The sequence below is a fragment of the Pinus tabuliformis genome, chromosome Q (assembly GCF_031772625.1).
Source record: "Pinus tabuliformis cultivar Carrire ecotype Pingquan chromosome Q, CPIR1, whole genome shotgun sequence".
Classification (NCBI taxonomy): domain Eukaryota; kingdom Viridiplantae; phylum Streptophyta; class Pinopsida; order Pinales; family Pinaceae; genus Pinus; species Pinus tabuliformis.
The window spans coordinates 764,247,142-764,391,320 of record NC_142296.1 but is presented as its reverse complement, the minus strand read 5'-3'; the positions used below and the strand labels follow the sequence as shown (position 1 = coordinate 764,391,320).

Below are 144,179 nucleotides of genomic sequence, written 5' to 3'. Positions count from 1 at the left end.
ACACAATCTTCCACATCAATTTTATAAAATTTCTTCACGTGAACCCCGATCTACTTCACCTGTCTAGTGGCTATGTGTATTAGAAGGGCTTTACCTTTACTGAAGATCACATCATAACCACGACCTTCCAAAACTACTACAGAGATGAGATTCTTCTTTAGGCCTGGAACAAACATGACATATTTGAGGAGAAGAGGGTATCTAGACTCCCTCTTAAAGGTTACAGTACTAATCCCGGTAGCCTTATACCTGTTAGTGCTTGAAATTTCACCTCAGGCTGAGAAAGGTAAACCTCAAGGCAACATCAAACCACTTAGCCTCGTAGCTAGCCCTACGGGGCAGGAGAGGGCTCTCTCCGGTCTATCTCGGTCAAAATCTTCAATGGGCGAGATAACCAATAGGGTAACACTGATTTTAGGCTAGTAAACTGATCCAAAGGGTTGATTTGGGATTTTTAGGGTTTTTGGTGGAAAATTGAGGAGTGGCAATTTTGGGTGCGGGGATAGGACACAGTTTCTGCAGGGGGTTCTTTGGGGCGAGATAGGATACAATATTGATGCCTTAGATTGAGGTGAATGGATGAGAAAGACAGGTGAGGAGCTAAGGAGAGCAAACAATAACTTTGAATTCTCCTTAAACAGTAGAAAACATTGAAATTAAACAAACTTAAAAGCAGAGCATGACAGTCATGAATTCTACTTTAACACTTCATTTGTTTAATGTGCAGAAGGAAAAGAAAGGAAATGATTCACATAACACACTTACAAGTACAAAGAGAAACACACCATCAATACATGTGACCACAAGAATCCCAAAAAGGACTACAAAACCCTGGTCTTCCTTAGCCAAAAATTGCAGAGATACAGTGAATAATACAATGATAGCTTTTCCCTCAAGAGTCCAACCATGAAAATGAGCAAGAAAGTACATAATATAGATCATCTAACCTCTTTCCTTGCCTCCATGGGTCGAGCTCACTATCCTAGGAGCTATTTCAACCACTTCTAAACTAAGCACTACAAACTAGGCAGTCAAAAGAACTTGCCTCTATAAGCTAGGAAACCAATTCATTCATTTAATTTTCACCTTTTTCATGAATGAATCTTCTAGAAGAGGTACATAAGAGTAAAAGTGTCATAAAAGTACATTAATTACATCAAAGAGGATAATAATCCACCCCAAAAAGTCAAACAGGGTCAAACTGCGTTTTTCTGAGCTGTACACTGAAATTTGGAGAAGTTTGCCTGACGGGTCGCGCGCCTCTGCCTGACGGGTTGCGCGCCTTTGGGACCACATTTGGGGCATTTCCAGGTGGCCAAATTGAGCAAGAGTAGGCTTGTTGGAAAGGTATGTGAGTCTACTTTCCAACCCAACTAGAATTTCTGAATTTGGTGGTCATTTTCCCCTCCAAAATTGCAATCTCCCAAGACTGCTTTCTGTGTCTCAAAAATGTGGCAGAAAGTCATTTTTTGCTTGTTTTTTGACTTTCTGGAGGCCCAAAACTTCATAAAATCTCAAGTCCATTGATGAGCATATGTAACTTCTCATGATAAATCTGGAAATCCTGAGTTTTTGCAAAATGGAGTTGCCAGGATGAAGGGTCGCGCGGGGGGTGAGACCCGTTAATGGAGAAAACCTGTAATTGCCTGAAAAACCAAAATTTACCCAAAATACTCAAAATTTCTTGGGATTTGTGCTATGGCTAGGCTATTTAGTGCCTTGGTCCTTCAGTGAAGCCTCAACCAAGACATGGAGGGGATCAGGCCTCTTTCTCCTTTTTTGTGCCTTGGCCAACCGCCTCTTCATCTTTGCCTTGCACACGTGCATTCTTGCCCAATAATGGTTCTTCATGTTTCTCAACAATTTTTTATCTTGGTTGGCCTTAGCCAACAACCTCTCCAAGTGAGCATTGAGCTGGATAAGCATGGACTCTCGCTCAGCGGGCAACAGATCACCGGGTCTTCTTCGATTCAAGTTGCGGTCACTACGAATCCTCCACAACTCATCAAGAGCTCGCTCATCCTCCAACTGTTTGTTGCGCTGCTCCAGATATGAGATTGTCCATTGTGCCCCCTCTAACCTCCTCTGCAATGCATCATTTTCAGCTCTAAGGTGCTGAATGATCTCCTTTGACTTTCGGCTAGGAGAACTGACATCAAGATCAATAAGCTCTATATCCGGAACACCTGATGGTCCCTCATCAATCTTGGGCTGTTTGCCCCTCCCTGGTACCTGTGCTGCTGAAGAAAGCGAGACCCCTTCCACCTGATGTGGAGATAACACTCGCTGAGCCGATGAAGAAGGCGAGACCCCTTCCACATGCTGTGGAGAAAGTACTCGCCGAGCTGCTGCAAATAAGGCCCTTTGGCCTCTCTGATAAGTAACCAAAGGTGAGGAGCTCACATGTCTATTGACGGGGATGTCATGCTACTGTGATGGTCCTCCCTCCTCGTGAATAACCTCAGGATGTGGCGGTGGTGGTGCTGTGAAAAGCTCACGAGAAATGAACTCCTCCCATGAGATGCCCTGCTGAGCCAACTGATGTAATACTACAAGCTGAATCAAACCATAATGGTAAAGGCTCCTATACTGCTGTGCCGGGCTCTTCCTCTGCATCATGGACACCATCCTCTCAATGTTCTGATAGAAAAAAACAGGGATGTTCATCATCTGTACCCGTGTGAAGTGCATCAATAGGCGAATATGGTACGAATATACCTGTGCATGATGAGCCTCATCATGGGAGCATACTCACTCCTGAGAAATCTGAAGGGAAACACTCCTGTCAAGTGCCTCATGAGTGCTGGTCTAACGAAAGGCTCAAAATGAACACTGTCCAGCACCTTGCGCTTATTCCATACCTCTCTGACATTAGGTATCCCTGTGGCCTGTGAAATCACCTCGGGTGTCAATGTAAAGTCCACCCCGGCAAGGTTGACATGTCCATCATGCAAGTGTAAAACAAATAGGCGAGCCAACTCTCTGTGATGCTGAATCCGAGAGATCCTCTCGCAAAACTCATAGCAAGACATGTACTGGAAACATGAAACTGCCATAGGACAAGCCTGTAAATCTGCCAAAGAAGTTGGCTCCTCTCTCCTATGATGACCACCCTTTCCTCCCTTATGAGGCCTCCTCTGTATCTCAATCTCTGAAGCTGATGCCTGGTCATCACTCTGCTCATAGGTTTCGGTTTCTGACATTGTTTAAGGAGCAGAGTGGCCAAAATGTACTGCTGTTTCTGCCTTGTAAAATGCTGATTTATATGCTGTTTCAAGGGGACAAGGAGCACGGGGGAAATGTTAGGGGAGGGACACTTTTAAAGGGAAAATGGGAATAAATATATAAAACAGGGATTCAAGGGAAAAAACATTGCAAAAATCATTGCATATGCATCATTATATAAATTATTTACATGGGTAATGAGAGGTAGGGTTAGGGCTTAATTTTTCATTTTTAGGGAAGAGGGGTAGGGTTTGGATTTTTCTTTACAAATAAAAGGGAAATTTATATAGAAAGACAAGGAAAATGACATGGGAAATGGGGAAAATGATTACAAGGGGAATAACTTTCAAACAGCATAAAACCCTGGGCATATTTTACAAATTTAAAATGCAGCAACATGGAGCTTTTCTCTTGCACATGGAGATCCTTTAAAAATGCAATTAAGATTCCCATTGACCATAACAAGCAACCATTCTTAAGTTGGAGAGCCTACCTTAGACAATTTGGCGATTTCGGAGGGTCCTTGGATAAATTTGCAGTCAGTTTGGTAAGCAGGGCGCTGACGGGTCGCGCGCCTCACCCAACGGGTCGCTCCCGTTGAAAAATTACACTGCCGGAACGCGCTTGACGGGTCGCGCGCCTCTGACGGGTCGCGCACCTGGTCTGACGGGTCGCGCGCCTGTCCAGCTCTCAAATTCGCTCAAACACTCACCCAATCTCTCTTTGCAAGTGAGTTAGATGCACAATGAGGGTGAATGGAGGGAGATTGGGCTTTTATAGCTTTGATTTGAAATAATTTCATGCCCAAACCCACTTTCTAATGTTTTTCTTTGACACTTTATAAAATTGACCATTTTGGTTTCCTTTGTCCTGAAATTGACTCATTTAATGCTTTTGCTCGATACTTTTTGCAGGGATATCATCTGAGGGATCTTGGCAAGGGAGCCAGGGTTACATGCTGTCTTTGGAAGTTTTTTGAAATTTCATCACTTTTTACAAAAATTTGAAAAATGACCTTGGGTTTAAAAACAGGGTTTTTAAATCCAAGGTGAAAATTAACTGTACAAGATAGAAATTTGCGAAGAAACACCTTTGAAATCATCCCTCTGGCTTGCTGGGAACTTATTGACCTTCAGAGACATGACTTTGTAAATAAACTTGACCAAAACCCTAGACCTAGGATTTTGACCTCAAGACAAGACAAGATAAGCTTGAAAGTGACTAAGGACTGAAATGACTTGATCCAGCAATGCCAAGAGGGGGACAAAGACACCAGCTCCTCCATCAGGGTTATGGCATGCCTAATGGGATGCAAAAATTGACACTGATGAGACACCTACTTATGCAAATGCAAAGAGCTTTGATCGCTGATGGAGGGCTACAAGACCGACTCTAACATTGGCTCCAATGGGGATGGTAGCTCCTTGGAGGTACCAAGAACCTTAGACCTCTGGGAGAGCAGACCAATGCTTTATCATCATTGGGCAATGGAGTCAATATTTACACATGTGACCCAAAGTTGGACAACTTTATTGACTTTGACAATTGACTGAAATTTAAACTAACTTTGACACAAACCGACTCACTTTATGCGGAAAATAGACTGACTGAAACAACTTGAAAAACTCACACCAACTAATTACCATCTTCAGAATTATAGCCTTCACCGTGGGCCCCAGACTAAAGATGGGAGATCAGTTCACACTTGCTGCAGAATAAAAGTAAAATGGTAATTACAATGAGAGTGATTAGAGCAGAAAATGCTCAAGCATGATACCTTTTGAGCAGCCGGCCATTCACCGACCCACCGAGACAATCATCACCGTTCATTTCTTTGAGAAGGAAGGCATTTGGACCACGGTATGCTGCAATTTTGTAGGGACCTTTCCACAAGTTGTCGAATTTTCCATGTTTCCCTTTGTCTTCGTTTCGGGCATCCCATCTCAAAACAACATCATCTATCTGAAAATCATCCGGTTTGGCCTTTTTGTCATAGATTTTCTTTATGCGCTCCTGTAACTTAAGGGAATTTTGAAGAACCTCCTCTCGTGTCTGCTGTAAATGAATCATTTGACTAATCCGCCACTGCATAGGATCCTCCTCGCCACCAGCTTCTTGAAACAACTTTGCCACTGGAACACTAAGTGAAGTAGGAAACACTGCATCTACCCCATAAACCAGTTCAAAGGGTGACATACCAATTGACTTCTTTTGACTTACCCGATCAGCCCATAATGCATTTACTAACTTTTTGTGCCAGCTCTTCTTATTTATTTCCAACAATTTCTTTATGATGTTCACTAGAGATTTGTTCGAAGATTCGGCCAGCCCATTACCTTGCGGAGGGTAGGCGGTCGAATGCCCCAAGCTGATGTTATATTTGTAGCAAAAATCAACCATTTTCTTCGACTTAAAGGCTGCTGCATTATATGTAATCAACTTATGTGGACAGCCGAAACGTGACAATATGTTATTCTCAAGAAAAGAAATAATTACCGAGTCCGTGGCCTGCCGGGTGGGAATGGCTTCAATCCATTTCGTGAAGTAATCTGTGGCGGTCAAGATCCATCGATGCTACCCGGAAGATGCTGGGTGGATTTCGCCAATAAAATCCAAGCCCCATTGCTGAAATGGTGCGCTGATTTTAATGGGCTTGAGAGGTAACGACTGTAATTTCTGCTTTCCTTGAAAAATTTGACATTCATGACAACTCTTAACTGCATTATATACATCAAAAAATAAAGAAGGCCAATAGAAACCAGCTCTTAAGATCTTATTGGCCGTGGTCTTCCAAAACAAGTGACCCCCACAGTCACCTTTATGAAAATCCTCAACAGCTGTCTTAGCTTCTTCTTCAACTAAACAATTCAACAATATGCCACCAGGGTCTTTCTAATAAAGTGCAGATTTGATAATGCAAAATTTGGCAGCCTTTAACTTCAATGTTCTAGCTTTGTTTCTAGGCATCCCAGGGGGTGAAGACAAATTTTGAAGCACATATACTATATCAGCATACCAAGGAGAGGAAACAAAGATATCTGATACCTGTAGAGCTGAATTCTCTTCGTCTTCATCGGATAAGGCAGCAATCAAATTGATGTCAAGGACATGAAGATTTGTTTCAGCCATCAACTTAGCAAGACCTTGACCTTTAATCAACTTGGTAGGCTTAATTTCTACATCATACTCTAATAGTGCAGCAATCCACTTACCCCTTCTTCCTTCCGGTTCCGCTTGTACCAAGACATCCTTAACAGCTGCGTTGGGAACATAGGCCAAAATATGAGAATTCAGTATGTACACCCGGAAATCTTTCAAAGCTTTTACCAATGCCAATGCTTGCTTTTCAATGATATTATAATTCAGCGCTCCGTCCCTTATGATGCGGCTGAAAAAAGCTATGGGCTTCTCAACTCCATCTCTCTTTTGCATCAACACGGCTGCCAACGTATGCTCAGAAGCAAATGAAAATAAAATAAAATCTTGTGTATAATCCGGGCTGATCAAAGTTGGGGCTGAAGATAAGATCAACTTTACCAAGTTGAAAGACTTTACCGCCTCTTCGGTCCATTTAAGCTCGCTGTCCTTTTTGAGCATGTTGGTTATCTCTCTAAGATGTTCGGCAAGATTGGGAATGAAGCGACGCAGAAAATTCAATTTGCCATTGAAGGACTGAATTTCTTTCTTGCTTCGGGGCTGCTCTAACTGCTGAATTGCTTCCACCCGTGCAGGATCTATACGAATGCCATCTTTAGAAATAATATGGCCCAGCAGCTTGCCTTCGCTCATAGCGAAAAGGCTCTTCTTCGGATTCAACGAGATACCATACTTTCTGCACTTTTGAAACACCTTAGTCAAATGAAACAAATGCTCTTCATCAGATTTAGAAAACACAGTCAGATCATCAAGATAAACGACCAAAAAGACATCTTTCTCATTAGCAAAGGCCATGTCCATTGCCCGCTGAAATGTAGCACCAGCGTTCTTCAATCCAAACGGCATCTTGGCATAATGAAATGTACCCCATGGAGTAGTGAATGTTGTCTTGTCTCGGTCATCTTCATGTACCAAAATCTGATTATACCCGGAATAACCATCAAGCAATGACATCCTTGATGCCCCAACTACCCGCTGCAATATATGATCCATTTTGGGCAGCGGATAATTTTCCTTCAGCGACACCTTGTTGAGATTTCTGAAGTCTATACACAAGCGAATCTCACCGGTCTTCTTTCTCACGGGAACCAAGTTGGAAATCCAATCAGAAAATCGGATTGGCACTATGATTCCAAACTTATATAACCTGTTGACTTCCTTCTCGATCAATGGCAGCAACTTAGGATTAATTCTTCTCAACTTTTGTCGGAAAGGCTTTTGATTTGGCTTTATGGGAATGGTATGCTGAATGATACTTGTGTCATAAGTTTTCAAATCTGAATAGTCCCATGCAAAAACATTAGAAAATGAAGACAACAATCTGATATATTCTTTCTTTACCTTGGGCGACAATGCTTTCGAGAGCTTCACCATCTTTGGATTTTCGGCTGTCCCGAGATTCACATCTTCGACACCTTCTTCCGTTGGCCTCAAAGTTGGTTTGCGGGCCACATCATCTTGATCGAATAATTCTTCTAAAGGAATTAATCCTTTAGGAATGTAATTGTCCTTGAGCTGCAACACATCCATCTGATTTACTCCTTCAGCTTCTGTGTCTATTGAGATGTCTTCGAATTTACCCTCAATTTGCAGAAAATCTTTGATTTCTTCGTCATCTTGGAAAACTTGCCAACACCTTTGATTATCTGGAACTGTAGGACGATGCTTCACATATATCTCAAACTTATTGCTGGAATTCATGGGTATTTTCAGATTACTTGATGCCTTAGCCAATGCATCTGCAACACCATTTTGAATCCGGGGTACACATGTCAAAGTATGTTCTGAAAACAGTTTTAAGATATCCAGGACAGCATTCCGATATTCTCGCATACGAGGATGTTTGGCCTGAAATTCACCTTTCACTTGCTTTATAACCAACTCGGAGTCGCCATATACCGCTATCTTCTTTGCCTTCAACTTCCGAAGGATTTTCAGACCAGCAATAAGAGCCTCGTATTCCGCCTCATTATTTGAACAATCAAATGCCAATTTATATGAACATACCCATACCTTGCTTGGAACTTGGTTTTGAACTGAAAATGGGCTTTGAATCCACACACCTATACCAGCACCATCGCTGCCCACCGCACCATCAAAATCCATGGTCCAAAGACCATCCTCATCATCTTCTAAGTGCTGAAAATGTGATGTCGATGCATTCTCTGTTTGCTACCCATTTATTTCAGCTGTTGGCTTTATGACAGCAGACTTTTCTTCACTTTCCTTTCTCAAAACTTCTTTGAAAATTTCTGAAATGTTTGGTATATCTTCTGCTTGAACTAACTGACTATCTATCTCATTGAAATTATCCGCAAACAAAACAAAAGATTCTAAATCTGTTTGTACATAATTTACAGGATGATTGACGGGCTTTTCCTTACTAGTGATCATGTATTTCATCTTTTGCTCCCGATATAACTTCCTCATCTGACCAAAAACTGGAATTGTAGCATAGGAAAAATCGAGCTGAAGTGTACCTTTGAGCTTGGCTCCCCATGATCTCGAAAGCAACATACCAAATTGCGGAGGAATATCTGCCACTACCACGTCCATCAAAACATTCTTTGCTGGGATTTGATCTAGACTCACCACCAAGTCCTTGATCAAACCAATACATTTCACCCGGCTGGAATCAAACGAATACAAATCATGATACTTCCTTGTGATGTCAAGTCCCAGCTTCTCCATAATCGCTTTAGGCATCAAATTATGTGAAGCTCCCGAATCAAACATGGCATTGTGTAGCACGTACTCATGCAGTCGCAAACTGATATAGAACGGAGGAACATCACTCTCGGGAGACTCACCATCTAAAGCGGGCCCAAAAATCAGCTCAGGCCGATCATCTTCTACATTCACCGTGTCTAGCATTGGATCGAAATTCAGCATCTTGGAAATCTGACCTCGGTAAGTGCTGTTCTTCATGATTTCCGTCAAGGGAATAGACACCTTCAACTTTGCAATCTCATTCTCCAAACTGAAAGCTGAAATCTTCTCACCTTCTTTAGCCGGATTGTCTCTTTTTTCACCTCTATCTCTTGGTGCGTTTGATGGCTGATCTATCTTGGCTGTTGATGGTAATTGACTTGCTGAAGGACCAACTATGTCTTTGGCTGCTGTGTGTGGGGGAGCCGAATCATTCTTTGCTGATGTATCTTTCCTTTTCTGAATGGGATTTATGGGAACAGCTCGGTTTCTCAATTGCCTTTGCTGACCTTGCTGCGCTGATAAAGCATGCAAATACCCTCTTTGATACTCTTCGGATTCTTCTTGAAGTGTTGCATCGTTTGACAGAATATAATGCTCATCTTGGGGAATGATGGAATTACTCACCAACTCTTCCTCTTCTGTAATATAAGTGGGCATATCATCAGGAGTGAAGAAGTGATTTTCCTCCCCAACATTATCACCTTCATCCTCTGATTCTTGGCTAACAAAATTCTGCTGAAAAGGAGGTTTCATTTGATGCTGAACTGTTGCTTCTTGTGCCTTTGTTTCACGCTGCTTGATTCTATATTGTGGCTGCTGTGCACCTCGGAAATTAGGATTACGGATCTGCGGTTCCGGCTTGTCAATATGAACATTTTCAAGTGCCCTCTTTATCTGTTCAACATCACGAAGTAGTTGATTTGAGGTGGATGCTTCCTCTTTGATTGTGACTCGCTTTTCTGCCTTCATTCTTGCCCTTTTATCATTTAAGTTTGCCTCAACGCTAACAGCAATTTTCTGCATATCCTCCAAGGTAGGAGGATCTCTGTCTCGCAATGAATAAGCCATCTCCGGATCAAAACCATCCGGGAACTTAAGAAGTGCTGATTTTCTAGATGGCCTCAAATCATCTGGAATAGCATTGTAAACTGTATTGAATCTGATTATGTAATCTTGAACGGACTCACCCGGATTACGCTTGAGGTTGTTGTATTCGGCATTAATCTGAAGCGGATCTTTTCTGATTTCCCATCGATTTAAAAACTGATTCTGAAGTGCTTCCAAGGTGGCAATGTTGTTAGCTGTCAACCCTCTGAACCACTTTCTAACTTCTCCCCCAAATGTTTGCACGAACAATCGCATGGTAACATCTTCTTCATCTATCTCATATAGATCAAAGAAAGTGGTCATTTTGTCAATATGTTGCTGAGCAGAAATACTTTGTGGAGTGCCATCAAACATAGGGATTTTACTTTGATAATCGGCTGGCATATCATGAAGATTTTGGGGAAGAGCAAGTGGGGCAAACCGGGCAGCCATTACTTTAGGAGGAGGAGTAGGATGAGTATGAGGAGGAGGAGCTGTGATAGCAGGGACTATAATAAGAGGAGCCGTAGTTTGTGGAGTTGGGGGAGTCGGAGGGGTATGGGGTGTAGAAGGAGAACCGACTGTGGATTCAGGAAAGGTGATTATAGGCGAAACTGAAACATAAGGAGGATAAGATTCTTCGTGAACCGTGATAGTGGATCCAATATGATCAGAGATATTCTCAACAAAATCAGCAAGGGTAGTAGCTTGAATATGTGTCTGGAGATGTCTCAAGATGAAATTTTCGACCAATTTGTTATGTCTCTCAAATTCAATAGCAGCTGCAAAATCAGGGTCAAGGACTAGAGAATCGAGCGCACTTTCAGACTTGGCTTTAAACAGAGACAACTCAAAGCTTTCGTCAAAATCTAGATCTTCAAAATACTTGATAATAGTTGGAGATGAATGAGATTTGAAAATGGGTCTAGGATCTGTAGCCAGCTTGTTTTTCTCAAAAAGACTAGGAAAGAAAAACCATTCAGCCTGTGAAAACTCTCAACCTATCATCAACGGCTCAGAGTTAACAATTATACTGGGATAAAGTGTCAATGAAGCGCTACGTTCACAAGCTCACGGAGATTGACTGAAGCAGCGTTTATCTACTAACGCTGATGTAAAACAAGAGCGTTTTCGAAGGCTACCTGGCGTAACTTCAGGCTCCGTCTAAGACTTACGAAATAACACATCAATGAGCAAACGATTAATTTGTTCTCCCCAGTATGGTCGCCAATATGTTAGCGCTTGAAATTTCACCTCAGGCTGAGAAAGGTAAACCTCAAGGCAACATCAAACCACTTAGCCTCGTAGCTAGCCCTACGGGGCAGGAGAGGGCTCTCTCCAGTCTATCTCGGTCAAAATCTTCAATGGGCGAGATAACCAATAGGGTAACACTGATTTTAGGCTAGTAAACTGATCCAAAGGGTTGATTTGGGATTTTTAGGGTTTTTGGTGGAAAATTGAGGAGTGGCAATTTTGGGTGCGGGGATAGGACACAGTTTCTGCAGGGGGTTCTTTGGGGCGAGATAGGATACAGTATTGATGCCTTAGATTGAGGTGAATGGATGAGAAAGACAGGTGAGGAGCTAAGGAGAGAAAACAATAACTTTGAATTCTCCTTAAACAGTAGAAAACATTGAAATTAAACAAACTTAAAAGCAGAGCATGACAATCATGAATTCTACTTTAACACTTCATTTGTTTAATGTGCAGAAGGAAAAGAAAGGAAATGATTCACATAACACACTTACAAGTACAAAGAGAAACACACCATCAATACATGTGACCACAAGAATCCCAAAAAGGACTACAAAACCCTGGTCTTCCTTAGCCAAAAATTGCAGAGATACAGTGAATAATACAATGATAGCTTTTCCCTCAAGAGTCCAACCATGAAAATGAGCAAGAAAGTACATAATATAGATCATCTAACCTCTTTCCCTGCCTCCATGGGTCGAGCTCACTATCCTAGGAGCTGTTTCAACCACTTCTAAACTAAGCACTACAAACTAGGCAGTCAAAAGAACTTGCCTCTATAAGCTAGGAAACCAATTCATTCATTTAATTTTCACCTTTTTCATGAATGAATCTTCTAGAAGAGGTACATAAGAGTAAAAGTGTCATAAAAGTACATTAATTACATCAAAGAGGATAATAATCCACCCCAAAAAGTCAAACAGGGTCAAATTGCGTTTTTCTGAGCTGTACACTGAAATTTGGAGAAGTTTGCCTGACGGGTTGCGCCCCTCTGCCTGACGGGTCGCGCGCCTTTGGGACCACATTTGGGGCACTTCCAGGTGGCCAAATTGAGCAAGAGTAGGCTTGTTGGAAAGGTCTGTGAGTCTACTTTCCAACCCAACTGGAATTTCTAAATTTTGTGGTCATTTGCCCCTCCAAAATTGCAATCTCCCAAGACTGCTTTCTGTGTCTCAAAAATGTGGCAGAAAGTCATTTTTTGCTTGTTTTTTGACTTTCTGGAGGCCCAAAACTTCATAAAATCTCAAGTCCATTGATGAGCATATGTAACTTCTCATGACAAATCTGGAAATGCTTAGTTTTTGCAAAATGGAGTTGCCAGGATGAAGGGTCGCGCGGGGGGTGAGACCCGTTAATGGAGAAAACCTGTAATTGCCTGAAAAAACCAAAATTTACCCAAAATACTCAAAATTTCTTGGGATTTGTGCTGTGGTTAGGCTATTTAGTGCCTTGGTCCTTCAGTGAAGCCTCAGCCAAGATATGGAGGGGATCGGGCCTCTTTCTCCTTTTTTGTGCCTTGGCCAACCGCCTTTGGAACATCTTCATCTTTGCCTTGCACACGTGCATTCTCGCCCAATAATGGTTCTTCATGTTTCTCAACAATTTTTTATCTTGGTTGGCCTTAGCCAACAGCCTCTCCAAGTGAGCATTGAGCTAGATAAGCATGGGCTCTCGCTCAGCGGGCAACAGATCACCGGGTCTTCTTCGATTCAAGTTGCGGTCACTACGAATCCTCCACAACTCATCAAGAGCTCGCTCATCCTCCAACTGTTTGTTGCGCTACTCCAGATATGAGATTGTCCATTGTGCCCCCTCTAACCTCCTCTGCAATGCATCATTTTCAGCTCTAAGGTGCTGAATGATCTCCTTTGACTCTCGGCTAGGAGAACTGACATCAAGATCAATAAGCTCTATATCCGGAACACCTGATGGTCCCTCATCAATCTTGGGTTGTTTGCCCCTCCCTGGTACCTGTGCTGCTGAAGAAAGCGAGGCCCCTTCCACCTGATGTGGAGATAACACTCGCTGAGCCGATGAAGAAGGCGAGACCCCTTCCACATGCTGTGGAGAAAGTACTCGCCGAGCTGCTGCAAATAAGGCCCTTTGGCCTCTCTGATAAGTAACCAAAGGTGAGGAGCTCACATGTCTAGTGACGGGGATGTCATGCTGCTGTGATGGTCCTCCCTCCTCGTGAATAACCTCAGGATGTGGCGGTGGTGGTGCTGTGAAAAGCTCACGAGAAATGAACTCCTCCCATGAGATGCCCTGCTGAGCCAACTGATGTAATACTACAAGCTGAATCAAACCATAATGGTAAAGGCTCCTATACTGTTGTGTCGGGCTCTTCCTCTGCATCATGGACACCATCCTCTCAATGTTCTGATAGAAGAAAACAGGGATGTTCATCATCCGTACCCGTGTGAAGTGCATCAATAGGCGAATATGGTACGAATATACCTGTGAAAATCTGCCCTCACAGGTAAAATAGAGCATGATGAGCCTCATCATGGGAGCATACTCACTCCTGAGAAATCTGAAGGGAAACACTCCTGTCAAGTGCCTCATGAGTGCTGGTCTAACGAAAGGCTCAAAATGAACACTGTCCAGCACCTTGCGCTTATTCCATACCTCTCCGACATTAGGTATCCCTGTGGCCTGTGAAATCACCTCGGGTGTCAATGTAAAGTCCACCCCGGCAAGGTTGACATGTCCATCATGCAAGTGTAAAACAAATAGGCGAGCCAACTCTCTGTGGTGCTGAATCCGAGAGATCCTCTCGCAAAACTCATAGCAAGACATGTACTGGAAACATGAAACTGCCATAGGACAAGCCTGTAAATCTGCCAAAGAAGTGGGCTCCTCTCTCCTATGATGACCACCCTTTCCTCCCTTATGAGGCCTCCTCTGTATCTCAATCTCTGAAGCTGATGCCTGGTCATCACTCTGCTCATAGGTTTCGGTTTCTGACATTGTTTAAGGAGCAGAGTGGCCAAAATGTACTGCTGTTTCTGCCTTGTAAAATGCTGATTTATATGTTGTTTCAAGGGGACAAGGAGCACGGGGGAAATGTTAAGGGAGGGACACTTTTAAAGGGAAAATGGGAATAAATATATAAAACAGGGATTCAAGGGAAAAAACATTGCAAAAATCATTGCATATGCATCATTATATAAATTATTTACATGGGTAATGAGAGGTAGGGTTAGGGCTTAATTTTTCATTTTTAGGGAAGAGGGGTAGGGTTTGGATTTTTCTTTACAAATAAAAGGGAAATTTATATAGAAAGACAAGGAAAATGACATGGGAAATGGGGAAAATGATTACAAGGGGAATACCTTTCAAACAGCATAAAACCCTAGGCATATTTTACAAATTTAAAATGCAGCAACATGGAGCTTTTCTCTTGCACATGGAGATCCTTTAAAAATGCAATTAAGATTCCCATTGACCATAACAAGCAACCATTCTTAAGTTGGAGAGCCTACCTTAGACAATTTGGCGATTTCGGAGGGTCCTTGGATAAATTTGCAGTCGGTTTGGTAAGCAGGGTGCTGACGGGTCGCGCGCCTCACCCAACGGGTCGCGCCCGTTGAAAAATTACACTGCCGGAACGCGCTTGACGGGTCGCGCGCCTCTGACGGGTCGCGCACCTGGTCTAACGGGTCGCGCGCCTGTCCAGCTCTCAAATTCGCTCAAACACTCGCCCAATATCTCTTTGCAAGTGAGTTAGATGCACAATGAGGGTGAATGGAGGGAGATTGGGCTTTTATAGCTTTGATTTGAAATAATTTCATGCCCAAACCCACTTTCTAATGTTTTTCTTTGACACTTTATAAAATTGACCATTTTGGTTTCCTTTGTCCTGAAATTAACTCATTTAATGCTTTTGCTCGATACTTTTTGCAGGGATATCATCTGAGGGATCTTGGCAAGGGAGCCAGGGTTACATGTTGTCTTTGGAAGTTTTTTGAAATTTCATCACTTTTTACAAAAATTTGAAAAATGACCTTGGGTTTAAAAACAGGGTTTTTAAATCCAAGGTGAAAATTAACTGTACAAGATAGAAATTTGCGAAGAAACACCTTTGAAATCATCCCTCTGGCTTGTTGGGCACTTATTGACCTTCAGAGACATGACTTTGTAAATAAACTTGACCAAAACCCTAGACCTAGGAATTTGACCTCAAGACAAGACAAGACAAGCTTGAAAGTGACTAAGGACTGAAATGACTTGATCCAGCAATGCCAAGAGGGGGACAAAGACACCAGCTCCTCCATCAGGGTTATGGCATGCCTAATGGGATGCAAAAATTGACACTGATGAGACACCTACTTATGCAAATGCAAAGAGCTTGATCGCTGATGGAGGGCTACAAGACCGACTCTAACAATACCTTCCGTCGTCCCCAAGCTCAATATGCATATGTAGATATTTCTCCTCCAGGTCACTGAAAAACTCTCTATGCCCTGTCATGTGGAACGAGGCACCTGAATCCAAGTAACACACACTCCCCATCATAGTGTTGGACATGCATGCGATAAGGGTGAAGTCTCACTCGAACTGTGAAACCAACACTTCACCTGTTGCTCCTCCCAACTTCTTCTTGCTAGACTTTTCGTGTGGACACTTTGTAGCATAGTGCCTAAATTCATGACAATTTAAGCATTTTATTTTGGACAAGTCTTTCTTGTTGCCCCCTTGAAAGGAATCTGGTTTTGGTTTGATATTTTCTCCCTTTGTCCTTATTTCCCTTTCCAACCAATGTAAATTTTCTTCATCCTTTCCCTTGGATGAACTTCCATCTCTGGTATTTCGATTGATTTATTCTTGTACCAAATCAAACCATAAGTGTTCCCAATTCGGTAATTTCTCCCTCCCGTTCACCGAGTCTTGGTAGCTATGCTAGATTTTGGGAAGGCTTAGAGCTAGGTTCACCGGGTCATCTTCGGGAACATTCACACCAACCAGGCCAAGATCATCCCGAACTTGTTTAAATCTCATGAGATATTACATAATAGTATCATTCTTTTGCATCTTAATATTTTGAATTTTGTCATTAAGGTCCAGTTTTCTATGGTCTTTTCTATTCTCAAATAGCTTTGTAAGTGCCTTCCACATTGCGAAAGGATCTTCTTTCCCATTGAGATTTGAGACAATGTGGTCTCGCACTCCCTCTAAGATAATTCTCCTTCCCTTTGCTACATCTTTCTTCCATTGGGCTAGGTCTTGTCCATCAACTGATCCTAGATTTGCAATGTCTGTCTTGACATATTCCAACAATCCATTATCATCAAGCACTGCCTCCATGCAATCCTTCCATGCTATGAAATTTGAGTTGCCTTCCAAGGCATACTCTAATCTCAGCCCATTGAAGGTCATCTTCCCAACTCTAAAGATATCATGCTACAATGAAGCTGCAAATTCGAACTTCCTAAGGAACAACTTCAAAATTCTTGTTCTAATGTGAATCAAACTCTTATATAATGTAGAAATATGGTGTTATAATTGTAAATGCTCAAGAAGTTTAATATGAAATTAAGAGACACAATTATACTCTAATGATCTACAAAATTTAATTCACAATTTGGAACAACATTTGGAAACATGCAATAAGAAAAAACACACATGCAAAGTAATTTTTCTAGGGGAATCCAACTAGGAAAAAAACCCCTCAAGCCTCTTTGCATTAATCAGATGAATAGAGAATGTATTACAATTGCTTGCTCACTTTGAGCTCAACCTGCAAGTGAATAGCCTTTCTATCTACTCAATGAGAAGCTCTGACCCGAACTTAGTTAAATTCTTCCTCTGATTGAGCCCTTATTTCCTTGCGCAAGTCCTGAGGAATTTGCCCCTGTTTTTTAAGATTTTTCCTCTAAATGATTATGCAATTCCCAAGGATTGATAATCTAACTGCATGAAAAACCTGTACACTCAAACTAGTTTACAACTGCTTATTACACTACCTTGGAATATCCACCACAACTGAGGAACTCAAATTCCTTGCATGCACTAGCTATTTTGAGTTGATTGCTCGATTAACTGGATGATCACTAAGTTCGAATGTTGTCCCACTGTACAACTAACCTTGCACTAGTTCCATCAATAGTTAGAACTAGTTTAACTCAAAACCTTGATTACTACAAATTAGCAATCACACATGCTTAAATCAACTCTGAGCCCTCTAACTCGAATTTACTGAGCTAACTGAGTGACAAGAGCCATGTCACCTCAGTTCACTGCCTCCAAGTTGTCTGGTGATGTAAAATTTTGAATTTTTCAATTTGACCAAGGCAAAGTCAAATTGAGACTTTCTTGCTACACTTATCAACACTCCCTCTTAGCAAGAAAGGGATTTTCAACCACCCCTATCCTGCACCTGTGGAATTCAAACTTCCCTCTTGAGAAATCCCTTGTCACGATGTCAACATCCTGTTCCTCTGTCAGAATGTATTGTAGCAACATTATCCGTCTCCCCACACAGTCCTGTAAATGATGATACCATATATCTGTATGCTTGAATTGATCATGAAATATCAAATTCTTAGATAGCTTAATGCAACTTTGATTATCATTTAGAAATGTTGTTTTTACATCCATCTGGCAGATCTTCCACCCCATTTGTGCAATCAATGCAAGAATTGGTCCGATGGATGAATACCTTGCTACAAGAGCAAATGTTTCCTTATAGTCAATTCCCTCAACTTGAGAGAATCATTTGGCCAAAATTTTGGCCTTATACTTCTCTATGCCTTCGTCTGCTGCATGCTTAACCTTGAATATCCATCTTGAACCCATAATTGCTTTAATTACCAGTCTTGGGACCACTTCCCAAAAATTATTCTTCAGGATGGATTCGTATTCTTCCACCATTGCATCAACCCAAGTTGGTTGCTCTACTTCTTTCCTAAAAGAGGATGGCTCAGTCATTAGATCCATGTAGCCAGTGTACCTCTCAGGTGACCTCCTTTTCCTACGCAAATTTGAAGGAGCTCCCACATTCTCCCTCGCATCCTGAACTAATGTATCAGCTTTCCTAGTTCTCTTTCTACCTTCTTTGGATGATTTTGCTTGAGTGAATGTCTCCACTTTACCTCCTCTGTACTCCTCCAGCTATGGCTTCTCCACAACTTCCTAAGGCTCCTGCTTTGGAGCCAAAATCTCCTCTTTTAGTGGGATTTGAAGCTCCCTCTCAAGAGATCACTGCATCACTTTCTCCTCATCAAAATTTACATCCCTTTGCACAACTATCGTTCTGAGTAAGGTAAGTACACATGGTAATTGTGTGGAGTTTTGGTGTGACCCACAAAAAATCCCAACTCTGCTATCGGCTAAGGCTTCTTCCTCGAATATTTGGAGACATGGATGTTGAAAATAACAACAGGAAATGTTAAAAATAGCATCAATGAAATCCTAATTTTATTTGTCCTCGAATTACATTAGGAACTAAATTGTAATTCTATTCTCATAGAAACTTGTAACAATTAAATAAGTTAAGTTGACTTAATTGGCTCAGTAAATTCAAATTCAAGTTGGAAGTCTATCTAGAGTCATGTAGAGTGATCCCTAAATTTTAGGGGGCCAGGTTGAGTTATTATTGAGTTGTAATTATTTAATTCAGTTTAACTGAGTTAAATTCAATTAAACTAGTTATAACGGTTGGAAGAAATAGTGAGAGGTCAAGTGAATTAAATTGGATTTAATTCACATGTAGTGATCAATCAGATAACTGATAAATCACTGAAAATAACTCATGCATGTCAATTCAGAGGAAGACCCAGTTGAGATTAGAGTTAAGGGACAATATACTATCAGTTGTATAATTTTCCGAGTTGTATAGATGGTGCATAAAATTAGTATAAGGCCTATGATGGATTACATAGTTGTGGTGAGGGATTTTGCCAATTAAATATGGGATAATTCCCTTAGTGATTGCACAAGGAAGTTGGTAGGTAGCAGATTTGGCTAAGTGTTGGCTTGAGCTAGTTTGTGAAGCAGTGAGATAGTTTGCACTTGTACAAAGATTTTTCGGGTTGAACAAACATTGTATTTTTTTCTCATATCTTGTCGTTAATGCAATATACAAATAGCGAGGTTTTTAGCTATTACTTTCCCTAAAAAATATTGTGTTATGTGCAATTGAAATTCTTCCCTTTTTGCTTCGTGATTTCATCAATCAATATTTGTTTCCGTTGATGAGTCGAGTAGATTCATGTATTTTGTTTTAGCATATCACATAAGCAATTTGAATCTACAAGTAAAAATCTACATGGTATCATAGATGAAGTCACTATAGAAGAGGAGAATACGAGTTTGTTGTGCAGGTGAAATTGAATTTACAGTTTCATACTTCAGAGTGAGCAAGATGTCATTCTACAGTTTGAGACTTGAGTATGCCCGGGAGGGTAGCTTAGATTACATAGCTTGGAAGGACAAGATGGAGGTAGTGTTGTAAGACAACGGGTTGAAGGAGTTCATAGATCATGATATCCCAAAGCCTCCAACATATGATGCTAAAGATCTGGTTGAATGGAGAAAGTGTGTGGCAAAGGCGAAAAGGATTATCCTAAAAGGAGTTCGAGATCATATTGTCTCGAATCTCCACGATAAGGAAACTCCATTTGAAATGTGGAAGGCATTGATGGACCTATTTCAAAATAACAGTGACCATAGGAAGCTCGCACTAAAGGATAAGCTCAGAAAGATCAAGATGGAAAAGGGTGACTCAATTTTGAAATACTTGACCAAGTTCACCCAATGTCGGGATGAGCTTGGAAGTGTCGGGGTTAATGTTGCATAAGATGATCTAGTGAGCCTAACACTTCTAGGACTTCCCAAGAGATGGCACAATTACCAGGAATAAGTTAATGGGAGGGAGAGGTTACCAGAGTGGGAGCGATTATGGTTTGACTTGGTACAAGAATATATTTGGTGGAACACCAGAGATGGGATCTTATCCAAAGAAGTGGAAGAGGACTTTGCATTAGTCAACAAAGAAAAGAAAGCTAAGGGAAAAAAGTTGCAAGGCGAGGAGGACATAAAGAAGAAGTACTTATCGAACATCAAGTGTTTTCATTGTCACGAGTTCGAGCACTATGCCATGAAATTCCCAAAGAAGAAAGCAAGCAAGAAGGAGTCTGCAGTAGAGGTAGCAAGCGAAGCTCTAGCTTCACAATTCAAACTTTATTTCACTCTCATTACATGCATGGCAAGCATTGTAATGGGAAGCATGTGGTCTCTCGACAATGGTTCCTTGTTCCATATGACGGGAATAAAGATATCTTCAATGACTTGGAGGAGAAAGACCTCAAGCAGAACATAGAGTTTGTAGATGATGGGAGGTATGCGCGACCGACATCAGTATAGTTACTTTTAAGAGGAAGTCTGGCTCCCCTTTCAGACTCACAGATGTGATGTATGTTCTAGGACTAAAGAAGAATCTTGTTTCCGTCTCGGTATTAGAAGACCGTCACTATGATGTGATTTTTAGCAAAGGAAAGGTTTTCCTTAGACGCATCACCATGAGACAGGTGAAATAGATCGGTGTGCGAGTCAAGGACCTGTATGCACTTGAGGTACAACATGCAAATTTTGAGCCAAGTGGGCAGAGGGAGCACATGCAACCATACCTCCAAGTGAGAGGTGGGGTGATGTGAAGCAATAGTCCCAAGGGTTCAGAAATTGGGTAGGATCCATTGAGGTGTTTTTTGTCTAATGGATCATTACCTTGCTATGGGGGCCCACAATATTTAGTAGTAGGAGGTCAGTGTCAGTCAGATACTGAGGAGTGCAGAGCCATGTTGATAACAGAGTAGGAGGCTCAGTATCAGAGTGAGCAACAACACAATTTTCTTAGTAGATAGTTGTAGAAACAATTGATTCAGTTTTTTTTTTTGGATGCTTTTTGGTTGCAGTAGCAACATCAATAGTGACAAGATTTGCATGTAGAACATTCCAAAGGTACCAGATCAGGATAGAGTTCAGTTCCTTTCTGGTTGAGAGGGAGTGTTGAAAATATCAACAAGAAATGTTAAAAATAACATCAAGAAAACCCTAATTTGATTTGTCCTTGAATTAAATTAGGAATTAAATTGTAACTCTATTCTCATAGCAACTTGCAACATATAACTAAGTTAAGTTGACTTACTTGGCTGAGTAAATTCGAGTTGGAAGTCTATATAGATTCATGTAGAGTGATCCCTAAATTTTAGGGGCCTAGGTTGAGTTCTTATTGAGTTGTAATTATTTATTCAGTTTAATTGAGTTAAATTCAGTTAAACTAGTTCTAACTATTGGAAGAACTAGTGAGAGGTCAAGTGAATTAAATTGTCTTTAATACACATGCAGTGATCAATCAGATAACTGATAATCTCTCAAAATAACTAATGCATGTCTGTTCAGAGGAATACCCAGTTGAGATTAGATTTCAGGAACAATGTACTATCAGTTGTATAATTTTCTGAGCTGTATGGATGGTGCATGCAATCAGTAGAAGGCCTATGATGGATTGTGCAAATGTGGTGAGTGATTTTCCCAATTAAAAATGGGCTAATTCCCTTAGGAATTGCGCAAGGAAGTAGGGGCTTGGCAGGCAACAAATTTGGCTAAGTGTTGGATTGAGCTAGTTTGTGAAGCAGTGAGATATTTTGTACTTATGCAGAGATTGTTCGGGTTGAACAAGCATTGTATTTTGTTCTCAAATCTTCTGGTTAATGTAGTATACATATAGTGGTGTTTTTAGCTATTGTTTTCCCCAAAAAAATATTATGTTATGTGCGATTGAAATTCTTCCTTTTCTGCTTCATGATTTCATCGATCAATTTTTGTTTCCACTGATAAGTATAGTAGATTCGTGTTTTTGGTTTTAGCATATCACATAAGCAGTTTGAATCTACATGGTATTAGAGCTGAAGTCACTATAGAAGAGGAGAATACGAGTTTGTTGTGCAGGTGAAATCGAATTTGCAGTTTCATACTTCAGAGTCAACAGGATGTCATTCTACGGTTTGAGACTTGAGTATGCCCTGGAGGGAAACTCAAATTACATAGCTTGGAAGGACAGGATGGAGGCAGTGTTGGAAGACAACGGGCTGAAGGAATTCATAGATCATGATATCCTAAAGCCTCCAACATATGATGCTAAAGATCTGGATGAATGGAGAAAGTGTGTGGCAAAGGCGAGAAGGATTATCCTAGAAGGAGTTCGAGATCTTATTATCTCGAATCTCCACGGTAAGGAAACTCCATTTGCAATGTGGAAGGCATTGGTAGACCTGTTTCAAAATAATAGTGACCATAGGAAGTTGGCACTGAAGGACAAGCTCAGAAAGATCAAGATGGAAAAGGGTGACTCAATTCCAAAATACCTGACCAAGTTCACCCAATGTTTGGATGAACTTGGGAGTGTCGGGGTTACTATTGCAGAAGACAATATAGTGACCCTAGAATTTCTAGGACTTCCCAAAAGTTGGAACAACTACCAGGACTATGTTAATGGGAGGGAGAAGCTACCAGAGTGGGAGCGATTGTGGTTCGACTTGGTACAAGAAGGGATTCAGAGGAACACCAGAGATGGGACCTCATCCAAAGAAGTGGAAGAGGAATTTTCATTAGTCAGCAAAGAAAAGAAAGCCAAGGGAAAGAAGTCCCAAGGTGAGGAGGGTGGAAAGAAGAAGGACTTGTCGAACATCAAGTGTTTTCATTGTCACGAGTTCAAGCACTATGCCACAAAATGCCTAAAGAAGAAAGCAACCAAGGAGCCTGTAGTAGCAGCAACAAGTGAAGCTCTAGCTTCACAATTCAAACTTGATTTCACTCTCATTTCATGCATGGCAAGCACTGCAATGGGAAGCATGTGGTATCTCGACAATGGTGCCTCGTCCCATATGATGGGGAATAATGATCTCTTCAGTGACTTGGAGGAGAAAGACCTCAAGCAGAACATAGAGTTTGGAGATGATGGGAGGTATAGCGTGATCGACATCGGTATAATTACTTTTTAGACGGATTTTGGATCGTCTCTCCGACTCACAGATGTGATGTATGTTCCAGGACTAAAGAAGAATCTTGTTTCCGTCACGGTATTAGAAGACCGTGGCTACGATGTGATTTTTAGCAAAGGAAAGGTTTTCCTTACACACATCGCCACGGGACATGTGAAATAGATTAGTGTGCCAGTCAAGAACTTGTATGCACTTGAGGTACAATATGCATGAAATGCCTTGAGGAGGAAGGCAAAGGTTATAGACTTGGTGCTTGAGAGGGAGCATGAATTACCTCTCAACATGTAAGCTCAAAAGCAACCTCAGTAAGTTGTGGAGTAGCAACAACTAGATAAGATGAGAGGAGACTGAGTGGAGACATCCACTCAAGTAGTAGGGGGAATTTTGAGCCAAGTGGGCAAAGGGAGCACAAGCATCCATACCTCCAGGTGAGAGGTGGGGCGATGTGAAGCAATAGTCCCAAGAGTTCAGAAATTGGGTAGGATCCATTCTGATGTTTTTTGTCTCATGAATCATTACCTTGCTACGAGGGCCCAGAGTATTAAGTAACAAGAGGATCAATGTAAGTCAGATAATGAGGAGTGCAGAGCAGTGTTGACAACAAAGCACGAGTCTCCATAGTAGAGTCAATGACAACACAGTTTTCCCAGTAGACAATTGTAGACACAATTGATTCAATTTTTTTCGTTTGGATGATTTTTGGTTGCAGATGTTGCAGTAGCAACATCAATAGTGACAAGACTTGCATGCAGAACATTCCAAAGGTACCAGATTAGGATAGAGTTGAATTCATTTCTAGTTGAGAGGGAGTGTTGAAAATAACACGAAGAAATGTTAAAAATAGCACGAAGATAATCCCAATTTAATTTGTACTTGAATTAAATTGTAATTCTATTCTCATAGCAACTTGTAACAATTAACTAAGTTATGTTGAATTAGTTGGCTCATTAAATTGATTTGGAAGTCTATATAAAGTCATGTAGAGTGATCCCTAAATTTTAGTGGCCCAAGTTGAGTTCTTATTGAGTTGTAATTATTTAATTCAGTTTAACTGAGTTAAATTCAGTTAAAATATTTCTAACTATTGGAAGAACTAGTGAGAGGTCATTCAAATGCATTGATCAATCAAATAACTAATAATTCACTCAAAATAGCTCATTCATGTCAGTTCAGAGGAAGGCCCAGCTGAGATTAGAGTTCAGGGACAATGTATTATCAGTTGTATAATTTTCCGAGTTGTACAAATGGTGCATGCAATCAGTAGAAGGCATATGATGGATTGCGCAGTTGTGGTGATGGATTTTCCATATTAAATATGGGCTAAATCCCTTAGGGATTGTGCAAGGAATTAGGGGCTTAGTAGGCAACAGATTTGGTTAAGTGTTGGCTTGAGCTGGTTTGTGAAGTAGTGAGGAGTCTGAGCAGAGACATCCACTCAAGTAGAGACCTCCAGTAGGGGGGGATTTTGAGCCAAGTGGGTAGAGGGAGCACATGCAGCCATACCTCTAGGTGAGGGTGGAGCAATGTGAAGCAATAGTCTGAAGAGTTCAGAAACTGGGCAGGATCTATTGAGGCTTTTTTTGTCGCATTGATCATTACCTTGGTATGGGGGCCCATAGTATTCAGTAGCAAGCAGATCAGTGTCAGTCAGATACTGAGGAGTGCAGAGCACTGTTGACAACAGAGTAAGAGGCTCAGTAGCAGAGTCAGCAGCATCACAGTTTCCCTAGTGGACAGTTGCAAACATAATTGATTCAATTTATTTTGTTTGGAAGATTTTTGGTTGCAGATGTTGCAGTAGAAACAACAATAGTGACAAGATTTGCATGCAGAACATTCCAAAGGTACCAGATCGGGATAGAGTTGAATTCCTTTCTTTTTGAAAGGGTGTGTTAAAAATAACAACAAGAAATGTTAAAAAAAAAAACATCAAGAAAAATCCTAAATTAATTTGTCCTTGAAATAAATTAGGAATTAAATTGTAATTATATTCTCATAGCAACTTGTAACAGTTAACTAAGTTAAGTTGACTGAGTTGGCTCAGTAAATTCGAGTTGGAATTCTATCTACAGTCATGTAGAGTGATCCCTAAATTTTAGGGGCCCAGGTTGAGTTCTTATTGAGTTGTAATTATTTAATTCATTTTAACTGAGTTAAATTTAGTTAAACTAGTTCTAACTGTTGGAAGAACTAGTGAGAGTTCAAGTGAATTAAATTGGATTTAATTCACATCCAATGATCAATCAAATAACTTATAATTCATTCAAAATAACTCATGCATGTTAGTTCAGAGGAAGATCCAATTAAGATTAGAGTTCAGGGACAATGTACTATCAATTGTATAATTTTCCAAGTTGTACAGATGGTGCATGCAATCAGTAGAAGGCCCTTGATGGATTGCACAATTGCAGTGAGGGATTTTCCCAATTAAATATGGGCTAATTCTCTTACGGATTGCGCAAGTAAATAGGGGTTTGGCATGCAACAAATTTGGCTCTAAGTGTTGTCTTGAGCTGGTTTGTGAAGTAGTGAGATAGTTTGTACTTGGGCAAAGATTATTCAAGTTGAACAAGCATCGCATTTTCTTTTTAGATCTTCTGGTTAATGTAATATTTAGATAGTGGGGTTTTTAGCTGTTGCTTTCCCTAGAAAAATATTGTGTTATGTGTGATTGAAATTGTTCCTTTTCTGCTTTGTGATTTCATCGATCAATTTTTGTTTCCGCTGATGAGTAGAGTATATTCATGTATTTTGTTTTAGCATATCATATAAGAAGTTTGAATCTACAAGTAAAAATATGCAATGGAAGTAAATAAAGGCTCCAAAAATTCTGAAGTGAGACACATCCAACTTTCTCCCCAAAAAATCCTCCTCCAATGTAATCATACCAAGAATCTAATGAGGACTCTGGTTCTGTAAGTAGACTACTATGCTACATGCCTCTGCACACAAATGCAGTGGCAAACCTTGGTCATGTAGCATAGCTCTTGCAACTCCCACAATGTCGTGGTTCTTCCTCTCTGCTACCTCATTCTACGGTGGGTTGTGGGGTGTTGTCAACTCTCTTCAAATTCCTTCTTTGGCACAAAATACATTGAACTCATTGAAGCCTTCATCTTCTTGTCGGTCTCTCTCTCAACTAGCGCCTTGAACTCTACAAACTTTGAGAATGTCTCATCCTTCTTCTGCATGAAGAATATCCATCACTTGCTTGAGAAGTTATCAATAAAGATAACATAGTATTTATTTATGGTAGTGGAAGCTGTCGAGAAGGGTCCATAAAAATCATAGTGGACTCTCTCCAAGACTACATGTGCTTTGATGTCTCAATCATGGAATGTGGATTTCACATACTTCCCCAAGGTACAACCTTTGCTAACATCTTGCTGGAATAGTGCTCCTTTAGGGAGGCCAGTGGTTATTTGCAGCATAATCTTTAAGGCATCATGATGCAAATGGCCCAATCTCTTGTGTTAGAGCTCACCGACATCGCGACTTTGCACTTTCTCTACCTTACTGCTTAATGCAACACAATCTTCCACATCAATTTTATATAGGTTCTTCACATGAACCCTGATCTACTTCAGCTGTCCAGTAGCTAGGTATCTCAGAAGGGCTTTACCTTTACTGAATATCACATCATAACCACGGTCTTCCAAAACTACTAGAGAGATGATATTATTATTTAGGGCTAGAAAAAACATGACATATTTGAGGCAAAGAGGGGATCCAGACTCCCTCTTAAAGGTTACGGTACTAATCCCAGTAGCATTGTACCTACCGTCGCCCCCAAGCGCAATATGCATTTGGAGATCTTTCTCCTCCAGGTCAATGAAAAACTCTCTACACCCTATCATGTGGAACGAGGCACCTGAATCTAAGTAACACACACTCCCCATTATAGCGCTAGCCATGCATGCGAGAAGGGTGAAGTCTAACTTGAACTGTGAAGCCAATGCTTCACCTGCTGCTCCTACTGAGTTCTTCTTGCTAGAATTTTTGTGTGGACACTTTGTAGCATAGTGCCTGAGTTCATGACAATTGAAGCATTTTATTTTGGACAAGTCTTTCTTCTAGTCCGCTTGGTTGGAATCTGGTTTGGTTTGAGATTTCTTCCCTTTTCCCTTCTTTCCCTTTCCAACCAATGCAAAAAAGTTTGCATCCTCTCCCTTGGATGAACTTCCATCTCTGGTATTTCGCCTGATTTCTTCTTGTACCAAATTAGACCATAGGAGTTCCTAATTCGATAATTTCTCCCTCCTGTTCACCTAGTCCTGGTAGTTATGCCAACTTTTGGGAAGCCTTAGAAGAGTTAAGCTCACCAGGTCATCTTCGACAACATTCACACCAACCCCTCCAAGGTTATCCCAAACATGTGTAAATCTGGTGAGATACTGCGGAATAATATCATTCATCTACATCTTAATATTTCGAAGTTTTTCTTTTAGGGCCAACTTTTTATGGTCATTGTTATTTTCGAGTAGCTCGGTTGGTGCCTTCCACATTACAAAACGATTTTCTTTCCCATGGAGATTTGAGACAATGTCGTCTCGCACTCCCTCCAAGATAATTCTCCTCGCCTTGGCTACATCTTTCTTCCATTGGGCTAACTTCTGTGCATTTGTTGATCCTAGTTTTGCAATGGCTGTCTTGACGTATTGTAGTAATCCATTGTCATCAAGCACCACGTCCATGTGATCCTTTTGTGCAATGAAATTCGAGTTGCCTTCCAAGGCATACTCTAATCTCAGCCCGTTGAAGATCATCTTACCAACTCTGAAGTGGTCCTGCTACATTGAAGTTGCAAGTTCGAACCTCCTGAGGAATGACTTCGAAATTCTTATTCTAATGTGAATCCAGCTCCGATACCATGTAGAAATATGGTGATATAATTGTAATTGTTCAAGAAGTTTAATCTAAAACCAAGAGACACAATTCCACTCTATTGATCTGTTGAATTTAATTGACAATTTAGAACGACATTCACAAAAATGCAATAAGAAAAACCACACATGCATAATATTTTTTCTAGGGGAACCCAATTGGGAAAAACCCCTCAAGATTCTTTGCATTAATCAAAAGAGTATATAATGCATTAAGATTGCTTGCTCACTCTGAGCTCAACCTGCAAGTGAATATCCTTTCTCTCTGCTCAATGAGAAGCTCTAACCCAAACTTAGTCATTTTATGTGTTTGCTTGAGCCCCTATTTCCCTACGCAAATCGTGAGGAATTAGCCCCTACTTTTTAGGAATTTTCCTATAATTGATTGCGCAATTCCCAAGGATTGATAATCTGACTACATGCAACACATGTACACTTAAAGTAGTTTACAGTTGCTTGTTACACTGCCTTGGAATCTCCATGACAACCAAGGAACTTGATTCCTTGCATGCACTAGCTATTTTGAGTTGATTGATAAGTTAATTGGATGATCACCGAGTTAGGTTGTTGTCGCATTGTACAATTGACCTTCCATTATATCCGTCAACAGTTAGAACTAGTTTAACTGAATACATTTGTAAATAATTGACCCTGATTGCTACAAATTAGCAATCACACATGCTTAACTAAACTCCAAGCCATCTAACTCGAATTTACTGAGCTAACTGAGTGACAAGAGCCATGCCACCTCAGTTAGATGCCTCCAAGTTGTCTGCTGATGTGGAAATTTGATTTTTCTCAATTTGACCAAGGCAAAGTCAAATTGAGACTTTCTTACTACACTTCTCAACACTCTTTATTCTTACCATGTAGTTTCTCCATACTTAGCCAAAATTTCAAACATTCCCCCTTTCCCACCTTGACCCAACACGTCTCCTTGGCCCAGTGGTCAGTGGGGTTGAAACTAATTGGACATCAATGATCCCCCCTGAATCCTTGGATGTCTTCCAGTCATTTGATCCTCAAAAGGAAGGTATCATGACTTGCTAGAAATATAACTCCCAAAGTTCACCACCCATGGCTTCATAACAAGTAAAACACCATGTAAAATAAGCTAGCACAGGTAATTTTGGTTTCTATTTGGCATTACATGTTTCATGAGTCCTTGGGTGTGCTTTCAATGATATCTACACCCATCTTGAATTCATATCCCCAAGATTTTGTTCAAAGCATATTTTTTTTACTCTTAGCTATGCCACCTTTACCATGGATTAGAGCACGCGTGGGGAATTGTTGAATTTGATCGATTGGAATCCTCAGTCATTAATTGATCTCGTTCAAGGATCCGTAACTTCAAAACATTGTTTGGCCCTTTGGATTGTCTCCCTAGTTTAGTTTCTGACATGCATGACTTTGAGTGATCAGTAGTACCATAAGACATAGGGTTGCACTAAATTGTTGGTTGAAGCTTCTATTTGGTTTACATATTCCTTCTTATTCTGGTTCTATCTAATTGAGGGTAACCATGGAACCATCTTAAGATTTCCAAGTGAGGAGTATAAGTAGATAATGGCAAAAATTTCCCATCTACGTGAAGAAATTATATGCTTATAGTTAAAGCACAACCCAGTGGTCTCTAGTGTTACCGTAACTATGGAATTACTAATGGAACGATGAACAATGATGCATCAAAAGAAGGATGAGCTCTTGATCTAGGTGGATCTCCAGAAACAGTGGCATAGAAAAAGCTCAAAATTCAAAGTGGTAGAAAGGCGATGAACTTGACATCATATTGAAGTGCTCGTCGCTCTGGTTCCAACGGTGTGAACAATACTCCAATCCGAGTCCGGATGAAGGAGATAGAGGCAGTCAAAGTTGGGTTGACTTTTTGATGGCTAGGCAAGATTAATGAATGCACAATTTGGACATTTTCTGGTGGACGAAATCCGACAAACTCTGGCCATATTTCGGGCAAAATTGTGGCCTCGTTAAAAAGACTCCTTCGGTCAAAAACCGAATTTCCAAAAAAAACCTCCTTTTGTTTTATATAACAAAAAATATATATAAAAAAGGGGTGGCGGGCCACCAAACCCACCACCGCAACTCCTCCACACAAACAGAATAAAAATGGTGGAGGGGTGGGCCACGGCGCCCGACCCCTCTCATGGAACCCATACCATTAACCGTAAACTCAAAGGGGGCACGGACCCAACCACCAACATTAAAACAAAGGGACCGTTAGCATAAAAGGTGGGCCGGCCCTTGGGGCGCGGACCTAGCCTCAACCACCAGCCATAATGCGTGGAGCCAGCGGGAGGAAGGTACGGACCCGACCCAACCAAAAACCTTAAAAAAAATGTTTGTAAAATATTATAAAGAAAATTGTTATGTAAAAAGGAGGAGGCGGGGTTTGATCGCCCGACTTCCTCCATATTAACCAGAACTTCCACCAACTACACTATAACAATTTCATTGAAGAATCCACCACCCAGATTATACTTAAATGCAGTTTGTCAGTGTGCCCAGGCAGAGGAGGCAGTGCACGTAGTTCGAGGCAGAATTTTGCAGGAGGGCCGAATTTTCACTTTGTCAGAATTTGACAAATTTTATATGGTTTCAACACTTCTCGACGCCACGAATGCAATGGTGCTGTCCATTTCTCCATCATAGTTCTGCATTTTTCAGCCATTTTTCAGTATGGAGGTATAAAACTCCTTTTTGTAACTGATGCTTGTACTCTTCTTTCTCATGCCACTTAATGAATGAAGGCCTCCCCATTGATCGAGTAGGGCCCAGAGACGTAGTCCAAGTCGGATGAACTCCGTTATCAAGTCTTGTTGTCTTCTTTCATGCTTTATGTGTTTCTCCTCTTCTCTCATGTGCACATTAAGTTTTCTATGTTAAGATACAATTTATGCATGTAATTCTTTAACACATCTATAAGCAAAAGATTTTGGATCAAGTGGTATCAGAGCAGGTCTTTTTTAGATGTGAATTGCATGTTTGTATGCTAACAAGAAACAGGCTCCGAAGAGGCGAAGGGAAACTAAATTCTTTTGATCCTGAAGCGGGGCGTGCACATCGAAGGAGAAACATGGCAGATGAAGAGGCTTGTCATGAAGAGGAGCACAATTTCCGCAAAACCTTCTATACAATGGCAGAGAATGTCGGTCAGTTGCTTTCAAGGTTGGAGAAAGCAGAAGAGAGAAATCCAGAAGAACAAGGTTCAGTGCATGGAAATGGTGAAGGAGAACCCCCTCCTTCTCCTTCCACGAGTGAAAGTTCTTCTTCCTCTCATCACCATCATCATAGAAATTCAAGGGATGCATCTAAGAAACCTTTATTTAAATTAGATGTCAAATTTGACCTTCCCATGTTTAATGGTGAAACTAATGCAAAAAAAGATTAATAACTAGATTAGGCAGATTGAAATCTACTGCAGGATTCAACAGATCAATGAGGACGAGGCAAAGATTCAGCTGGTCTCTCTTCGGCTGAGTAGCACCGCTATCGTTTGGTGGGAGACAAAATTGCGAAGCAGTAAGAGTGTGGGTAATCTTCTTTCCTCATGGCCTAGTTTCATTTCTGCATTAAAGGAACAATTCTATCCCTTGGGTTACAAACAAAAAGCCTTAATGGATTGGCAATACTTAAGGCAAGGCAGAGGTCAGGATGTTCAAAGCTTTAAAGAGGAATTTGGAAAACAAGCACTTAATTTGGGCATTGCACCTGACTCACCTGAAGTAGTAACTAAGTATATTGGATCATTACAGAGTTACCTTAGACATTCATTATTATTGTTTGAACCAACTACTATGGACTTCGCCAATGTGAAGGCAATCCATCTTGAGAACATGAGTAAAAATGAAAGAGATTGTCATTTCAAGAAACCACCTTTCAAACCTCCAAATGGCAAACCCAAAGTGAAAGGAAAAGGAAAGGAGAAGAGGATGACATCAACCAAGAAAGATGAAGGAGAAAGACCTTATTGCAATCACTGCAAAAAGGAAGGTCATGACAACGATCATTGTTGGAAACAATACCCGGAAAAGAGACCAAAGAAGTATGGAGAAAAATGCAAGCAAAAGATAGTGCCAACTATGCAACAAGACCTTGGATCCGATTCGGGAGATGAAGCATTGATCATAGCAACAGGAACAAAAGGTACTCTTACACCTCATGTTAATTCTGAATCACATGAAGGTACTAGTTCAATAGATGAGTCTCTTCCTAATGAACAAAAGAGAATTGAGCTATTTCATATTAGAGTTATCATAAATCATACAAAAGTGGAAACTCTATTTGATACTGGATCCCAAGCAAACTTAATTTTAGAGTCCTTGGTAAAGAAGCTAGGCTTGGAAACCAAACCACATCCTAAACCTTACCCGCTTGGATGGATACATGATAAAGCAAAACTGAATGTAACTAAGCAGTGCAAGGTTAAATTTGTGATCGCTTCTAAGTTAGTGGATGAGGTAAAACTTGATGTGATACCATTGGATATCTGTGGCATGGTGTTAGGGAGTCCATATCTATATGATAGAAAGGCAATCTTCTTCCGTCATGAAAACAAATACCAAATCACAAAAGATGGGGTAGAATATATTGTAAGGGCTCATCAAACTAAAATCAATGCCAACCTTGTAAGTGCAGGACAAATGAAGAGGTTGGTGAATTCCAGTAAGGGTTGCATGCTTATGATTGTAAGGGGAAAGGATGCAGAATTATCCGATGCTTTCCAGGGTTGTGACCATGTGCGTAAAAAGGAATTATGTGAATTAATTTCTAACTGTGATGAGATGTTTCAGGAACCAAGGGGATTACCTTCGAAGAGGAAAATCCAACATGAGATCCATTTGCAGCATGACGGTCCTTTACCGAATATTGGCATGTATAGGATGTTGACCATTGAGATGGAGGAGATAAAAAAGTAGGTGCAGGAACTATTGAACCAAGGGGTCATCAGACCGAGTACTTCTCCATGCGGCTCACCGATCGTCTTAGTGCCGAAGAAAGATGGCACATGGAGGACATGCATGGATTATCGAGCACTAAACAAAATCACAGTGAAAAATCGTTACCCTCTTCCCCGCATTGATAACTTATTAGCTCAGTTAAAGAATGCTATCCATTTCACCAAATTGGATTTGCGTAGTGGTTATCACTAGGTCCGAATTGGAGAGTAGGATGTGTGGAAAACCGCCTTCAAGACCAAACAGGGGTTGTTTGAATGGATGGTGATGCCATTCGGACTTTGCAACGCTCCAACCACTTTCATGAAGGTCATGAATGATCACTTTAGGCCTTTCATTGATGAATTTGTTCTTGTATATCTAGATGATATCCTTGTCTTTAGTAAAAGTTGGAATGAACATGTATGTCATGTGAAGAAAGTGATTGATGTATTGAGAAACGAAAAACTCTATGTAAAATTGTCAGAGTGTGAGTTTGGGAAAACCTCTTTGGTTTACCTAGGTCATATTGTTGGTCATGGTTAGTTAAAAATTGGTCCTTCTAAAGTTGAAGCAATTGTAAATTGGCCTAAGCCTACTAGTGTAACCGAGGTTCACAACTTTTTGGGTGCAGTACAATATTGGAGGAGATTTATTGCCAATTTCTCTATTATTGCAGCACCTTTACATGCATTGACAAGTGTAAAGCAAATCTTTCAATGGGGAGGAAAGCAGCAGAAGTCCTTCGAAACATTGAAATAAAAGATCAGCACCGCACCGGTCTTGGCCTTACCAAATCTCCAACAGCCATTCGAGATCGAAACAGATGCCAACGGATATGCCATGGGAGTTGTATTGATGCAGCAAAAGAAGCCGATATGTTACCATTCAGAGAAGTTCTCTCAAGCTGTGATAAACTATCCCACTTATGACAAGGAGTTATATGCCTTGGTCTAGCGTGTGAAAAAGTGGAAACACTACCTGATCGGTAAGGAGACCATCATCCATATGGATCATCAGCCCTTGCAGTACCTTCAGTCACAAACCAAGTTGCAGCAATCTCGTCATTTCAGGTGGATGGTTTTTCTTCAACAATTTCATCTAGTAATAAAGTATAAGAAAGGAACTAGCAACAAAGTGGTCGATATGCTATTTCGCCCTCCTATTTTTGCTTCTATTATTTTGCATAATGCTTCGTTATCTTTTGAAAGTTATGCTGAACAATATGCTAACGATAATGACTTTAAGGAGATTTATGCAAAACTAACCCATGGTTCACAGGTGGAAAACTATCACTGGCATCGTTCACCATTTGAGACATGTTTTAGCTACCTGCCAAAAGATCCTTTTGATATGGTCTTTGGAAGGGAAGATGACTCCAGTGGACGTGATGATAGGGACAAAGCGCAGTAGTTCATTCAGCGGATCCAGTTGATTCACCAAGCAATACAGGAGTAGTTGGAGAAAAGTCAAGCCCGGTACAAGGCTCGACATGACAAACACCGAGTTGACCATCAATTTCAAGTGGGCGACAAAGTGTGGTTCCATATCAGCAAGGACAGGATGAAGGGAGAAGGGAAGAAGTTGCGACCAATCCGATATGGTCCATTCACCATCTTGGAGAAGATTGGAAATAATGCCTTTCATCTCGATTTGCCGATATATATGCAAATGTACTCCATAGTGAATGTGGAGAACTTAAAGCTGTATGAGCCACCATTGATTATGGACACCGAGGAGGTGGGCACAGTTCCTACAGTTGATGACTTTGCACCAGAGTATCTCGATGAGTTACCTGAAGACATCATCCTTGACAGAAGAACCAGGACTTCACAACGAGGAGATGTGGAATACCTTCGAGTTGGTTTCAAGGGGATGCACCCTAGCAAGGCAAAATGGTTGGAAAAAGAAAGAGTGAGGGAACAATTCCCTCACTTGCCAATTGACTGATAAAGCTTTTGGCGGTCCAAAAGCTCCTCAATGGGGAGGATTGATCCAGGTGGATCTCCAGACACAGTGGCATGGAAAAAGCTCAAAATTCAAAGTGGTAGAAAGGCGATGAACTTGACATTAGATCGAAGTGCTCGTCACCCTGATTCCAACGGTGTGAACGACACTCCAATCTGAGTCCGGATGAAGGAGATAGAGGCAGTCAAAGTTGGGTTGACTTTTTGATGACTGGGCAGGATTAATGAAGGCACAATTTGGAATTTTTCCGGCGGACAGAATCCGGCCAAATCTAGCCAGATTCCAGGCAAAATCGTGGCCTCGTTAAAAAGACTCCTTCGGTCAAAAACCGAATTTCCAAAAAGAACCTCCTTTTGTTTTATATAACAAAAAATATATATAAAAAAGGGGTGGCGAGCCACCAACCCCGCCACCCCAACTCCTCCACACACAACAGAACAAAAATGGTGGAGGGGCGGGCCACGACCTCCGACCCCTCCCACTGAACCCATACCATTAACCGTAAGTTCAAAGTTAAGGTGGTGGGCAGCCCTTGGGGCACGGACCCAACCACCAACATTAAAACAAAGGGACCGTTAGCATAAAAGGTGGGTCAGCCCTTGGGGCGCGGACCCAGCCTCAGCCACCAGCCATAATGCGTGGAGCCAACGGGAGGAAGGTACGGTGGGCGGGCCACCCAAGGCGGGCCCGACCCAACCAAAAACCTTAATTAAAAAAAAAAAAAATGTTTGTAAAATATTATAAAGAAAATTGTTATGTAAAAAGGAGGAGGCGGGGTTTGACCGCCCGACCTCCTCCATATTAACCGAACCTTCCACCAACTGCACTATAACAATTTTATTGAAGAATCTGCCACCCAGATTATACTTAAACGCAGTTTGTCAGTGCGCCCAGGAAGAGGAGGCAATGCACGCAGTTCAAGGCAGAATTTTGCAGGAGGGCCGAATTTTCACTTTGTCAGAATTTGACAAATTTTATATGGTTTCAGTACTTCTCGATGCCACGAATGAAATGGTGCTATCCGTTTCTCCATTAGAGTTCTGCATTTTTCGGCCATTTTTAAGTATGGAGGTACAAAACTCCTTTTTGTAACTAATGCTTGTGCTCTTCTTTCTCATGCCACTTAATGAATGAAGGCCTCCCCATTGATCAAGCAGGGCCCGGAGACGTAGTCCAAGTCGGACGAACTCCGTTATCAAGTCTTGTTGTCTTCTTTCATGCTTTATGTGTTTCTCCTCTTCTCTCATGTGCACATTAAGTTTTCTATGTTAAGCTACAATTTATGCATGTAATTCTTTAACACATCTATAAGCAAAATATTTTGGATCAGCGCTTTAGCCTTTGACAACAAAAAGAAGAGCTCCAATATGCTCTCAACAAACGGTCGTCATAACCCTTTTCCTCAAGTAATATCATCAAAAATGGAGTCCAAAATCTTCCTAATCACAATGTAACTATGTCCCCTCAAAAGGGGGGGATCGTGACCTGGTGATGTCACCCTCCCTTCAAATACTTTGTATGCCAGTATGTAATTTTTCACAAAATTTGCTTGTTTTCTAACATATATATGTCTGTAGAAGTAGTAGTTTTGATCTGAAAGAACTCATTTTTTGAGCTCGTGAGCATTCCTAATAATGTTATAATTGTAAACCTATTAATGGGAATAACCCCCCTTCTTTTTGATGTACTTGTTGTGCCTCAAGACATATTTTCCTTAATATAAATATTCTTATTTCGGTTAAAAAAATAATTCTTATTTTGCAACAAAGATATGGAATATTTGTGGTGTTTTTTTGGAAATAGGATGAATTGAACATGCTATGATATATAGAAATGTAATAATTTTTTAGGGTTAGTTTGGTTAGTAGGTGCTCATGTGTTAAGTCTACCTAAGTCTCGAGTTTAAATCCCATCAATTATTTTGGGGTTATCTACTACTTATGTGATTAGAACTTCCATTCAAATTGGCATGGTATCACTAGTATCCTCATTCTTCGCTTAATCATGCAAAGCTAAACAAAAATGCAATAATTTGGTATTTTAGGCAAAGTCCAAAAAAGAACATATAAAGATATAACATTTCTTAATATTACATTGTAGATCTAGAAAGATACACAACTTTCATGCTATCAAGTATACTATCCATCAAGTAACTAAAAACAAACAATAGACTATAGAATCTCATGTACTGACAAATTACTAGTTCAAAAGGATTTGAAAAACCATTGTATAGACATCTTGTACTTCTTCCTAGGAGCTATAAAGTTAAGGTAGTTGAAGTCCTTCCTTTAAGAGTTTATTTACAATCTTGTTGTGCTCTCTACAAATTAGTATAACTAACATAATGAAACCAATTAGATATTGCCTTTAATGGTTATGACAATGGAAAGAGAGGAGGAGTGTTATCCCCCGCATCGAGGTTCAATTCACACAAGTTACATGTTGAGCTATTAATGAGTATATTTGTGTGAGGGCTTTGAGCCCTATTGTTGACCTATCCTTGTGTCTTGAAGAATGTAGGGTTGACCTTGGGTACCATATTTTGAATGAGGAGAACTGCTCGAAGAATTTCCTTGAGATATGTTACTCACAAAAAAATAATTATAAATATGTGTGTGTGAGTAAATTGGGTGTAATTCAAGTGTTTGTGAGGAAAACTTATTTCCTCTTTCCTCGAGTTCACCCACGTTTTGACATGTTTTATGTTAGTCGATTGTTAATGGGTTATATATGATTTATTCATGGGTTCTTGACATGGTCTTATGCCTTGAATAATCTAGGGTTCACTGCAGATACAATCCTCAAAATGAGAGAAAGTGTCCAAGAGTGTTCCACCAAGGTATATTCCCTAGAAACACAATAATTGTATGCTTTAGGCATAGTCTAATAAACATAAACCATAAATAAATCACCTCACAATCTTTCATGATGGCTCTAGAAAGATCCACATCCTTCGTAATGTCAAGTACACAATCTATCAAGTAATTGAAAACAAACAGGAGACTTAACAGTCCCATGTACGAGCAAATTACAAGTTCAAAAGGAATTCATCAATCAATAAATCAAAACTATTATGATACCACTGTATGACTTCTTATAATCCTTTTAAGGAACCATGAAGCTTAGGTAGAAGAAGTCCTTCCTTTGAGAGTAGATCTACAACCTTGTTGTGCTCTTAAATATGAGTATAGTTGACCTAAAGAAGTTGATCAGGGTTGTACAATTAATGAAATTAAATGTAAGAAAGTAAATGGAACACACATAGATAAATATAACATAGATTACAACAATATGATGAAATTCCAACTTCTATTAATAAATTAAATACCAAAATATTGTAAAACACATATTGGCTAGAATGGTGGTCTATGAATAGAGAGAGATAATGGTTACCTACATTTGCAAACTCTATTACAAGAGGCCAAAATATTGGCATTTTTAACACAATGAAAGAACCCTCAGCGTCCAAAAACCTAACCCTAGAAGATGAAACACCAAAATTTTTGCGGGTCTTGAGGTGGTTAATTGGTACGTCAACCTCCTAGGGGCAAAACTTTCGCATACAATATCTGCTTCAAGTACACAATAGCTCGTTGGAAAGAAATATTTGTGGACTACAACTTCTGAATGGAGGAAGGCATGCCATGGCAACATTCGATCCCCAATTTTCTAAAAAGCATCATTTAGGGCCTCAAAACATCCCAAAAAATGTGTGACACAAAAATAATAGATAAATGCCAAGAAGATAGAGAACCGTTGAGATAGTCAAAGAGGTGGGTGGTCATTGATATCCACCTAGATTAGTCCTCCTTCCTTGGGAAGAAATGGTCTCCATAACAACAAGTTCCCTCACTAGATAGGGAAAATTCTGTTGAATTTGACCCCCAATTAGCCACTTGCCCTAGTGAAGAAGTTGCCCTGCTTTGGCAACTTGATAGAGTTGTATGTGTTACTAATGACTACACTGTGTCTTGGTGTCAATGATCCAATCCATTGTAGCCTATTCAATGAAATTAGGATTGAGTTATACAGGAGAAAATTGTTCGACTGCGTCCAAGGTGTCTAATAGAGGTGGAAAATATGGTCAAAGCAACTCCACATTAAATACTAGGTGTAAGCTAAGGAAAGGGCGGATGCTCAAAGCAAACACATTTCCACCCATAGATTTTATGATTGTGTAAGGCTCGTATCTTAATGGTATGATCTTCCTATAGAGGCTTGTGAGGTGATCTTTCTATAAATGTAGCCACACCTTATCACCAACCTTAAACTTAGGTGGAACCATGTGCTAGTAATGTCATTGTTTGTACTTGGCATTGGCTTTCTATAAGATATCACATACCTATTGTTGGAGGTGATGAATTTGTTCAACAAACTTGGGTGCCCTATCTGCCTCAATCTGAGCATGGGAGGACTTTGTCGGTGAAGATGCAATGTGCATAGCTACATCAATTGGGGTTAAAGGTTGGAACCCTAAACACACTTGAAAATAAATGTGGCTAGTAGAGTTGTGAAGGGATCTGTTATAACTATGCTAAACATATGGAAGGCCTTCGTCCCATGTACATAGATGCTTGGATTTCTACATGTGCAAGATAAGCAAAATCATCTTGTTGACCATTTATGTTTGTCCATTTGATTGGGGATGAAAGGCAGTCAATTTGGTCAACTTGCTATCCATGAGAGACCATAGGGTAGACCAAAAGGTGTTGAGGAACTTGTTGTCCCTATCTGAAATAATGGTATGAGGTAGCTCAAAATGAACCTAAACATGATCAAAGAAGTGTTTAGTAGTGGCTCCAATTGCGGTACTCCTCGTGTAGGATGCTAAAATGGATTTTATAGAATCGATCGACAACCATAAACACACAACCATTACCATGCTTGGTGGATGGAGAACTTGACATGTAATCCATGGAGATTGAATCCCAAGGCTTGTTTAGGGTAGGTAGAGGAGTGCATAACCCTTGTTTCTTGATGGATGGTTTAGTAATTACATAGGAAGTGTGTGTTCTGATATATCATTGGACATCCTATCAAATCTTTGGCTGGTAGAAATACTTCAAAGTACTACTACTATCTTCTCCACACCAATGTGCCCTACCACCCAATTGTAACATGCCTCCTAGGTTAGCTTGGCATGCTCGCTTGAAGGAACACAAAGGTGGCCCAGGTAGCACAAGAGTGCATCCTGGAGTTGGAAGTTTGGAACTTTCTTACCTACGATCAACATCTAGTATGTTGTAGCGAAGTCAAAGTAACTATTGTATAATTGTGACCACTTAGAAGTCTCATGCCTACAAGAGTTAAGAATTGTGGTTAACACCACGACTAGGGGCTAAGGCAACCTACAACATGATTGGTGCTACCCTTCTTGTATTTGATGTTCAAATGGATTTGTTGTAGGTATGTGGACCACTATTTATGGCCATCATTCCATAACTTTCCTTGTGTCTGCATAAATTGCAAAGGCCCGTGATTAGTGTGGATGGTCCTCTCCCTCCATGGAATATAATGCTTCCATTGTCGATGGGCCTACATGACAGAGTACATATCCATGTCATAAGTGGGGTATCTTCAGACAATATTAGAGAGTGTTTCACTGCGAGATGCCACCATGTGTCCTTGCTAAGTGAGGACTACACCAATAACATAGTCAGAGGCATCTATCTCAATTTTAAATTGTTGTTGCGGGTTTGGCACAATGAGGACTAGTGTAGAGAAAAGGTGGTATTTCAAATTCGCAAATGCTCTTTGTTGTGAATCAGACTAGGAAAAAATTTATTTTGCTCCACCCTTGGTCATTTGACTTAATGACTAGATGACACAAGAGAACTCAAACACAAACCTTTTGCGGAAGTTAGCAAGTCCCAACAAGATACATAGCTCTGTTATAATCGTTAGGGCTAGTCAATCTCAAATTACTTGGATATTGGCTAGGTCCATATGCACCCCATTTTCATCCAAAATGTATCCCATGTTAATCCACAATCTAGCCCAAGTATTGATTTTGCATGCCAAATGCACATTTCTCTAGATTGGTACACAAGTTGTTTTGTCGCAAGGTGCTCAATATTTATTGGTGTGTTGCAAATGTTCCACTCAGGTTCTACTTATACAAAATAAATGAGTTTGTGAACAATCGCAAGATATCATCCATCATCCTCATGAACATTGTTGGAGCATTACTCAAGCCAAAGGGTATGGCCAACCACTGGAAAATGCCTTCTTTATATTTGAATGTTGTCTTCCATACATCATTTATTTCATTTGGAAACTGGTGGTATACAAGCTTCAAATCAATCTTACTAAATAACTTGGAACCCTTGATCTTATTGGAAATATTGTTGTCATCCATGTCAAAGATAGGAAGAGACTACTTATGTCCAAGATAGAGATTGGAAAATGAAAAATTGGAAACATTGTTTTTGGATTTTTGATGCCCCATTTGGATACCCTATCTTTGAATTCATTTTTACTCGAGTTACCTATATAAAATGGGAGCATAAGACATATGGTTGGAAATCCTATTCTGAGACTTTTCCAATGTTATATGGCACTCCCTCTAACTCCATAGGAATAAGTGGATATGAAATATTTTGTCAAGAAGGCCCAACAAGAGTACAAGCATGTTGACCTAACCAATTTTACAAGTCATCCCCATAAGTGAACGAACAAACATTATAAATAAAGGGAATATAAGTTACTTTGAACAGAATCTAAGCAATAAGAGATATGAGGTTGTAAAAGGAGATGAGGAATAACTTTCGAGGTGATTCTTGGAGTCTAAGGTGGAAGTAAAAATGTGATTTATGGGGTGAATGAGTCATTTCGAAATTTTCGCTATAAATATTCTTTTGGGATATTTCAGAACGTGAAACTTGGAGAATACAAATAAAATATATCCATGTACATGTGTTTCAAATTTCGGGCCTTGATTTTCTATAATTTCATAGATATGGTTTACGGAAGTCAAACTTCCTGAACGCTCTTGAAAGCTTCTTCAAACAAGTAAGCATGGAATTTTCACTATAACTTTTGTTATAGGATGTTTGAAACTGTGAAACTTGGAAGATACACATAGAAGATCTTCATGTACTTGTGGTTCAAATTACAGACCTTGGTTCACTATAATTTTGAAGATACACTCCAAGGAAGTTAGGCTTCTTAAATGCTCCTAAAATGTTCTTTAAATAGATCAAGTTGGTATTTTCACTTTACCTTTATTTCTATGATGTTTTGGAATCTAAAATCTGGAGGGGATAGAGAAGATACTCAAGGTACTTGTTTTAGAAATTCCATACCTTATTTCACTATAATTATGGAGATATGATATCGGGAATTTAGTGTCCCTGAATCCTCCTTAAACATGATTCACATAGGTCAACTTTGTTATAGCTCTGATACCACTTGTTATGCTCTTAACCTGCAAAAGATACCCAAATACAAAATATGCGAAGAAAGATACCCAGAACATAGAACACTGACAGACAACAGCAAATATTTTATTATTCAGAAAGCAATGTTCACTGGCCTCTTCGAGGGGGCAACCTCCAATAGAGCAGAGCTCGATACAAAAATAAGACACGATGCTCCTCGCAGGGAGTCTCTATCCTTTATATATAACTCATACATGCAATACCAAGGATCAATACCATGGGTTTTATTAATACCATCTATCTAATACTACGGCCCATTTGCAACTAACCGTGGTCCCGTCATTAATTGTGGGTTAACCACTTACAATTATTAATATGGGCTTTATTGACTCTTGACTATGACTCGATCCCATTACATAAATAAGGGGGTTAGGGTGGGACCCTAACATGCCCTCCCCCTTAAGACTAGCCTCGTCCTCAAGGCTGAAGCTGCGGAAACTGCTGAAGAATAGTGGCTAGTTCCCAAGTTGCATCTTCTGGAGAGGTGTCTTTCCACTTGACGAGGACTTCCCTAATCATGTGGCCCCGCAAGTGCCTGTCTCGTGTGTCTAGGACCTGTTCAGGTTGGAGCCAGATGGACCCTTCTTCATCCAATTCAAGTAGACTAGTTTGAATTCTGCAATTGTTCCCAATCACTTTCTTGAGGCATGAGACATGGAAAACTGGATGGATTTTTGCAGTAGGTGGCAAAGCCAACTTGTAAGCCACTTCTCCAATGCGCTGAAGTACTTGATATGGTCCGTAGAATTTTGGAGATAGTTTCTGACAACCCTTGTCTTTGAGTGATGTTTGCTTATATGGTTGCAGCCTCAGAAAGACCTGATCCCCTTCTTGAAATTGGCGCTCTGAGCGATGCTGGTCTACCTGTTGCTTCATGCGGTTTTGAGCTTGATGAAGATTCTCTCTAAGATGGGCGAGCATGGTTGCGCAGTGTTGTAGGAGTTGATCCACTGCTTGTACTTTTGAGCACCCCTTGAGATAAGAAGTAGGGGAAGGAGGGAGTTGACCATATACTACTTCATAGGGAGTCATTTTGGTGGTGGCATGATAGTTGGTGTTATACCACCATTCAGCCAGAGGTAACCACTGTACCCAAAGATGTTGCTTTTCTGAAGTGAAACACCTAAGGTAGGTTTCTAGACATTTGTTGACGGCTTCAGTTTGACCATCCGTTTGCAGGTGATAGGAAGTACTGAGTTGTAGTTGAGTGCCTTGTATCCTGAAGAGTTCCTGCCAAAAATTACTGGTGAAGATCGGGTCGCGATCAGACACAATAGAAGTGGGCATGCCATGCAATTTGAAGATCTGATCCATGAAAGATTAAGCGACCAAAGTTGGTGTAAACGGGTGGGGTAGGGCGCATAAATGAGCATACTTCGAAAGTCGGTCCACAACCACCATGATGACTGACTTGTTTCCTAACTTTGGAAGACCTGTAATGAAATCCATAGAAACCTCCGTCCAAATTGATGTCGGGATGGGCAACGGTTGTAATGTGCCTGGTGTGTTGACGGTCTCCCCTTTGTGGCGTTGACAGACGTCGCATTCTGCTACGAAAGTAAGGATGTCCTTTTTCATGCCTGTCCAAAAAAATGATCTTCTGGTGCGAGCATACGTCTTCTGAAAGCCTGAGTGTCCTGCAATGGGGGATGAGTGCAATTCTGCTAAAATGCGACTTTTGAGGGTGGATGTTGGTGATATTACGACTCTGTCCCTGTAGCGAAGAATATCATCCTGCCATGAGTAGCCCTTGGTGGAATTTGGATCTACCTGCAATTGAGAAATGAGTTGGGAGAGCTCGGGATGTGAAAACCATTCCCTGCGAGCCTCTTCAATCCATTATGGAATGGGGAGGGAAATTGCTAGCAGAGTACTTTCCTCCTCAAATTGGCGAGATAAGGCATCTGCTACACTATTGTCTTTCCCTTTCTTGTAAATGATCTCATAATCATATCCCAGCATTTTGGTGAGCCATTTATTTTGTTGTGGGGAGGATAGGTGTTGGTCAAAAAATATTTAAGAGTGTGATGATCTGTGCGGATTTGGAAACGTCGTCCCAATAAGTAAGGTCGCCAGGTCTTTACTGCATGTAAGATGGCCATCATTTCCTTCTCGTAGGTAGATTGGCCCAGATTCTTCCCACTTAGTTGTTGGCTTGTGAAGGCCAAAGGTCGCCGTTCCTGCATTAAGACTGCCCCAATACTTGTACCCGAAGCATCACATTCAATGACAAAAGATTTGGTGAAGTCAAGTAGTGCTAAGACTGGAGTGGAACACATGGCATTTTTTAGAGCTGCAAATGCCTGTTGTGCTTCCGCATTCCAGAAGAATGAATTTTTCTTTAGGAGTTGAGTGAGGGGCTTCGCTATGCGACCATAGTTGCGGACAAATTTACGATAATAGCCTGTGAGACCCAAAAATCCTCTCAAGCTCTTCAAGGTCTTAGGTTGAGGCTAATCCTGCATTGCCTAGATCTTTTTGGGGTCCACCTTGACACCTTCACGCCCCACAATGTGGCCCAAATACTCAACTTCTTCCATGCCAAACGAACACTTGGACATCATAACAAATAATTTATTCTTGCGGAGCAGTTGCAAGAGTAGATCTACATGCTGAAGATGTGCGGCCCAAGTGAAACTGTAGATGAGGATGTCATCGAAGAAGACAAGGACAAATTTCGTGAGATATGGTTTGAGAATGTGGTTCATAAGGCTCTGAAAAGTAGAGGGGGAATTACAAAGACCGAATGGCATGACCAGGAACTCATAATGGCCTTCATGAGTTCTGAAAGCGGTCTTTGGAATGTCGACTTCCTTCATGCGAATTTGGTGGTAGCCTGAGCGAAGATCCAGCTTAGTGAAGAATTGAGCCCCATTGAGTTCATCCAGCAAATCGTTAACCGCCGGGATGGGAAATTTATCTTTGATTGTCAACTTATTGAGGGCCCTGAAGTCTGGACACATCCGCCACTCCCCATCTTTCTTGAGCACCATGACCACCGGTGATGAATAAGGATTAATGCTGGGACGAATGACACCTGCTTCCAAAAGTTCCTTGATTATTTTTTCTATTTCATTCTTTTGGGTGAACAGATATCTGTATGGGTGCACATTTGGGTGTTGGGCCCCTGGAACCAAGGTGATGCTATGATCATGTTCCCCTCTCGAGGGTGGAAGCTCATGAGGCTTGTCAAAGACCGGCAGATGGTTATTTAAAATCTGTTGCATCTCAGGATGAATTGGTAGAGACTTGGTTTCGACTGCCTGGATGGCATTAAATTGAGCTATAACTCCATGATGGCCCTTTTTGAGCAATTTTCCATCCTATGCGAGTTGATGATAGAGGGAGCTCCCGCCTGGAGTCCACGGAGGGTATGTGTGTAGTTGTTCTGCTAAAACTCATATATAACTCTTGGAAATCCATTGTGATTGGCCCAAGAGTGCGGAGCCATTCAGCGCTGAGGACAATGTCGCAAGCTCCCATGTGTATGGCAAACATGTGGGTTTTCAACTGATAATCCCCCATTTGAAGTTTGACATTTTCACAGCGACCTTCACATTTCATTGTGCCCCCATCCGCAATTTGGACTTGGAAGTTAGAAACTGCTCGTACAAAACAATGCACTGCTTCTGCGACTTTTTGATGGATGAAATTATGTGTACTTCCACTATCAATCAGGACTACTACTGGGCGATGTTTAATAAAACCTCTGATTTTGAGAGTTTGAGGTGAAGAAATCCCTGCCAAAGCATGCAGCGAAATAACTAGTTCGTCAGAGACATTGTCCTTTTGGTTGTCCTCTTCTAGTGCCTCATGTTCCTCAAGTGGTGGATCTTCCTCTGTTGAGCTGTAGTCAGTGGCATCAATTTGAAAAAATTTGGGCTCCTTGCATTTATGACCTGGGGAGTATTTTTCATCACAGTAGTAACATAATCCTTGCTTTCTTCTTTCGGCCATTTCCGCAAGTGACACCTTTTGGACCTTAAGTGTTTGAGTCGTCTTGTGCGCCTGTGGGGGGCGACCTTTAGTGGAGAAGTTTGGGCGACTGTACTGGGCTGCTAATGCACGTTCCATGTTACGGGCTACCTTGCAAGCCTCCGTCCATGTGGGAGGGTGGTGCAGTAGGACTTGGGCTTTGATGGCTTCTTTAAGACCGCTGATAAAACATTCTGTGTAGAACACATTAGAGAGACCCCAAGTGCGGAAGGCTAAGGCTTCAAAAGATGTAATATATTCATCCACTGTGCCAGTCTGTCGGAGCTTAGTAAGACGACCCAAAAAAGAAGATTCCTGACCAAAGCGGTCTGAAAGAGCTTTTTTGAATTTGTTCCAAGCCAGAAAAAGTCCATTGCAACATTGATGCCATTCCCACCATTGCCACCTTTCATTGTCTAAGTACATGCTCCCCACCATAAGCTAAGTCGCATCATCTAAGATGTTATTCAGATTGAAATACTGCTCCATTTGTGCTATCCATGTTGCCGAGTGAGAACCGTCAAATTTATGCATATCCAACTTGGGAGGTTGCTGACGGGATTGTTGGATAACAGGCGGTGGCTGGGTGCGCCAAACGTGAGGAGAGTGGCTAGACTCACCCTCACTGTGTCCATTGCCATTATACTCCTCCTCGTGGGCTGCCTCCTTGTGATCAGGCTATTTAGTCGTTCAAACTGAATGTGGAGGGATTGCAAGGATTCGTCAAGTTTGTCCATCCTTTCATTGGCCATAGCTTGAGTTCTAGTTTCTACCATGCACCGACCTGATGTTTTTTGAAAATTGGGACCGCCTAAAAAAAATTTCACTAAGAATTGAATGGTACCACCGTGCTCAGCTCGTCGTCCTGATTCTGATGGGCTAGATCTGAGAGATCTGAATGGCGGATTGGATCGCTCTGGGCGGCGGAACAGACTGCTGTTGCGGATCTAATGGATCTAATAGATCGGAATGGCTGGTTTGCTAACTCAAAACTGCAGGACTGATGTCTGCTGCTGCTGCACCTCTTTGCGTGCTGATCTGGAAGATATGATGCGTGATCCCCAGATAGAAAAGGGAACTATGGTCTCGAGGAGTGTCAGGTGCTACACATCGCAATATACATAAGGGTCTGACAGTAGTACTCGGCCCAATGTTTCAGGGCTCTAACTAAGGAGGATCAACCGTACCCTTAGCCATGCAACCCGACTACACTATTGTATGGGCGAGTAATCTCTCCGAGTGTTGTTCTCGGTGTACTATAGCAGCAAGATGGCCGAAGGTTTATCTATGGCGAGGTTGCAGAGGAGCTAAGGGGCTTTCGATATACCTAGAAGGTACTTGGAAGACAGTCCGTACGTTGTTCTGTCTAATGCGCTACTACTCGAAGGGGTACCCACAGGGGTTACAAGGGAGTCCAACAAGCGTGACCACCTCTTGTATTTCCTGTGTGCATGCCTCCCCAAATCCGCAGGTTTATGCGCTCAACGACAGATCCTGTGATTTAAAGACGTCAGAACACGTCTCTAGCCAAAAAAAAATTGCTACGAAATGGAGATCCCACCGGCCCTGGAAAGTGCTCTGATACCACTTGTTATAGCTCTGATACCACTTGTTATGCTCTTAACCTGAAAAAGATACCCAAATACAGAATATGCGAAGAAAGATACCTAGAACATAGAACAGTGAGAGACAACAGCAAATATTTTATTATTCAGAAAGCAATGTTCACTGGCCTCTTCGAGGGGGCAACCTCTAATAGAGCAGAGCTCGATACAAAAATAAGACACGATGCTCCTCGCAGGGAGTCTCTATCCTTTATATATGACTCATACATGCAATACCAAGGATCAATACCATGGGTTTTATTAATACCATCTATCTAATACTACGGCCCATTTGCAACTAACTGTGGTCCTGTCATTAATTGCGGGTTAACCACTTACAATTATTAATATGGGCTTTATTGACTCTTGACTATGACTCGATCCCATTACATAAATAAGGGGGTTAGGGTGGGACCCTAACAAACTTGGCATTTTTGCTATAAACTTCCTTCTGAGATGTTTCAGACTTTGAAATTCGGATGAGATAGAGAACAGATCTCAAGGTGCTTGTGATATAAATTTTAGACCTTGTTTTTCTATAATTTTAGAGATGTGATATGAGAAAGTTAGTGTTTCTGAATGTTCCTAAAACATACTTCAAATAGGTAAGCTTGGCATTTTTGTTATAACTTTTTTTATGGGATGTTTTAGACTATGAAATTTGGATGAGTTTGAGAAGATAAATCTAGGTACATTTGGTAGAAATTCCAGAATTAGATTTAGAAAATTGGATACATGCCAAGTTGTGCAAATTTGTTCTTGGGAAGAAACCAAAAGCAACAAGTTTTGGGAGAAGTAGAATCGGTGAAGGAAGAGGCAACAGATAGACCTGGTGAAGGCAAAAACAACTAGTAAAGGATATCCAAGGGAAGGCGATGCAAACCGCCACTCATTTTATAAATTTCCCATCGAAGCCAAATTGAGATGAAACTTTTAATAAAAATTCGTAATTGACACAATCAAATGCATTTACCATATCAAGTTTGATGAGCATATCTTTATCCTTCCTTACGCTACTCGAATGCATTGCTTCTTGGACCGAGGCGATGTTATCTATTATGTGCCTTTGGTTCATGAATCCCCCCTGATTCTCAAAGATGAGCTTGGGAAGGAGAGGCTTTATGCGTAGTATTACAATTTTAGAAATGATCTTATATGAAACATTTCATAAAGAATTTGATCTATACCTAGTGAAGGAATATGGATTGATTTCTTTGGGAATAAGGAAATGAAGGATGAGTTAATCCCTCCTCCCATACAATCATGCTTGGAAATGTAATCTATTAGACGAATAAGATCAAACATAATGACATCGCAATAAGCCTGATAGAAGTGGGTTGAAAACCCATCTAGACCTGGAGCTTTGTCCAGGTTCAAACAAAATACCATTTTTTTGATCTCCTCTTTTGTAATGCTTTTTAACAAGTCAAAATTGTCGTCTTATACACCAATTTTGGGACTTTATCTACCATATACTAGATAACCTTTGAATTGGGTACAAGCTAGGTAGAGTATGGTGAATTGAAGTAATCAACAACCGCCCTTTGGATCCCCTTGAAGTCCTCAATTCTCACTCCATCCATGCTAAAAGATTCAATATTATTCCTCCAAATCCATGCCTTATCTTGGTTATGGAAGAATTTGGTGTTGCGAAGGTGTCATTCTTCCTCTTCTGATTTGAGTGCATGATGGAAGGCCTCAAATTCTACTTGTTTGTATTGCAAAAGCCCCTTTGTGACGACCCATCGCTCTATTTTCCTTTGGAGTTCTTTCATATTTGATTTATGCATGTTTATTTTTCCCCTTCACCTTCGTTATTTGTTTTTATCCACTGTTTAATGGCTAACTTCATACTTTTTCCCCAAATGGTAATTGGAGAACCAATTTCCTACATGCTCCTAAGAGGAGAAAAGTGGAAGGGCAATGACCCATAGTTTGATGTCTACAATACTTCAAGAGAATTTGGTCGATGATCTAAACTCGTATAGGGAAGAATCTAAGAGGAGACTTGGAAGTCTTGAGATAAAAAGGAACACAAAATTAAAATTCTATCTAGGCAGGCTGCAATATGCGCTAATGTAGATATGTGATTATTCCATGTCAATTTGTTGGTAGTTAGCCTAATATCCATAAGATCCAACAAAGTAATCAAATCCTCTAAACTTTCTTGAAACTGATCTCGAATGGGGGAGCCTCCTTTTTTTTCCCAAGGATGAAGGGTTGTATTAAAACAATTGATCTTTTATGTATATTGAACAAACACATGTACAATACCAACACTATACACCTTGTTTGGTGGGAGATAAAGCAAGTGAACCACCAACCAATTGAACAAAGCATCCTAGAAGCCCCCTGTGATCCAATCACTCTAAGCTCATAATTATTCCATAATTCTGACAACTTTTGGAAGGACTCTCGTAGCAGGAGGATGCCCGACATTTCCTTTTTTATTAAAGATTTAACTTCAAACATTTGTTTCTCGAAGCCCAACCCCCTACAATTCTAGGAGAGGAATTTCATTATTTACTATGTGATTTGTTACCTCCATAATGGAGGCTAGGACCGATTTTCTTAACATTTATAGTGACCATTTTAGACAGAATAATTATCATATAGGTCCTCATTTCCTTATCTTTTTTAGTTTTTTTCATTCCGGAGTTGTCAATTTGTCTTCCTCCCCGATTTTCTTTGCGAATGATCTATTTCCTTTTCCCTGTTCACATCTGAATTTTCAACCGCATAGCTTGCTAGTAACCCTCCAACCTAGGCCTTGAGGGACCTAAGGGAGTGGAATTCTTCTTCTTCTAAATCTAAACCATCCTCTTAAGGCCCCGTAGGGGCCTCCTATAGGGGAGACATCCCTTTTGGTGCTACAAGAGAAGAGGGCTTAGCGGGCCTGTTAAAATTGGCAACTAGGGCCAAACTCCATGTGGGCCATCTTATTTATGGCAGCTGATATTTTTATTGGATCCCTCTCATCGAGAGGTGTAGGATTGATCTAAAGATCATCCGATTTTGATAAATATTCATGGAGTTATGAATTTATTTGTGTTATAAGACAATTTGTCAAGTTGGCCAGCAACTTGTGTAGGCTCAGAAGCCCAATAGTCATGTCTATTCATCATCTACGTTTTAGTATAAATAGAAGAGGACTTGAATTAATTTTGACACACTCTTCATGTGATCTCCTCCTCTCCACGTCTTTGGGTTTTTGGTGAAGGAGAGACACTAAGAAGATACGTTGGGCTAAGTGTATAATGCCCTAGTTGCAGTACATTGCTCTAGCCACAGTTGAAGGAGATTTGGCCGCAGTAAAGGAGGCCTCATACACAGCTAAAGGGAAGGCCCTATCCGGAACAAAGGAAGGCTTGGATAAGGCTAGATCTGCAGACATTGATGAGACCCTAATACACAGCAAAAGAAGCCCTAGCCACAATTCTAGAAGAGCCCTAAAGACACAACTAAGGAGACAAAAAAAGAAGACCTAACCACAGATCTAAGAGGCTCTCATCTATAGCCAGAGGGAGGCCCTAATTCCGCAGCAAATATATCCTAATACGCACAACAAGTAAAGGATAGGACAGCGAGGAATGGAATGCTGTTTCAAGCAGGCCGAGGTGTTGCCTTGCGGGTTTCAGTCTTGATCTTGAAGGCCGAGAATGAAATGACTATCTCAGAGCATTGTCGAAGGGTGAACAGTTTTGTTAAGAGAATTCCGCAGTCAGTTTTGGGGTGAAAGGTTTATGCGTGGGCTTGAAACTGCCCTTAAAGAGTAGTGTGGAGGGCAGCACCCTATTGGAGGACAGCCACAGTAAGAAGAAGCAATTCTGGGTTAGTTGAAGGGTTTTTATGGACTATGGTTGGGTGCCCTAACCAGTCTAGAATTGCTGCAGCCTAATTACCCTCCAACAATGAGCTAATGCACACATTCTGAAGTGTATCTTGTATGTGTTGGGACAACTAGTTTGCTGTGATAAAAGAAGGTATTTTTCATATGCCTTAAGGACAGTTTGATAAGCCACAATTATATAGTAAAGGGCAGCATGATGATGAATGAGATCATGGGCATGTTAGTAAAGGGCAGCATGATAATGAATGAGACCATGAAAGATGCAGCATGATGGGCATGTCAATAAGGGGCAGCATGTTGATAGGAGCAGATGGGAGTAGCTCAGTGACTAGGTGCAACACAACAACATGAGTACAAGCTGCAACACTAAGTTAGTTGAAGTCGTAACCTTGGAGAATCAGTTGAAGTAGAATGTCTTCAACTGATCTCATGTATCATCATGACAGGAGATGATCCATGCTCATATCTAGATAAGTCAAAGTGTTGACTTCTGTTGTATATGTACTATCTCTCTCTCTCTGCTGAATTATTGAAGAACATAAAAGAAGAATTGATCAAGGGTTTCCCCACATTGGGGTTTGTCCCTGGCTGGCACCACATCTTGTGTCCTCTTATCTTGGCTTGTCTTTTGCGATTTATATTTATGTTTTATCTGTAGTTTACTTTAATGTTGGTGTGATTACTAATCTGGAAAAGATATTGAGCTAACTATGAAAATTGAAATAAATTGCTCTAGCATAGAACATACCTAAAATTTACATCGTATCAGAGCTGAGGTGAAGACAATGCCCAAGAAATAGTGAAAGAGCAATCACCGAAGACAGTTGGGACAAGACAAAAGGATCAATGGGTTCCACATCTCTCTTCTAAATTCACCAAGGGTGAAGTCGAAGCAGAGAATATTATCAGAATGGCGTAGCGGAAGTTTCTGATGGCCTACCTAAAGATCACTTCATTGGGAAGTTCGGATCTAAGGGTGGAAGGAAAGGCGGATGCCTTGGTTGCAATAAGTTCGGCCATTATGCGAAGGAGTGTCTGAATGGCAGAGACACATCTCTTGATGAAGATAACAATCATTCCAGGGACATCTTCAATGATCAAAGGAATGACAGGTAATGCAGGTCATCAAGAAAATGGTCGACTCTTCAAAGAAAGCAAGGAACCCCAGTGCCTCAAGGCACTTCATCGGATAGATGGGTGCACTCTCTAATTTGGTAGAGATGGAAACAATCATGGGATTATACTTGGAGCCGATGCCACCTATTCCGGAAAGGGTGTAGGGAATATTACCCCTCAATTGAATGAGGGTAACTCGATTCATTTACAGAATCTCTTTTATGTACCTGATCGCACGAAGAACTTGGTGTCCATTTCAACAATGGAAGTCAAAGGTTACAGGGTGGCACTCATCGATGGAAAGGTACATGTTTGAAAATAGAATTTTCAAATATGTTTTTGAGTTCAGGATTGTATCAAGTTGCAGGAAGTCCACTGGGGACCATGTCTATTGATACATATCACTGAAGTTCTATGAATCAGATGATGATAGGGATGCCTGAATTCAAAAGGAGCATGAAAGTACATGTCTGAGATGTACCGAAAGAAAATCTTACAAGGGAACTATTCCCCTCATGTAGCAGGTCCTCAGGTTTGGAACAACCCGAGGAATTTGAGATTCATGATCAAGAATCTCATGTATACAGGTGGAAGAAAGCCCTCTATGGCTTGAAGCAAAACTCCCAGGGCATAGTATGAGAGGATTGATAGCTGTCAGATGGAGTTGAGATTCACTAGTAGTGAAACCGATCCAAACCATTACTCGAAGGTTGTGGATGATAGACCTCTCATACCGACACCTTATGAGGACGACCTATTTCTGACAGGTGCAAACCCTCTCATTTGCAGAAGTAAGAGGGAGTTGGATTCCGAATATGGAATGATAAACTACAAGCCTGTGACTACCTCGAGGATATTAACTTTCGAGAAGTTATAGGGTAGTGATGTCGGACCATATTTGGGAAATGCCTCTGAGTTTCATAAACTCATTCGCGTTGATTTTCTTGGTGAACTTCTGTCTGGACATATGTTTTTCAATTAGCATGGTGAGCTCATATTTGGTTGAGCCTCACTAGATTGGTGCCAAGAATCCTCTGAGATATCTTCGAGGCACAATCTCCCATGGATTGAGATACACTGCCAGAAATAAGAAACTGCATAATTATTCAAATGCTGATTGAGGTAGTGTGGAGGAACACTAGAGCACTTCTCAGTGCTGGTTCTCTTTGGATTCTGCTTCGATATCATGGACAAGCAGGAAGCAGAAGTCGAGACCAAATACATAGCTATGAGTATGATCTCGTATGAAGTTGCTTGGTTGTGGAAGCTCTTCAGTGAGCTGTTTGTACACATGATGAATACCACTATGATTCTTTGTGACAACCAGAGGTGGGATTCGATTATTGAGGAATCCCGTATTCAATGATTCCTCCAGCAGATAGACATCAGATACTACCTTATATGGGATATGGTAAGTCTATGAGCAATGAAGCTCCATCGTTGTGAGATGATGTACAACAGGTCACTACATTTTGTCAAAGCCTCGGGGGAAAGATCAAATCTGTGATTTTCCCGAACGACTTGGAGTCATCAAGAGACCCTTGTATAAGGGTCTTGCATGTTGCATACATTGAGCTCTGGGAGCTCTCGGGGCTTGGGGTACTTACTGAAGCAACATATGACGACAGGGCGACTCACCCTCCCCTGGTAGTGCGCTATGAACAGGATGATTAGTTCTCCTGTGGGCATGGATGATGTGTTCTCCATGGCAATTGTGGACATGATGATTCGATCTCTTGTGGATAAGATGATTCGCTCTCCTGTGGACAGGATGATTCGCTCTCTTGTGAACAGGATGATTCGCCTTCCTATGGACAAGATGATTCACTCTCTTGTGGGACAAGATGATTCGCTCTCCTGTGGACAGGATGATTTGCTCTCCTGTGGACAAGATGATTCGCTCTCTTGTGGGACAAGATGCTTCGCTCTCCTGTGGACAGGATGATTTTCTCTCCTGTGGACAAGATGATTCGCTCTCTTGTGGGATGGGATGATTCACTCTCCTGTGGACAGGATGATTAGTTCTCTTGTCGAGGCATCCTACCCATGTAGTCTGGGACTCATGGGAAGTACCTCTCATCTGATCAATGAACAGGGAAATGAGGATAGGGACCATAGTAGTACTGATGGATGCATCATTGTATCTACCGTGCTCCCCATGCTAGGATGACCTTCATTGATCTGGGATCAATGATACTGGTCTGGGACCAGTGAGGGTGGTAACCACTATGACATTGACTTCGGGTCGATAGAGGACTGGTTTGGGACCAGTGGTACACACTCTGAGATTGACTTCGGGTCAGTGGAGAATGGTATGAGACATTATCGATCAATTCTTCTTCGTCATGATTGAGCAGAGCTGAGCAAAGCTAGCAAAGCTGAGCTGAGCTAGCAGAGCTTAGCATAGCTGAGCAGAACTGAGCAGTGTTGAGCAGAGCTAGCAGAGCTGAGCAGAGTTGAGCAGAGCTAGTAGAGCTGAGCAGAGCTGAATAGAGCTAGGCAAGGCAGAGCAGAGCAGTGCAGGGCACTGATGGCAGAGATAGTACAGTCGGACATATGGATTAGCGGATGGAGTTCTCCCTAGTTGAGAGGGAGTGTTATAATTGGCAACTAGGGCCAAACTCTATGTGGGTCATCTTATTTATGGAAGTTGATATTTTTATTGGATCCCTCTCATCGAGAGGTGTAGGATTGATCTAAAGATCATCCGATTCTGATAAGTATTCATGGAGTTATGAATTTATTTGTGTTATAAGACAAATTGTCAAGTCAGCCAGCAACTTGTGTAGGCTCAGAAGCCCAATAGTCATGTCTATTCATCATCTACGTTTTAGTATAAATAGAAGAGGACTTGAAGTCATTTTGACACACTCTTCATGTGATCTCCTCCTCTCCACTTCTTTGGGTTTTTGGTGAAGGAGAGACACTAAGAAGATACGTTGGGCTAAGTGTATAATGCCCTAGCTACAGATGATGCCCTAACTGCAGATGATACCCTAGTTGCAGTACGTTGCTCTAGCCGCAGTTGAAGGAGATCTGGCCGCAGTAAAGGAGGCCTCATACGCAGCTAAAGGGAAGGCCCTATCCGCAACAAAGGAAGGCTTGGATAAGGCTAGATCCGTAGACATTGAGGAGACCCTAATACGTAGCAAAAGAAGCCCTAGCCGCAATTCTAGAAGATCCCTAAAGACACAGCTAAGGAGACAACAAAAGAAGACCTAACTACAGATCTAAGAGGCTCTCATCCATAGCTAGAGGGAGGCCCTAATTCCACAGCAAATAGACCCTAATACGCATAACAAGCAAAGGATAGGACAGCGAGGAATGGAACGCTGTTTCAGGCAGGCCGAGGTGTTGCCTTGCGGGTTGCAGTCTGGATCTTGAAGGTCGAGAATGAAAGGACTGTCTTAGAACATTGCTGAAGGGTGAATAGTTCTGTTAAGAGAATGCCGCAGTCAGTTTTGGGGTGAAAGGTTTATGCGTTGGGCTTGAAACTGCCCTTAAAGAGTAGCGTGGAGGGAAGCACCCTATTAGAGGACAGCCATAGTAAGAAGAAGCAATTCTGGGTTAGTTTAAGGGTTGTTAGGGACTATGGTTGGGTTCCCTAACTAGTCCATAATTGCTGCAGCCTAATTACCCTCCAATAGTGAGCTAATGCACACATTCTGAAGTGTATCTTGTATGTGTTGGGACAGCTAGTTTGCTGTGATAAAAGAAAGTATTTTTCATATGCCTTAAGGACTGTTTGATAAGCTACAGTTATATAGTAAAGGGCAGCATGATGATGAATGAGATCATGGGCATGCTAGTAAAGGGCAGCATGATAATGAATGAGACCATGAAAGATGCAGCATGATGGGCATGTCAGTAAGGCGCAGCATGATGATAGGAGTAGATGGGAGCAGCTCAATGACTAGGGGCAACACAACAACATGAGTACAAGCTGCAACACTAAGTTAGGTGAAGTCGTCACCTTGGAGAATCAGTTGAAGCAGAATGTCTTCAACTGATCTCATGTATCATCATGACAGGAGATGATCCATGCTCATATCTAGATAAGTCAAAGTGTTGACTTCTGTTGTATATGTACTATCTCTCTCTCTGTGCTGAATTATTGAAGAACATAAAAGAAGAATTGATCAAGGGTTTCCCCACATTGGGGTTTGTCCCTAGCTGGCGCCACATCTTGTGTCCTCTTGTCTTGGCTTGTCTTTTGCAATTTATATTTATGTTTTATTTGCAGTTTACTTTAATGTTGATGTGATTGCTAATCTGGAAAAGATATTGAGCTAACTATGAAAATTGAAATAAATTGCTCTAGCATAGAACATACCTAAAGTTTACAGGGGCTCGGGTGCCTCTCCATTATCACTATAGTAGCTACAATTTCCCCTTCTTTTGGCAATTAATTCAAGATGTTAAAGCTATTGTTTGGATATGGGGATCTCTTGTTATCACTAGTAGAAGTTCCCTCTCCGGATATTGGCCCTTGCTTTTTTGGAGACTTGGGCCCTTTCCCTTTTTGCCCTATGGTTGCTTGAGGAGGAGCTAGGTTATTTGTCCTTGCGAGGGCCTCTTCTCCTTTTCTGTTGTTGCCATTGTTATCCATCATTAGGTTGCTTTAGTTTCTCTTATGCCCTTTTCTTGCAATTGCGTGTGAAATGGCCATATTCATGGAAAAACTTGCATTTAAATGAAAGTTGATCGTAATCAACTTCCTATATGTGCGATCAATTATCTAGGTTTAAATTTGTTGCTGCCTGTAAAGCCTTGTCTAGGTCCACGTCCACATAGATCATGGCGCAGGCTTGTAATCCTTCTTGTGGCTCAACATAGTCGATGTATTTCCTGTACTCTGAAAGTTTCCTTGTTTCAACAAAGTCGTAGGAAGAAGGGAAGATTGATCCATACCAGTACTGTTGCTGGAACATCACATTCACGATTAAAATATGGACTCTAGCAGTCCACATATAACCCTTCACGGGGGCCATTCCTAAAGATGAGATCCCAATCTACTTTGCCTTTGAACGTGAAGGTGTAAAACCCTCACCCACAAAATGATGTTGAAACCTTATTTTTAATCTTGGGTATTCGATTCTTATCGATCCATGCCTGCATGGATCTCAGAGAGGGCCATAAGCCCATAAATTCACCAATAAGCCCCCGATATGCAAGTTCCATGGCCATCGATCTGGATTGAGAGGCGTGAACCTCTACCTTTGGAATGTTGTCAATTTTCTTCACAAATTTGGAGGATTTGGCCTTTTGGAAACTGGGCCATCTAACAACAAGGGCGTCGAACACTGCTATGTCTGGAGGGGACAATTAGCGGAGGGGTGAGGAGAGGAGGGCCCTCCCAAACCCTAATCCATCTTTGGCGAAGAGAAGAATACAATAAACGCTGCTTGCACATGATACTACACAAGGAAAGAGTACATTCTTTTAATCTATATTTATCAAACATAAGAGTACATTATTTTAATTTTAAATTTATAAAGACCACTCAAAACCTAAAACTATGGAATGAATTTTATTCAGAGGGAAAATTTTTTCTCCCTCCATATGTTATGAATTTTGTTCACATGGAAAAAAAGATTCTTCCTCGATATTAATAAATCCAAGTTTAAAAAGTGTCCAAACAAATAATTATATAATATTTAGATATAATGAAATGAAATGATATTTTAAGATCCACGAAACTAATAATAGTCTATGAGACCATTAGTTCTCTATTTTTCACCTTTTGCAATTCAATCACTCTTATTCAAATTGATGATGAGTTGACCCAACCTTCCAACAATCCCCTCGCTGAAAAGACAATGCCAAGAAACCGATGCTAACATATTCCCATAACTTTCTTTGATGCCTTTGGATGCATCACATTCCAAAATGAAATGTTTTTCTGAATCCAATGCCCTAGACGTGCAAAATGTACACACTTGTTCTTCCCAAGCTTCTTTAGGCCTTTTCCACCGTCTTGTTTCACACCGAAGTTGATGCGAGTTTGTCCTTAATTGAGCAATAAGAACCTTTTCCCTCCACGGAATGTTAATTCCAATGAACTCTTTTTGTTGTAGATCACAGGTAGGGTTGAATTCCTCAATGTAGTACTTCTTCTTTCTACCCAACTCTTTTCCCCATACCCTTTTACGAAACTTCTCCATAACAAAATTCTTTAGCTCCTTGCTATTTGTGGGACAAACATTGAGGTAGATATTCCATTTTTGCATCCATGCGTAATTTTGTTTCATCCATGTTTTCTTTCTTTCACTCATGCCTTCATTGAAGATAACATTAGGCCATCTACCTACTCCAATTTGCACAATTCCTTTTAGATATCTTATGAGCCACACCATAGCAATTGCTTCGATGGGAGTTGTTCCTATTTCACTCAACATTATCTCATACGGTACCAAACTTTTTATTTTGAACTTGCTCATGATCAAGCGTTTTTGGATTTTCTCCATTTGTTTCCATTTTGAGACGGGGGTGCTGCTAGCCCACAATTCACATCCATATAGCATCACTGGACAAACTAGGAGTCCAAAAAGCACTTTTATCGTTTTCCAATCCCACAACTCTTCCTCTCTACATCTATTTTGAAGAGCATATAATGCTTTCCACCCTCCTAAAATTTTCCTTTCTGCAGTCCTCCCAATTAAGTTTGTTGTTGAAATCAATCCCGAGGTACTTGTACTCATTTACTTCTTCAAGACAATGGCCTTCAAAGAAGAAAGTATGTTGGCTCTGCTTCCTTTTATTAGAGAAAATCATTATTTTGGTCTTGCTAGTATTGACTTGCTTCCCCACTGCTCTACAAAAATGCTCAAGGGCATATAGATACATTTGCAATCCATGGGTCGATTTAGAAATCAATACAATATCATCAACATATAAAAGAAGCTTTATCACAAACTCTCCCAACTGAACACCATCTCCACCTTGCAAATTTAGCCACTCTTCCATTTTATCAGTATATAAACCAAAAAGAGCAGGGGATAAAGGGCAACCTTGCTTGACTCCAATGTCACTTCTAAAGCTTTCTGAAATACATGTTGAGGTTCTAATTTTGACTTTCACCTCTTCATAAAGTCTATGGACAATGACTCTATAATGCAAAGGAATTTCAAGTTCTTCCATTCTACGCCACAACTTATCTCTAGGGACTGTGTCAAATGCCTTTTTGAAGTCAACAAAGCAGCATAATACTTCTTCTTTGTCCTCCCAAACCTTTTCAACAATGTGTCTCAACGTGATACCATGATCCACTGTAGAATGCTCGGCCTAAAACCCGCTTGTCCTCTTGCCCTCTTTTCTTTTACTTCTGCCCACTTACTGATTCTATTTTCTACCATGTTGCCGAAAAGCTTTGCAAACAAAGGATTGATCATAATGGTTCTATAGTTGGAAGGATTATTAATGTCTCCACTTTTAAAAAGGGGTATTGCTAGGCTAGTTTTCCAGTCTCTTGGGAATCCTTGTTGAATGATGTTGTTGAATATTTCCATGATGTGCGGTGCAAGAGTGTTCATTTCCCATTTTAGATACTCTGCTTGAAGTTCAACCAAGTCCTTTGCATTTCCTGTTTTCAACTTCTTAATTCCAATCTCTACCTCATGTAACTTGAAGAACTTTGAAGTTGTGTTGATTCCAGAAAAAGACTCGGCCTTTATTTTTTCTCATAAAATTGCCTTACTTATTTAAACCACTAATTAATTGTACTATTATTTTCAATTTGCTTCTTCCTTAGTTGAAAATAAAAATTTATCCATTTTCATGTGACCAGGAAAATGGGCCAACACAGTCTTTGCAGAGTCGAATGCATTATTCATTTGAAATTGTTTTTGCGGCGTAAAAATATACCAGTTCTCTATTTGCTTTATAGAAAAAGTGCAAACTCTAACGTGCATGCGGACCATTCATTTCTTGACGGAGAGAGAAGACGACCACCCAACACTCTAAGAATAGTGGAACGATAGCTAAATGCCCGCGTTATAATTTCCCACAGAAACAACAAATATCATCGGAAGTGCGGCTCGGTTCTGAAAATCAGCTATCTGGGTCTCCTAAGTTACTGCTTAAAACTACGTGAGAGTTTAGGCGAGGTATAGTCATAGACAGAGAACATTGCATTGGGTTTGTGATGAAATCTGCATCAGCCTCGTCCTCGGAAGATAGTGCAGGCAGTCACAAACGAGTGAGGTTCTTCGACGAGAAGATGAGGAATTTGTGCTGGCAGAAGGCAGATGTTGTGGCAGGTCGTCATCCAGAACGATGGAGGAAGGACGGTGCAGGCAACATTATCTGCAGAAGGTTTGGGAATTGTGAAGGCTGTCTCTGCTACGAGTATGACCACATTATTCCTTTTTCTAAAGGTAAGCCTTGCTCACCCATTTCCCCCTCTTTCATTCTACATTACATTGCATTATTTTACAGTCTCTTTATCAATGCAGCACTAGCTCGATTGATATGGGGTCACACTAAAACCCACTTCTATTGCAGGATGTAGCCCTTTTATCACCTAGACTGATGAAACCGAGGTCTCTTTTATGCGTAAATTGTCTTGTATGCAGGTGGAGAGACAACGGTCGAGAACTGCCAAATTTTGCAGTCAAGGGTAAATCGATCTAAAGGGAACAAGGATCAACTCGATAGAACTGTTTTGGAACAGTATTCTTGTGACATTAAATTTACAGGTTTTACATTAACGCCCAACATAAAATTTCTACCATCAAAACGTTTTTCAAATTTTTATCTGATTAGAATTTAGAACATGATTCAAATAAAGTTGTTTTACCTTATACTTCATTTATAGAACTGGGTGAAAACTAATTTGATTATGGTTCCATATGAAAAATCTTTTCCCATGATATGCCCTTCAGCCTGAACGCAGAACTTATGGATAAGGGCCCACCAAATTGCTCTATATAGACAACTCAAATCAGCTACAGAAGAGCTGTTACAAGGGCATACTCATATCTTCCCGTAACCCAATACAGTCTACATGCAATTCACATATTCTCAGTGATTCCCCTGTAGTAGAAAAGACTAACCTAAAGCACAGGAACAGGTTTTTCTTTTGAAACAAATGTGCAGCATCTTTCACGTGGAAGAATAGTAATAGTTGCTATGAGACTTTAACTGAAGCTACTGATCTGACATAATCAGTCCAGATATAGTAGATATCAAGCTAGATGTATGAGTTTTTCTTGTTGTGGAGACAGTGTCTTGATATGCTATTTTCCATCTCTATCCCTGGTCAATTCAGATGTTGGCACTTAAATGTCTATATTGTACTTCCAAGAGGTTAGTCGCATATAGTACTTACCTCCTTCCATTAGCCATTAAGGCGGATATAGCTATTCATGGCTATTAAAGAGGAGCGAAGGATCTAGATGACAGTGCTGGGATTTAGCACAACCGTGACATTCCAGACTAGAAGCCTAAGCACTTATTAGAAAGTCATTCATTTGATGAATTTGGGTGGATTTTTGTGTGAACCTTCTGGAAATTCCTACAGCTGGAATCTAATTGCAGCAACTGGAATTTATTTTTCTAATTGTTAATTATTTTAACAATTTATCTGCTATGGCAAATATCAAATAAATCACACTGCAATCTTCACAAATAAAATACTGCGGAAATAATAGCACTGGAAATTGAGAAAATACTAACACACACACAATAAAATTGACATCATTATTTTTGGACAATTGTCCCCAAAAAAACCCAATGTGGGAAAACCGGTGCAATAGTGAATATTTTATTATTATGCAGTAGTGAGAAAATCTCAGTACAATAATCTGGATACCGAATCTGACAATCATACAGAGAAAACTACTGGCAAAATTCTAGTGAGAAATTTTCCTCACCCCATAGGCAAATCCGGGCTCTAACTGCAGCTCCAAGTGAGCCATCCAAATTGCCTCTGCGCTTGCTTGTGTCACCCTAGCGCAGTGTCTGCCACTCTCAACCCGAATCAGCTGCTCCTGTAGCCGTCTTGTTTGCCACTGGCTGAGAAACTGTCTCTCCGACCTTCTGGAACCCTTTCTTGGCCTCTGGAACTGAAACTCGACTTCTCTCCAGCTAAATCGAACTGTCCTCTAGAGGTTTACGTGCGACCCTTGCGTCAACCTCACCGTGGTACTTATGCCTCTCTGCAAATGCACTCGCTGGATATGAAAATCTTCCTCTAGCCTCACTGTCTCTGCTTCGATCTTTGGTTTTCCGACAACTGCTGCTGCTCTCTGGAAATCGATTTGCCAAAGAAATTGAATTTCTGGTGTTCTAGTGTGTCTTCTCCAAGTGCCCATTAACTTCCTCTTATAATCCACTGTTGGAGCACCAACGACCAAGATTAAATCTTAATCAATGGCTAGGATCATCTTGGAGTCGATCTATGTGAGTTTCTAGATGATTCACACTTTGACTTAATTAATTCTAATTAATTAACCATATTCCCTAAGTTTAGACTTCGGAAATATTTAAAAACTGGTTAATAGCCTAATTAAGTCACTTCTAGGTGGAATTTCCAGAAACGATTTATGGGTTTTGGAGATCTTATGTATTCTAGCCCTTCTACCAAATTTCGTGGTTAGAACACATCCGATGCTACAAAAACTAACACTCTCTCTTAGCGAGGATTGTGTTCTGTCTAATGCTGCACATTTTGTCACAACAACCTGTTTCTATATCACCTCCTGTCACGCTGCTGATATCTGGCTGCTGCTACCCACCAACTACTGCGCAACTCTAATGCTGCGTCTGTGCTGTTGTTGACCCTGCTATGCTGCTGCCAACACTGCATTTGCAGTGCAATTCCCTCTCATTATTTGTTGCTGCAACTGCAACTGAGAAGCATCCAAATTACTGAATCAACTGTGTTCAGTATGATGCATCTGTCTCCTGAGTCCTAACTGCTACTAGCCTCTGCATTGTCACTGAAGAGTCTGCGTTGCTACTAACTCTGCACTGAGCCACCTGCTTTGCTGTTAACACTGCACTGCACTCCCCAGTCTCTAACTGCTACTAGTCTGCAACTGTCACTTTGGTACTCACTGCATAAATTGCCACTAATCCATCTGTTACTGTATACTGTGGGCCCCTGTAGCAAGGTAATGATCCATGAGGTGGACTCCTCAAGGACCCTGCCCAAATTTGTAGCTCTCTGGGGCTACAACTCCAAGTCTCCCCACCTCACTCCTGGAGGTATTATTAAAATTGGCACCTAGGGCCAAACTCCATGTGGGTCATCTTATTTATGGCAGCTGATATTTTTCTTAGATCCTTCTCATCGAGAGGTGTAGGATTGATCTAAAGATCATCTGATTCCGATAAGTATTCATGGAGTTATGAATTTATTTGCATTATAAGACAATTCGTCAAGGTCGGCCAACAACCAAATAAACCCCACATGTGCTCAACGTTTTAGTATAAATAGAGGTGGCCTTCAAGTCATTTCAACACACTTGGGATCTCGTCCTCTCTCTACTTGTCTTTGGGTTTTAGAAGGAGGAGAGATCCTAAGGAATAACGTTGCCCTGATCTAGAGGGCAGAAAGCCGGAACTGCCGGAAAAGCCGGAAAAGTCGGAACTGCTAGAAAAGCTGGAACTGTTGGAAAGTCGGAATTGCCGAAAAAGACGGAATTGCCAGAAAAGCCGGAACTGCTTGAAAATCTGGAAAAGCTGGAAAAGCTGAAACTGTTAGAAAAGCCGGAAAATCTGGAACTGCTGGAAAAGACGGAATCGCTAGAAAAGCCGGAACAACCGAAACTGCCTGAAAAGCCGGAAAAGCTGGAAAAGCCGGAAAAGTTGGAAAAGTCGGAATTGCCGGAAAAGCCGGGACTGCCGGGATTGTCGGAACTGTCGGGAACAATCGGAACTGCCGGAACTACCGGGAACAACCGGAACTGCCAGAATTGCCGGGAACTGCCGAAACAGCCGGAGCATCTGTCTCCGAAGGAGAGCAGCATGCAAGGGACAGCTAACTAACATTGGGACAATTGTATGGTACTTAGCAGCAAATACACCAAGCATGTAATGTTACAACTAGCATGCAAGGGACAACTAGCATGCAACAACAAGCATGCTAAGGACAACAAGCATGCTAGGGACAACAAGCAAGCAAGGTGCAGCCAACACATAGGTCAGGATGGCAACATGGTGCAACAATGGCACATAATGCAATACAGTGATGGGTACAGTCATGATTAATGAAGCGTGATGAGATGCAGCATAGTGATGATGGGTGCAGCATGGTGCAGCGCGGTGAGGTGCAGCATGATGACGAAATGCAGCACAACGATAGGTGAAGGAGTCACCTTGGAGAATTAGTTGAAGCAGCATGTCTTCAACTGATCTCATGTATCATCTTCTTAGAGATGATCTATGCTCTTATCTAGATAAGTCAAAGTGTTGACTTCTGTTGTAAACGTACTATCTCTCTCTCTCTCTGTGCTGAACTATTGAAGAACATATAAGAAGAATTGATCAAGGGTTTCCCCACATTGGGGTTTGTCCCTAGCTAGCGCCACATCTTGTGTCCTCTTGTCTTGGCTTGTCTTCTGCGATTTATGTTTATGTTCTATTTGTAGTTTACTTTAATGCTGATGTGATTGCTAATCTGGAAAAGATATGGAGCTAACTGTGAAAATTGAAATAAATTGCTCTAAGCATAGAACATACCTAAAATTAACATGGTATCGGAGCTGAGGTGAAGACAATGCCCAAGCAAGAGTGAAAGAGCAATCATCGAAGACAGTTGGGAAAGGACAAAAGGATCAGTGGATTCCTCATCCCTCTTCAAATTCACCAAGGGTGAAGTCGAAGCAGAGAATATTATCAGAATGGCACAGCGGAATATGGCTTACCTAAAGATCACTTCAATGGAAGACCGGATCTCAGGGTGGAAGGAAAGGCAGATAACTAGTTCGACCATTATGCGAAGGAGTGTTCGAATGGCAGGGACACATCACTTGATGATGATAACAATCATTCCAGGGACATCTTCAATGATCAAAGGAATGACAGGTAATGCAGGTCATCAAGGAAATGGCCGACTCTTCATAGAAAGCAAGGAACCCCAGGTATGAAGAATCAAATGTTGTTTCTGATAAGATAAAGAAGCGTTATCTTGTATTGGCCCTCTCCTTCAGATTCTTTGGGAATCTGGCTTATAGATTGTAGTGCTTCAAGGCACTTCATCGGATAGATGGGTGCACTCTCTAATTTGGTAGAGATGGAAACAATCGTGGGATTATACTTGGAGCCGATGCCACCTATCCTGGAAAGGGTGTAGGGAATGTTATTTCTCAATTGAATAAAGGTAACTCGATTCATTTACAAAATCTCTTTTATGTACATGATCGCAAAAAGACCCTGGTGTCCATCTCGGAAATGGAAGTCAAAGGTTTCAGGGTGGCATTCATCGATGGAAAGGTACATGTTAAAAAATATAATTTTCAAAGATGCTTTTTCTCATGGGTTCAGGGTTGGAAATTTGTATCAAGTTGCAGGATGGTCCATTGGGGATCATGTCAATTGACATATCGCATCTATAACACTGGAGGTCTACCTATTGGGCCCTACCTGACGTGAGTCAAATGGTGATAGGGATGTCTGAATTCAAGTAGAGCATGAAGGTACATGTCTGAGATGTACCGAAGGAAAATCTTATAAGGGGACCATTCCCCTCATGTAGTAGGTCCACAGGTTTGGAACAACCCGAGGAGTTTGAGATTCATGATCGGGAATCTCATGTATACAGGTGGAAGAAAGCCCTCTATGGCTTGAAGCAAAACACCCCAGGCGTAGTATGAGAGGATTGATAGCTGTCAGATGAAGCTGAGATTCACTAGGAGTGAAACCGATCCAAACCATTACCTGAAGGTTGTGGATGATAGACCTCTCATACCGGCACCTTATGAGGACGACCTATTTCTGACAGGTACAGACCCTCTCATTTGCAGAAGTAAGAGGGAGTTGGATTCCGGATGTGGAATGATAAACTGCAAGCCTGTGACTACCTCGAGGATCTTAACTTTCAGAAGTTATATGGTAGTGATGTCGGACCAGATTTGGGAAATGCCTCTGAGTTTCATAAACTCATTCGCGTTGATGTTCTTGGTGAACTTCCATTCGGACATATGTTTTGAAGTTAGCATGGTGAGCTCATATTTGGTTGAGCCTCACTAGATTGGTGCCAAGAATCTTCTGAGATATCTTTGGGGCACAACCTCTCAAGGATTGAGATACACTGCCGGAAATATGAAACTGCATGATTATTTGAATGCTGACTGGGCAGGCAGTGTGGAGGATCACTAGAGCACTTCTCAGTGCTGGTTCTCTTTGGATTCTGCTTCGATATCATGGATGAGCAGGAAGCAGAGGTCGGTTGCTATAAGCACTGCCGAGACCGAATACATAGCTACGAGTATGATCTCGTGTGAAGCTGCATGATTGCAGAACCTCTTAAGTGAGCTGTTTGTACACATGATGAATACCACTGTGATTCTCTGTGACAACCAGAGGGGGGATTCGATTATTGAGGAATCCCATATTCGATGATTGTTCCAGCAGATAGACATCAGATACTGCCTTATCTATTATATGGTAAGTTGATGAGCGAGGAGGCTCCATCGCATTGAGACTGATGTACAGGTCGCAGGCATTTTGTCAAAGCCCCGGGGAAAGGTCAAATCTGTGACTTTCCCGAATGACTTGGAATCGTTGAGAGACCTTCTTATAAGGGTCCTGCATGTTGCATGCATTGAGCTCTGGGAGCTCTAGGGGGCTTGGGGTACTTACTGGAGCAACATACGACCACAGGGCGACTCACCCTCCCCTGGTGGTGCATTATGAACAAGATGATTAGTTCTTTTGTGGGCTGGGATGATTAGTTCTCCCGTGGCAACTGTGGAACATGATGATTAGTTCTCCTGTGGGCCGGGATGATTAGTTCTCCTGTGGCAACTGTGGAACAGGATGATTAGTTTTCCTGTGGGCCAGGATGATTTGTTCTTCGTGGCGACTATGGAACAGGATGATTAGTTCTCCTGTGGGCCAGGATGATTTGTTCTCTGCGGCGACTGTGGAACATGATGATTAGTTCTCCTGTGGGCCAGGATGATTAGTTCTCCGTGGCATCCACTGATAGGATGATTCGTTTTCCTGTGAGCAGGATGATTAGTTTTCCTGTCGAGGCATCCTACCCATGCAGTTTGGGACTCATGGGAAGTACCTCTCATCTGATCAATGAGCAGGGAAATGAGGATAGGGACCATAGTAGTACTATCGATGGATGCATCGCTATATCTACCGTACTCCCTATGCTAGGATGACCTCCATTGATCTGGGATCAATATGAGTGGTTTGAGACACTCTTGTGACATTGATCTGGGATCAATGAAACTTATTTGGGATCAGTATGAGTGGTTTGAGACACTCTCTTGTGACATTGATCTGGGATCAATGAAATTGATCTAGGATCAGTATGAATGGTTTGAGACACTCTCTTGTGATATTGATCTGGGATCAATAAAACTAACTTTGGGTCAGTAAGAGTGATGTGACACACTCTCTTCAGATGATACTGACTTCGGGTCAGTGGAGAATGGTATGAGACATTCTCGATCAATTCTTCTTCTTCATGGTTCAGCAGAGCAGAGCTCAACAGATCAAAGCAGAGCAGAGGAGAGAAGAGCTTAGTAGATCAGAGCAGAGCAGAGCAGTGCAGGGCACTGATGGCAGAGATAGTACAGTGGGACATATGGATCAACGGATGGAGTTCTCCCTAGTTGAGAGGGAGTGTTAAAATTGGCAACTAGGGCCAAACTCCATGTGGGTCATCTTATTTATGGCAGCTGATATTTTTCTTGGATCCCTCTCATCGAGAGGTGTAGGATTGATCTAAAGATCATCCGATTCCGATAAGTATTCATGGAGTTATGAATTTATTTATGTTATAAGACAATTCGTCAAGGTCGGCTGGCAACCAAATAAACCCCACATGTGCTCAACGTTTTAGTATAAATAGAGGTGGCCTTCAAGTCATTTCAACACACTTGGGATCTCTTCCTCTCTCTACTTGTCTTTGGGTTTTAGTAGGAGGAGAGATCTTAAGGAATAACGTTGCCCTGATCTAGAGGGCAGAAAGCCGGAATTGTCGGAAAAGCCGGAAATGTCAGAAAAGTCGGAACTGCCAGTAAAGTCGGAACTGCCGGAAAAGCTGGAACTGCCGGAAAAGACAGAATTGCCGGAAAAGTTGGAACTGCCGGAAAAGCCGGAAATGCCAAAAAAGCCAGAACTGCCAAAAACGCAGAAAAGTTGGAAAAGCCAGAAAAGCTGGAACTACCGAAAAAGCCGGAACAACCGGAAAGCCGGAACTGTCGGGACTGCCGGAATTGCCTGGAACAACTGGAACTGCCTGGAACAACGGAAACTGCTAGAACTGCTGGGAATAGCCGGAACTGCCGGAACTGCTGGGAACTGCCGAAATAGCCAGAGCATCTGTCTCCGAAGGAGAGTAGCATGCAAGGGACAACTAACTAACATTGGGACAGTTGTATGGTACTTAGCAGCAAATACACCAAGCATGCAATGTTACAGCTAGCATGCAAGGGACAACTAGCATGCAACAACAAGCATGCTAAGGAAAACAAGCATGCTAGGGACAACAAGCAAGCAATGTGTAGCCAACACATAGGTTAGGATGGCAACATGGTGCAACAATGGCACATAATGCAGTACAGTGATGGGTACAGTCATGATTAATGAAGCGTGATGAGATGCAGCATAGTGATGATGGGTGCAACATGGTGCGGCGCGGTGAGGTGCAGCATGATGACGAAATGCAGCACTACGATAGGTGAAGGAGCCACCTTGGAGAATTAGTTGAAGCAGCATGTCTTCAACTGATCTCATGTATCATCTTCTTAGGGATGATCTATGCTCTTATCTAGATAAGTCAAAGTGTTGACTTCTGTTGTAAACGTACTATCTCTCTCTCTCTCTGCTGAACTATTGAAGAACATATAAGAAGAATTGATCAAGGGTTTCCCCACATTGGGGTTTGTCCCTAGTTAGCGCCACATCTTGTGTCCTCTTGTCTTGGCTTGTCTTCTGCAATTTATGTTTATGTTCTATCTGCAGTTTACTTTAATGTTGATGTGATTGCTAATCTGGAAAAGTTATGGAGCTAACTGTGAAAATTGAAATAAATTGCTCTAAGCATAGAACATACCTAAAATTAACAGGTATGGCTGCCAACTGTTGAGAAATCTAGGGCATTGCAACTAGGTGATTTCTCTTCTAATGATAACTACTTAAGAATGATTTTTACTTCATTAGATTATGATCTTCTCTTTAGTTAGATTATTATAGCGTTCTTCTTCATCAAACAACTACCAAATATAGAGACAAGAGACACAAAATATAGGTGATCACCCAAGGCCAAAACCTCTCAAACTTGAGAGGAAACCCAAACGAATTCTTCTTCTTATAGAGACTTCAATGGACGAATACTAAGACAATACCAAGACCCTTGACACACCCTTTTCAAGACCAAGTCACAAACCCTTCTTTCCAGCTTCTTCTTCTTGACCAAGTCAACACTAGTCAAACTGCTTGCTTTCCTTTGGAACTCGGCTATACTTCAGATTTTCGGCCTCTTGTTTCAGACCTGCAATTCTCGGTCTCCTCAGAAACCCTAATTGCAACACGTGGGAAGTATTTCTATCAACTTCGTACCCTTGATCCCTTCGCTTAGGATGGAGACTTCTTCTACATCAATTCAGCTTGCATTCTTGACTTATCTTCTTCCTTGATTCGACTTCTTGGACAATAGCAAGACCTTCGACCTTTTCTGCAGTAGACAGTTCTTCCTTCCTTCGCACGTGTGGAGGTATTAGCCCTAAAACAAACCCATAAACAACAACAAAAACTTCGCTCTTCGTTTCCTTCTCTTCGCTGGTTATGAGGCTCCTTTCTTAGTGATCTTCACACTTCTTATTGCAGACTTACTTGACCAAATTGCTTGTTCACAAATGGAGGCCGAGCTTCCCTATATATAGTATTTTGTCCATCAAAATAAGTCGACTCGTGATATAGGTAAGTCGACTTGTCATTTTGGAAGCATCCTTAGGTCGATGCGAAGATGAGCTTGTGACAAGGTCTTGGAGGGTAATCAAAATCAATGTTGTGAATATCGGCATCGGGATAAAATCAACAAGGGTCCAAAAAACCAAAAAATCGTAAAAATCGGGAAAATATCGGTAAAAAATCGGCAAACATCGGCAAAATTAAGATACCATAAAAATATCTTTAAAAATCGGCAAACATTGGCTAGGCCAAAAAATCTTGATTTTAAGATAAAATTGCGATGTTATCGAGATGTTTGCAACACTGATCAAAATAACCTTTTACAATGTGTAACATGTCTTTAATACATGAAAATGACTCCTTAGACTCTATGACTTGATGACCAACCCTAAAGGCTCACAATGGGAGCCTTAACTAAAATAAAATTCCTTGATCATGAAACCCATGAGTCAAGCATTACAAATAATTTTATTTTCTTCTTTACATCAATTACATAAAATCATAATTACACATGTCATTATGAAGACCAAACCTAGTTACACTTTTCAACACCAACATCGCGATGTCTTACTTCAACTTGGAGGACAACTTGTCGATCTCAGAGGACGTTGCGTCCTGGTCCTGCTTCTCTGACTTGTCCTTCTTCCCGAGAGGACACTGCGTTCTGTAGTGACTGAGCTCACCACATTTGAAGCACTTGACCTTTGGCAGGTCCTTCTACTTCTTTCTTTGCTCTCCCTGCCCCAGACTGGGACCCTTAGATGCTAGGGCCACATTCTCCTCCTCCTTCACCACCTTCTGTCCGCTGCTACTGCTGCCACTGATGGAGCTCTTCAATAGAGCTCGTCTCAATTCCTCCTGCTGCAAATCAGCCCACATTCTGTCCCATCCTAGTAGCGTGTCTCTGCCTAATATACTTTGGACGAAGACCTGCCAATCCTCTGAGACACTGTTGAGTGCCAATCGTACTAGCTCTGAAGGTTGAGGCACTACCCCAACAACAGAAAGCTGGTCTCGGCTTCCTAAATCTTGGCAAGGAAGGGGTCTATGCCTTCCCCCTTCTGCATCTTGATGCATCTCAACTTCTCCTCTAGGAACATCTTCCGCTGCTTGGAATACCCTGGTATAGGGTGGAGAGAGCATCCCACATTTCCTTGTGTTGAAAAATGTAACTAGGTTCGGTCTTCATAATGACATTTGTAATTATGATTTTATGTAATTGATGTAAAGAAGAAAAATAAAATTATTTTTGTAATGCTTGAATCATGGGTTTCATGATCAAGGAATTTTATTTTTAGTTGAAGCTCCCATTGTGAGCTATTAGGTTGGTCATCAAGTCATAAAGTCTAGTAAAGGCAATGTCAAGGATTGAGGCATGTAATTCATTGTAAAAGAAAATTCGTTAACCCTCCAAGACCATGTCACAAGCTATCCTTGAAGTCAGCCTAAGGATGATTCTAGAAAAGGTATGTGGCCTTGTCACAAGGAGAAGTCGGCTTATTTTGATGAACAAACCACTATATATAGGGCAACTCGGCCTCACCTAGGACAAAATTCGGTCAAGCATCCAAGACAAGATAAGAAGCACGAAAATCACAAGAAGAACAACCTCCTAACTAGCGAGAAGGAAGAGAAGAAGAGCAAAGATCTTTGGCACTGTTTTTGGGTTAATCTCCTCGCACGTGTGGCCGAAACTAGCGTTTCTGCAACAGTAACATATCGGTCTCTAAGAAGGTCATCAAAAGGTTCTCCATTCTAGCTCCCTTGCTAGCCGATATCACCAAGAGAAGTCTTAAAGTAAAGCGAAGGAGGAACGCATCCTTAAACTCTCTCCCTCACCTCCCACGTGCAAAATTGAAAAGGTACAAATTGCAGGCTGTGGAAAGGAATCAAAATTTCCTGGTAGCCAAGAATTGTAGTGCATGAAGGCAGTTTGTGTTAAATTATGCAACTAGGGTTAAATTCCACTTTGGACAACTCAATTGACGGGCATAATGGTTGCATTAGACTCCTCTTTTCGAGAGGACCAAAATTGACTTAAAGATCACTCAATTTGGATAAGAAAAAGTGGAATTTTGAGGACAAGCCACAAATTCAAAATTGTCAAGGTCGGCCTTGGGTCAAAAGACACAGCTCAAGGATAAGATGGCACCCCTCAAGTTGCATATAAATATAAGTGCCCTCATGCCTCATTTGGACATCACACAAAACACATTTTGCTCTCTCTTCATTTGTTTGGTTCGTACAAGTTAAAGGGCAACTCCCTTCTCTTCACACGTGTGAGGATCTTGGAGGCAATATTGACTTTTCTGCGGAGAATTTTCAGATGGATAGTGTGACTGCAGTTTGACCGAGTTTGACTTCACATCTTGATCTCCTTTGACCTGCAAAAGTTCGATTTCTTGAGGCTGAGTTGACTTGCACTAAACCGAGGCAATTTGGGCAGTTTGATTGTAGTTGACTTTCTGGTTTGATTGTAGAAAATTACAGACAGGGACAACAGAGTATCTCTCTCCTTTGACCGAGTTTGATTTCATTTTTGAAGACTATTTTGGGTTGACTGTGATCAACATTAGAGGCCGAGTTTGACTAAAATTGGCCGAGCTCCTAAAAGGCTGTGTTGATCGTTGATTGCTAACTGGTTAGGGCTGAATGCATTGCTGTTGACTTGGGAAGATTACAGGAGGTTCAAATTTGACCATTGTTGACCACATCTCTCGACTTTGTCTCTGGTTTGAATAATTGTTTGATATTGAATATTGGCATTGGATGTTGGCTAAGTCAAAGTTTCACTTTGAATCTTGGATGATGTACTCTTTCTGTTGAACATTTGAAGACAATCTAATAAGAAGAAGATTTGCAAGGGTTTTCCCTAGAGTGGGTTTTGCCCTGGTCTTTGACCAAATTTGTGTCTCTTGTGTCTTGGCTGCCCTTCTATGTGCATTTGGTTATTTGTTCTATCTACTATTGCTCTCATGTCATTGGAAAGTTGAAGAAGTGAAATTGAGAAATTGAATACTATTAAATATTGTTGAAGTAATAGTTGCAACATAGAACAAGTGATGAAAAATTAACATGGTATTAGAGCTGAGGCGAAGCGCCGAAGACAAGCCCAAGAGACATAGAGCAAGAGCATCCATCTCTCAAGAAGTTGATTGAAAAAGGGAAAATTGTTTGGTAAAAATGTCTTCTTCTTTCTTCAAGGAGCATGGAAAGCTAGGTGATTCATCTAACTTTGCTACATGGAAAGTCAGGTTGGAGATCATAGTTGACAATAATGATATGTTGGAATTCATTCAAGGAAGAGTACCTGAGCCTCCAGAAAATGCTTCCGTTGTTGTAAAAAACAAGCGTAAGAAAGGAGAGTTAAAGGCAAAGCAAATTATAGTTGATGGTTTACAAGATAATCTACTTGCTTATGTTGGAAATTTGAGAAGGTCCAAGGACATGTATGACAAGATTGTTGGCATGTATGAAGTCAACAACTTAAATGAAATCATCTCTTTGAAAGATCAAATCAAAGACACAAAGATGAATAAAGGAGAATCTGTGCAATCATACATTATGAGGATATCTCATATTAGAGATCAATTGCTAAGAGTTGAGGAAATCACACCTAACAGAGAATTGGTGATTGTAACTCTAAGAGGCCTCCCTCCCATTTGGGAAACTTTCATTACTATTAGAAGCAAGAACAACAACATCATTCGATGAGTTTGTTGGTAAACTCACACAAGAAGAATCAAGGATGATATCTAGAGGAAGAATTCAAGGATCAAACGAAGGAGAGCCCTCTGCCTATGTTGCTCAAGGAAAGAAGAAGAATGCAAAGAAAGGGAAGGGAAAGCCATCCAAATCAAGAAAACCTCCTCAGCCCAATCAATATTCCAAGGAATCAAGAAGGCGAAATAGAGATGTTGAGTGCTACAATTGTCATTAAAAGGGTCACTATGCTCGAGATTGTCTTGAAAAGAGAGATGCTCCAAGAAGGAACTCTTCAAGGTCCTATAACAATAACTGTGGCTTCAACAACAACGATAGAAGAAGGAATGAAAGAAGAAGAGGCTCCCCCGATGATCGTGATGATAGCTATCGTCTCCTAAAAGGCCAAGAAACTCCAGGTATGAAGGCAATGTTACTTAACAATCTGAATATATTCTTATTTCTGCATTAGGTAGTTCATCTCTTCCAAACTCTTGGGATAGTTGTTTGGTTGATAGCGGGGCTTCTCATCATTTTTCTGGATACAAGGAGGTTCTCTCTAATCTGGAAGAGAGGGAGACAAATTTGAACATTATTCTTGGTGACAATACCACTCATCCCGTAAAGGGCTTTGGTTCTGTCAAATTTCACTTGAACTCTAGGGAATTTGTTTTGCTTCATGGTGTACTATATGTGCCAAGATTGAAGAAGAATTTGGTTTCGATATCTGCCTTGGAGGATAAAGGAACGAGGGTTGCATTTGTTAAAGGAAAAATATTTACTTGGCCTGCTGAATCCTACATGAGAAATGCCTTCACATTGGGAACTAGGTTTGAAGGACTCTATAGAGTCATCGAAAGACCCCTTCTAGCCATGGTCCATAATACAAATCTTCAAAGCGAGTTGTGGCACCGAAGGCTGGCCCATCTACACTATGAGGCACTTCCAAAATTGAAGAAGTTGGTTTTCGGGATCCTTGATGTTCAAGCTCAGCATGATGGAGTATGCCCTGGGTGTGCAAGTGGAAAAAAGACAAGGGGACCATTCCCTTCTAGCGAAAACAAGACGAAAGAAATTCTCCATCTCATTCATTTTGATATATGTGGTCCAATGCCTGTGCATTCACTTGGGGGTCATCTTTATTACATCACCTTCATTGATGATTTCTCAAGGAAGACATGGATCTACTATTTGAAGCACAAGGATGAGGCATTCAAAATATTCAAGGAATTCAAGGCTTTGGTGGAAAATCATATAGGGAAGAAAATAAAGATCTTTAGGTCTGACAACGGTGGGGAATACATCTCAAATGAATTCATAGACTTTTGCAAGAAGGAAGGAATCAAGAAGGAGACCATTGTGCCTTACACTCCTGAACAAAATGGAGTGGCTGAGAGAAAGAACAGGTCCATTGTGGAAGCTGCCCGAGCTATGCTCCATGATCAAAAGCTGCCAAAGTTCCTTTGGGCTGAAGCAACAAACACAATGGTATATGTTCAAAATAGGTTGCCTCATCAAGCTTTGGACAACAAGACTCCCGAGGAAGTATTCATAGGTGTCAAGCCCAATATTGGTCATCTCCGAATTTTTGGCTGCCCTATGTACTTCCATGTACCGAAGGACAAAAGAAACAAGATAGAAGCTACATGAAGGAAAGGTATGTTTGTTGGATATAGTGAAGATTCTAAAGCATTTAAAATATATATTTCTGGTCAAAGGAAGGTTGAAGTTAGCAGGGATGTGACATTTGATGAAGATGTTGCCCTTAGAAAAGCAAGGGACCTCTCTCCACTTACTCCTCCTAAAGACAATAGTGATGAGATGGATATTTTAGAAGGTCCTTCGGTGCCTGAATCCGAGAAGGAGATTGTTGATGCTCCCATGGAGCCTATGGATCCTTTGGATCCTCCTCCACACGATCGACCTAGAAGGAAAAGACCACTTTGGCTCAAGGACACATTACAAGATGTTGAAAAACATGCTGCTGCTCGGGGAACTTTCAGGGAAAGCAAGAAGCCATGCAGGTACCAAGCCTATGCTGTAGCCATGAGCAAGATGATTCAAGCCGAACCTAGTACCTTTGAAGAATTTGTGAAGGAACAAGTCTGGAAGGATGCAATGGCTGAAGAATATGAGTCCATTATGAAAAATGATGTATGGGATATTGTGCCGAGACGAAAGGGAAAATCTCTGGTAACCTCCAAATGGCTCTACAAGATCAAGCATGGGGCTGATGGAAGCATCAAAAATACAAGGCAAGGTTTGCAGCCCGCGGTTTCACTCAAAAATAGGGAGAACATTATGACGATATATTTGCTCTTGTGACTCGATACACAACCATTTGTTCGATAGTAGCCCTTCCTGCAAGTCAGGGATGGAATCTCCACCAAATGGATGTGAATACCACCTTCTTACATGGTTTGCTATAAGAAGAAGTGTATGTTGAACAACCTCCAGGATTTGAAGTTCATGATAGGAAGACCCATGTATGCCGATTGAAGAAAGCTCTCTATGGATTGAAGCAAGCCCCCCGTGCTTGGTATGCTCATGTCGACAAGTATTTGATAAAGATGGGATTCACAAGGAGCAATGCTGATCCAAACTTGTACTTCAAAATGGTCCAAGGTATGCCTCTCATTTTAGTATTATATGTTGATGACTTATTCATGTCAGGTTCAAACTCTCTCATTCTAGAATGTAAGAGGAAGTTGGCTTCCGAATTTGAGATAAAAGACCTTGGTTCGATGCACTATTTCCTGGGATTAGAAGTATGGCAAAATCTGGGCGAGATTTTCCTTTCACATGGAAAAGATGTTGTGAAACTCCTAGAGAGATTTGGCATGGTTGAATGCAACTATCTGCCTACTCCTATGGAGTTGAATTTCAAGAAGCTGTGTGGAGAAGCCGCTGGACCGAACCTAGCATGTTGAATTTCCACAACCTTGGGTCTAGGTTAGAGTCTTAAAATTACTGACGCTACCAAACCAAGAATCTCAACCATAAACTACTTTGCACAACGAAAATATAAAGCAGTAAATCACATATTCACAATATACAAAGTTTTAAACAAAATTGTACAATATGTACAATCTCAATCTTCTTTATATTAAACAAACTGAGTAATACAACAACCTATGGTTTACAAGATACAATGACAATCTTTGTTGTGCAACTTCTATGTCGTATCTTGTCCTGTCGGTCCTTTGCTCCCGTACTGCTCACTAGTAGTGCCTTAGTCCATCAAGGCATCTACACATCGAGACTCCAAGAGGGCTGCCTCCTATCACTGCTGCAAGTCACGTCTGCTACAATGAACACAGGCTCATCAACTGCTCTCTAGGTAGGCCTAATTCCCGAGCTCCAATCTGCCACGCTAGCAACAACTTTAGTCCATCAAAGTGTTGCACTTCGGCACCGTCCTTCACCCAACCTTCAGCTACTCTTCATCCTTCAAGATAGCTCGTCTAGGGCTACTTTGGGTAGCCAACACGCTGCCCTCCAACCAGCTCTATGACACCCAATCTCGTCACTGCCGGATCTGCACCTAATATGACTTTTCCTCACCTCGGAATGTCATATAAATGGCTCCAACAGGCTGCTCTATAATCTGATCCAATCTGGTCAATGCTTGACCCAACACTTAGCAACAATGAAGAAGATACGTACCTTGAAGACTACTATTTAACACTGCAGAAATCTGATCACTCGTCAGGGCACAAATGCAGCCCATATTCTTCCACCATTTGTGGTCAATTCTGCCTCATAAAACCGCGGTTCCTTCTCCTCAATAAGGCTGGATACTTCGCTGTGTGAGTGGGCTCCTACAACTCCTTGTTTAGGGCTTGTTTGACCCTCAAACTAGCCACTACAGGCCTGCGGCCTCATCATCATAGGATAGTCAACATTTCGGCCTGTTTAGAGATAAATTACCACTTGAAAACAGTCCCAATCTCTCCTTATAAACTCGGCCTAACAACAGACTTCCACGCCCTTCAAAACAGTCACAAGAAAACCCAAACGACTCCCTTTCTCCTTGCTGAAGTAGCTTCTTGATTTGCGGCCTAAAACAGAGATCCCCTCCTTGTTCAACGAACTTTTCTCTTGCTTTGTGTTGCACTTTTTGGACGCTTAAAATGACTCAACTCGTCCTCAATATATAGGTTTTACTGCCTTCAACGAGTTCACTCAAAGAGACACGTCTACTTGGATTTTTCTTCAAGTCGGCCTACTTGAAAATTCAATATTTACTATGTCAACTTCAAAAATTCATATCTCTCCAATGATAACTCGGATTCAGACGATTTTCGATGCGTTGGAATCATATTTCCGAGCACTATCATCCTCATCCATCACATGCTGTGAAACCATGATGGTTTTGCCCCAAAACACGATGGGTCCAAAACCCCATACTTGGGTTTCAAGCCCACAAGCTGCCCCTGTGGCGCTTCGTCCTCCAAACCCCGAACCTTAGGGCTTGGAGTACCTCCCAAGCTACACAAATCAACACTCCCTCTTAGCGAGTGAGGTACTTCCAAGACTAGGAAGTATCTCGTCATCATCATCACTGCTCGCAACACTTGCCCAACTCCTTGGTGTTCACAATCACACAATCCCTGTACGACGAACTACGACCTTCTCGAAAGTGTCGCTGTCACTGCCAAAAGTGATCTGCTTCTTCTTCTTATCCTGTAATGTCTTCCACTCTTTCCATGATTCCTTCTTGGCAGTTGTAGGAGCACCCTTGCTCACCACTGACCACGCGCTCTTCTTGGGTTGCAGAGTCTCCCTTTGAATCTGCAAGCTCCCTCTCGAACTAGACTCCTTCTGAGTCTCTAGAACCTGGACCTTCTCGGAAAAGTGTACCTTCTTCTCGGGAACCTGTGCCTTCTCCTTTGAAGCCTACACCTGCACTTGCTCCTGCTTCTCTGGAACCTGCACTTGTCCCTGCTTCTTTCCATGATCCTCAGGCTTGGCAGTCAACCTGTAGAGACCATGCTCTCTAACTCCGAGTACAATCCCATCGGACTTAGAGCCTCTGAGCCTGAGTCTTGCCTTTCCATCCTAGAACAAGACCTCAAACCCCTTCTTCTCCATCATCGAGATGGAGAGCACATTATATCTGAGTCCTAGTACAAATAGTACATCCTGGACCCGCATCATATGTCATGTCTCCATTCTGAATGGCACAACACCCGATCCTCAGATCTCCAACTGACTCTTGTCGCCCAACACCATGTGCAACTTCGAGTCCCATCCAGCTAGAGTCTCAAAAATATCATGTGACCTTGTCATATGCTTTGTCGCACCACTGTCCATGTACCATCCATCCTTCGTGATAACACTCTGTGAGAAATGAGGAATCATAGCAAAGTCCTCCTCTTCCAATATCCTGGAGAGATCGTCCATCTCTGCTGAAGTGGCAACATCGACGACCTGCTTCCCTTTCTTCTTTTCATCATTTCCCTTCTTCTTCTTCGGACATCTTGATGAAAAATGACCCATCTCGCCACAGTTGAAATAGTTGACTTTACTCAAGTCCTTTTGCTTGCCCTTCATTCGTGATGCAAGTGCCATGTCATCATCTGAAGCTTTCTGCTTCGGCTGAAGATCCTCGTCTCGCAACTCTTCCTGAATGAAGTCATCCCACAGCCTATCCCAGTCTGACAGCTTCTCCCTGGCAACGATTCCTTTGATGAAGGGCTTCCATTCCTCGATGAACCCTTTCAAGGCAATCCTTACCATATCTCCATCTGAGACAGTCACACTGATGGCAGCAAGCTCATCTTTGACCTGAGACAATCTCGTCAGATACGAGGTCACGCTTTCACCCTTTAACATCTTGGTGGACTTCAACTTATCCTCCAATACCAATACTCGGTTTTCATTCTTATTCTGGAACAAATTCTGAAGAGACACCCACATCTCATGTGCGGTGTTCTTCCCGGACAAATGAGGTATTAGGGCATCCCTCACACCATCTAGGATGATCAGTCTTGCCCTCACATCCAAATCTTCCCATATTTCTAGCTCCTTAGGGTCGGTTGGCTTCTTGATCTCTTTCTCGACAAAATCCCAGATCCTGTTGACCTGCAAGATCAACTTGATCCTTTCCTTCCATGGACTATAGTTGGACAACCCCTCCAACTTGTCCTCATATCGGATACTTGCCTGCAACTTCGACATTGTAGTGAACCCTTCACTCACAATGTGACCAACTCCCTCTCACGCTATACTTCGCTGCACACAACTTTGGTTTACTTACTTCCAAAGTAGCTCAGACACCCTCTGTTACCATGTTGAATTTCCACGACCTTGGGTCTAGGTTAGAGTCTTAAAATCACTGACGGTATCGAACCAAGAATCTCAACCATAAACTACTTTGCACTACGAAAATATAATGCAGTAAATCACATATGCACAATATACACAATTTAAACAAAATTGTACAATCCCAATCTTCGTTATATTAAACAAACTGAGTAATACAACAGTCTATGGTTTACAAGATACAATGACAATCTTCGTTGCGCAACTTCTATGTTGTATCTTGTCCTGCCGGTCCTTCGCTCCCGTATTGCTCACTAGTAGTGCCTTAGTCCATCAAGGCATCTACACATCAAGACTCCAAGAGGGCTGCCTCCTATCACTGCTGCAAGTCATGTTTGCTACAATGAACACAGGTTCATCAACTGCTCTCTAGGTAGGCCTAATTCCCGAGCTCCAATTTGCCATGCTAGTAACAACTTTAGTCGTTCAAAGTGTTGCACTTCGGCACCGTCCTTCACCCAACCTTCAGCTGCTCTTCATCCTTCAAGATAGCTTGCCTCGGGCTACTTTGGGTAGCCAACACGCTGCCCTCCAACCAACTCTATGACACCCAATCTCGTCACTGCCGGATCTGCACCTAATATGACTTTTCCTCACCTTGGAATGTCATATAAATGGCTCCAACAAGCTACTCTATAATCTGATCCAATCTGGTCAATGCTTGACCCAACACTTAGCAACAATGAAGAAGATACATACCTTGAAGACTGCTATTTAACACTGCAGAAATCTGATCACTGGTTAGGGCACAAATGCAGCCCATATTCTTCCACCATCTGTGGTCAATTCTGCCTCATAAAACTGCGGTTTCTTCTCCTCCATAAGGCTGGATACTTCGCTGTGTGAGTGGGCTCCTACAACTCCTTGTTTAGGGTTTGTTTGACCCTCAAACTAGCCACTACAGGCCTGTGACCTCATCATCATAGGATAGGCAACATTTTGGCCTGTTTAGAGATGAATTACCACTTAAAAACAGTGCCAATCTCTCCTTATAAACTCGGCCTAACAACAGACTTCCACGCCCTTCAAAACAATCACAAGAAAACCCAATCGACTCCCTTTCTCCTCACTGAAGTAGCTTCCTGATCTGCGGCCCTATAACAAAGATCCCTTCCTTGTTCAACGAACTTTTCTCTTGCTTTGTGTTGCACTTTTTGGATGCTTAAAATGACTCAACTTGTCCTCAATATATAGACTTTACTGCCTTCAACGAGTTCGCTCAAAGAGACACGTCTACTTGGATTTTTCTTCAAGTTGGCCTACTTGAAAATCCAATATTTACTATGTCAACTTCGAAAATTCATATCTCTGTAACGACAACTTGGATTCGGATGATTTTCGATGTGTTGGAATCGTCTTTTTGAGCACTATCATCCTTATCCATCACATGCTGTGAATCCATCATGGTTTTGCCCCAAAACACGATGGGTGCCAAAACCCCATACTTGGGTTTCAAGCCCACAAGATTACCTTGTGGTGCTTTGTCCTCCAAACCCTGAACCCTAGGGCTTGGAGTACCTCCCTAGCTACACAAATCAACATAGCAAACCCTTCTGAGATAGACAATTGGTTGGTGCCCTGATGTTTCTCGTGAATACTCACCCCGACATATGCTTCGTAGTTAACACTTTGAGCCAGTTTATGACTGAGCCTCACCATGTACATTGGGTCACTGCCAAGCATGTTCTGAGATATCTACATGGGACTATTAACCTTGGATTGAGATATGCCGCTGGAGATGTTAGACTACATGGATATACATATGCAGATTGGGCCGGTAATGTTGTCAACAAGAAGAGTACTTCCAAATGTTTTAGTCTGGGATTTGCCATGATATCATGGATGAGCAGGAAGCAAAAATCCATAGCCCTTAGCACTGTTGAGGCCGAGTATATTGCAGCTAGCTTTGCGAGTTGTGAAGTAGTTTGGTTGAGGAAGCTCTTTGGAGAGCTATTTGAGCAGGTTCTGGACACGACAGTCATCTTTTGCGACAACAAAAGTGGGGTTCGTTTGTTCGAGAATCCTGTGTTTCACGACAATTCCATGCATATCGACATCAAATATCATTACATCAGTGACATGGTGTAGAGAGGAGCTGTGAGACTCCATCATATTTTGACAGATGAGTAGATAGCTGACATCCTCACCAAGCCTTTGCCGAAAGGGAAGTTCTTGGTCTTCAGAGAGCAGCTTGGATTGGTTTAGATGACCCTTTCGAATAGGGGTCTGGGCTGATCAAGAACACTGAGCAGTGCTCTTCCCCCTTGGTTGAGCTCCCAGGGTGTGGAATGGATCTATAGGGCTTGTTACCGCTCAAACTAGAATGGGACCTAAAGGGGATCCCTAAAGGGAAAATTCTTGGCCAAGGGCAACAAATGGAGATTTAGCCCACTGTCACCTCAGCTAAGGTTCCCTTCTATTTACGAACTTCCACCGATGGGAGGAGACCCGGTATATTAAGGAGTCACTGATGAAGGATAAGTCAATGAAATGATGGGGGTGACCCTAATAATCCCTTTCCTGGAAGAGTTAGAAGATAAGGCTTGCTTGCTTTCTAAGCAAGGTACAATGTCTTCTAGGGAAAGGAAGGGAGGATTTAAGGATTAGGTTTATGGGATATGACTTATGAAGGAACTTCCCAATCCCTGAAATCCTTATTGTAATTGGTATCTCGGATGGTTCTTGAAGAATTGTCTTTTCAAAGGAACGGGACCACATGGGACCAAGTGGACCCGGTCTAGGATAGGAGGAATGAGTATGGCAACCAATGATGTTCTTACCCTAGACAAGGTGGGGAAAGGATCAAAGAAATAATTTTCACTTGAAGGTGTTGATTTGATCCTATGAGGTGCTAGCCTTGGGGATGCTAAGGCAAAGTTTGATCCTGGAGCTAGGGCTTGTCTTTTCTCCCAACTCCACCGTTAGAATGGCTTCAAAATTGGAGGAGAACTTGAGGAAACACCAGTGCAGGAGACCCTAGGAGATTGAACTTTTTGGAGGGCTAGCTTGTCGGGAAATTGATGCCTTAGGTACCCCAACTTGGCTAGACTTGAATGAAGGTGAAAGGATGTGATTTTTGGTGACCACCTTTTGGTAGATCAATGCCTTAGTCTTGGGAGAATGGAGTCTATGATGAAATAATGAATATGATTCTTGATTCTTGGTCAAGGAGGCCTCAAGATCACTTCGCTAGCCTTCTAGGTTAAGGAGAAGCAATCTTGTATCTTTTATACTTTGATGTGCAAAGGAGATGGCTTATCAAGGTCGAATTCTTTTATACAATTACCCCTAGGAGATTTCGTTCATATCACATGGCCCATACATTGAGAGATGCTATAATAGAGACAAAATTCCACAATTTTAAATAGTAAATGCTTGCAACAATTAGCCCTAGAAATAGAAAATCCCAGTCCAATGTATAGGACAAAGTAAAACAAGAATAACATTAAAAGCATGTACTTACATGTAACAAAGTATATCCAACTTGTTGATTTGTGTAGCTTGGGAGGTACTCCAAGCCCTAGTGTTCAAGGTTTGGAGAGCAAAGTGCCACAATGGTCACTTTTGGGCTTGGAACCCAAGGATGGGGCTTTGCACCCAATCGTGTTTGGGGCAATTCCGCAAGCACATTTCTACACGTGATGGCATGAGACGATAGAGGGCGGAAAGGAGAATCCAACGCTTCGAGAATCGTCGAATTCTGAGTTGTAGAAGTGGAGAAATGAATTTTTGAAGTTGGAAAATAATTATTGGTTTTCAAGTCATGTAGGCTTGAAGTAAAAATTAGCCAATAGATGTGTCCCTTCACTAATTCGTTGGAGCCCCTTTGTTGGCTATAAATAAAGGGTGGTTTGATGTGTTATAGGCATCCATTATGCGACATCTTCTCAAGAGAAGGAGCTCTAAACTTTCCCTAGCTGCAACAAGAAGGAGAGGCTCTAGACAATGTGAAGGAGGATCTGAATTCTGCGATGAAGGCCGAGTAACTGAGGTGACAGCGGACTGTCTTTGAGCTGGAAGGAAGGCCGAGATTGATGTTTTGAGGCCGAGTAGACTTGCTGTTGGGCTGAGTTGCTAAGGGTCAAAAACGTTGCTGTTGGAGTGTGTTTGGCACCAATAAGGGGACTGTCTCACGGTTTTAGGGTTGCTGTGCTAGGCCGCAGGCCATAGCACACAGCTGGGCTCGTTTATGGGCTGTCAAGCGTTAACTAATGCCCTAAGCAAGCAACGTGGGTGAGGAGGAGACCTTTGAGGGTATGCCGCAGCCCTTAAAGGGCTAGTTTGGGGATTGTCAAGAGGGTTTAGGGTTGCAGCACGTGCCCTAACCAGGGCTGTCACAAACATCAGGAGAAAACACCATTACAACATCATTTTTTGAGGGATGTTGGGTCAAAGGTGTTGACCAGTTTGGATCGTGATCGTAGCAGCTTGTTGATGCCATGTGGAGGATTTTCCGAGGAGGTGAAGAGTCTTCCTAGGAGCAAAATTGACAGTGATTGGATTGGGTGCCATTGATTTGATTGGAGGGCAGTGTGTTGGCTACCCAAAGTAGCCCTAGAGAAGCATATAAGAAGGACATTGTTTGGTGCGTGATTGGGTGAAGTTTGCAGCCTTATGAGTAGCTCTTTGATGGACGAAAGAGGCTACTAGAGGGCAGATTGGAGCTCGAGAATTAGGCCTTCCCAGAGAGCAGATTTATGGGCCCGTGTACATGCAACAAAAGTGACATGCAATGTTGTTAGGTGGCAGCCCTCCTGGAGTTTCGATGTGTAGCGGCCTTGATGAAATAAGGCACTAGTAGTGACCAGTACGAAAGCGAAGGACCGACAGGACAAGATACGACGTAGAAGCTGCAATGAAGTTTGTCCTTGTATCTTGTATACCATAGACTGTTGTATTATTCAGAATTTGGTTTAATATAACGAAGATTGGTGATTGTACAATATTGTACAATTTTGTTAAAAAGTGTGTATATTTGTGCATATGTGATTTACTACTTTATATTTCTGTTGTGCAAAGTAATTTATGGTTGAGATTTTTGGTTTGGTAGTGTCAGTAATTTTAAGACTCTAACCTAGACCCAAGGTCGTGGAAATTCAACACAACCATCCACAATTGACAAAAGAGAAGCTCCAAGATAAGATAGACCAATATCCACACATCAAAATTCATCCATAAAGCACCAATTCATCCTTTAGAAAAAGTGCGAAATTCTCAAGAGGGAGAGGAGATCCAATCCAAAGTGATGATGAGTAAATGAATTCATCTCTCTTGTATTGATACACAAATTAGGAGTTCGAATTAACCTCCTTGGCCTACATAAGCCCCAAAAATAAAATAATGTTCTAATAATCAACCTTTGGGTGACAAGCCCATGAAACTAGCTCTTAAATGAAAGAATAAGCCTCTTAAGAGGTCAAATAATAATATATGCATGTCTTAGGGCCCTTTAAGAGGCTTAATGAGATCTATGGGTGCCATAATGAAGAGTAGGACCCTCAAAAGCAATGGACAAGGGGTTGGCCCCTTGTAATAACCTTTGGTGCTCCAAATGACATGTGGCGGCACACGTGTCCTCATGGGTCTCCAAACAATTTGAAGATGCCTGTAGATTGCCTGCAAGGGCTAGGATGATGGTGTAGGTGATGCCACATCATCGTGCAAGTCCTGGATCATCTACCAAGTGTGTGGTGCAAATCTGGGGCCAGCTGGGCATGATGGATCAGGTGCATCTTCCTTGTCCAATAAGTGAACCAAGAGCAATTTATGAATGGCTGTGGGGATCCATGGAGTGCTATCTGTTGTTGTGGAGGCCCATGGCTCTTGATGCACACCCTACATGTGCCAATGTAGCCCTCTGGAGGATTAGGACCTCATATAGGGAGACCAAACCCTAGATGGAGGCCATCTGCAATCCTGCATAAGATCCAATGCGTCCCCTAGCCTTCCAGTACAACAAGTCGTTAGAGAAATCGAGTAAATGAGCTTACCAATCATGGACCATAGGTGGGGACTTCAAAATGGTTTGCCCTTCCATAATGGGCCTCAGGATGTGCCAATGTTTCCTAAACTCCAAATGGGGTTAACCAGAATCTTATTAGGTGGTTCCTACTTCTAAAGGGGATAATGATGATGATGATGATGATAGTAGTTACCGTCCACTGAGACCAAATTGGTCTATCGGACCTATAATTTTCTTAGTTTTTAATTGTCTGGCTTCTCGTCTTTCTTGGCGAGATTGATGCTGTAGCTTTCTTTTTTTTCTCTACGGTCTGCCAACTTCCTTTATCTTGCATCTCCTTCATCTCTTCTGGTTCTTGGGACATTGGTGTCTTAGCTTCGCGATCTATTGTGTTCGTCCTTTTGAAGAGAGTCGGAGAAGAAGTTTGGTCTAGGAAATCTGCTTTGCTGTTAAATGAAGATTTATTTTGTGCGGTATTCGAATCCTTATAACTGTTGATGCTTGAGGGGTTGTCGAGTTCATTTTTTTGTTGTTGGGCGGGGCTTTCTCCCTGCTTGTCTTGAGAGTTGTTTCTTTCTTGCCCGATTTCTTGTGATTCAGAGTTTTCTCTAAAGTATTCTTCTTTGATGACAGTGTAGTGTTCTTTTTGTGCTCCTTCCCACCATGTAGATCTGTGGTGGTTTTTTCTAGCAGAATTTTTCTGGGAGACTTTTGGGCAATTTTTGGCTAGATGGCCTGTCTTAAAGCAGGATCGACATCGGAAGAGGACACTTTCATAATCGAGTTTCTGGTTCCACACGTAGTCTTTACTTGTTAGGTTTATTTCTGCTGGGAATCCGGCGCTGAAATCCATTTCCACACAAATGTGTGCATAGGTGGTTCTGGCATATTCCTCTGTTTCTGGGCACTTGCAGTAAAATTTCCCAATTGCATTTCCAATGGCTTTTAGCGAGGAGAGATTCCAGAGATACAAGGGTAGGCTTGGCAATCTCACCCAAACTGGTGTTGAAGCTATGACTGCTGTTGAGGGATCAAATGATGGGTTCCATGGCTTCATGAATAGGCTTGAGTTTTCCCAAAACCAAGGGCCAGAATCTAGAGTACATTGTCTGCTTTCAGGATTTTCAAAATCTACTATAAAGAAACCCCTAGCATAGGGGTAGATATTAATTTCATCAGAAATGATAGGCTTCCATACCTCTGAGATCCAATTGTGGAGAGCTGTCAGCCGCGGCCAAAAACCATTGAACCGGCAGATTAGGGCACTTTCATAAAACTTCAAAGCCTCATCGAGTGAGCCCAAGAATGGTATTTCAAGGTACATCCTTCAAAAGGTGGTGGCATGTGACAGATAGGTGAATGAAGTAGGGGATGAGAAGGGGTAGCCTTGGGTCACATGCTGGGGTACAAGGGTAGCTAATAAGAGGGAAGCCCACACTTGGGTTTATAATGTATAGGAGGGAGCAATCGTGGTACATGAGGTGCCCCGACCTTGATTTTTCCACCCTTCTTTATATTCCTTTTGCCTTTTTATGATTTTCTTTGATTAACTGCTTAGGGCTCAAGGGGTAAGAGCATGATGTATAAGATATAACAGTGAATACCCCCTTTAAAGGTAGGGCGGTTCATTGCCCACCAGGGGTTGGGACAATCATGGGTTCCTATATGATGAAGGAGGTTCATAGAACTTGTAGGAACCAGGGTGATGGCCATGAGGATGGGGTAGAGCTCATGTATTGGCTTTTGCCCACGTGCTAAATGTGTTTGTCCCGACCATCTTTTGCATTTTGTGGTACATTTCTTGTTGAATGTGGCCAAATATGTTTTTATCTTTCTTTTTAGCTACATCAACCTTTGGGCTTCATTCCAGGCCATGACCCAAGGTGTGGGCAAGGGGAAGGGGCAAGCTAACCCTATGTGGACCCAGTGGAGGAATGTGGACCCAGGTGGGAGAAATGATGAATGGGGTAATAATGAGTGGAAAGAGGGTAATATAAGTGGATAAAGGAGTGGGACCACACAACCAAAATCAGGGTTTCCCATGAAATAACATCCCTAAAGCCAAATGGTCAATAAAAGAGATCCCACGAGACTAGGATGCAAGGTTAGCATCCAAAAGGGGCTGGGGACAAGGGCACAGACCTAACCCATTCTTTCCGCTGAATCCCTCCATTAATCCATGCCCAAAAGTGTCCATGATAAGCAAACTACAATACTCAATTACCAAATGACAAGGCATACCTTTAGGTTTGGGGGGCCCACCTTCAAACATACGATCATGGCAGATGGGGGAGGGACCACATGGCTGGCTCAGGTGGCAGAGAAAAGGCATGATGAGATAGTTGGTGGCTGCAAGGGGTCGCTGGCTGTTGGAAAATGTAACTAGGTTCGGTCTTGATTAATGTATATGAGTCATCATGAAATGTACTTGTCAAAAAAATAAAGAAAATAGTGTTAATTATTGTATCAATGACTTATTAAAGCATGGGTTTCATGCTTGGCTCATCATTATATTAGTCAAAGTCCCCATTGTGGACTCTTAGGATCAATATTGAGTTTATAGAGTCATTGTACATTCAAATAGACCTTTCTCGGGCTTTTGAATCATGTAAAAAGGTTTACTATTGAGTCAAATATAATTTATGTAACCTCCACACCAAGTCGGCCTAAGGACACCAATTCGACCTCACTTGGAGCTTATAAATAGAAGGAAGTCGAATTCATTTGAAGCATCTCATCTCAAGCTAGTTCGATATCCCTAAGGACGCCGGAGAAGTGCGAAGTGGGTCTATGGAAGCAAAAGGAAGTGTGAGTTGGGTCAAGTCTAAGGAGAAGAAGAAAATCGAAATTTTGGAGCCTCTCTCTCTCTCTGTTTCGTGCCCTAGTTTGGGAGATTGAAGTCTTCCAAGTTTTTGCTGTTGCTTGATGTCAGAAGTTGCTGCATAGTTGAAGTTGCTGTGAAGGAAGTGCTACTAGAAAAGGGGTTGAAGATCTGGAAGGCTGACTTGGTGTGGAGGGAAGGTTTTTGTCTGGGGTGAAGAGTCTCAAAAAATACTATTGAAAGGGAGAGAATTTTTGACTAGGTTTTCCCTTCGAGGGGGGTTTTTGCCCTGGCATAGTGCCTACATCTTGTGTTTCTTGTTTTGTGATCTTCATACACACATAATATGGTAATTGCTTGATGAAAGATAAGATAATAAAGAAGTAAAAGAAGCCAACATAACTCACAAGTAATTATCAAAAAAGGGAAATCAGACCCTAATCTATTTGCATTGATTTTTCAACATGGTATCAAAGCTAAGGTCAGAAAAAGTTGAAGATCACTTTGTTGGCATGGATACTCCCTCTTTGATGAACTGCACAAAAATTGGTATCAACACTACTGGAAACTGGATCAAGAAGGTCATCCATTACTTATTCGACAAGGTCAAAAGTCAAGGATTCTTGGCTGCTCTTATAGGTTCTCTTAATTATGACAGTGCATGGATCATTGATAGTGGAGCATCAAGACACATTGACAAGATAAAGTAAACAACTTCATACACTATCAAAGGAGCCATCTTCTCATGCAGTGGAATTGGGTGACAACAAAAGCTATGCTATTAGAGGCATGGGATCAACATCGTTGAAGCTGGAAAATGGATCGAAGCTGCACCTTAACAACATTCTATATGTTCCAGGTTTGAAAAAGAATATGCTTTCTATTTCTTGTTAGAAGATAAAGGGGAAAGAGTTGATTTGGTTTATGGAAAAGTATTGGTTTGGGGAAAAGACTCTAGCATTGATAAAGCTAGGGTTATTGGAGTTCGTGAAGGAAGTCTTTATAGAGTCATTTCACCACCTCCTCAAGCTTTGGTTCATATGGAAATCAATCCCATTGAGCTATGGCATAGGAGGTATGGTCATCTACATTATAAGGTCATCCCTACTCTTAGTCAATTGGTTCATGGAATCCCCAATATGAAGTTAGATCATGAAAGTGTGTGCAAGGGATGCTCTTTGGGAAAACATACAAGAAGTTCATTTCCAATTAGTGAAACTAGGTCGAAGAGATATTAGACCTCATCCATTTTGATGTGTGTGGGTCCATGTCTAACAAATCACTTGGAGGTCATCTCTACTATGTAACATTCATTGATGACCATTCTAGAAAGACATGGCTTTATCTTCTCAAAACAAAAGATGAAGTATTTGATAAGTTCAAGGAGTTTAGGCCCGAAATAGAAACCCTAACCGAAAGAAAGATAAAAACTGTAAGGTTCGACAATGGGGGGGATACACTTTTAAAGAATTGATTGCACATTGTAAGGAAATAGGTATTAAGAGGGAACTCATTGTTCCCTATTATCCCGGACAAAATGGACTGGCCGAAAGGAAGAATAGGTCAATTGAAGAAGTCATTCGAACTATGCTCCTTGATTAAAACCTACCAAAATTCTTATGGGGAGAAGCAACAATGACAGCTGTGTACATTCAAAATAGAACTCTGCATAAAAGCCTTAATAATACAACACCCGAAGAAGTATTCATAGGAAAGAAGCCGAGTGTGGATCACCTCCAAATCTTTGGAAGTCTAGCATACATCCATGTTCTAAAGGACAAGCGAAAGAAGTTGGACTCTACAAGTATCAAGGGAATATTCATTGGATATAGTCTCTCCTCAAAAGCATATAGAATCTACATTAAGGAAGGAAGACATATTGAAGTAAGCAGGGATGTCATATTTGATGAAAATCAAGCATACAAGAAATCAAAGGATATTCCTATTGATTCTGATGACGAAGAAGTTCCCATATTTGAAGAAGAAGAAGTTCATCATGAAAACCCTACTACAAATCAAGAAGAAGAAGAAGAAGGACCAAGTGAGCCTATTCAATTGGAGGTCATCCCAACCACGAGGAAAAGGCCAAATTGGTTAAAAGCTACATTAGAAGATGCTAAAGGACATGAAGCTGCGAAAGGAACCTTCAGGGAAAGTAAGAAACCGAAAAGATATTCTGGTTATGTTACATACATGACAAAGTTAATTGAAGTCGAACCATCTATATTCAAGGAAGTTGCTCATCAAGAGGTTTGGAAGAAAGTAATGCACGAAGAATATCAATCCATCATGAAGAATGGGGTTGGGGAAATCATTCCTAGACCTAGTGACAAAGCGGTTGTCACCTCCAAATGGACCTATAAGATCAAACATGATGTTGATGGAAGTATAGACAAGTACAAAGTGAGATTTGTTGCAAGGGGTTTATCTCAAAAGGAAGGCATTGATTATGAAGAAACCTTTGCTCCCACAACAAGGTACACTACCATTAGATCTTTGGTTTCATTGGCTGCTACAATGGGTTGGAATATCCATCAAATGGATGTGAAGACGCATTTCTGAATGGGACCATTGATGAGGAAGTGTATATCGAACAATCTGAAGGCTTTGAAGTTAATAACAGGGACTCTCATGTTTGCAGACTTAAGAAGGCCCTATATGGTTTGAAGCAAGCACATAGGGCATGGTATGCAAGGATGGATGCATATCTACTTAGAATTGGGTTCGAGAAGAGTTTTGCTCATCCAAATCTCTACATCAAGGTCATGAATAATGAGCCCATCATTATTCTACAATATGTGGATGATCTATTCATCACAGGTGTGGAGAGAAGAATTCAAGAATGCAAGAAGATGTTGGCAGCTGAATTTGAAATGAAGGACCTAGGACTGATGCACTATTACCTCGGTCTAGAAGTATGGTAGTTTTAAAATTGGCAACTAGGGCCAAACTCCATACCAGTCATCTTATTAATGGAAGCTGATATTTTTCTTGGATCCCTCTCATCGAGAGGTGTAGGATTGATCTAAAGATCATCCGATTCTGATAAGTATTCATGGAGATATGAATTTATTTGTGTTATGGGACAATTCGTCAAGGTCGACCAGCAACCAAATAAACCCCACTTGTGCTCATCGTTTTAGTATAAATAGAGGTGACCTTCAAGTCATTTCAACACACGTGGGATCTCTTCCTCTCTACTTGTCTTTGGGTTTTAGTCGGAGGAGAGATCCTAAGGGATAACGCTGCCCTAATCTAGAGGGCAGAAGCCGGAACTGCCGGAACAGCCGAACTGCCGGGAATTGACGAAACTGCCGGGAACTAACGGAATTGCCGGGAACAGCCGGAATAGCCGGAACAGCCGAATTGCCGGAAATGCCGGGAACAGCCGGAACAGCCGAACTGCCAGAACTGCCGGGAACAACTGGAATAGCCGGGAACAGCCGGAACTGCCGGGAACTTCCGGAATAGCCGGAACTGTCGGAACTTCCGGAACAGCCGGAACTGTCGGAACTGACGGAACTGTTGGGAACAACTAGAATTGCTGGGAACTGTCGGAGCATCTGCTCCGAAGGAGAGCAGCATGCAAGGGACAACTAACTAACATTGGGACAGTTGTATGGTACTTAGCAGCAAATACGCCAAGCATGCAATGTTATAGCTAGCATGCAAGGGACAACTATCATGCAATAGTAAGCATGCTAAGGACAACAAGCATGCTAGGGACAACAAGCAAGCAAGGTGCAGCCAGAGCATAGGTCAGTACGGCAACATGGTGTTGCAATGGCACATAATTCAGTGCAGTGATGGGTACAGTCATGATTAATGAAGCGTGATGAGATGCAGCATAGTGATGATGGGTGCAGCATGGTGCAGCGCGGTGAGGTGCAACATGATGACGAAATGCAACACAACGATAGGTGAAGGAGTCACCTTGGAGAATCAGTTGAAGCAACATGTCTTCAGTTGATCTCATGTATCATCTTACAGATGATCTTTACTCTTACCTAGATAAGTCAAAGTGTTGACTTCTGTTGTAAACGTACTATCTCTCTCTCTCTGCTGAACTATTGAAGAACATATAAGAAGAATTGATCAAGGGTTTCCCTACATTGGGGTTTGTCCTTGGCTAGCGCCACATCTTGTGTCCTCTTGTCTTGGCTTGTCTTCTGTGATTTATGTTTATGTTCTATCTGCAGTTTACTTTAATGCTGATGTGATTGCTAATCTGGAAAAGATATTGAGCTAACTGTGAAAATTGAAATAAATTGCTCTAAGCATAGAACATACCTAAAATTAACATGGTATCGGAGCTAAGGTGAAGGCAATGCCCAAGCAAGAGTGAAAGAGCAATCACCGAAGACAGTTGGGAAAGAAAAAAAAAGGATCAATGGATTCCTCATCCCTCTTCAAATTCACCAAGGGTGAAGTCGAAGCAGAGAATATTATCAGAATGGCGCAACAGAAGTTTCTGATGGCCTACCTAAAGATCACTTCAATGGGAAGTCCAGATCTAAGGGTGGAAGGAAAGGCAGATGCCTTGGTTGTAATAAGTTCGGCCATTATGCGAAGGAGTGTCTGAGGTAGGGACACATCACTTGATGATGATAACAATCATTCCAAGGACATCTTCAATGATCAGAGGAATGACAGGTAATGCAGGTCATCAAGGAAACGACCGACTCTTCAGAGAAAGCAAGGAACCCCAGGTATGAAGAATCAAATGTTGTTTTTGATAAGATAAAGAAGCGTTATCTTGTATTGGCCCTCTCCTTCAGATTCTTTGGGAATCTGGCTTATTGATTGTAGTACTTCAAGGCACTTCATCGGATAGTAGGGTGCACTCTCTAATTTGGTAGAGATGGAAACAATCGTGGGATTATACTTGGAGCTGATGCCACCTATCTCGGAAAGGGTGTAGGGAATGTTACCCCTCAATTGAATGAGGGTAACTCGATTCATTTACAGAATCTCTTTTATGTACCTGATCGCAAGAACCTGGTGTCCATTTCGGCAATGGAAGTCAAAGGTTACAGGGTGGCACTCATCGATGGAAAGGTACGTGTTTGAAAATAGAATTTTCAAAGATGTTTTTGAGTTCAGGGTTGTATCAAGTTGTAGGTAGTCCACTACGGACCATGTCCATTGACACATAGCACCGGAGGTCTGTGAGTCAGATGGTGACTAGGATGCCTGAATTCAAAAAGAGCATGAAAGTACATGTCTGAGATGTACCGAAGGAAAATCTTATAAGGGGACCATTCCCCTCATGTAGCAAGTCCACAGGTTTGGAACAACCCGAGGAGTTTGAGATTCATGATCGGGAATCTCCTGTATACAAGTGGAAGAAATCCATCTATGGCTTGAAGCAAAACACCACGGGCATAGTATGAGAGGATTGATAGCTGTCTGATGAAGCTGGGATTCACTAGGAGTGAAACCGATCCAAACCATTACCCGAAGGTTGTGGATGATAGACCTCTCATACCGACACCTTATGAGGATGACCAATTTTTGACAAGTGCAGACTCTCATTTGTAGAAGTAAGAGGGAGTTGGATTCCGGATGTGGAATGATAAACTGCAAGCCTGTGACTACCTCGAGGATCTTAACTTTAAGAAGTTATATGGTAGTGATGTCGGACCAGATTTGGGAAATGACTTTGAGTTTCATAAACTCATTCGCGTTGATGTTCTTGGTGAACTTCCATCCGGACATATGTTTTGAAGTTAGCATGGTGAGCTCATATTTGGTTGAGCCTCACTGGATTAGTGCCAAGAATCTTCTGAGATATCTTTGGGGCATAATCTCTCATGGATTGAGATACACTGCCAGAAATATGAAGCTGCATGATTATTCAAATGCTGACTGGGCAGGCAGTGTGGAGGATCACTAGAGCATTTCTCAACGCTATTTCTCTTTGGGTTCTACTTCGATATCATGGATGAGCAGGAAGCAAAGTCGGTTGCTATAAGCACCGCCGAGACCGAATACATAGCTACGAGTATGATCTCGTATGAAGCTGCCTAGTTGTGGAAGCTCTTCAGTGAGCTATTTGTACACATGATGAATACCACTGTGATTTTCAGTGACAACTAGAGGGAGGATTCGATTATTGAGGAATCTCGTATTCGATGATTGCTCCAGTAGATAGACATTAGATATTGCCTTATCTGGGATATGGTAAGTCGATGAGCGAGGAGGCTCCATTGCATTGAGACTGATGTACAGGTCGTAGACATTTTGTCAAAGCCTCGAGAAAGGTCAAATCTGTGACTTTCCCGAACGACTTGGAGTCGTTGAGAGACCTTCTTATAAGGGTACTGCATGTTGCATGCATTGAGGTCTGGGAGCTCTTGGGGGCTTGGGGTACTTACTGGAGCAACATACGACCACAGGGCGACTCACCCTCCCTTGGTGGTGCGCTATGTACGGGATGATTAGTTCTCCCGTGGCAACTGTGAAACAGGATGATTAGTTCTCCTGTGGGCCGGGATGATTAGGTCTCCCGTGGTAACTGTGAAACAGGATGATTAGTTCTCCTGTGGGTTGGGATGATTAGTTCTCCCGTGGCAACTGTGAAACAGGATGATTAGTTCTCCTGTGGCAACTGTGAAACAGGATGATTAGTTCTCCTGTGGCAACTGTGAAACAGGATGATTAGTTCTCCTATGGGCCGGGATGATTAGTTCTCCCGTGGCAACTGTGAAACAGGATGATTAGTTCTCTTGTGGGCCGAGATGATTAGTTCTCCTGTGGCAACTGTGGAACAGGATGATTAGTTCTCCTGTGGGCTGGGATGATTAGTTCTCCCGTGGCAACTGTGAAACAGGATGATTAGTTCTCCTGTGGGTCGGGATGATTAGTTCTCCCGTGGCAAGTGTGGAACAGGATGATTAGTTCTCCTGTGGGCCGGGATGATTAGTTCTCCCGTGGCAATTGTGAAACAGGATGATTAGTTCTCCTGTGGGCTGGGATGATTAGTTCTCCCATGGCGACTGTGGGGTAGGATGATTCGTTCTCTGGACAAGATGATTAGTTCTCCTGTTGAGGCATCCTACCCATGCAGTCTGGGACTCTCGGGAAGTACCTCTCATCTGATCAATGAGTAGGGAAATGGGTTTAGGGACCATAGTAGTACTATCGATGGACACATCAATGTATCTACTGTACTCCCTATGCTAGGATGACCTCCATTGATCTAGGATCAATATGAGTGGTTTGAGACACTCTCTTGTGACATTGATCTGGGATCAATAAAGCTGACTTCGGGCCAGTAAGAGTGATGTGACACACTCTCTTCAGATGAAATTGACTTCGGGTCAGTAGAGAATGGTATGAGACATTCTCGATCAATTCTTCTTCTTCATGGTTCAGCAGAGCAAGCAGAGCTCAGCAGACCAGGGCTCAGCAAAGTAGAGCTCAGCAGAGCAAAGCAGTGCAGGGCACTGATGGCAGAGATAGTACAGTCGGACATATGGATCAGCGGATGGAGTTCTCCCTAGTTGAGAGGGAGTGTTAAAATTGGCAACTAGGGCCAAACTCCATGTGGGTCATCTTATTAATGGAAGCTGATATTTTTCTTGGATCCCTCTCATCGAGAGGTGTAGGATTGATCTAAAGATCATCCGATTCTGATAAGTATTCATGGAGATATGAATTTATTTGTGTTATGGGACAATTCGTCAAGGTCGGCCAACAACCAAATAAACCCCACTTGTGCTCAACGTTTTAGTATAAATAGAGGTGGCCTTCAAGTCATTTCAACACACTTGGGATCTCTTCCTCTCTACTTGTCTTTGGGTTTTAGTAGGAGGAGAGATCCTAAGGGATAACGCTGCCCTAATCTAGAGGGCAGAAGCCGGAACTGTTGGAAATTGTTGGAATTGACGGAACTGACGAAACTGCTGGGCACTGACAGAACTGCCGGGAACAGCTGGAACAGCGGAATTGCCGGAATCGCCGGAACTGCTGGGAACAATGGGAACAGCCAAACTGCTGGGAAAAGCCTGAATAACCGGAACAACCGGGAACAGCTGGGAACTGCTGGAATAGCTTGAACTGTCGGAACTTCCAGAACAGCCGGAACAGTGGGAACTGCCAGAATTGTCGGAACTGTCGGGAACAGTCGGAATTGCCGGGAACTGTCGGAGCATATGTCTCCGAAGGAGAGCAGCATGCAAGGGACAACTAACTAACATTGGGACAGTTGTATGGTACTTAGCAACAAATACACCAAGCATGCAATGTTACATCTAGCATGCAAGGGATAGCTAGCATGCAACAACAAGCATGCTAAGGACAACAAGCATGCTAGGGACAACAAGCAAGCAAGGTGTAGCCAGAGCATAGGTCAGTATAGCAACATGGTGTTGGAATGGCACATAATGCAGTACAGTGATGGGTACAGTCATGATTAATGAAGCGTGATGAGATGCAGCATAGTGATGATGGGTGCAGCATGGTGCAGTGTGGTGAGGTGCAACATGATGACGAAATGCAACACAACGATAGGTGAAGGAGTCACCTTAGAGAATCAGTTGAAGCAACATGTCTTCAATTGATCTCATGTATCATCTTCTTAGAGATGATCTTTACTCTTATCTAGATAAGTCAAAGTGTTGACTTCTGTTGTAAACGTACTATCTCTCTCTCTCTGCTGAACTATTGAAGAACATATAAGAAGAATTGATCAAGGGTTTCCCTACATTGGGGTTTGTCCTTGGCTAGCGCCACATCTTGTGTCCTCTTGTCTTGGCTTGTCTTCTGCGATTTATGTTTATGTTCTATTTGCGGTTTACTTTAATGCTGATGTGATTGCTAATCTAGAAAAGATATTGAGCTAACTGTGAAAATTGAAATAAATTGCTCTAAGCATAGAACATACCTAAAATTAACAGGTAGAGACCCAGGGAGATATATTTAGGGCAAGGAAAGTACATCATCAAGTTGTTGCAGAAATTCAAGATGATGGATTCCAAGCCGATGACTACTCCTATGATCACCAATCTCAAGAAGTTGAGGGGCTCTGTCTCTAGTCTCGTGGACCCTACCTCCTATCGACAGTTCGTGGGTTCCCTAATGTATTTGGTAAATACTAGGCCAGATATATGTTTTGTAGTAAACATTCTTAGTCAATGTCAGTTGGAGCCTCGTCATGATCACTGGATAGTTGCCAAACATATATTGAGGTATCTTTGTGGCACTATACATCACTACCTAAAGTATGATAGTAAGGAAGTCAAATTAATTGGCTTCACAGACTCTGATTGGGTTGGCAGTGAGATTGATGGAAGAAGCACTACCGGAGGATGTTTTAGTCTGGGAGCTGCTATGATCTCATGGATGAGTAGGAAGCAAGATCCCGTTGCTTTAAGTAGTGCTAAGGCAGAATATGTCGCTGCATGTGAAGTACGAAAGGGGGCTGTTTGGTTACGGAAGCTTCTGACAAATTTGTTCGAGAAATCTTTGGGTCCTACTGTGATTAATTGTGACAATCAAAGTTGTATCAAGATGTCTGGAGATCCCGTGTTTCATGCTAGAATGAAGCATATCAACAATAAGTTCCACTTTATTAGGAACTTGGTGCAGGATGGGATTGTGAAGTTGGAGTATGTCTCGATAGATGAACAGGTAGCAGACATACTAACAAAGGCTCTTCCTAATAAGAAGTTTGAATATCTAAGGAACCTGCTTGGTTTAGTAGATATTGCTGATTGTATTGATGATAAGAGATTGGAAGAGATTTGTTGAGGCTTTGCAAGTGAAGCATTGCCTGGGAGGACATCTGGCCGACACTTTGTGTTGATGTCTAGGTCCCAAAGTAGGGAAGGTGGCATGGGTTGTAGAGCTCTGACCATGGATACACACCTAGGTCCCTGGGTTGGTGGTTAGCAAGTAAGCCTGATGGTACCTAGAGAGGCTGAAAGCTTGAGTCCACCTTATTCCCACTTGGATAGATTGCCCTGGTCAGGAATCTAGTCCGTGGCATTGCGGTGCCTAAATTGATGAGAGACCAATGGATAGATTTCCCTGGTCAGGAATCTAGTCCATGGCATTGCGGTGCCTAAAGTTCTTCATTGTTCATATAGTTTGAGATCTTCCATTGTATTTGTATATTATGAATACCTCCCTAGTTAAGAGGGAGTGTTGGAAAATGTAACTAGGTTCGGTCTTCATTAATGTATTTGAGTCATCATGAAATGTACTTGTCAAAAGAATAAAGAAAATAATTTTTATTATTGTATCAATGACTTATTAAAGCATGGGTTTCATGCTTGGGTCATCATTATATTAGTCAAAGTCCCCATTGTGGACTCCTAGGATTAATATTGAGTTTATAGAGTCATTATACATTCAAAGAGACCCTTCTTGGGCTTTTGAATCATGTAAAAAGGTTTACTATTGAGTCAAATATAATTTATGTAACCTCCACACCAAGTCAGCCTAGAAGAGATCAAGTCGACCTAAGGACACCAATTCGACCTCACTTGGAGCCTATAAATAGAAGGAAGTCGAATTCATTTGGAGCATCTCATCTCAAGCTAGTTCGATATCCCTAAGGAAGTTGGAGAAGTGCGAAGTGGGTCTAAGGAAGCAAAAGGAAGTGCGAGTTGGGTCGGTTGAAGAATCTAGGGCAATTAGAGTTAATGTGATTCTTCTTAGCATGATAACTATATGTGAGGCATATTAACTTTTGCTTATTAGCACAATCTTCTCTTGATATCATTAGTGTGTGCATTTATTTATTACTTCATCAAATAGTGACCAAAATACAAGAGACAAGAACACAAGATGTTGACTTTCTGCCAGGGCCAAAACCTCTCCCTCTTGGAGAGGAAAACTCGCACAAAATTCTTCTTATAGAGATTCCAATTAACGAATACCAAGACCATGACCCTTGACCTATCATGCCACTCCAAGACCAAGACAACAATCCTCTTCTTTGTTACTGCTGAGATTATCATCACTGCTGCTTCATCATTGATCCATCTTTACTTAGATCATTGCTGCACACTGAGATCATCTCTGCCACCATTGCTATTACATCATTATTGCACCTTGCTGCACTTACCATGAAGATCTTCATTATTGCTGTGTCCTCACTGAGATCTTCTCCACAACAAAGAGATCTGAGATATGTAGTAGAGTTGTAGTTAGATTCACCGAGATAGTGATCTTATCTATTAAGGTCTTGATTGTAGTTATTTTGAGATCATTATTACATCTATTATGACTGCTTCTAGACCGAGATAAAGTGTCACTTCAAGATCTTTCTCTTCACACATATGCCAAGATAGTGAGGTTGCTTCACTGTGTTAGTAGGCTGAGACTGTGACCATTATTGAATTCTTCATTACTACTTCTTTTATTGAAACAATGACTGCTATCCTTGTACCGAGATTATTTTTGCAGGTATTCTGAGATTGCCACTACCGAGGAGTATTCGACTGCAATTTTCCTCACTGTAATTGCCTACGAAATTGCAGAGGCATCTGAGAACCTTCCTGCACCCATCCGAAGTCTGTACTTATCCAAGATTACAGTGATGTCCGAGTTCTGTGCTCTTCTTGTCCGAGATTTCAGAGCAGTGTACTCATTGTGCCATCCGAGATTCTGCACCGCCTGTACCCATCTAAAATTTAGAGTGCCTAAGATTCTTTTTTTTCCTGTGGTGACCCCAGCGGGGTATTTATAGTGGTTCTGCCTTCATAAATAAGCCAACATGTATTCATGAAGAGTCGTGTCTATTATTTGAGCCGACTTGACTTTTATATATATTGAGGCCGACATGACTGCATTATGCATCGTTTAGCTTGTTGCCTTCTTCAAGAGGATTGTGCTCGTCTTTGGAGGGCTTCTAGACCTTTCTATGGACTTGTATATGTTACACATAGGCTCAAGAAGAGCTTCTTATTACATGACGTTGACTCTTGTTCTTATTGTAGGTTTTTATCCTGTACAGAAATTACCTGCATACGAATTCTAAAACACAGAAAATAAACAATGCGAGAGCATAACACATAAAACACATATACACAGAGATTTCCCCCGGATCCCAAAACCGGGACTACCAGCTTGATTTTTCATTATTATTCCTTTCAATGTTACAATACATATTTATACATGCTGAAGCATCCAATACCATGGACCGAAAGCCATAGGTAGGTTCGCCCAACCTAATATAGGGTCCAAATTTTTTTTTCCCGGGGCGCTGCCTCGGACCCGTAGAGGGGGGCTACCCGCCCCCCTCAAACCCCCCGGACAAGGGGGGCTGCCGCCCCCCCTGTGACCCCCCCCGCTGCGCAATCGGCGCAACAAAGGGGGGGCTCCGCCTCCCCTCTAACCCCCCGGTTCACTACGTGGGTTAGTCGTGGAAAGAATATAACACAACCCAACACTTATCCTAAGGCTCTCAATGAGAGTTGCTAATCAATAAACCTCTTGCTCATGAAACCCATGCAGCAAGGCATAATAAATTCATTTTTCTTATAAATCATAATTACAATGTCATGAAGACCGAACCTAGTTACACTTTCTTCAATACTCCCTCTTAACTAGGGAGGTATTCATGATGATACTTGGTCATTCTCAATTTGAAGAATCTCATAAGAAGAATTGGATTGGTAACCCATCTGTATAACATCATAGTAACCAACATTCTTTCCACAATAAGGCCTTGACTGACAACTCTATCTCTCGTTAGATCAGAGCACAATGTTCAGGAGACCAATGACTATAGACACCTTCATCATTGTCTCTCAAGGTACATACCCACCTGGGTGTTCATTGAGTATGACCTTCTAGGACTATTCTTGTCTTGGGTTCCCAACCCTCAAAGAATATTGATACTCTTGCCTACTCTTGTCTTGGATGCGCTACACATCCTCAAAGAGTATCAGATGCTCGATGATTACCCAATCCTCCATTCTTTCTTCCAAAGTGAAGACAAGAATGTTGTGTCTATCTATCCCTCTCAACTAGGGAGGATATCATGTGTCTTCATTTCTCTTCATGGCCTTCTCCTAGACTTACGATTGTTAGTCCTGGTCTAGAGCATGACACATGAAATAGAAAAACACCACTGTCACTCCCTTTTAATCAGGGGTGATCCAATCCAAGCTCCCTCTTGATCAGGGACCTGTCAGAGCTCCCTCTTAGCTAGGGACTCTTCTATACATCAACAACTTCTTTCTTCGTGGGTCCTTCAGCTGCTTGATCAACTTCTCTCCTTGATGTCATGAAAATCAATTGAGCTTCTTCCTTGTAGGGCAACAACCATTGATCACTTTCCTCCTTAGTTCATCATGTCATTCCTTTCTTCATGGAAAGTGGCCTTTTTCATATTTGGAACCTTCGTTATATGACTACTTCTTTCTCATCATGCTTCTTCCATCCACCACATGAATGCTAGTTGTACTTGTATTTACAACTCTTGTTCGAGTAGCCCTGCATTATCCAGATATTATTCAAGAAATCAAAACATCATATTAAATTAAATCATACCTTACGAGATGGCTCTTCATCATGACATCTTCTTGTATGTATCAACATCCTACACACATATTGACACATCTCCCAAAGATATCCATTGTCAAGGGTCTTCATCTTTTTCAGACTTTCATCAGAGTCTTCATATCTTTCTGGGAGATTTCCTAGTCAAATCTTCTTGGTCTTTTGGATGTTGATTGCCTTCATCATGGTTGCATATCTCACGATCTCTTCCTTCCTCACACATTTCATTCCTAGTAGCTTTCAATTAGGGTTTTCTCATTGTATTCAACCACCTCATACTTCATATGAGGACATATTTTGTTGATTTCATCTAGTGTGACTTATGCCTTCTTGCATCCTTTCAGGGGAGGAGATCCTTTTTCTTCTTAATCATGCTTCTTAAGATAGAAGCAATGATCCATGTTACCTACAACCATATGACATGACATTATAATATTAAACACAAGCATACGTACCTTATTTTACCTTCAGGTCACTAAAGTTTCCTCCAACAACTTCCTTGATTGAAAAGATCTTCAATCCCTTGATCTGCTTCATGTTATCATATCATCATCTCATGGATTCCATAAGTTGAAGTTCTTGTTGAAACACTTGCTTCCTCTCTAGATTAGTGAACCCTATGATGAGGATTCCATCAAAGAATTTTGAGGATCTTGTATATCCCCAATTGGCAGATTTTTCCTTTTTGACTTGATGTATGATGAGTGTTAGATGACTCCTTTCTTTTCTTCAATGTCCATCGAGGTTCCCAAGAGCTATATATTCTACATGTTTGTCTGCCATGGATTTTGTCCTTCATGATTCCCATGGTGATGTCACGATCTCTTGTTTCTAATGCTTCCATGATGCCATGATGCATCTTATTATCATTGTCATATCTTATAACACAAAAGGAGCTTATGATAGGACCCTTTTGTGAGGGATACTATCTTACTCATAGGAGAGATTTGTTACTCCCTTTTTCCTTGGCCCTTTTCTTCACCTTCCTCCATCTTTCAGTGATATTAGCTTCCAACATATTTCTATAGCATTGAATCTTAGCTATACTTATTCTGTCTTGCTTGAGGACCAACCTTGCCTTTCCTTTCTGCACATGGTTGAGTTCTTTTAACCTTCAATATTTTTTTCATCAACTTCTCTTTCTCTATCTAGCATAGAGGCCACAAGTTGTTGACATGGACATTTGTTACCTTGCCTATCAGTTAGAACGATGATGATTATCTTCCTTCCTAGATCTTGTAGATGGGATCTTATGAAGATATCCTACATCCCTTGATACCCTTTTACTTTCATGAAGATCAAATTCCATGTGACCACCTTCATTGCACCTTCTAAGAGTGAGTTTTTCTTTGATGTCTCCATTATTGCTATATGAGGGGATTTTTCATAAGTATCCCCTTCCATGAATTTAGAGGAGACCTTTTGCTGACTTCAGCGACTTAGAGGACTATGTCTATCCTCCTTCTTCATGCAAGGAATCTTGATGATCCATACAACCTATAGATGTCCTTGCAATCATGATGTTAGGTGCCTATACTACTAGTGTAACCTCTTATTGTTATTATTACAAACCCATTATTATATTGTTGTGCCCATGTAGTCCCCATATGGTTATTATTGTGCCCCATAGAAACCCACTATTGTTATTATTGTGCCCTTACATTATTATTGTTATGTCGGCTCTGATTATATTATGACCCCTTAGACTCTTATATATAGAAAAGAGGTCTTGTCATTTGTATCATCCAAGAATTGTTCATTTGTGTAATGTAAAGGAGGTTGCCCCCTAGAAGAGGCTTATTTCTAAGGCATTGATCTATCTTTTCTATCTTTTTGTGAGCTGGTATCAGAGTTTTGGATTCTAGGGTTTCACTGCTCCAAATAGGTCATCCTGGAATTTTTGCTATACCTTTTTTTCTGCGACGTTTCAAAAGCGGAAAAAACAACCCATTTGAGACAAAATCTCACTGAACCACGGGTCCGAATTTTAGATCTTGTCTCGCTATATTTTCGGAGATCTGATCCGAGGAAGTTAGGGTTTTTGCAAGCTCCATAATTCCATCTAAAACAGGCCATTGTGGAATTTTCGCTATAATTGTTTTTCTACGAAGTTTCAAACTCGGAAACTAAAACCTTGTTGAGCCAAAAACTTGGTGAAGCTCGGACCCGAATTTCAGATCTTGTTTCGCTATATTTTCGGAGATACCGTCCAAGACATTTAGGGTTTCTGTAGGCTCCCGAATTACATCCCAAATAGGTGACCTAGGGAAAATCATCATAACTGTCTCTCTGAGTATCAGATTGAACTTTTGTAAGAAGTTACAGAAAGAGGACAGACTGTAGTTTTCTGTGTATATTTTTCAGTTCCGAAGGTCAAAACAGTGAGACGTGGTACTTCATACAAGTTCGCTCTTCTGAAAAGGTATATAATCAGGTCATCTTGGGAGATTGTGCCTAACTCTATCTTGGAGAATCCAATTTCGATCAGACTGGTGGCATTGGAAAGAGGACACAGAGGGCTACCGCAGGTCACAATTTCAGAACTGGGAGATTCAAAATTACAGAGTTACAGTCATTTCAAGATCGAGCCCCTAAAATCAAGAAAAGACAATATTGGGAAGTTTGATGAAAAAGGATCCGGTAAATTGGATACTACAGATGGAGCAATATTTTGATCTACATGAGGTGCAACTGTTACAAAAGGTACATATTGCATCTTCATATTTAGAACCGGATCAATTTTTATGGTATAAATTGCTTTGTTTTCGTTAATCACTTGTTACGTGGTCAATTTTCACGGAGGAAATGATAGCACATTATGAGGATACAAAGAGAAACACCTTCTTTAGCCAATTGATAAATCTCAAACAAAAGTGTTCAATGGAAGAGCACATTGAGGACTTTCAAAAGTTGAATATAAAGAAAAATGATATTCCAGAGAAGTGGAGGATTGATGTCTCCATAGGAACTTTAAAGGATAACATTCAACATGAGGTTCGTCTTTGGGAACTTGACTCATTGGAGAATGCATTCAGGTTGTAAAGAAAAGTGGAAAGCAAAATTATGGCAACAAGGAAGTCTACTCCTCACAGCTATAAAGATGGAAGTGTTGTTTCTCCTAGCTTTCCACAACCTACAAGGTTGACACCACAACAATTGGAAGAAAAAAGAGCAAAAGGGTTTTGCTACATTTGTGATAACAAATACATTAAAAGTCATAACTGTGCTGAGAAGAAATTATTTTACATTGAGTGTGAAGAGGAGGAAGAAAAGGATCAAGAAACGTCAAAAGAAGAGGATATACACCAGGAACCAACCCCAGAGAAAGAAGAAATAAATCCGATCATATCTTGTAAAGCATTGACAAGAATTACCACTCCTCAAACTCTCAAGATAGAAGGACATATCAAGAAGAAAAATGTTCAAGAAGTGAAAGATCACATCGAGCATCAAGAAATGAATCCGACCATATCTTGTAAAGCATTGGCAAGAATTACCACTCCTCAAACTCTCAAGATAGAAGGACATATCAAGAAGAAAAAGGTTCAAGAAGTGAAAGATCACATCGAGAAAGAAAAAATGAATTTGACCATATCTTGTAATGCATTGGCCAGAATTACCACTCCTCAAACTATGAAGATAGAAGGACATATCAAGAAGAAAAATGTTCAAGAAGTGAAAAATCACATCGAGCATCAAGAAATGAATTTGACCATATTTTATAATGCATTGGAAGAAATTACCACTCCTCAAACTCTCAAGATAGAAGGACATATCAAGAAGAAAAAGATTCAAGCAGTGAAAGATCACATCGAACATCAACAAGAGTTCTCCAACTTTTAAAGGGTAACGCCACTTTGGTGCAGAATCAAATGAAGCAACAGGTAGATCAACATCGTAGTGAAAGACGCTTTGATGGAGGTGATTGGGTATTTTTACGGCTACATCTCAAGAAAGCTATTTATGAGAAGGAAATGTTGGCAATATTACATGCACTTAAGAAATGGCGATCTCACCTAATGGGAAGACACTTCAAGGTAAAAATGGATCATGATAGTCTACAAATATTATCTTTAGAAGAATAGAAAAAATGGGTCAAAAGTATGTTGGGTTATGACTTTGAAATTATGTACAAAAAAGGGAAGCAAAATGTTGTTGCAGATGCACTCTCAAGAAAGGATGAGGATGTGGAAGCATTGTTTTGTGCTATTTCTATTATCCAATCAGATTGGATAAACGAAGCAAGAGATGAATGGAAGAAGGACGGAGAAGTGTGGCCACTCATTCAAAAGTTGCAGAAGATCCCAGTTCAAACAATATTGCCAGAACTTGACGAGGAAGGAAAAATCATATTGGAACCTGGAGCAGTCACAGAAACAAGAACCCGACAGCTACGAAATCGATCAATTTCAGAGTATATCATTAAATGGAAGAACTTATCCATTGAAGATTCCTCATGGGAGGACAAGAATTTTATACAAAAGCATCAAGAACTACTCAAGCATTGAGGACAACACTTTTTGAAGGAGGGGCATGTTAGGTCCCTATATTACTAGTGTAACCCCTTATTGTTATTAGTACAACCCCCTTATTATATTGTTGTGCCCATGCAGTCCCCATATGGTTATTATTGTGCCCCATAGAAGCCCACTATTGTTATTATTGTGCCCTTACATTATTATTGTTATGTCGGCTCTGATTATATTATGACCCCTTAGACTCCTATATACAGAAATGAGGTCTTGTCATTTGTATCATCCAAGAATTGTTCATTTGTGTAATGTAAAGGAGGTTGCCCCCTCGAAGAGGCTTATTTCTAAGGCATTGATCTATCTTTTCTATCTTTTTGTGAGTTGGTTTCATAACACATGAAGTCATTTAACCAAATTTATAAATTGAAAAGATACTTACTTGTCATGTGAAGATGAAATCTTCACCTTGATTTCTTTGATGATGGTTGAAGAAGATATATGACGGCTTCTTCTTGGATGATCTTCTTCTCAGATAAGGAGATGATCCTTGCTTGATTATAACCTTGAAGATGACAATGCCTTCTTTTGTAGGGTAGGTCTGGACTGCTTCAATCTTTTCCAAGATGATAAGATCTTCATTTTGAGGTCCTTTGAGTTTCATAGCTTTGTAGATATCTCGATGAGAGTCTTGGTGGTGATGTGGACACACAAGTTCTTGATGTGGAGTTACATTGCTGTTGTAGATTGCTTATTGTGGACTTGATTCTTTAATCTTGGCAAAACCCTTAAACTTGTTTTGATGCCCTTCTTGAAGACTGATCCTTGTATGTCTCTTTTGCGTGTCTCTTTTGTTGCCCTTCCTTTGACTTCAACACCTTAGCTCCGATACCATGTTGAAGAATCTAGGGCAATTAGAGTTAATGTGATTCTTCTTAGCATGATAACTATTTGTGAGGTATTTTAACTTTTGCTTATTAGCATAATCTTCTCTTGATATCATTAGTGTGTGTATTTCTTACTTCATCAAACAGTTACCAAAATACAAGAGACAAGAACACAAGATGTTGGCTTTCTGCCAGGGCCAAAACCTCTCCCTCTTGGAGAGGAAAACCCGCACAAAATTCTTCTTATAGAGATTCCAATTGACGAATACCAAGACCATGACCCTTGACCTATCATGCCACTCCAAGACCAAGACAACAATCCTCTTCTTTGTTACTGCTGAGATCATCATCACTGCTGCTTCATCATTGTTCCATCTTTACTTAGATCATTGCTGCACACTGAGATCATCTCTACCACCATTACTGTTACATCATTATTGCACCTTGCTACACTTACCACGGAGATCTTCATTACTGCTGTGTCCTCACTGAGATCTTCTCCACAACAAAGAGATCTGAGATATATAGTAGAGTTGCACTTAGATTCACCGAGATAGTGATCTTCTCTATTAAGGTCTTGATTGTAGTTATTCTGAGATCACTATGCTTCTGGACCGAGACAGAGTTTCACTTCAGGATCTCTCTCTTCACACATATGCCGAGATAGTGAGGTTGCTTCACTGTGTTAGTAGGCCGAGACTGTGACCATTATTGAGACCTTCATTACTACTTTTACTGAGACAATAATTGCTATCCTTGTATCGAGATTATTTTTGCAGGTATGCTGAGATTTCCACCACCGAGGAGTATTCGACCTCAATTTTCCTCATTGTAATTGCCTACGAAATTGCAGAGGCATCCGAGAACCTTCTTGCACCGATCCGAAGTCTGTACTTATCCAAGATTACAGTGATGTCCGAGTTCTGTACTCTTCTTGTCCGAGATTTCAGAGCGGTGTACTCATTGTGCCATCCAAGATTCTGCACCTCCTGTACCCATTCGAAATTCAGAGTGCCCGAGATTCTTTTTTTTTTTTTCCTGTGGTGACCCCAGTGGGGTATTTATAGTGGTTCTGCCTTCATAAATAAGCGGACATGTATTCATGAAGAGTTGACTTGACTTTTATATATATATATATATTGAGGCCGACATGACTGCATCATGCATCGTTTAGCTTGCTGCCTTCTTCAAGAGGATTGTGCTTGTCTTTGGAGGGCTTCTTGACCTTTCTATAGACTTGTATATATTACACATAGGCTCAAGAAGAGCTTCTTATTACATGACATTGACTCTTTGAATTATCCTAAGGCTCAGAATGGGAGCTGCTAATAAATAAGCCTCTTGCTGATGAAACCCATGCAGTAAGGCATAATAAATTCATTTTTTTTATAAATCATAATTACAATGTCATGAAGACCGAACCTAGTTACACTTTCTTCAACAGGGTCAAGTTTAAGGAGAAGAAGAAAATCGAAATTTTGGAGCCTCTCTTTCTTTGTTTTGTGCCCTAGTTTGGGAGATCGAAGTCTTCCAAGTTTTGCTGCTGCCTGATGCCGGAAGTTGCTGCATAGTCGAAGTTGCTGGGAAGGAAGTGCTGCTGGAAAAGGGGTTGACGATCTGGAACGCTGACTTGGTGTGGAGGGAAGGTTTGGTCTTTGTCTAGGGTGAAGAGTCTCAAAGAATACTATTGAAAGGAAGAGAATTTTTGACTAGGTTTTCCCCTCGAGGGGGGTTTTGCCCTGGCATAGTGCCTACATCTTGTGTCTCTTGTTTTGTGATCTTCATACACACATAATATGGTAATTGCTTGATGAAAGATAAGATAATAAAGAAGTAAAAGAAGCCAACATAACTCACAAGTAATTATCAAGAAAAGAAAATCAAACCCTAATCTTTTTGCATTGATTTTCCAACAATCTTCTCACCTCTTCAAGATGAAATTGAATGTTCTGTTTGCAATAACTTTGGTCATAAAGAAACTGAATGCAAAAGCAGAATAGGACCATCCTATTAGCATGAATAGAAGACAATAACACCCAAGGTATGGAAAAAGAAAACCATAGACTCTGAAAATTGTGGTCTAGCTTTATATGTAGGAGATCAAGAAAATCTATGGTACATTGACAGCGGATGTTCAAATCATATGACAGGTGACAAAGATAAGTTTATGTCTTTTAATGAAATAAAGAAAGAAAAGAATGTAACTTTTGGAAATAATTCACTTGTTGCTATCAAAGGGAAAGGAACTGTGCTATTAAAGAAAAAGGTCAAGGCTAGAAATGTTTTATTTGTTGATGGATTAAGACATAACTTGTTGAGTGTTAGTCAAATGTGTGACCAAGGGCATGAAGTTGTTTTCAGATCAAAGAACTGCGTGGTAAGAAATATGGACACAGGTAAGATCATAATAAAGGGAACAAGAACTCCAGGCAATGTCTATGTCTTGGAAGGCGGCCAAGAACATTGTTACTTAAGCAAATATGAAGAAAGTTGGCTTTGGCACAAAAGATTGGGACACCTTAGCTTTTCTCAATTATACAAATCAATCAGAATGGGAGCAGTACATGACTTACCCAACATCTCTCCACCGGAAAATAACATCTGCAAATCATGCCAATTTGGTAAGTGTTACCCACCACTTTGCGGGTGATATCCCTAGGAGAATTTTTTTCTCCAAGATGGTCCTCAGCCAGCATCTAGCAGCCCCTTGCAGCCACGAACTAGCTCGTTGTGTCATTTCTCCGCCACCTAAGCCAACCATGTGGTCCCTCACCCATCTGTCTTGATCGTATGTTTGAAGGTGGGCCTCCCGAACCTAAAGGTATGTCTTGTCATTTGGTAATTGAGTATTGAGCTTACTTATCATGGACACTTCTGGGCATGAACTAATGGGGGGATTCGGCGGAAAGAGTGGGCTAGGTCTGTGCTTCTGTCCCCTAGACCTCTTTTGGATGTTACCCTTGGATCTTAGTCCCGTGGGATCTCCTTTACTGACCATTTGGTTTTAGGGTGGTACTACATGGGAAACCCCGATTTTGGGTGCGTGGTCCCGCTCCCTCATCCACATATATCACTCCCCTTCCATTTATTATAACCCCATTCATCATCTTTCCCACCTGGGTCCACATTTCCTCACTAGGTCCACACAGGGTTAGCCTCCCCTTTCCCTTGCCCCCACCTTGGGTCAGGCTTGGAACGATGCCCCGAAGGTTGAAGCAGCTGAAAAGAAAAAGTAAAAGCATAAATGGCCACATTCAACAGGAAAATGTACCACAAGATGCAAAAGATGGCCGAGACAAATATATTTAGCATGTGGGCAAAAGCCAATACATGAGCTCTACCCCATATCCATGGCCATCACCCTAGTTCCATAGGCCCTAGATGAGCCTCTTTTATCATTCAGGAACCCATGATTGTCCCAACCCCTGGTGGGCAATGAACTGCCCTACCTTAAAGGGGGTATTCACTGCTATATCTTACACATCATGCTCTTATCCTTTAAGCCCCGAGCAGTTAATAAAAGAAAAATCATAAAAGGGAAAAGACATATAAAGAAGGGTGGAAAAATCAAGGCTGGGGCACCTCATGTACCACGATTGCTCCCTTCATACATTATATACGCAGATGTGGGCTTCCATTTTTCTAGCTACCCTTGTACCCTGATATGTTGCCCATGATTGCCTCTCTTCATTCCCTATTCCATTCACCTCTTTTTCGCATGCCACCACTATTTAAAGGGTGTACCTTGGACATACTATCCCCTTTAAAGGTAGAAGCCATCTACTAAGGTGCTTGGTTAACCGCCTTTGGAGCTTGGAGACATTGACACATGCCAAAGCCCACTATGGAAGGGCATGCCATTATGAAGTGTCCGCTTGTTGTCCATGGTTTGTAAGCTCTTTTACCCGATTAATTTAATGACTTCTTGTGCTGAAAGGCTAGGGGACGCTTTGGATCTTATGCAGGATTGCAGATGGTTTCCATTTTGAGTTTGGTTTCTCTATACGAAGTCTTAATTCTCCAAAGGCCTACATTGGCACATGTAGGGTGTGTGTAGAGAGCCATGGGCCTGCACAACAATAGACAACACTCCATGGAACCCCAAATATGGTCATAGATTGCTCAAGATTCACCTATTGGACGAGTAAGATGCATCTGGTTCGTCATGCCCAACCGACTCCACAATTGTACCATGCACTTGGCAGATGACCCAGGACTTGTATGTTGATGTGGCATCACTTATATTATCATCTGAGTCCTTACAAATGGTCTGCATGCATCTTCGATCTACTTGGAGATCCATGAGGTTATTTGAGTGCCCCCACACCCACTAGGAGCACCACAAGTTTATTGTTTGGAGAACAAGGGGCCACCCCCTTGTCCATCACTTTTGAGAGTCCTATTCATCAGTATGGCACTTATGGACTTCATCAGGCCTCTTGGAGGGCCCAACGACATGTATTATTCATCATTTGACCTCTTGAGAGGCTTATTATTTTGTTTTTGAGCTAGTTTGGTGGGCTTGTCACCAAAAGTTAGTTATTTTGCACTTTATTTCATTTTAGGGGCTAATGTAGGCCTAATTAGGTAATTCGAACTCCTAAGAAGTGTATAAATAGGAGTGATGTGAATTCATTTTGAATCATCACTTGGATTGGATCATTCTCTCTCTTGAGATTTTCGCTATTCCTTCTTGGTGGACGAAATTGGAGTATGGATGAATTTTGATGTTTGGATTACATTTTCTTGTCTTGGAGCTTCTTGATTGGCAAATCTATTGATGGTTGGATATATTCTCTTACATGTAAGTACAAACTTAATGCTATTTTCTTTTACTTTGTCACATGCATTGATAATGGGATTTTCACTATTTTAGGGCTAATTGTTGCATGCATTTACTGTTAAATTGTGGAATTATGTTTCTATATAGCATATCTCTATGTATGGGCCATGTATGTTGAACGAATTTTCCTAGAGATCGAATTCATCTTGATAAGCCATCTTGATTTGCAAACGAAGTATAAATGCTTTAAGGTCACTTTCTTTTTTCCCTAATGCCAAACGAAGTTGTCCTTAGAGCCTCCTTGAGTTAGAAACGAAATCCATTCTCATTATTCTTCTTGACTCCATATCCCCAAAGGAATTAGGCATTGGTCCACCATAAGGTGATCACCCTAAAACCATTTTTCTTCACCTTTTCCTCCTCTCTAGGTCTAGCCACGTTGGGTCACCTAGGGCATCATTTTCCTGACAAAATACCCATAGAAAAAGTTCGATCTCCTGGCCTCTCTTGCGCTGGTGTGTCCTCAAGGTCTCCTCCAAATTTGAAGAAATTTCGACGGTGGGATTGTGAGATATCCCAAGCCCTAGCCCTAAGATCAAACTTTGCCTTGGGTTTCCCTAGGCTAGCACCTCATAGGATCATTTTGGCATCTTTAAGTGGAAATTCTTTCTTTGATCCTCTTCCCCTCCTTGTTTAGGTTAAAATCATCATTGGTTGCTAAACTCCCTCCTCTTAACCTAAGCTGGGTCCACTTGGTCCCGTGTGGTCCCATTTCTCATCAAAGTCAATTCTTCAAAGACAACTTAGGAATCCAAGTTTTGCAAGGATTTTAGGGATTGGGGAGCTCCTTCACAAGTCACACTCCTTTAACCTAGCCCTTAAATCCTCACCTCCTTCTCCTAGAAAGCCTTGTACCTTGCTTAAGAAACAAGCAAGCCCCACTCTTGACTCCCTTCTAGGAAAGTGTTAGCGCTTGAAATTTCACCTCAGGCTGAGAAAGATAAACCTCAAGACAACATCAAACCATTTAGCCTCGTAGCTAGCCCTACGGGGCAGTAGAAGGCTCTCTCCGGTCTATCTCGTAAAATCTTCAATAGATGAGATGACCAATAAGGTATCACTGATATTAGGCTAGTAAATTGATCAGAAAGATTGATTTTGGGGTTTTTGGGTTTTTGGTGGCAAATTGAGGAGAGAGCAATTTTGGGTGCGGGGATTGGACACAGTTTCTGCAGGGGGTTCCTTGGGGCGAGGTAGGAGACAGTGTTGATGCCTTTAACTAAGGTGGATGGTCAGGAATGAAAGATGAAGAGCTAAAGAGAGCAAACAATAACTTTGAACTCTCTTTAGACAGAAGAAAACATTGAAATTAAACAAACTTAAAAGCAGAGCATGGCAAGCATGAATTCTTACTTTAACACTTCATTTGTTTAATGTGCAGAAGTAAAGAAAGGAAATGAATCACATAACAAAGCTTACAAGAACATTGAGAAACACACCATCAACACATGAGTCCACAAGAATCCCAAAGATGACTGCAAAACCCTGGTCTTCCTTGCCAAAAATTGCAGAGATACAGTGAAATAATACAATGATAGCTGCTCCCTCCAGAGTCCAACCATGAAAATGAGCAAGAAAGTACATAATATAGATGATCTAACCTTTTTCCCTGCCTCCATGGGTCGAGCTCACTATTCTAGGAGCTGTTTCAACCACTTCTAAACTAAGCACTACAATCTAGGCAGTCAAAACAACTTGCCTCTATAAGCTAGGAAACCAATCCATTCATTAAATATTTACCCTTTACATGAATGAATCTTCTAGAAGTGTTAAACAAGAGTAAAAGTGTCTTAGAGTTACAATAATTACATCAAAGATAATCATCTTCCACCCCAAAAAGTCAAACTAGGTCAAAACTGCGTTTTCTGGGCTGTACAATGCAATCTGGCAAAAACTGCCTGACGGGTTGCGCGCCTTTGGAGCGATGTTTGAGGCACTTGCAGGTGTCCAAATTGAGAAAAAGTGGGCTTGTTGGAAAGGTCTGTGAGTCTACTTTCCAACCCAACTGGAATTTTTGAATTTGGAGGTCATTTGCCCTGTCAAAACTTAATTCTCCCAAGATTGGTTTCTGCAACTCAAAAAAGGGCCAGAAAGTCATTTTTTGGTAGTTTTTTGACCTTTTGGGGGACCAAAACTGCACAAAATCTCAAGTCCATCCATGGGCATATGTAACTTTGCATGAAAAATCTAGAAATGCTGAGTTTTTGCCAAAAGGAATTGCCATGATGAAGGGTCGCGCGCGGGGTGAGACCCGTTAATGGGAAAAACCTGCAAATTGCCTGAAAATGTCAAAATTCACCCAAAATTCTCAAAATTTTTTGGGTTTTGTGCTGTGGCTGGGCTATTTAGTGCCTTGGTCCTTCAGTGAGGCCTCAGCCAAGATATGGAGGGGATCGGGCCTCTTTCTCCCTTTTTGTGCCTTGGCCAACCTCCTTGGATCCGACGATTGTAATTTTGACATTTCTCTAAAACCATGACACCTGTGCAAAAAGTGAAGGAGGTTTTTCTTCTTTGGCATGTTATGGACAAAAACCTCTTTTAGCTTTCCAAAATTCATCTTTGATTGCTCTGGAACATCATTTGAGTGCGACTTGTCCCGATGTGTGAAACAAGGAATTTTGTCGAAATGGAGCGAAATGAAGGGGATAGGGGGCTTCTAAATTCTTGGGGAAATTTTTGGGAGTGGGGAGGGATGTTAGGAAGCAGGGGAAAGTGGAATCTCAGAGATTGAGCGAGGGGAAGGGGTTCAAAAGGGCAAAACACAGGCCAAACCTAGAAAATTGCCAGGTTGTAGCTGGAAACTAGGGTTTATGCAAAAATGAGGAATTTGGGGGATCTCAGTGATGGGAAGCATTTGGTAAGGTACTTTAAGGATAGGGGAAGGTGTATGAACATCAGGATATGAGTTTTGCCGATGATTTGGCCGCCCAAGAGAAATTGCCTTCAAAACCCTAGGAGAGGGAAATGACCTTGCCTAGGCGCAACTGAAGCATGAATAAGCTGTAGAATGACCCTATGGAACTTGACATGATGATGACAACCCTCTGAATGATGATAGACTCAGCTAAATGGTGACATGAATTGGCATTTTGACAACTTTAAGCCCAAAAGCACAATGGAGACTTTTACTTGCAAATGAAGACCTTTAAAAAAACAATCATGATCTTCTTGAACTGTAGCAAGCAATAATTTTTCATGATGGAGGGCCTACCTTGCAAAATTTGGCAATTTGTGGCTCCTTGGTGAATTTTCAGGCGGTTTTACAAAGAGGGCGCTGACGGGTCGCGCGCCTCACCCAACGGGTCACACGCCTCTGACGGGTCGCGCGCCTCACCCAACGGGTCACACGCCTCTGACGGGTCGCGCCCGTTATAATTTTGCACTGGCGGAGGGTGCCTGACGGGTCGCGCGCCTCTGACGGGTCGCGCGCCTGGTCTGACGGGTCGCGCGCCTGTCAAACTCACAAATTTCACTCAAACTGTCTTGCAATCAGTTGCTCTATCACTTGGATGCATACTGAGGCTTGATAGAGGGAGATTAGGGCTTTTATAGCCTTGTTTGAATTAATTTCATGTCACAACCCACATGGTTTCCTTTTATCCTGAAATTGACTGATTTGATGCTTTTCTTTGATAATTTTTGCAGGGACAGCATCTGAGGGATCTTGACAAGGGAGCCAAGGTTATAAGCTGTCCTTTGAATCATCTTGATTTTTTACAAAACTTTGAGAAATGACCTTGGCTTCAAAAACAGGGTTTTTAAATCCAAGGTGAAAATTAGCTGCACAAGATAGAATCTTTCGAAGAAACACTTTGAAAATCATCCCTCTGGCTTGCTGGGCACTTATTGACCTTCAGAGACATGACCTTGAAGACAAATTTGACCTAAACCCTAGACCTAGAATTTGACCTCAAGACAAGACAAGTAACCTTGAAAAAGTTTAATGACTGAAACAACTTGATCCAACAATGCCAAGAGGGGAATAAAGACACCAGCGCCTCCATCAGGGTTATGGCATGCCTAATGGAATGCAATAAGATGACACTGATGAGACACCTACTTATGCAAATGCAAAGAGCTTTGATCGCTGATGGAGGGCTACTAGATCGACTCTAACAGAAAGGATCATTGAGGTCACTTCATATGCATTGTTGATCTATTCTTCACAAGTGACTCTCTATACATTGGGTCTCCTCCCATCGGTGAAAGTTCGTAAAGAGTAGGGAGCCTTAACTGAGGTGACAATGGGCTAAGTCTCCATCGTTTCCCTTGATCTAGCAGTTGCCCCTTTAGGATTCCCTTTTAGGTCCCCTACTAGTTTGAGCGGTAATAGTAAGGAAACCAGAGTTCAAAGTAATGCTAAAGAAGGTATTTCAAGTAAGCCACTTGAACTTATTCATACTGATTTGTGTGGTCCTATGAGAAAGAAGTCTCCTCGGGGTGAACAATACTTCATATTATTCATTGATGATTTTACAAGAATGTGTTGGATTGGCTTGCTTAAACATAAAGATGAAGCATTTGATAAATTTAAAGTATTCAAGCCTCTGGTAGAAAATGAGTTAGATTTGAAAATCAAATGTCCTAGATTTGATAGAGGGGGAGAATTTATCTCAGATGAGTTTTTCAATTTTTGTGAACATGGCATCAAAGACAATTTTCTATAACTAAGACTCCTCAACAAAATGGAGTGGCAGAAGGAATGAATAGAACAATCCAACAAATGGCACATGCCATGTTTGATGAATTAGGAACTCCACACACCTTTTGGGGGGGAGAAACCTATACATTCGTGAATATACTTAACAAAGCTCATGTTCGAGTAAACAATGATAAAACTCCTTATGAACTATGGCTTGGTAAGCGTCCATTTGTCAAACATTTTAAAATTTTTGGAAGCAAATGTTACATAAAGAAAAATGATGATAAAAGGTTTGAATCTAGAGCTGATGAAGGAATCCTCCTTGGATACTCTTCTAGAATTAAGGGATATAAATGCTATAATAAAAGGCTTCAAATGATTGTTGAATGCATTGATGTTGTGATTGATGAAGCATCCACAGGTACCAAAAGGGAAGCTCCAGCAGATGACGAACTTGTTTCTACTACAAGTTAGAAGGATGTAGAAGAAGGAAATAAAGAAACATCAAAAGAAAGAAATGAAGATACAAATACATCAAAAAAGATACCTTCAAGGTATGTTCAAAAAAATCATCTTGAATCTTAGATTATAGGTGAAAAAGACGTAGGAATACAAACTAAAAGATCTCTTGTTGGAACTTCTAGTTATCTAGCCTTACTATCCACTATTGATCTTCAAAATGTGAATCAAGCAAGAAAAGATGAATGTTGGGTTAAGGCAATGAATGATGAACTTGATCAGATAGAAAAGAATCATACATGGGAATTAGTACCAAGGCCTCATGATAAAAATGTTATTGGAAAACGCAGTTCAAAAACAAATTGAATGAAAATGGAGATGTAGTTCGCAACAAAGCAAGACTTGTATGTAAAGGCTATGCTCAACAGGAAGGGATAGAATTTGAAGAAACATTTGCACCTATAGCTAGACTTGAAGCCATAAGAATGTTTCTTGTATTTTCAAGTTTTCATAATTTTAAAGTATATCAAATGGATGTCAAATCTGCATTCTTAAATGGGGATCTAGAAGAAGAGGTCTATATAGAACAACTTGAAGGGTTCATTCTTGGGAATGATAAAAATCTTGTGTGCAAACTTAAAAAAACATTGTATGGATTGAAACAAGCTCCTCATGCATGGTATTATCATCTTGACATGTACCTTCAACAACAAGGATTCAAAAAGGGGTTTGCAGATAGCAATCTATATATCAAGATGGATAAAGATAAACTTTTGATAGTTGTTGTTTATGTAGATGACATCATATTTGGAAGCAATGTAGAATATATGAGTCAAGGATTTGCTTCAGTTATGCAGCAAGAATTTGAAATGTCTTTACTTGGTGAACTAACATACTTTCTTGGCCTTCAAGTTCAACAAACTAAGAATGGTATCTTTCTTTCTCAAACCAAGTACCTCAAACAAATTTTGAAGAAATATGGAATGGAAGACTGCAAGCCGGTATGCACACCAATGGTAACAGGATGCAATCTTAGTCAAAATGATGATTCTCCTTCAGTCAATCAACCAGAATATAGATCTATGATTGGCAGCTTGCTCTACCTTACAGGTACAAGACCAGACATTATGCATGCAGTTGGGATTGTTGGACGATTTCAAGCAAATCCTAAAGAAACTCATCTCCAAGTAGTTAAGAGAATATTCAAGTATCTACAAGGAACTCAAGATTTTGGTCTATGGTATCCAAAAAATGCAGACTTTGCACTTCATGCTTACATAGACGCAAATTGGGCAGGCAATATTGATGATTGAAAAAGTACTAGTGGAGGAACATTTTATTTGGGACCTCGCTTGGTATCATGGTTTGGTAAGAAACAAAGCCCCATTGCTTTATCTACTGCTGAGGCAAAATGTGTTGCTGCTGCATCTTGCTGTACTCAACTTCTATGGATGATGCAAACATTGCAAGACATTCAAATCACTTGTCCTCAACCTGTACCTATTCTTTGTGACAATACTAGTGCCATAAGTATATCTAAAAATCTTGTCATGCACTCAAAAACCAAGCATATTCCAATCAAATATCACTTTATGAGAGAACAGGTGCTTGAACAAAAGGTCAAATTGGAATATGTTCCTTCAAAGGAACAAGTTGCAAATATATTTACAAAGCCACTTCCACGTGATTCCTTTGAATATCTCAGACAAAAATTAGGAATGATCTCTGCTTCATCACTATACTAATTATTCTGACTGGTATTTCATGTTTAGGGGGAGCTGAGACTATAAATTACTACAATTTACTTTCTGTACGTGGGTTACATGAAGGACAGTCGTGTATATACGCGAGTTTTTGATCTATACAGTCGTGTATGTTTCTCTGAGATGAAGAAACAGTGGGACAAACTCAAGGAGAGTTTCTTATATGCTTCAGTCAATTATTATTTGTCCTTCTAGTTCTGACATTGATTGGTTACAGTCTGTTGGTGATGCTCAGATTTTACTTGGAAATGATATTGGTTTATGATGGTTCATGAGTTGCTGCAATATGTCATTACTGCTTTGGTTCTTTTGATGGCTTTGCTGATTGATGAGCTGGATATGATTAGACTTGATAGTGAATAGTTGGCACAAGTTCAAGGGGAGCATCTGTTATACTTCTAATAGCACATTGTTGGCATTATAGCTGCTTGAGCACTACTTGCTAAATGATGATGTTTTCATGGTTCATTCATTACTTGCTGACATTGATGAAGAGATATGCTAAAGATATTGGTTGATGATGCTGCTGCTCAATTCTATGTCTTGTGATACTAAAGTTGCTTGATGATGCTTGAAAGCATTGGTCATATATTGATGTTGTTTGTCTCTTGATGTAAAGGTCATGTAAAGACCCATATTGTCAAACATTATAAATTCAATCAAGTATGGATTATTGGGGTCAAGTCATTTATGTATGTAATCCCATTACTTTGGGCATTTGATGTAATGTTGAGTCAAATATGTAACCCTAATGTGTTGGATGATTGATGTAATCATGAGTCCTTGGTGATAAGAAATGTCATATTTGGTTAAGTCATAGAGTCAAGTACTTCATTGAATATCTTCCAGAAGATTCAACATATGCTTAGGGGGAGCATGGTCAGTATACAATCTTCATCTTCAATAGATCAACCCTACAATGATCTTCTCTACAGAGGGGAAGAGAAGTCTCCATTCAACATTGGTTAGCCCTTTGCCCTTGATGTCAAAGGGGGAGAGAAGCTTGGTGTTTGGAGAGATGTCTTGGGAGAGAAGCTTGGTGTTTAGCTTGATATGTTTACAGATGTTTTTGCAGGTATTTACAGGTGGTGGTGTCCAAACACCAAAGTGGTTGCCATCAAGTCCAAAGGGGGAGATTGTTGGCATTATGGCTAATGTGTTGTCCTTGATGGTAACCTACTTGATAAAGATGTCAACATGATGGTTATGTAAATGCTACAGGTGATATGAACAAAGGAATATCAGTTCAAAGACAGATGGATGGCAAATATAAAGTGTAAGAAAGTATACACGGGTCCTGTGAAGCAAGATCGCGTACATACGCAGGGATGGTGAAAAGAAATCGCGTACAAAATCTGCACCATGTTATTATGAATACCAGGGGTTTTTACCATGGTATTGGCCCATAATATTTGGAAGTGACAACGGATATTCAATCCTGTCAAAGAATACTTACAACATAACCAAGGTAATACCTAATGTATTGGCTAAGACAAATACTATATAAAGAGATGGAGATCAAGGTGCTGGGTGTGCAAGTTTTGAATTGTTTATGAATGATTTGATTTGAAACAGGTGTGCACCAGGGAACTTGGAGATGGATCAGATCTGATAGATCTGAAATGAATACATATTGGTTAATCTATTTATGATTTGATAGATCTATGATAATGGTATAATGATGTGTGACTGTAATGGTGTGTATGTCGAGATTTGGGTTTGACAGATGTTGTGGTTGCAGCGAAGGTATGATTCAGTGATTTCATATTTGTACATTGGTTTGCCTTTGAGAAGCTGTGTACATACGCGTATCTGCTTCTAAGTAGTCGCATATATATATTCTACAAAAATTAAAAATCTCTACGCAGGTGTTAAGAATGGTAAGCGTGTACATACACGGATGTGCTTTATAAAATATACATGCTAGGGTTTTGTAGTATGGGCTGTTGATGATATTTGATTAGTTCTGTTATATTTGCCGATGATATCCCTGTCATAATAATCTGTGTTTGACAGTACTGGTTGGATTGATTTGGTTATGGAATGGAATATTGATTAGTGATGATGCTACTGTATGGTGGTCTGTATTTTATTCAGTGACCTGTGATGGATTCAATGTAAGATTCAGTGATTGATTCAATGTTACAGTGATTCAAATTCAGGTATTAATAATTTGAGATCTATATGCAGGTCTTCTTCAGGGGAAGCGCGTACATACGCGGGTATGATTCAGAACAATAGTGTATACATTTTGACATATGTTTGATCAGGGTTTGCAGTGACAACATTTGGTTTCTGTGATGAACAATACATGGTAGGGTATACTTATGAATGGTTGTGCATTGATTTGATATGTTTGATTTAGTTGCATTGGTTGATTAAGCTTTAGTGATTGATTTGATGATTCAGTTGGTTCAGTGATTGGTTTTAGAATTATTACTTGGTTTGGGCTTAATGATGAAAGTGGATCTAGTATGAAATATTATGAAAAGTGGTCCACCCTTTCGGTAGGAGTCGGTAAACAAAGTTAGGGGGTTGGAACTCCCTTCTAGTAGGTGCTGGAAAATGAGAGAAGGTTGTAGCCTTTTGCAGGTGGGTGCCTGCGTACTGGTTAGAGTCTGCACCAATACAAGATTGTAAGAAGTTTTTCTTTTAATAAAAGAAGAAGACAGAGATGACAACAACGGTGGTTTTCTCCCACATTGGGTTTCCACCTAAAAATCCTGGTGTTCATATGATTCTTGTGTGTTGATGATCTTTCTGCTTCTTATTGCTCATGATAACTGCTCAATTGATGAATAATAAAGTAATGATGCACTGATTAAAGTTGAACATATTAGTTAATTGGATATATGTGGGTTGCCTTAATAACAGTTACGTATGTACACTAGTTTACTTTATAACAATTGCGTACACAAATCAGAATAAGAAATTGGAAATTTGAAGTGAGTAAAACACTGATTCACCCCTCCTCTCAGTGTTTTTCCTAACAAATATAAAATAATTATTGCTAATTGAATACAATCCAGGAATATATGTTCGGTGGTCTACAAACCTTGTTTACACAATATACAAATACTTGGACCTACTTTATTACACTTTTACAGTGTTTTCCATGTGAGAACCCTGTTTTTTAACCATAGCCAACTCCCAATACCATATACAATATAATATGAAAAAGAGAATTGGGACAATTTATGACAACCAAAAATGGAAAACAAACATAAGTTACTCAACCATGTGCAAGACTATCATATAACCCCACAAAACTCGATTTCCTTAAAGGTCGTAAATTAGTTGTTAGAAACTTTGAAATATCAACCTCACTGTAGTCTTCAAATCTTCTTAAAGGTAGACTAGATAGCAATATCACCATCAATTACAACAATTGAAGGGGAAAAATTTCTTTGATAGGCATCCATTTTCAACAAATTCATGTTATGAGCTGATTTCACTTATGTTGCTGTTTTGTTAGTTGGAAGTAGCAGGGAATAGTAGTCTTCTTCTAGAAAAAGGATGGACTCTAAAGAAAAAGGGTCAACTTTCAAGACTCTTTTAAGGTATTTCTTTTAAGTCTTCTCTCGCCTTTGTTTTAAATTTAAAGTTTAGATATTTATTTTTCTAATGTTTTTGCTTCTAGATTTGGCATTTTGGTTAATTTCCAAAGTCAAGAATGTCTTCATCAAATGCACAATATCCACTCTGGAAATACGTGGAAAGGAAAAGCTTTCAAACGGTGTTGGGGGGACAACAACAATAAAATGCAATTTATGTTAGATTTAATGGAAAGGGAGCTATATCAGAGTTAAAGCTCATTTTTGTGAAGATACCAAGGAAGGGTGTTGATGCTTGCACTAGAGACCCAGAGGATCCCACTAGACTTTCTAGTGCACAAAGAGAGCAACAAAGGGCTGATGGTAAGACAGACAAGACATTTTTCAAGCTATGTCGTAATGTTGATGAAAATGATGACTTTAATGAGGAAGAATTATCATCTGATGATGAAGTTCAAGTTGGTGACGAGCATGTGCCATTTAGAACATCAAAAAAAATTGCCAGTCATGCACGCAAGAAGCCTAAACTTGGTGGCCTTTGTCACATGTTTGATGTGAAAGGTAGGGAGGGTGTTGATCTTGCAATAGAAAGATTTTTTCTTGCATGTGGCATTCCCATCAATGCATCTCGTTCACCCTATTTTGAACAAATGGCTCGTGGTATTAATAATGGACTTCCAGGTTATAAAGCGCTTGATTATGAGAATCTCCAAATTGTGTTGGTGGACAAGGAGAAAGCCCATCTTGAGAAGACAATGGCACCCTTGAAGGGATCTTGGAGTGTAGATGGATGCTCAATTGTCATGGATGGATGGATTGATTGTAGGAATCATCCATTGATAAACATCATTGTCTTTTCCCTGTTTGGTCCTTATTTTCTTAGGGCCATTGATTGTTCTGGTCAAGAAAAGAACACTATCTTCTTGAAAGACCAATTATGTGATGCCATTGTAGAGGTGGGGCCATCCAATGTTGTTCAAGTTATTACTGATGCAGCTCCAGTGTGCAAAGCAGCAAGGACAATGGTTCAGAACGAATACAGGTTAGTGACAGGTTTCAACTTTGAAGTTTGATTTATTTTGTATTTAAATTTTAAATTACATGAATTAAATTTTTGATTTTGATTACACGTTTCATTTGTTTTCTAATTTTTAACAATAAACATTTCAAATTATTTATATATTAATTTTGTTCTTGATGTACCTAGGCATATTTTTTGGACACCATGTGCAGTGCATTCTTTGAATAATGCATTGAAGGACATTGGGAAAATTGAATGGATTCAAACATTAATTGAAAATGGCCGCAAAATTCAAATGTTTATATGCAACCATCATCATTCACAAGCCATTTACCGCAAGCATGCCAAAACGGAGCTTCTTAGATAAAAAAATACCAGATGTGCAACTTACTACATTTTATTTAGGCGACTTGTGGAGATGGAGGCTTTATTTACCATAATTGTAAGTGACATGTGGGACCAATGGAGTATATCTACCTTAGATGCAAATTTGGAAGTGAAGAGGTTGATTTTGGATGATCATTTTTGGGTTGATGCCAAATTTGTTGTGGAATTTATAGAACCAATTTGTGATATGATCTGCTATGCAGACACAGATGGTCCATGTTTAGGTGAGATTTATGAGAACATGGACTCCATGTGTGAGAGGATCCAAACCATCACAGATAGTAAGGATCTTAATTTATGGCCACAATTGAAAGAGTTTATACATGGGAGGTGGAATAAATTGAACACCTCCCTTCATACGACAACTTATGTAGTTAATCCAAAATGGTATGATCCCACAACAGGAAGGAGGCCTCATTTCCAAGATAGAGAGGTGTTCAAAGGATTCTTAACTGCTGTCAAGAGAATTTATGGTTGTTTAGAAGAAGCCTCTGACATACGATCTCAGTTTGCCCAATTTTCACGTGGTCGAGGTGTCTTTGGTTCACATGCAACTTTGGCTGATAGACACAAGAAGAAGGATCCAATTGAATGGTGGTGGCTTCATGGTGTTGATGCTCCGAAGTTGTAGCAATTTTCCATACGGTTACTTGAATAGGTAATTAGTTTGGAGTTCCTCATCTTATTTCTCAATTTTTGTATTAAATTTTCATTTTAGATTTTTTATTTTTAAATTTTTAATTAATTTAATGGGCTTCCCCTAACATTTCAGTTAGCTAGTTCCTTATCTTGTGAGAGGAATTGGAGTACTTATGCCTTTATCCATTCAGTAAAGAGAAATGGGTTGGGCTCAAAGAAGGTAGAGAACTTAGTGTACATTCATACAACACTTTGTCTCATATCTCGAAGACCCTGGGTACAAGGAGGGTCCTTTCAAGAGATGGGACCAATACACAGATGATGCTATGTGTGTGGACGAGGAGATGCTCTTAAGCTATAGCAATTTTCCATACGATTACTTGAACAGGTAACTAGTTTGGAGTTTCTCGCCTTATTTCTCAATTTTTGTATTAAATTTTCATTTTTTTTTTTTTTTTTAATTTTTTTAATTTTAATTTTTAATTAATTTAATGGGCTTCCCCTAACATTTCAGGTAGCTAGTTCCTTATCTTGTGATAAGAATTGGAGTACTTATGCCTTTATCCTTCAGTAAAGAGAAATGGGTTGGGCTCAAAGAAGGCAGAGAACTTAGTGTACATTCATACAACACTTTGTCTCATATCTTGAAGACCCTGGGTACAAGGAGGGTCCTTTCAAGAGATGGGACCAATACATAGATGATGCAATGTGTGTAGACGAGGAGATACAACCAGATGGCCTTATTGAGCTACCTCTAGTTGCCGTGGATGAGCAGGAGCCTCAAGATGAGAGTGATTCCTACCTAGAGAGCATGCTAACTGAAGAGCTAAGTGATGCTGATGATATGGCTTGAGGAATCCATTGTTCACTATTTTGAAATTCGAAATTTTCTAGTTCATGTTTGGAGATTCCTTAAGGCTTTTGAATGTAGTATGACAATGGACATATATCATAATTCTTATTAATATGTAAACTCCAATTTGCATTTGATATCAAACTAGAAATCTGAAATCAAATTTGAAATTTCATTGTTTCAATGTGAATGTTCAATATGTGCATGTTTAAATATTTAAAGTTTAAATCATAAATATTTTATTTTTCTTGTTTAAAGTTGGAAAATATACAAATTCATATATATATATATATATATATACCCCCGACAAACCCACATACCCTGTTTCAAAAAGCAACGTCCCTGTCCCCGAACCCACATTTCCTGGCAACATAGTGTGAAAGGTAGGGAGCGTGTTGATATTGCAATAGCAATATTTTTTCTTCCATGTGGCATTCCCTTTAATGCAGCCCATGCACCCTATTTTGAGCAAATGGTTCTTGCTATCACTGATGAACCTTGGGGTTATAAAACGCTTGGTTATGAGAAGCTCTGAACTGTGTTGGTGGACAAAGAGAAAGCCCGTTTTTAGAAGACAATGGCACCCTTGAAGGCATATTGGAGTGTAGATAGATGCTCAATTGTCATGAATGGATGGATTGATTGTAGGAATCACCCATTGATAAACATCATTGTCTCTTCCCTATTTGGTCTTTATTTTCTCAGGGCCATTGGTTGTTCTGGTCAAGGAAAAAACACTATGTTTTGGAAATATTAATTATGTGATGCCATTGCAGAGGTGGGGCCATCCAATGTTGTTTAAGTTATTATTAATGCAGCTCCAGTGTGCAAAGCAGCAGGGACAATGGTTCAGAAGGAGTATATGTTAGTGACAAGTTTCAACTTTGAAGTTTGATTTATTTTATATTTTTGATTACAAGTTTGATTTGTTTTCTAATTTTTAACAATAAACATTTTGATTTATTAATATTTTAATATTGTCATTGATGTACTGAGGCATATTTTTTGGACACCATGTGTAGTGCATTCTTTGAATAATGCATTGAAGGACATTGGAAAAATTGAATGGATTCGAGCATTAATTGAAAATGGCCACAAAATTCAAATGTTTATATGCAACCATCATCAATCACAAGCCATTTCCCGCAAACATGCCAAAATGGAGCTTCTTAAATCAATAGATAGCAGATTTGCAACTTACTACATTTTACTTAGGCAGCATGTGGAGATGAAGGAGGTTTTATCTTCCACAATGGTCAGTGACATGTGGGACCAGTGGAAGTTATTTACTTCGAATGCAACTTTGGAGGTGAAGAGGTTGATTTTGGATGATCATTTTTGGGTTGATGCCAAATTTGTTGTGGAATTTATAGAACCAATTTGTGATATGATCTGCTATGCAGACACAGATGGTCCATGTTTAGGTGATAGTTATGAGAACAGGGACTCCATATGTGAGAGGATCGAAACCATCACAAATAGGAAGGATCTTACTTTATGGCCACAACTGAAAGAGTTTATATATGGGCAGTGGAATAAACTGAACACCCCTCTTCATATGGCAACTTATGCAGTTAATCCAAAATGGTATGATCCCACAACAGGAAGGTGGCCTCCTTCCCAAGATAGAGAAGCGTTCAAAAGATTCTTGACCGTTGTCAAGAGAATTTATGGTTGTACAGAAGAAGCCTCTGATATACGATTTCAATTTGCCCAATTTTCACATGGCCGAGGTGTCTTTGTTTTGCATGCAGATTTGGCCGATAGATGCAAAAAGAAGGATCCAATTGATTGGTGGTGGCTTCATGGTGTTGATGCTCCTGAGTTGCAGCAATTTGCGATACGGTTACTTGGACAGGTAGCTAGTTTGGAGTTCTTCATCTTATTTCTCAATTGTATTAAATTTTCATTTTCATTTTAATTTTTAATTTTTAAATTAATTTAATGGGCTTCTCCTAACATTTCAAGTAGCTAGTTCCTCATCTTGCGAGAGGAATTGGGGTACTTATGCCTTTATCCATTAAGTAAAGAGAAATAGGTTGGGCTCAAAGAAGGCAAAGAACTTAGTGTACATTCATAGCACACTTCGTTTCATATCTCGAAAAGACCCTGGGTATGTTGATTTGGGGTAGCATCGGATGTGCTCTAGCCACGAAATTTGGTGGAGAGGTTGGGGCACATGAGATTTCCAATACCCAGAAAGGGTTTGGGCAGATTCTAAATGGATCAGGAGATATTAAAATAATTAATATTTTTAATGGAGTTCCTAAGTCCAAACTTAGGGAAAATAAAATATTAATGTGTATTAATATGTATCTGTGTTAGAGTGGTCCAAAAGTCATGGATCAAGCCAGATTTAATCTTAGCCGTTGATTAGGGACTTAATCTCGACCGTTGAGATGTCAACAGGAAAAGTATAAGAGGAGGATTGAGGGTCACTTGGATAGCACACCAGAGTGATCAGCCATTCTATTCTCTAGAGCGGGGTTTGCTAAGAGAGATAGAATCAATGATCGGGAGGGCAACTGAGGGGCATTGAGTACAGAGAAACAGAGAAGGTAGAGATTGTGCCGGGAGAGCAACGCAACAACCAAGGAGAGTGACGCAGAGCCAGCAAGGGCTCACGCAGGGCCACGCAGAGGCAGCCAAGTGCTGCGCAAAGCACCAGAGAGGCCAGCGTGTCTGACGCAAAGGCCCAAAAAGCTGACGCAGGGCCTCCTGGGGCTGACGTAGGCCAAGAAAGGCTGACATAGGGCCAGCGTGAGACAGAGAGGGGCTGACGCAGTCCAGATTGGGCAGACGCTGGGGTTGTAGAGCAGTTTTGTGCTGAGGAGCTGTCGGAAGGATTTTCCAGGGTTTCAGCCAGGAGATTTCTCTCAAACTGTGAGGTATAGCTGCTAAGGAAATTCTCTGTTGGGTAGGCCAGTTTCGGCACCCAGATTGTACTCTGATATTGCTTAATAAGAAAACCCTCAGATAGTTGCACCGGTTCTCCCACATTGGGTTTTTCCGGGGACATTAGTCCAAAAATAATGGTGTTATGTGGTGTATTTGTTCTTGTTTCTTTTAGTTGCTAATCTGTAATATGTTGAGGTGCACTAGTATTTAGTTTCAGTGTTTACATTGTAAATAACTTGTTAAGAAAGATAACAAGTAGGTAAGAATAAATCAGATAAAGTGCATGGAGGGTTTCTAACTAAGGAAGATTAGAAACTTCAACATGGTATTAGAGCTTGATTGTAGATCGCAGGAGGACTAAAAGACATCAGCGGAGCGAAGCAATAGCAGCAGAAAACAACTGTCCCGAGGTGACAAAAGCTGTTTCTAGCAACGCAGAAGCCAAGAAGTGTGACGCAGAGCCAGCCAGAGCCACGCAGAAGAAGCCGGGAGCTGCGCAGAGTCTTAGAGAGGCCAGCGTTGTTGACGCAGAGGGCCAGAGGGTTGATGTAGACCCATCTGGGATGACGCAGAGCCAACGTGAGGCAGAGGGGCTGACGCAGTTCACAGAGAGGCAGTTGCTGGAGTCTGGAAGGCTGCAGAAATATTGCAGAGTGGAGCTGGTGAGGTACTGTAGTCAGAACAGTACTTGACAGAGCAGGGCCAGAGGAGTTGTTACCAAGGGTTTCTAGTTGAGGAACCTGGATCAGCAGTGCAGTTGCACAAGATGATCAGAGTAGGGGGCATCTCGACAAGCGACAAAAGGATTTCCAGGAGGGAAATCAGGACTCAAAGGGAGTCCAGAAGAGAACTTCTCGATGGGAAGTAAAGACTCGGAGGAGTCGAACAGAGAGCTTCCAGGAGGGAAGTACAGGAGCGTCATGGCACTACATGGGGTACGAGACTAGGATAGACTAGACGGAGCATCGAACTTCACAGCCTGGAAGGCCAGAATCTTATCAGTGCTTGACAGGAATCGTGTCAAGAACTTCGCCTTGAAGGTTATAGCTATCCTAGTCGACCCCAATGATAACGACAAGTACGACAAGTACCACATATAGCCGAGAAGGAAACGATAGTTGAGATGTGGGAGGCTCTCAAGAACCTATACCAGCATACTTTTGTGCAGAGAAGAATGCTATTCGAGAACCAGATGAGGTCGTATCAGATGAAGAAGGGTCAATCGATTGACAACTTCATCGGAGGACTGAATGAGATCTGAGACCAGTTGATTGCAATAGGAGCGACACCGGATCAAGAACTTATGGTGAGGACAACCCTAAATGTTATCTCAAAAGATTGGGAAGTGTTTGTCCAGAGTATCCTGGGCGGAGGGACTCTCCCACCTTGGGCCGCGATATGGATAGCTCTTTGCCAGGAAGAGATCAGACGACAGTCGAAGACAGGTAGCAGCAGCAAAGGGATCAAGGTCAAGCAAGAGGAGGAGGATGTGGCCCTAACATCTGAGGGAAAGCAGGAGAAACGGGAGAAGAAAGATCTCTCCAAGATCAAGTGCTTCCACTGTGGGGAGATGGGTCATTATGCGACCTATGCCCAAGGAAGAAGAGTAAGGGAGAGTCTTCCGAGACTAAGGCAGCGCCAGCACACGCAAAGAAGGACGTTTTGATAGAAAATGACTGTGCCATGAGTGCACACGCACCACTTCAGCGGAAGTGGGGAGACATCAAGCTGTAGTTAGATGGACTACAGGCGATGAGGGGCAGGATCCTTGAGGTACCGAGCCTCTTGGATTAGACCTTGCTACGGGAGCCCTGACGAGGAGTAGCAGGACTGGTTGAGTGGGTAGAGACAGATGCAGATGGAGCGGCAGAGAGAGCTACAGTGCAGGAGTCCCAAGACAACGCAGAGCTAGCACGCTGTAGCAGTGCGAGAGGCACAGGAGTGTTGCACCAGTGCAGGAAGGCACAGAGAGGTGTGCAACGGTGCGAGATGCAGGGAGGTGTTGCAACAACGCAGAGGTCAGAGAGAGGGAGCACTTGTCAGCAACAGAGGGAGCTTCAACATCAGTGGGTGTTTCTAACCCAACAGGGAGGTCAGTTGGGAGATTAGTTACTTACTTCTTAGTAACTAAGTTGCAGTGCAGCAGTGGGCAGCACGATGCAACATGATGAGAGGAGGTGCAGTGCGAATGCAGTGCTGGGAGAAAGGACCAACAACAACACGGATGCAGAGGGAGCTGTCATATAGATGCAACAGTGGCTGTGGCAGAACCATGGGCAACAGTATAGGAGGTAGCAATGCAGAGGATGGTGGGCAGGAAGGCCTAGCATCAACACAGGTACCGATGCCGGATGATCAGAGTAATACTCAGTGAGGGGTATTGCTAGAGCACAATCCTCGCTAAGAGGGAGTGTTGATTTGGGGTAGCATCGGATGTGCTCTAACCACGAAATTTGGTGGAGAGGTTGGAGCACATGAGATCTCCAATACCCAGAAAGGGTTTTGGCAGATTCTAAACAAATCAGGAGATATTAAAATAATTAATATTTTTAATGGAGTCCCTAAGTCTAAACTTAGGGAAAATAAAATATTAATGTGTATTAATATGAATATGTGTTAGAGTGGTCCAAAAGACATGGATCAAGCCAGATCTAATCTTAGCCGTTGATTAGGGACTTAGTCTCGGCCGTTGAGATGTCAACAAGAAAAGTATAAGAGGAGGATTGAGAGTCACTTGGAGAGCATACCAGAGTGATCAATCATTCTATTCTCTAGAGCGGGGTTTGCTAAGAGAGATAGAATCAGTGATCGGGAGAGCAGCTGAGGGGCATTGAGTACAGAGAAACAGAGAAGGCAGAGATTGTGCCGGGAGAGCAGCGCAGCAGCCAAGGAGAGTGACGCAGAGCCAACAAGGGCTCATGCAGGGCCACGCAGAGGCAGCCAAGTGCTGTGCAGAGCACTAGAGAGGCCAGCGTGTCTGACGCAGAGGCCCAAAAAGCTGACGCAGGGTTAGCGTGAGACAGAGAGGGGCTAGCACAGTCCAGATTGGGCAGGCGCTGGGGTTGCAGAGCAGTTTTGTGCTGAGGAGCTGTCGGAAGGATTTTCCGGGGTTTCAGCCAGGAGATTTCTCTCAAACTGTGAGGTATAGCTGCTAAGGAAATTCTCTACTGGGTAGGCCAGTTTCGGCACCCAGATTGTACTCTGATATTGCTTAATAAGAAAATCCTCAGAGAGCTGCACCGGTTTTCCCACATTGGGTTTTTCCGGGGATATTAGTCCAAAAATAATGGTGTCATGTGGTGTGTTTGTTCTTGTTTCTTTTAGTTGCTGATCTGTAATATGTTGAGCATGCACTAGTGTTTATTTTCAGTATTTACATTGTAAATAACTTGTTAAGAAAGATAACAAGTAGGTAGGAATAAATCAGATAAAGTGCATGGAGGGTTTCTAACTAAGGAAAATTAGAAACTTCAACAGGGTACAAGGAGGGTCCTTTCAAGAGATAGGACCAATACACAGATGATGCTATGTATGTGGACGAGGAAATACAACCAGATGGCCTTATTGAGCTACCTCTAGTTGCGATGGATGAGCAGGAGCCTCAAGATGAGAGTGATTCCTACCTAGAAAGCATGCTGACTGAAGAGCTAAGTGATGTTGATGACATGGCTTGAGGAAGCCATTGTTCGCTATTTTGAAATTTGAAATTTCCTAGTTCATGTTTGGAGATGCCTCAAGGTAAATTTTGAATGTAGTATGACAATGGACATATATCATGATTCTTATTAATATGTAAACTCCAATTTGCATTTGATATCAAACTAGAAATATGAAATAAAATTTGAAATTTTATTGTTTCAATGTGAATGCTCAATGATGTGCATGCTTAAATATTTAAAGTTTAAATCATAAATATTTTATTTTTCTTATTTAAAGTTGGAAAATATAAAAATTCATATATATATATATACCCTCGATGAACCCAAGTACCCTATTTCAAAAAGTGATGTACCTTTCCCCGTTCCCGTCCCCGAACCCACGTTTCTTGGCAACTTAGCTTAGGAATAAGAGCAATGAAAGTGGTATACAAAGCTGCCAAATTTTACCTGAAAGTTGAAACTCTAGATTCCTCAATAACCCTTAGAATATCCTCCTTGATGATGTCATAAAACCCTAAAAGGAATTCAATAGGCTTCTTGAAGGTGTGTAAAAAGTTAAAACACCTTGTTGGATGTTTTATAGATAAACTTTTATTCCAAATTAACATTGATTAGACTTTTGAACTCAAGATCAGATTTCTGGTATGCTTTGTACTCTTAAGGCCACTGTCCAATAAAAGCTGCCGGTTCTTATTATGACATTTCTTATTTGGCTTGAGATGGCGTCCAACTTAAGATCAGTTGTTTCAATGGAAACCATGTTATCATTTATGATGTTTTTTTTTTTGACAAAAGTTTATGAAGCAGATTGCCGCAGGTCTATACCATGCCATTACTATTTGGCTGTGTTGAAATATGTAACTAGGTTCGGTCTTCATAAATATGATATGTACTCTTGATTCTTGTATATTGTAAAAAGAAAGAAAAATTATTATTGTTATTTTTTGTATCATCGATTTCATGCTCAAGGTCTTTTTATAGAGGTCAAGCACCCGTTTGTTGGAAAATGTAACTAGGTTCAATCTTCATCTAATGTATTTGAGTCATCTTGTTATGTACTTGTCAAAAGAATAAATAAAAGAATTATTATTATTATTATTATGACTTATTAACATGCTTGGGTCATCATGTTTTAGGTCAAAGTCCCCATTGAGGACTTCTAGGATTTGTTCTGAGTTAATAGAGTCATTGTATTTTTAAAGAGACCCTTCTTGGGCTTTTGAACCATGTAAAAATGTTAAGTATCGAGTCAAATTTGAATTATGTTGTCTCCACACCAAGTCGGCCTTAAGATGATCAAGTCGACCTCAAAGAGGGCTATTCGACCTCACCAAAATACTATAAATGAAGCAGTTCAAATTCCATTTGAAGCACTCACTCTCAAAAGCTAGTTTGATATCTCTTGAACCTAGAAAAAGTGCAAAATAGAGAAGGAAGAAAAAGAAGTGTGAGTTTGGTCAAGGAGAAGGAAAGAAGGAAAATCAAAATTTTGGTGTATCTCTCTCTCTCTCTCTCGTGCCTTGGTTTGGAAGATAGAAGTTTTCTTATTGATGCCGTAGCCAATTGCCGTATGTTGCTGCGCCAGATCAAAGTATAGGTCGAAGTTGCTGTTGCTAGGTGTTAGTGCCTCTAGAAGTTGTATTGGGTCAAGATCGAACACTGTAAGTAAAGATCAAAGTATTCCAGTGAAGATTGAAGTCTCCAGAGCAAGGTCGAAGTTGCTGGGTTGAAGAAAGTGTTTCTACTCCTACCGGGTCAAGTAGGATCATCTGCAAGAAAAAAGGAAGGCTAACTTGGTGTGGAGGAAAGTTTGTGTCAAGGTCTAGTGTCTTGGAATATCTCCAGAAAACTATTGAAGGAGGAATTACTGAATGGGTTTTCCCCTAGAGAGGGGTTTTTCCCTGGCTGTGAGCTTATATCTGGTGTCCATTGTTTTATTTGCTATTGCCTTGGTAATTGCTTGATGAACTAAAAGGAAGAAGATATAAAGAAGCCTAATAAGAAATCAAGAACATCACAAGTAATTATCAAGTATAAGAAAATCTTTCCGCCTTTCTGATTTTCTAACACCATTGAGTGCTTCTAGGGTTTGCCATAGAGTCAAGAAGTCAATAGAGTCATTGTCATATGAAGAAGACCCCATTGGGCATATTGTAACATGTCAAAATAATTATTTTTGTATTTAAAGTGTCAAAATACCCCTCCAAGACCAAGTAGGCCTGGCAGCTAAGAAGTCAGCCCCACTAAGGCATGTCGTCCTCCTTGGAGGCCTATATATAGGAGGGAACTCGACTTGCTATGGACACACACTCACTTCTCATCATCTAAGTGAAGAAGAGGCAGAAGAAAGGGAAGCGAAGAAGGATAGAAGGACGAAGGATGAAGGTTTTGGGTTATTTCTCCCTCTCTCACTCACATGTGCGAAGATAAGGCTAGGGTTTTGCAGCTGCAAGATCGAAGTTGTCAAGTTGTAGAAAGAAGGTCAAAGAAAGGACTTTTAGGTCACCTACAAGCCCTAGAAGGAGAAGCAACCCAAGCGAAGGAGCAAGGAAGCCTTGGAAGCCCTAAATTTTCTCACACGTGTGGAAGCAACAACTATTGCAGGGGCCAAAAATTTCAGACCTGCAGTGGAGGCCGAAATCCTGCAGCTAGGGGTTGAAATTGTGCAGCTGAAAGAGATTTGACTGGGTTTGACTTGGATAGAAGAAGCACATCATCAAGAAGGTCTGACTTGGTCTTGGAAGGGTATTGGTGTTGGTCTAGAGGTCTTGGAATTCGTCATTTGAAGAATCTATAAGAAGAGAAAAGATTTGTGGGTTTTCCTCTCAAGTGGAGATGTTTTGGCCCTGGCTTGCAGCCTACATCCTGTGTTGTTGTGTACTATTGATCTTCATGTTTTTGGTAGCTATTTGATGATAAGAACAACATAATAATAAGAGAAGAAACTAATAACAAAAAAAAAGTAAAAATACATCACAAGCAGTTATCAAGTATAAAAGAAATCATCCTAAGTATATCCTGATCAATTTCTCAACAGGCTGAGTGGTATGACACACCCATTTCATTAGGCAAAGTAGATTCTAGGCTGAGTGGTACGACACACCCATTTCATTATGCAAAGTAGATTCTAGGTTGAGTGGTATGACACACCCATTTCATTATGCAAAGTAGATTCTTAGCCAAAACGCTTGATATATTTGTTATTGTTTCTTTTCTTTGGATTCGTTCCTTTTAGAATATGGCGTTTAGAGTTTCCTACTTCAAATGAAAGGAAAGTTTTGAGATGTTATCAACTTGTTATTGAAATTGTTTACATTATAGTTGCCAAGTTCAAATTTGAATATGGTTCAATACCAAAAGCAATCACACAGGAAAAATCCAGTACTAAAAAAATGGGGTGTATACATCTCAAGAATACGCTCATATATACTCTGTCTCCTAACCCACCAGGAGCCCTTCTCCTTCCCTTTCTCTATAAAATAATAATAATAATAAAAATATGCACATTGACGGCTTGCTGAGCAAGCTCTTGCATCTACCATATAGTGTAAAACATATAAGCAAAATTGATAAACTCACATGGAATGTAAACAACGTATGTGAAAGATAAGCATTAGATTGCATATATTATTGACATGATATACATTTATAGTACATCTATGTGACCCTTGGATTCATATTTCAAGTGGTCTCTTGGACTTCGGTGGCTATTCACATTCCATACCAACCCATAGAGGATTAAGTGTCCAACATTCCCCCCCTTAATCCGAAGGGGTATGCATGAGTCCAAGAAGAGAGCTATAATACAAAATGTGCAAAAATATGGATGACAACACTAGGCTGAATGTGCTCTCTAAAATGTTGGTATGAGGGGGGTGGTTTAAGGATAACCACCAACACTGGAACGCTTTGTGCAATTCCCAAAATTCTTCCAAGTCTGGCAAGAAGCTGAAATCTTCTAGAGGAAGTGTTCCGAATGCTTTGGAGAGGGAGACCTTCAACTTGAAAAAGGGAGGTCTACAACCTGCGATGGTTTAAGGATTACCACCAACTCTGGAATGCTTAATGCAATTCCTGGAACTCTTCCAAAACTGGCAAGAAGTTGAAGTCTTCTGCTAAAGGAAGTGTCCCCAATGTTTTGAAGAGAGGTCTCAACCCTGCATAGATGGTTTAAGGCTGACCACCAACCAAAAGCATGCTTAGGGGCATCTTTGTCTCTGGCTACAACTATGAATCTGGTATGACAGGTTGTGGTTCAGGCTCGCTTGATGTGGATTTGAAGCTTGTATATGACCATCACTTCCCCCCTTGTAAGATACAAGGTGAGAATATGGAGAAAACTCAATTGCAAGACTGTTCAATACTCTAGAACAAGTTATGACATATGACTGAAATATCTTCTTAGCTGTTGAAGCCCATTGCTAAGAAGCGATCTGTCCAAGATGAATCTTTGTTCTTGCAGGAGGCTTGTTTTTGAAGCATCTGTGTGAAGAATGAGTATGTTGATCACAGTGCTTGCACGGATGAATATCAAAACAATGATCTTTCACATGGCCAACTCTGTCACAATGTTGGCATTTAACAATCTGTTATGGCTGCCGTGGAAGAGGACCAGAATCTGAAACAATTGAAGGTGAACTGTCATGAAGAAATCCAACACTCTGAAATTGGACGGGCTTTGAGTAATCTGGAATATGAAAGGATGCCTCCTTATCGTATCCAAGACCTGTTCTGTGCTTGTTGTGGACAAGCTCTTTCCAAGGTCTGATGATGGACTTGGGAAGTGCAGATCGAACATTTACATTTGTATGCAAATCTATTGCTGGAATGGGCACATGATGGGAGTCAACCTCAATGCTACTGATTTGACCACTTTCTGGCTGCTGATGGGTGCCATGATGCTTATGTTGCTATAACTCATCTCTCTGTAACTGTGATTCAAGTTGCAGAAATTCTATCTTCTCTCGTGCATTTTGCAAACAGGTTTGAATATTAGAGAGAGAATCCTTGCTAACTTTTACCATCCCATCAATACTGGAATGTATTAGGGTATTCAGTAACTCTAATACATCATCCATTCGATCCATTTCAAAACAATGCTTCAACTACAAATGCACTTTCTTAGAATGTAAAAGTACAAGTAAACTTATATATATCAGACAATGCCAAAAACTGCAACTTAAAGAATATAAACAACCCCTAATGCATATGAAAGTTGTGCACCAAGATCATTAATGCCTGGGGTTCCAAAATCACTAATATGAGTAACAATCTCACTCTGCAGTACTTACTGAACTTGTGGTAACTTAGAAGAAGAGCATCGATATTATACTACTCAGAGAAGCTTTTCAAAATATCAAATCTGAAAGTCTGTCCGCAGTACCGTTGCAGATAGAAACATGAACTTTGTCATTCCCTTGGACTTGAATAATAAAATGGCAAATGTTGTAGAAGTGTTGATCAATAGTGGAAGACAAATTGAGACATTCAACTTTGTTCATGCATAGAGTGTTTTCCAGCAGCATAACGAAAATCCAAAAGAAATATATGTTTACATATGCGGCTATACCAAAACTTCAGCGAGAAACAAATCACCTCGTGACTTCCTCCTCTCCAAAGTCTCCACACAGAAACCTGAACCCGTTTATGTATAAGCTCAATGTCTAAAATTGTCAATGCACGGGCCCGAAGACACCAAGAGTAATAAAGACACTCAATGACATATAGCTACACACTCAATGCCATTGGATTCCAACTTGCAGATAATGCCGAGATCCCCTAATGCGGTCGATTCTCTTCAATAGCCATTGTAATACCAACGAAGTTGATAACAATCCAACATTGTCCCGAGCAGTGAATCAGAATTCTCATTATTTGTTTGCACCATATTTATGAAATTTGGTGCCCTCTAAGAAGAATGGACGACTCAAAGCTTCTGAAGCTTTCAAACGTTCCGAAGGCTCAAACTTGAGAAGTCCTTGCAGCAAGTCTATAAGTAGTACAGATGAATGGTCCACAATCAGGGTGTTGTGATGAGGGCAACAATGTTTGAATGCCCAAAAATCAAATGCCAACGAGAATTTTGTAATAAACTTCCAACTTCAATACTTTATAATGAACCACCGAGACCCTAGAGTCAAACTGTTCTAGTGAACCATCACAATGTAGAAAATCGACATCGCATTATGCCAAGTCTTCCAACTCCCAAACATGCATTCAGACTCATGGTTATATCCATACTGTTCCAGTGAATTCATAAAAGAATATAACCAGGAGAGATAGTTCAAATCATGGTTAGCTACCAAAAGGTTTCATTCAAGTCACGAGTTTGAAACAAGTTTCTCGGTATTGGGTCCAGAATCCATGGGCTTTGGTGGTGCAAGCCCTTGAACGGGCCAACGAGAGCCAACTTCAATGATTATATGCCAATTATGGGAAGAGAAATCCTTCTTGTGACGCAGAAGTTAAGGCTGTATATAGGGATCTTGGAATTCAGGATGTTTTTCTGGAATATGAGCGTACTAGTTATAAGGAGCTCATTTCTTCCATCAAGGCTCAAGAGAATGAATCTTTGCAGCTTGTGCTGAAGTCTTTCCTAGGGAAGATATACAAGCGACATAAGTAACATTGCAGATCTGCAAGGTGTGTCGCAGAATGTTTTAAATGAGCGACCTCAGAAATTCCCTTCTTGATAACAGTCACATTTGATTTCTACGCTTGTGGTAATGGATAGTGCGTTACAACACCAATACGCAGATAGAAAAGTCATTCACTATCCCTGAGCATATTAGGGGTGCGACTTCACTGGCAAAGAAAGGAGAAGCGTTATACTAAAAAACGTTATTTTTGGAGCTGACCAGAGAAAGCGTAGACCAGAAGATAGGCCAACAGACTGATAGCCAAGGACAAGAGTCTGAACTGTTACGCACCACTCAACACATAATTCCCACGATGCATTCACATTGTTCAACGCACAGAGAATCAACACACAAAGTTGTCTACGCACAGATGAATGTAATTCACAGAATTTAACTATTTAGTTCAATGACCAGCCCAACGCCATACCAATTAACTTGAATGACCAATCACAGAGAATTTGAATAAATTCAAGACATTCAAAACTTAATGCATCAATAAACTCAACGTACAATACAAATCACAATCTTCAAAATGGAGCTCGCTCACATTCCACTCACACAGTGCCCAAAGAGCTCACATTCGACACTCAAACATGTTGTAAAGCGCTGAGCAGAAACGTTTCTCTGCCAATGCATTACCACTGGCTGAGGAAATTGAAACGACACACACAAGGGCCAATCTCTCTTAATATGGTAATTGCACTCCACACCCAGCAACAACCAACTTTCATGAGCGCCAGGGTTGACAGGCAGATTTCAGAGCATTAGAGTAGGTGGACAGTGAGGGGGAGCGTTTTGCACGCCAGGCTGAGAATGACAGCAAAATAATAGGTGGCAGAGCTGAAATGCACATAAATGCCACAAAACTAGTGGCTCACCCAAGATTGAGCAGGTTAGGAAGATATCCGCTCTGATACCATGATAAACTCACATGGAATGTAACCAGCGTATGTGAAAGATAAGCATTAGATCGCATATATTATTGACATGATATACATTTATAGTACATTGATGTGACCCTTGGATTCATATTCCAAGTGGTCTCTTAGACTCTGGTGGCTGTTCACATTCCACACCAACCCATAGAGGATTAGGTTTCCAACAAAAATAACACCAGTGAGTTAATGTCACTTCAATGACTTCATTATTCATGTCAGAATCAGAACAATTATCTGCCCAGTGAGTTCAGAGTATATCCTTTATAAATATCTCCAGTTTGCATGGACAAATCTTTCTATTCCACATGTAATGAAAAACCAGAATAATTCAAGTCATGATTTAATGAGTCGCAAACCACTTCCTCTTGGTCACAGAAGGAAAGGCACACTCGGCATGAGATCACCATTGCATGTTCTGTTGTTTTATTAACAAATCAGACTCTGCATTGCGGATACAAATGAGAATTGCAAGATTGGTGAGACTGAGCTCCCTACTATATTAGAGAGGTCATATTACACCAGTTGAGGCCAGGGGCCTTATGACATTTTCTATTTCAAACACCAATTTTTCAACATGGGCATGCATGAGCTGCACTTTTTTCTCAACAAGTGTTGTTGCTGAAAACGAGAATACACTGGTCTTTGTTATTTGGCTTTTGATGTCAGTGGCATTGTAAGCATTGAACATAGCTGGAACATACGTGTTGTGGTGATTGCTGGCAACAATCAATTTGGTTGTGTTTAATAGGTTGCTATGATGAATAATACTGTTGGACTGTGAAAGTTTGATCAGTGCATAGTGATATATGAAAAAACCATACTAGTACCGCTGCATTGCATTAGAAAAAGTAGCTGCTGGTATGGATCATTCTAATTTCTGTGAAGATATCCTAGTTGCTGTCAAATCTTGAAAGTGTAGTAATGACTTGCAAATGCAATTTTTTATCCTTGCTTTTGGGAGTGGCTTTGCATAAATTCGGGTACATTGTGGTTTACCGAAGGGACGGTTTCATAATGAGGCATATATGTAGACCTTTATGACCAAGCCAGCAGAGTTATTGTGCTTGGTCGTTTGTATCCCTCCATCTAATTTTGTGCTATTATGGTGAACTTTGGTGGATTGCATCTTACTACTATTTCTGCAGACTTAACATTTCGGAATATGATACTATGACATTCTGGATTAAATTGGTGGTTCCATGGTACGATAATATATGCACCATCTTTGATAACTAAACTGAAGTTTGTAATGCTAAACTGTCTTATCTCTTTTGTATGTACCATTATTTTTTTATTTCAAGGTATATTGCGTATTTTTGTGATATTGTTGCTCTTTCTAGATTTCTAGTCTGTGTGAATGCAAACACTGGGTCAAAGGAGAATGATCATTTCTACCATAAGAATAATATTATTTGCACATTTTTTCTGATTTTATATGTTGGCACAAAATCGCATTCCCTTGAATTAAGCAATCTTCTTATACCAGATAAAGAGCTGGATGTTATTGAGATGGCTGTCTATGGAAACGTGATGCGACCAGGACTCCAATGCCGCTGCAAATCTGTTGCTGAAATGCTTGGACAGCTGAAATCGAAAAGTCCTCAGATGGCATGTCAGTTGCCATATAAGGAAGCTTAATAGACGGAGAAGACTGGCTGTATGGTGCATGATGATCATCTGCAGATAGATGACAAGATGCCATGAAATGAATTTGAAAATTGGTGAGTGGCGGGTTTAGGAATTTTTCTGATGATCACAGGGAATTTAACATGCAATTGTCTATCTCACTCATATGAGTGAATGATTACCGCTTCATCGCCTCAGTATTCTTATGTTTGCCTCTCTTATGGAATTGATAATGATTCGAAGTTCAGTTAACGATATTGGACTCAGCTCATGGAAGTTAATCACGACAAAAATGACTGGCAGGTTGGATATGGAGATTGTTTGCTTGGATTCTTTTGGAATCAAGCCGTGTTACAAATTCAGATGAGCACTTAATGTTTCAGTAAATTATTTGCAGTGTTGCAAATATCTGGATAACATCTGATTTTATCTCGAAATCACGATTTTTTTGGCCCAGCGGATGTGTGCTGATTTTTAAAGTATTTTTATGGTATCTTAATTTTACTGATATTTGCTGATTTTTTTTTGGTTTTCTGAACCCTTGTCAACTCTATTCTGATGTTCGCAATTAATTATTTAAAATATTTAGTAAACAATATGTACCCATAGCTGATTTTTTTTTTAATATTTAATATTATATATGCTAAAAATATATGAACCATTTCATCCCTGCTGCTTTGCATATGCAGCATTAAATGCCCTGCTGCAGAGTGCATATTGCATATTGATAGCTGAAACGTTGGTGTTTATCTGAATGTGTAACACAGCTGGATTCTAAAAACACTACGGACATAGCCTTCATTCATTAATTAGTTTGTTTTTTATGAAGTCAGTTTTTAGATTTAAATTTATAAATCTAGTTTTTATTTTAAACATGCACATCGCAGTGTCTATTAATTGTCAACCTTTGCTAGGGCTTTAATATGCCTAAAAAGGTTTCCATACAACGGCGGTAAAATTAATTCTATATTTCTCAGGTCCTTGCATTGCATTAGGTGGCTCACAGCCTTTAATTGCTATGAAATGATTTTATTTTAAATAATTATTTTATTATTCTTTTTACAATGAATGGATCAGATTTTAAGTGATTCTAAGGGGAGAGGTTGTAAGAATAACCTAAAATTTTTACAGGCAAGGCCAAAATTGAGAAAAGAGTGAAAATTTTAGAAAAAATAATTGATTTAAATATGTTTAAAACTAATGGTTTATCTGAATAAGGGGTGAATAAGGGGCGTAGATTGAGTATATTAAGTAT

The 144,179-nt window shown here is 40.9% G+C and overlaps 1 protein-coding gene across 2 annotated transcripts; it reads left to right on the top strand.

Annotated features, from left to right (window-relative positions):
• Positions 1–61,148: 61,148 nt before the first annotated feature.
• Positions 61,149–143,434, top strand: LOC149221729 (uncharacterized). Of its 2 annotated transcripts, XR_016248875.1 has the most exons (4): positions 61,149–61,600; positions 61,799–61,921; positions 142,785–143,019; positions 143,228–143,434. XR_016248875.1 is itself a non-coding variant. In XM_089383019.1 (3 exons), the coding sequence occupies exons 1-3, from the start codon at positions 61,369–61,371 to the stop codon at positions 142,934–142,936; spliced, it is 507 nt and encodes a 168-aa protein (XP_089239145.1). In that variant the 5' UTR covers positions 61,149–61,368; the 3' UTR covers positions 142,937–143,434. The 2 variants fall into 2 exon arrangements, 1 of the variants encoding a protein (XP_089239145.1); XM_089383019.1 differs by having other exon boundaries at positions 142,785–143,434.
• Positions 143,435–144,179: the final 745 nt, after the last annotated feature.

Bases quoted from the DNA above. Each gene is read 5' to 3' on its own strand.
- LOC149221729 (XM_089383019.1), top strand. From the start codon at position 61,369: ATGAAATCTGCATCAGCCTCGTCCTCGGAAGATAGTGCAGGCAGTCAC. The intron at 61,601-61,798 runs GTAAGCCTTGCT...TCTTGTATGCAG, and splicing joins CATTATTCCTTTTTCTAAAG to GTGGAGAGACAACGGTCGAG. The intron at 61,922-142,784 runs GTTTTACATTAA...TTCTTATACCAG, and splicing joins TTGTGACATTAAATTTACAG to ATAAAGAGCTGGATGTTATT.